The 144,179-nt window shown below is 37.9% G+C and overlaps 2 pseudogenes; both read left to right on the top strand.

Annotated features, from left to right (window-relative positions):
• Positions 1–76,851: 76,851 nt before the first annotated feature.
• LOC149243579 (DNA mismatch repair protein MSH5 pseudogene) lies at positions 76,852–78,281 on the top strand (annotated as a pseudogene).
• Positions 78,282–78,426: 145 nt separating this feature from the next.
• Positions 78,427–135,149, top strand: LOC149243578 (DNA mismatch repair protein MSH5-like; annotated as a pseudogene).
• Positions 135,150–144,179: the final 9,030 nt, after the last annotated feature.

Here is a 144,179-nt window from a genome sequence, read left to right as displayed (position 1 = left end):
TTTGGTATCACAATGCATCTATTTTTAGTATTTACAAAATACATGTCTATAGCAGTAATGTTTTTCCTCGAAGCCCACTTATATGGTTCTAGTTGTGTTGGTGATACAACAAAACCAAATAGGGGATTTACCAAATTTTGGATTTCCTAGATATGGCCCTCAACCACTCAAGGTCAGAATAAGGTGTGTCATTGTTCTAGGGATGGCTTGATCCATGTCGTGCTCCCATTTTGTCACCATTTTCAACGAGTCATTTGAACTTTTACCACTAATACCTTTCCCTTGTAATTTCATATTGCCCCTATCATTAGACATTCTTAACCTTTTGAACCCAAAACACTTTGAGACAAATATTGAGGTAAAACATACCGATTTTATTAATTCCTAAGTCTCGAGTGGATTAAATGAGTTTTAAGTTGATTTTTCTAATGACAAATTATTTAGCCTAGTTCCTTTACCAACAATCTAGTTCTCGCACCTATTCGTGGTTAGCACATTTTTTCCTTCTAGAAGAAATTCCACCATATGGGGTTTGAGTGCAAAGATATTAAAATAATTCTAAGCTGATCATATTGCACTCAGTCACATGTGTGAAGCTCCAACTCCAAAACAACGTTATAGGTCAAAGTTCCATGATAGTCAAATTTAGGCACAATTTTCAAGGAAATGAGGGTGAATCTAAAAATTTCGTAACATATTTTTTTTTCTCAATATGTTATATTGGTTAGGAGGTGTGTTTTCTTCCAAAATACTGAACGATTTGACATATATCTCTAGTTTTTCAACACCAATCTACTGAAAATGCACAACTTTTCTCAAATTTCCAAACGGTTCCCAATTTTGAGGAGAACTCCAGATTTGTTGTCTGAATGTTACCTATTTCCAAAGTATGGAAATAGTTTGTTCGGATGAATTTTTATTTTAGATGTCAAAAGATCCAATTTTGTCTTGTGTGTTATCTTAAACTTATCTCTTAGTTAGGAAAATTTAAGATTGGGGGATTGGTTTTGATCCACCCCAATGCTCTTCTTGTAAGAATATCTACATAGAAAACATAGGTGAGGATGTTAATCATTCATTTTTGCAATATACTTATGATAAATAACAGATAGGAGATTCATTTGTGGCAACAATATTGTGTGATACCTTTTGGAAATAGAGGTGATTTGTTGATCTAATGAAGGTTGTTTATTCTTAATCTTCTATGAATTACTCAAGTTAGATTTGACCGATTATGGAAACATTATTTAGGTTGGGAAAGGGCCCCTCAATCCTAGGTAATGTTCTCCCCCTTTTTATTTTGTTAACATAGACTTATTGTGTTTGATTTGTAATGTCTTTAATATTTATTTTCAAGCTTATCGTGCATTTCATTTCTAGATTACTTCATTTCATTTAATTATTAGCATTTTCTTTATGTTAATTTGATGGTTTAGTTCAAGTTATTTTGGTTTACATAGATTTCCTTTACATTTATTTATGTCCTTGATGTTTTCAAGTTGGCTTTTAGAGAGTAGAAACTAGTACTACAATCCTTTTGTCTTCTAAACCCAACTTGCTATTGAATGTGTTGAAAAATCTAGGCCAAATAAAGTTAATAAGATTCTTCTCATCATGATAACTATTTGTGAGGTACTTTTAACTTTTTTCTCATTACTACAATCTTCTCATGCTATTATTGGAGTGTGTCTTCTTAGTTCATCAAATAGTTACCAAAACAAAAGAAACAAGAACACAAGATGTTGGCTTTCTTCCACGGCCGAAACCACTCACTCTTTGAGAGGAAAAATCACACAAAATTATTCTTATAGAGATTCCAATTGACAAATACCAAGACCATGACCCTTGAACTATTAGGCCACTCCAAGACCAAGACACAATTCCTCTTCTTTGTCACTACTCAAATCATCATCATCATTGTTGCCACACCGAGGTCATCACTATTACACCACTTAGGTCATTACAGCCACTGAGATCATTGGTGCACCTTCACATAACAACGAGATATTTATACTGAGATATGTATATATATATATACATATGAGAATTGCACCAAGATCTTCATCATGACCTTGTCTTCATCAAGACTGTGATCGAGACCATGATTACCACATTGCTGAGATCATGACTATGTCTAGTGTGTCGAGAGTGTATTACTGTGGGATCGGTGAGATCTTTCTCATATCAAGTATGTTGATACTATCACTATGCCCTCTTCTTGCACCAAGGTTTTCATCATCACAACTACGCCGAGACTATGATCATCATGATTGTGAGGATGCCAAGACTTCATCCCTCTGGTACCCATCTGAGAAACACAGAAATGTTGTCCATCTGAAAATATAAACCTCACTGTAATGTGAAGAATCTAAGAAATTTACCATTCAAAAATTACAGAGAATCCGAGTTTTGTACCTGCCTTTTTATGAAGACCCTAGCTGGGTATTTATAGTAGTTTGAACCACATATTAAGCTAACCTAAGAGAGGGAACCATTGTGTCTCTTTTTCTGAGTTGACATGACTTCTTTTTCTCTTGTTTGGAGGCCGACTTCTTCAAGAGGGATTGTGCTTGTCTTTGGAGGGCTTTTAGTCATTTCTATAGACTTGTATACATTAAACATAGGCTCAAGAAGAGCTCATCATACAAGACATTAATTTTAGACTCTAAATGACAAATCCTATTATTCTAAAATCACTTGCTCATGAATCCCGTGAAGCAAGTTTACAATAATAATTTTGTTCTCCTTATTACATCATTTACATTAGTCATAATTACATGTCATTATGAAGACCGAACCTAGTTACACTTTCTTCAACACTCCCTCTTAACTAGGGAGGTATGCATAATGGTACTTGGTCATTCTTAGTCTGAATAATTTCTCATAAGAAGAATCAGATTGATAACCCATCTCTATAGCATCATAGTAACCAACATTGTTTCCACAGCAAGGCCTTGACCGACAACTCTATCTCTCATCAGATCAGAGCACCAATGTTAGTGATACCAATGATTATAGACACCTTCATCATTGTCTCTCAAGGTACATACCCACCCAGGTGTTCACTAAGTATGACCTTCTGGGAGAATTCTTATCTTGGTTTCCTAGCCCTCAAAGAATATCGGTCCTCTTGCCTACTCTTATCTTAGATTCCCTACACATCCTCAAAGAGCATCAGATGCCAAATGATTACCCAATCCTCCATTCTTTCTTCCCAAGTGAAGACAAGAATGTTGTGTCTATCTCTCCCTCTCAGCTAGGGAAGATATGCCCATTCTTGTAAAGGAATGTACCCAAGTTCCCTCTCAATTAGGGGCTTCTAGGAGCTCCCTCTTAGTTAGTGACTCTCCTTTTCATCAATTTTTTTTTTCTTCATGTGTCCTTCAATTTCTTAATCAATTTCTTTCCTTGATGTCATCAAATTCAATCAAGATTCTTCCTTGTATGATATTAGCCATCGATCACTTTCCTTCTTGGTTCATCATGTCATTCCTTTCTTCATAGAAAGTGGCCTTCTTGATACATATCTGGAACATTTCATCATATGACTACTTCTTCCTTATCATGTTTCCTTTATGGATTTCCATCCACCACATGAATGCTAGTTTTACTTGTACTTACAAGTCTTGTTTCTGTAGCCCTGCATGAACTCATCCAGATATTATTCAAGAAATCAAAACATAACATTAAATCAAATTGTACCTTACGAGATGGCTCTTCATCATGACACACTCCTGTAGGTATCAACATCCTGCATACATGTTGACACATCTCTCAAAGATATCCATTTTCAAGGGTCTCCATATTTTTGAGGATTCCATCACATTCTTCATATCTTTTCGGGACATTTCCTAGTCAAATCTTCTTGGTATTTTGGATGTTGATTGACTTTATCATGGTTGCATATCTCACGATCTCTTCCTTCCTCACACATTCCATTTCCAAGAGATTTCAATCAGAGTTTCTTAATTGTAGTCAACCACCTCATACTTCATATGATGACATATTATGTTCATTTCATCTAGTGTGACTTATGCCTTCCTACATCCTTTTAGAAGAGGAAATCCTTTTTCTCCTGATCATGATTCTCAAGATAGAAGTAATGATCCATGTTACCTTCAACCATATGACATGACTTCATAATATTAAATACAAGAATACATACCTCATTTTCTCTTTAGGTCATCTAGGCCTCTTTCAGTAGCTTCCTTGATTGAAAATATCTTTAACCCCTTCATCTGCTTCGTCTCTCATGTCATCATACCATCATCCCATGAACTCCACACGTTAGAGTTTTTGATGAAAGACTTCCTTCCTCTCTATATTAGTGAACACTTCGATGAGGATTCCATTAGAGAATCTTGATGATCTTTTATATCCCCATCTCATAGATGTTTCCTTGATATATGACGAGCCTTGTCCTAGATTACTTAATCCTTTCCTTCAATGTTCAATGAGGTTCCCAACAACTATATCCTTCATGTTTGACTACCATGGATTTTGTCCTTCATGATTCCCATGGTGATGTCATGAGATATTGTTTCTAATGCTTCTATGATGCCATGATACATCTTATCATCATGGTCATATCAAAATATTTGAGGAGCTTATGATATGACCCTTTTGTGAGGGATACCATCTCAATAATAGTATAGATAAGTTACTCCCTCTTTCCTTGTCCCCTTTCTTCAGCTTCCTCCATTTTCTGGTGATATGAGTTTTATTTTCATAATCTTTCCATAGCATTGTTTTGTCTTGTTTGAGGACCAAAATTCCTTTCCTTTTTTGCAAATGTTTGAGTCCTTTAGCCTTTACCACTTTTTCCCACAACTTGTCCTTTTTCCATCTTGTATAGATACCATAATTTGCTAAGTGAGGTAACTTTCTTGTCCCAAGGACACTTGTCACCTTGCTCATCAGTTAGTGCATTTAAGAATAAAGATGATTATCTTCTCATCATCTTTCTCAGATCTCTCAATTGAGATATTATGAAGATATCCCTTCATTCATTGATACCTTCAATTTTGTGTAGATGAGGTCTAAGAGATATGACCTTATTTAATGCATTTTTCATAGAATATATCTTCTAGAATTTCATATATCTCTTGATGTCTCCTCTCTTGCTACATAGGGATGAGAGGACCTTTGATTGATTTCATATCCCTTGATCCTTTTGCATGCATTGAACAATGCTTGACCTTCATAGACTTTTCAATCACTTCTCTTTTAGGGACTATATCTATCCTCTTCTCTCATGCAAGATATTTCAATGACCCAACTAGTTTATAAATTTTCTTGCAAACATGAAGTCATTTAACCAAGCTTGATTATAGAATGAAAGATGCTTACTTGGCAAGAGAAGATCAAATCTTCAACTTGATCACGTTGAAGATGCATTGATGCTTCCTCTTAGTGATCTTCAAGTTCATGTGATTTTATTGAACATCCTTGTGGTCTTGTTATAATTCTTCTTGCTGGCGTAGAATCCTAGATACTTTGACTTGTAGATCTATTCTTGAGTTTCCTAGCATGAACAACTGAAATCCCTTTTCAAAGATCTCCTTTGAGACTTTCTTATATTGTTCAGCACCAAACATTGAAACTGCTCCAGACAATAAGTTATTGAGATAAATGTGGTATGAGAGAGATTGTAATGACACTAAATTTGTGGCTAGCACCGTGGTTATTTAAAGATTGAATAGAGAGACTGAATTAGCACCGAGACTGTGAGAGGTACTAAAAATTTCCTTCTCTTCTCTTGACTATAATCTGAGTTCTTTAGATAAGGATCCAAATCATCCTTATTGTAGGACTAAATTGTGTTGTTGTTGTAGATTGTCTCCTTGATTATATAGACAAAAGCCTTTTCTATTGTAGACTGTTGTTGTAGATTGATCCTTCAATTATTTATGTAGGTTTTGAAACACAAAGCCCTTCAACTTTCTTTAATGCCCTTCTTAAAAATTGATCCTTGAATGTCTCTTTGCTGCCCTTCCTTTAACTTTAGCACCTTAGCTCTCATTCCATGTTGAAAAATCTAGGGAAAATTACGTTAATAAGATTCCTCTCATCATGATAACTATTTGTGAGGTAATTTTAACTTTTTCTCTTTAGTATTATCTTCTCTTGTTATTATTAGAGTGTGTCTTCTTAGTTCATCAAATAGTTACCAAAACAAAAGAGACAAGAACACAAGATGTTGGCTTTCTGCTAAGGCCAACACCTCTCACTCTTTTTGAGAGGAAAAACTGCACAAAATTCTTCTTATAGAGATTCCAATTGATGAATACAAAGACCATGACCTTGAACTATTAGGCCACTCCAAGAACAAGACGCAATCCTCTTGTTTTTCACTGCTGAGATCATCATCATCACTGTTGCCACACCGAGGTGATCACTATTGCATCACTGAGGTCATTACAACTGCATCATTGCTACACCTTCACCAAGATCATTGTTGCACCTTCAGTGAGATCATTGTTGCACCCACACATAACAACAAGATCTTTATACTGAAATATGTATATATATATATACATATGAGAGTTGCACCGAGATCTTCATCATGACCTTGTCTTCCTGAAGACTATGACTTAGACCATTATTACCACAATGTCGAGATCCTGATTATGTCTAGTATGTCGAGAGTATATTACTGTGGGATCATTGAGATCCTTCTCATCTCAACTATGCCAAGACTATGACTGTGTCCTCTTCCTCCACCGAGATCTTCATAATCTCAACTATGTTGAGACTATGATCATCATGATTGTGAGGATGCCGAGACTTCATGCATGTGGTACCCATCCGAAAAACACAGAGATGTTATCCATCCAAAAATTTGGGCTTCGTTGTAATGCGAAGAATCTCAGACCTATACCATCTGAAAAGTACAGAGAATCTGAGTTATGTACCTCCCTTTTTGCAAAGAGCTTAGTTGGGTATTTATAGTAGTTCGACCCACATATTAAGCCGAATTGACATAGGGAATTGTTGTGTCTCTTTTTCTGAGCTAACATGACTTCATTTTACCTTGTTTGGAGGTCAACTTCTTCAAGAGGGATTGTGCTTGTATTTGGAGGGATTTTAGACATTTCTATAGACTTGTATACATTGAACATAGGCTCAAGAAGATCTCTTCATACATGACATTAATTCTAGACTCTAAATGACCTCTCCCATTTTTCTAAAATCATTTTCTTATGAAACCCATGAAGCAAGTTTACAATAACAATTTTGTTCTCTTTATTACATCATTTACATCAATCATAATTACATGTCACTATGAAGACTGAACCTAGTTACATTTTCTTCAATAGAATGCATGAATATTGTCTTCGAGAAGTGAAATATTGTATTATGGGGTTATGCCAGAGGGTTTGAGACAAGGATTGACGTCATGGATTTTAGTCCCAATATGTTTATCAAAATTGTTATTTAGTTGTTGAAATTGATTTCCTATTACTTTATGACATTAGATAGATTAGGGATTTGATCCCACATATATTTTTCTTGCACCCCTAAGAATTATGATCCCGGTTTGACAACTAAATATTGGAAATATAACACATATATTTTGATTGACATTTTTTTGCATTGTTTCCAAGGAGGTGGTAAAAAAGATTAAATCATCTGGTATTTTAATTTCATCAACACCTGTGACTTGGGGAGAGAGAAATAATAAGATGCAAAGACACCCCCATTTCAAAATATTTAAAAAGGGTACTTTCCTATTACATCCCCTTCAGTGGGATTCTCCAAAGCCTCGCCATATAGTTTAGTGTGTTTCTATGCAAAAGTGTTTCCATTTTAGTTTGATTCATGGAAAGGGTCAAGCTAACTCATGATGAATAAATAACTTGTGATAATATGTCTTAGTAAAGTGAGGTATACAAGGATTTGCACAATTTTTCTTTGAAATTGTTTTCTTTCAGTATATGTCATTTACTTATTTAAGAAGTTTTATTTGGGTGATGTAGGATGCCCCCCTCCCCTTCCCCCCATGCACTAAACCATGTGGTAGATGGGGATTATCAAACAACAAGCAAATTTTAGGATTGATCAAGAGTTATAAGAATTGTTGATTTGAGGCTTCCGCGATCTACATTCTATGTAGTGTTGTCTTCCAGAGTCATTGCATTTAGGTTTTGCTGGTTCGAAACGTCGATTACAACAAAACCTAAATGCAATGAATCCGGAAGACAACACTACATAGTTCGAAGAATGTTACTCCAAAGATTTTCTCACCTTTCAGCAGTAGCTGAAAAACTCGCTGTATCTTAGGAATAACGAATCTTGGTAGTAGTTGAAAATATATCTACACTCCAAGAAGTGATAGGAAAACAAAAGATCCATGAGCCACCTCTGCAATAAGATCTAGAAGCTTTTTCTCATCACCCTTGTGAGTTTGTTAAAGAGACCAAATAATCATGGACCAAATTTGATGGAGAGCAACTATTGGAACCTCACATCGAGAAGTTTTTGACATGCCTATCACTAGATCCATCATGTACCTAAGAGATCAACCATTCAACAATAGAATATTTGCATGGCATGGTAGAGGAGCACAGCCATAGTGGACTAGATAAGTAAGAGAGCCAAGAACATCATGATTATATTGAGTATTGGTTCCACACGACCATCAAATCCAAGCACTACTCTCCTTCAACAAATCTTTTCATCATATCATCTAAAGTAGTTGGTTTCTCATGCTCTCATATATATTGAACTCTATTTTACAAACCTAAGTATGAGTATATTTTTTACCTTGTTAGGCACATGACTTTTCACGAAGTACTCTTATACTTGAGAGTAAATGTTCTTTGCCAAAGTAGGGTAGGATAGTACAGTAAATAAATGAATAAAATAGTAAAGATTAAGATAACTCTAGTTGTGAAAACTAGGCTACTCATGCATTGTAGACATGAATCTTGCGTGAAAACTAGGTCTCCTAGATGGAAAGACTAACAATAAACTATGTAAGTTCATATTGGCTCCAATGTTCTTCAAAATCTTCTTTGTTTCATGCTCACGTTGGAATATGTGGGATTCCTTAAGGCCCACCTTCCAATAGAGCTTGTCTCGTCGAATTCAACAACTTATCTAGAACCAAGTTCAAATATCCTTTTGAGTGCCTTAGATTTTGGATACATCAATGGAAGACTTTCTCATGGAAAACAAGGGAATACCTCACTCTATCTTGATTGCCAAATTTTGTAGGTGAACTAACTTCAACACATCCATTTGTACCTATTGAAATTCCCTCTTACACCTTGACACTCATTAACATCAATGGTGAGTTGTCTCGCTCTCATTAACGAAATCCATTAATGGTGAGTAAACTTGTGAATTCTTTCTATGCTCGACTCTGACAAAATTTATTCACATAGATAGAATTGTGCTAGATATGGGTTTATGGTTGGTGATTCTAACATAAGCTGCAACAACATGCTCACAAAAAATGGGGGTCCAATCTCAAACATCGGATTACAATCCTCTAGTTTCAATTTGGTTTCAACAATCTTTCCTCCAAGTATGCATATAGCTTCAATTTCAATTGAGGACAATGACAACAAATTTCTATCAGCATTAGCATTTATTCCATGAGCTCCAACCTTCTTCAATCAAAGTGTCGGTTCCAAATATTTTTTCCTTGTATAGTTCAAATTTGATCCTCCACATGCTTAGATTCAATAGTCATCTTAGTAATTGCTCACAACTAAACATTCTTGATGTAAAATTGCTTTTAGTTATTTTAATTTATGAAAGATAAAGAAAATTTATATGTAACTTCTCTTATGTTTTTCAGTTTATTATTCTTCCTACCTAATTTCATTCACCATTTCTATACCATGCCTATCATTTTAACCATTTTCTATAATCAATTATCTAATTCCCTCTACATGTTTTGATAAAAATGCCATAATGTGTAACAATTCATTAGGTTTTGAGCACTCTTTCTCACCTATATTTGCCACTCGCTATTTCTTCTCATGCACATTCATAGTAAAAAGGTTAATGTTGCATTTTCCTTAGAAAGGCTTGAGGAATCTGTAAAACATTTCTTTGAAGTTATAACTCTCTTTCCTACCAATGATGTTTTGTATATAAATAAGTCTGCAACATATATTTCATGAAGCTTATAAGATGTTGAGAATACAAGAAAAATTAAGCTAAATTGGTGCAAGGGTTATATCAGGCTTAGGGCAACAGATATTGGGCTTGGAAAATATGATGATGCGATTTCTTATAAAAGAAAAAGGGGGACTTGGCCTTGTTGATGCAGGAAAAAAGTACATTTTGTGATTTCCCCTCTTTTGGTGGTCTAAGGCTAGCATATTTTTAGGTTGGAGGGTACATGGAGGAAATGATGAGATCTATTTTCTCTTGTAATACCTACACTTGCAACAATCACCAACATTGTTTAATTTTACCTACAAGACATTCTCAATGTAGAGAGATAAAGAAAATAAACATCATAACAAGCTTTTGAAAACTGCATGCAAGGAGCTACTCACTAAACCAAGCAATTACATTTGGCAAATAACCTAATAAACTATCACTGCTTTACTTAAGTATTGTGGTTTTATCTATGCATCCAAGGTTATTTATGAAATTCCTAGCACTATTCTAGTAGGCATCTTCAGGGGTGCATAATTTGGTTGGATTTTGGGTCAGAGCAGATTTTGATGATGGTTATATTGAAGTTCTCGTTGTGCAAAACAACTATTAGTAATGTATATGTATTTGATGAGGCCATAAAGATGAATATTCAATTAATGTATTTAGATATAAGTTTTTTGCTTCTATCATGTATCACTGCTGTCCAATCATGCTGGGAAAAAATCTTCAGGGATCTTATGTAGTGATTCTTGAGCCATAAATAACGACTCAAAAATAGAAATTATATTGGAAGCCATAGTTAGTTTCCATTCAGATTCAAAGGGTATAATTTTGCAGAAAATAGTTGACTATTCTGGTAGGAGTGATTCTTCCAATTCACAAAGAGGATAGATATGGCTTCCGTGGTATCCCTACCTTGGATTCAACATTGGTGCCCCCCATGTCAGACTAAATCCTTTATGTTTGAGATAGTGTGGTTTAGCAATAATTGTCAGTTCATGACATGCTTTTTAACTAACAAAGCCTGGTTCTACAATTGGTTCGGCAAGGAGTGCTTGTAGCCTTGAAATAAAAGCATGATTGTTTCCTTTGGTAGCGTAGTTTTGCAACGTTTTTTTCCAAATTGGTAAATTTGCTTATCAAAGATTCATACTCGTATTATAGAAAAGCCATATGGTTTAGAAGCCCAGCACATTATAGTCCAGTGCCGATTTGCTAAATTTCAGACATCTTAGAATTCGTGGGCTTGCTAAATTTCAGATATCTTGGAATTCGTGGGCTTGCTAAATTTCAGACATCTTGGAATTCGTGGGCCCTATCCGAGGAAGGATCAACATGGCTTCCTCTTCAGCATTGTACAATCATCTCAAGGAAGCATAACCCTTCTTTCTGCTTGCAGGGACCATGGAATAGAATCAAAGGAGCACGTCCTCAAAATTGCGAGAGAGGTTAAATCTGTCGCAGAAAATCTTGGATTGCAATTAGTTTTCAAGTGGAACTTTGACAAAGCCAATCAAACTTCAGAAAATTCGTTCCGTGGCCCTGGTCTAGAAGACGGTTTGAATATTTTGGAAAGGGTTAAAACCACTTTGACTTAATGATTATAACAGATGTCCATGAGACTTATCAGTGTGATCCTGTTGGAAAAATTGTAGATATCATTCAAATACCAGCATTTCTGTGTCGTCTTACTGAATCTGTAGCAAAGACGGAAAATTGTCAATATCAAGAACGGTCAATTTTGTGCTTTATGGGTGATGATATACTTGGTTGAGAAAATCAGATTATCAATGGTTTGTGAGGATGGCATACATAGTCCTACTAGGACTAGCTATTGAACCACCTGTGAATAGCTATGGAATCACTGTGAAGACTAAACGTTCCCACTAAACTGTTGAACCACATCTAATAAAATTACTTATTTTTTACCGAGGCAATATAGAGTGGTTAAGGGATGCACATTGTCGGGTGGTAGCCAATGTTACACATATATTGCAAGTGGGACCCTGCCCGAAATGATACCTTGCATTGCCAAGAATTGTGTAGTAGTGGGGGTTGATGGCATTTTTATGGAGGTACATGAATTGGTTTAGCACATAGATTGTTGTAATCTTGGGAAATTGGTTACGGAAAAATTTTAATTTTATGTATTTTTTTGGTGTTTTCGGATTTCTTTCCTATAAATTTCTGTCTTTCGAACGCTAGATTTTTCCCTGAGTTGAATTTGATCAACTGAAACTTAGGAAAGATTATTGCTGGAGCGTTTCCTTATATGCATCCGATTTATGTTATCCATCTTTGCTTAATTGCGCAGTAGACATCATGGAAATTTAGGAATTAGTTAATTGAGGTTATAAATTTGAAACGATTTTGGTGATTGCTGTGGTTACAGAATAACCAATTTCGAATTTCATATTTCTTGGCTGGAAATGGAAAACGACTCGGGAATCATATCTTAGAACAATGGATCAAGTTGAGTCACCCGAAGTTGATATCAGGGTGGTCTCGACGATTTTATCTGCTATTTTACATGATAAAGGTTGCACCAAGCAGTGGGTTTGGGAACATGGAGTTAAGATCTTTGTAAAATTGTTGAATTCTGGTAGGGAATTAACGCAAATTACAACCACAATTACGCTTGGGAGAATGACAAATTTTGCTGTGAAGGACATTTTAGAAAAAATAGTACCACATTTGGTTGCCCTTCCATGTCTTGTTCCCAGTGGTGGATCTCCATTCATTTAAGAAACAACTACGTTTTGCTTAGGAAGGCTTGCACGCAGAGGGGATAATTTGAGCTCTACTATTGGAGATTCTGGAACTATTCCCATTCTTCTAAGACTCTTGCTAGAGATTGAAGGGAGAATGAGTGTGGTGGTCAAGAGTTTGAGGAAGCTTGTTGTATGTACACAGCAATCAAGTGATTCTGGCTAAAACTTAAGCATAGATTTAATGAGAAACAGGGCACAGGGGCAGTTTGAACATTACAAGACTCCATTTTCGCATTTCTGTAGGCAGTCATGGTGGTGTGATTGAAGGCTTAATAGCCATTGGAGTAATGATGTTAATTGTCTATACAACCTCTAACTTGATCCAAGAAAATTTGTTAACACAAATAACCAACCACTATCATTGGCACGTTCTTTTGCAAGGGGGTTTCAAAATTCACAATTCACCAGAAAGAACTCATTTTAGGGTTAGCCAGTGATTTTACATGGTTCTCAAAATGTAGGGTTGAATATAAGCTTTAGGACATGCGTTTCAATGCTGGGCTACCCTGGAAACATGATTATGATTTATATAAAACTTATAGATGGTCTTTGCACTGTAGCCAAGTAGAATCTTATTCTTAAAATAGCCTCCAGAAATGAGCTTCCATGACTCGATGACTAATTTAACATTGTTGATGGAGAGTATAGTATGTGTAAAAGGAATTATGGACTTTCTCTGAGTTGAAAAGATGCTTCACCACGGCAATTTGAACCTGAAGCAGGACTGTATTGGAGATGGATTTCTTTTCCATGAGGACGTGCAAATTTTTTTTTGTGGGGAAGATGTTGAGATTCTATTTTGTCACCATTTTCAACTGCTCATGTGATCTCTTATCACTAATACCTTATTGCCATTTCAATATATATTTTTAACCTTTCGGAATCCAAAATCCTTTAACACATATTGATGTAAAAGTTGCTTATTTGATTAATTCTTAAGTCTCTAGTAGATTAAATGAATTTTAAGTTTATTTTCTTAATTATGAATTGTTTAGCCTAGTTCTTGTACCAATAATTTAGTTATCATGGTTAGCACATTTTCATTTTTAAGAAATTTACCACATGGGTTTTGAAGGTAGATGTATCTATGTTGATGAGATTGCACCTAGGTCACAAGTGTGAAACTCCGACTCCAATATAATATTATAGGTCAATGTTTCAAGACAACCAACTTTGGGCATGATTTCTAAGGATATGCTCACAAATATCAAAGAACATAGGCAAATTGGTTTCAATGTAAGATGTTTTTGAAAATCCAAAATGCATAATTTTGTCTGAATTTCCAAATAGTGTGGAGATTTGGGGCAAAGCTCTAGATCATGCACTAGAACAACAAGACTAATGGATGTTACCTATTTCCAAAGTATGGAAATAGTTTGTTAAAATATATTTGTATTTTGAAAAGAAAATGATCCAATTTTGTTTTATGCTTTATCTTAAATGTACCTCATAGTATTCGGGGATTGATTTTGATCCACTCCAATTGGTGCATTATTCCAGTTTGATCTTATTGATATCTTATTGATTATGGAAGCATCAACGAGTTTGGGAAAGGACTCGTCAATCCTCGGTAATATTTTGTCCCTTTTTATTTTGTTAACATAGATTGTAGTGTGTTTGATTTGTAATGTTTTCAATCTTTTTTTTCAAGCTTATCATGCATTTCATTTCTAGATTATTCCACTTTCCTTTAATTACTAGCATTTGATTTATGTTACTTAGATGATTTATTTCATGAAAGTTTTGTTTATATTTATTTCATTTAGAATGCTTTATGTCTTTAATGTTTTGCATTTGGTTTTGAGAGACTAGAAACTAGAACTAGAATCCTTTTATCTTCCGAACCCAACTTGCTACTGAATGCATTAACACTATCTTAGAGAAGTGAAGGAATTTCTATTTCTTCTACTATTTCTTCTAATATACTATTTCTCCTTCCTTTCTTCTAATGAAATGTGAGATATCAGATCTCAAATATTTTTCCATTCCTTGTGGTCTCTAGTATAAGATAGTTGATCTTGTTTCCCTCAATTCACTCAAAAATATCTTTGAGCAAGCTCAATTATACACTTATTATTTTTTATTGTAATCTTATTTTTCTATCCAATGGTTTTGTCCTCAACCAAAACATTGAAGATATGATTGGCATCAAAGCACATTTTGATTTCATTTACATGTAAATTTTAATGGCATAAAAGTATAGTGGACTCAAGAAGTGTTGTCCAAATAAAATGTGAACATCTGAAATTGAAAAGATTTTTCACAACCAACATTTCAATTTACACTCGATGATGACCATTTGTACTTATTGGTATCTCAATCTCTATATGCATAAGATGACAAGCCATCGAAGGTACTATAAATAAAAAATATGGCATAGGCATGCTCAACAACTTGTAGCAAACTATGGAAGAGCGAGTGGTTTAATTATAAGAGAGGGATGACAATTCACATCTACTCTTCTTGGTCACCCCTCACATACACCAACACTATATGATGGGTGAAAAATGTCTTCCTCCATATCTTTTGGTCTAAGATCTTGACCACTACCCCTACATGTATCCTTCGTTAGTCAACTGCATTTGAGAAGTAGCTCAATGGACTCCTCATTTTGTCTTGTATATTTTTCAAATATGAGTTGGGTATTCTGATCCTGTCTTGTTCTCTACAATCTTGGCATTGTTCATTGCGTTCTTATTAGAATATAGCACACTTTTACAGAAAAGCCAAAATTTCATACTCGAGAGGATTAGATATTTCCTACAATCAACACAAAGGTGATGGAGAAATAACGAGATATAGAAAACCCATATACTCATTTGCTTATAGTAAATTAACATTCACATTTCTCTTCTCATAATCCTAGTCTCTCTAGTGAATAAGTAGAACCCATATTCAAATACTCACAAGTAGCCTTGTATTAATCAAATATTATCGAAATATAAATACATGAATGTTTTCTCAACATATAGAACTATCTTAATAGAAAAATTAATTTGGTTGAGAAAATATCTCAACCAAATACTAATATAGGAAGCCAAATAGTGGATACTATTTCCTAACATAACTAGATCTAAGAATCTCCTAAAAATTAAGAGCTCCTTTACTTAGAAAGCATCACACCTAATAAAATTAGAGTTTATAACTCTAACACTTCCCCTTAACAACTACTTGTCTTATTCTTGATTTTCTAAGTCTATTTTTGGTCGAACCTAACATTTGCAATCATTAATGAAATGTTGACATCTAAAATGCATGGTCACTAGCTAATGTAACCACTCGTCTACTAGGATGTCCTTCATGTACATGGTCATTAAGTCATCATATCTTCTGTTACGTTCATATAATACTAGTATATTCCCGTTATTGTTATTGTTAGTGTAGCCCCGTATTTTTATTTTTTTGCCCATGTATCACCCATATTGTTAATATTCTTCCCCATAAAAGCCCATTATTGTTATTTTTGTGCCCTTACATTATTATTGTTATCTAGGCTCTCATTATATTGTGATCCCTTAGACCCCTATATATACCAAGGAGGTCTTATCACTATTATCATTCAAGAATTGTTCATTTTTGTAATGTAAATGAGGTCTCCCGCTCGAAGAGGATAATTTTTAAGTAGTTGATCTATCTATTTGTGAGCTAGTTGCATAACATTTGGTATTAGAGGTTTGGATTCTAGGGTTTCGCTTCTTTAAACGGGCCATATTAACATTTTCACTATAACATGTTTCCTACAAGGCTTCAAAAGTTGAAGTTTAAATCACATAGAGATAAAATATTGGTGAACTTCCTATATGAATTTTAGATCTTGGTTCATTATAGTTTAAGATATATGATCTACAAAAGTTAGGGGTTTTGTAACCTCCATAATTTAATCTCAAATAGTTGACCAAGGGAAAATCGTCATAAATTTCTTTCTGAGCACCGGATTTGAATTTCATAAAACATGAACGAATTTTCATAGGCTGTAGTTTTTTGTGTATCATTTTTAGAGAGGAATGTCAAAACAATGACATGCGGCCCTCCGTACAAGTTTGTTATACTCAATGAGGCGATAATCAGGTCATCATGGGAGATTGAGCATAACTCTTTATTGAAGAATCAAATATTGGTCTGAATTATTAGGTTAGAAACAAGTCTTGGAGGGATAGAACAGAACAAAATTGTAGACTTTGAAGATCCGAAATTACACTGATACAACAATTTCAATATTGAGCTCCTAAAAAGAAAAAAAACAGAGTGTATTTTTTAATTTTGCATAAATTTTGTTTGAAAAGTAGTTTGAAGTGATTCAAAGGACACATTAAAGGATATATATCAGTATTTAGTTCTAAAATTCCTCCCAAACAAAAGAATTCTACATCCATTGAGCCCTCGAAAAGGTCTACTATGACGCATGAAGAGGAAGAATTGCAACATGATATATCAAAGTTATGGACCAAGTGCAACAAATTTCACTCTCACAAAGAGCAACCAAAGATGACATGGATGACTTAAAATGGGACATGGATGGCTTCAAAGGGGACATGGAGGGTATAAAAGGAAACATGGAATTTTTTAAGGTAAACATGGATTCCATGTATATCAAGTTGGAAAGATTCACAAAGTTGTTAAAAGAAAGGCTTCCTAGTGGTGATGAGGTAATCCATGAAAATCATGATGAGTACAAAAGGAATATGAATTATGATTTTAGAGACTCCAATGTGGGGTTTAAGAACCAACACATTCTAAAGATAAATATGATTAAGTTTTATGTCAAGGATCCCATAACATGGATACTATAGATGGAGCAATGCTTTGATCTACACGATGTGCAACCCTCACAAAAGGTGTGTATTGCATATTTATATCTAATACCCAATCAGTTTGTATGGTGTAGATGGATTTTTTCTTGTAAACCCCTTGTCACATGGTCAATTTTTTTGGAGGAAATGATAGAACATTATGAAGATACAAAGAGCAACGCCTTCTTTAGTCAATTGATAAATCTCAAACAAAAGGGTTCAATGGCGAGCACATTGAAGAATTCCAAAAATTCAATATTAGCGTAACCGATATTCTAGAGGAGAATATGATTGATGTCTTCATAGGGACTTTAAAAGATAACATCCAACATGAGGTTCGCCTTGGGCAACCTGATTCATTGGAGAACACATTTAGGGTGGCAATAAAAATTGAAAACAAAATTACGGAAACGAGGAAGTCTACCACTCATAACTATAAATACGGAAGTGTTACTATTCCTAGTATTCTACAACTTACAAGGTCGACACCACAACAATTGGAGGAAAAAGGAGCAAAAGGTCTTTGTTAGAGTTGCGATAGAAGATACACTAAAGTTCATAAATGTGACCAGAAGAAATTATTCTACATAGAATGTGAAGAGGAGGAAGAAAAGGAACAAGAAACATCAAAAGAGGAGTATATACACCATGAACCAACTCGAGGGAAAGAAGAAATGAATCCTATGATATCTTATAATGCATTGGCAAGAATTACCATTCCTCAAAATCTCAAGATAGAAGGATATATGATCAAGAACAAAAAGGTAATAGTTCTGATTGATTTGGGTAGTACCCATAGTTTTATTCATTGTAAGATAGCCATGAATTGAATTTCTTCCTATATCCAGCACCAGAGTGTCAAGTGATGGTTGAAAATGGAGGAACTATAAATTTCTCTAGAAAGTGCCATAATATCAAGATAACCATGGGGGAATATGTATTGAATAGTCCAATGCTTTCCATTCCAATGGGTGGTGTTGATGTTGTACTAGGAGTCTAATGGTTGCGATCATTGGGAATGACAACTTTTAATTTTAGGAACTTTGCTTGAAATTTTTTTGGGAAGGAAAGGAATTTGAATTAAGGGGTATCGAAGGGAAACCAAGAAGTATAATTAGCTCTAATGGCATGACAAATATTCCAAAGAAATAAAAATTGGGCGTCATTGTACAATTATGCTTAGTAGAGGTTCAAACATTGAAATCATCTATTTCTCCATATCTCCAAAAAGTTTTAGAAAATCATTCCAAGGTAATTGAGACTCCCAAAGGCCTGCCACCTATTTGTGATCATGATCATGCTATTCATTTGATTCTAGGAAGCGTTCATCCAAACATTAGAGCTTATAGATATCCATATGCCCAAAATAATGAAATTGAACATATGGTTGGATAAATGTTAGAGACTGGTATAATTTAGCCTAGTCAAAGCTCTTTCTCTTCTCCAATAGTATTGGTGCACAAGAAGGATGGATAATGGTGCATGTGTCAAGATTATAGAGAGCTCAACAAGCTCACTATTAAAGATAAATTTCCCATTCCTGTCATTGATGAATTGTTGGATGAATTACATGCAGCAATTTACTTCACCAAGCTTGATATTTGTTTAGGATATCATTAAATTATATTGAAGACTGAAGCCATTATGAAAACAACATTCAGAGCTTAGGAGGTTCATTATGAATTATTTTTCATGCCTTTTGGCCTGACTAATTCACCTTCCACATTTCAAGGTTTGATGAATTCTATTTTCAAACCCTTCCTTGGAAAAATTGTGTTAGTATTTTTTATGATGTATTAATCTATAGCAAGTCTTGGAAGGATAATGTTCAACATGTTGATAGGGTGCTCAAACTATTGGAGGATAAAAAATTATATGAAAAAAACCTCCAAATGTTTCTTTCGAGTACAAGAGGAGGAATATTTGGGTCATATTATATCTCATGAGGGTGTTAAGGTAGACCCTAACAAAATTAAAGCCATTAAGGAATGGATAATACCCACAACCATAAAGCATCTTTGAGGATTTCTCGGGTTGATAGGGTATTATCGCAAGTTTGTTAAGAATTATGGGAGAATAACAACATCTCTAACAACATTACTAAAGAAAGATGCAATTTCTCAGACTCCAGAAGCAAGTAAGGCATTTGAAATTCTTAAAGGCGAAATTTTCCAAGCTTTGGTCTTAGCTATGCCAAACTTCACAAAAACCTTTATTGTGGAATGTGATGCCTCATGAAATGGAATTGGTGTTGTTTTAATTCAAGAAGAAAGACCTATTTCTTTTGAAATTCATTTAATCAAAGGAAATGATTTACAGAAACCTATTTATGAGAATGAAATGTTTGCAATACTACATGCACTAAAGCAATGGAGACCTTACCTAATGGGAAAACACTTCAAGGTAAAAAAATATCATGATAGCCTTAATAATTTTTGGAACAAGGATTATATTTAGAAGAGAAAAAAACATGGGTCACAAATATGTTGGGTTATGACTTTGAAATAATCTACAAAAAAGGGAAGCAAAATGTTGTTGTAGATGCACTCTCAATAAAGGATGATGATGTTACTTTTTTCCATTTCTATTAGCCAACCTGTTTGGATAACCGAAGAAAGGGATGAATGGAAGAATGGTGAGGAAGTGTGGACACTCATTCAAAAGTTGCAGCAAGATCCTGGTACATCTAATACATTTAGTTGGTAAAATGATTAATTATGGTACAAATATCACTTATATATTTGCAATAATTCCCAACTCAAGCAAAATATTCTTTTGGAGTTATACATCTCCACCTTAGGAGGGCACTTAGGATCTTTAAAAACTTACCACACAATTAAGAGGGAATCTTTTACGATGGCCTTAAATCTGATATTCAGAAGTTTGTAGCAAAATGTTTGGTTTTCCAACAAAATAAAGTTGAGACAATTAAGACCTCGGGTCTGTTACAACCTTTATCCATTCCAAGTCAGTGTTGGGAGGAGGTCTCAATGGATTTTATCACAGGTTTACCCAAGTCTGAAGGAAAGGGTGTCATCATGGTGGTAGTTGATAGACTTACCAAGTATGCACACTTTTGTGCTTTATGCCATCATTTTAAAACTAGCACAGTGACTACTGCATTAACGAAAACAATTCAAAAGCTACATGGAAACCCAAAGATTATTGTAAGTGACAGAGATCCCATTTTCACTGGAAATTTTTGGACGAAATTATTTACTTGTCTTGGTACTTAATTAGCTCATAGCTCATCTTATCATCCTCAATCTGACGGGTAAACGGATATAGTGAACAATTGTTTGGAATGATATCTTGGTTGCTTTGTATCTTATAAACAAACACAATGGGTCAAGTGGTTACCTCTACTTGAATGATGGTATAACACTTCCTTCCATACTGTAGCAAAAATGACCCCATTTATGGCACTTTATGAATATCATCCACCATCCATCACATCATCTTTAAGAGAAAATTATAAGTTTCAAGCCATGGAATATCACATTGAGCATCAACAACAAGTTCTACAACTCTTAAATGACAACCTCATTATGGTGCATAATCGAATGAAACAATAGGCATATCAACATTGCAGTGAAAGAAGTTTTAATGTAGGTGACTTGGTATTTTTATGGATACAACCACACAAATGAATGTCCCTCAAGAAAGCTAAGAAGGATAACAAATTATAACCCAAGTACTATGGTCCTTACAAGGTGTTGAAAAAGATTGGTACTATGGCATACAAATTGGAGCTTCCTGCATCTTCCCAAGTACACCCAATTTTCCATGTTTCATGCTTAAAGAAGGTTATTAGTGACAAGCTCCCAGTTCAAAAAATGTTTCTAGAACTTCAGGAGGATGGAAAAATCATATTTGAGCCTAAAGTAATCATGGAGACAAGAACCCGAAAACTAAGAAATCAATTAATTTCAGGCTATCCCATTAAGTGGAAGAACTTGCGCATTGAAGAATCCACATGGGAGGATGCAAATTTTATACAGAAGAATCCAAAACTACTCAATCGTTTTCGACAACACTTTTTTTGTAATATCCCTAGCCTAAGCTACCGTAAAAACTCTTGTAAAATGAGGGTGGTTGAATAATTAAATATTATTAATTCTTATTTTGATATTACATGAAGAGTATTCTTGTAAATCTTAATTATAAGAATATTATAAGAATTAATTCTTAATTCTTTTATTTAGAAGAATTTATTCTTCTATCTAAATAAATTATAATTCCAAGTTGGTATATTTTATAAGTTCTAGAAATAATGAGTAATAGTTTTAGAAAAGCTATGCATAAGTGATATTTTGTTCATAAGGCAAAAGAAAATCTACCTTTAAAATAAAATCACAAGAGATTTATGGATGATTTATTGAGTGATTGTAGAATTTAAGAAAAATATGATTTATGGAGTGATTTATGGGTGATTTATGGAATGCTTTTAGGATTTAGAAAAGCTATTGCATTTTCTCAATTCTACTTATTATAAGCCTATTGGAAAATGTGGGAGCTAATGATAGAATACATATAGAATGAAGCCAAGAGAGGAGGGATTCCAAGAATGCATTAAAATATAAGTAAGTATGTTCCTTGAAAATTAATGTGGTTGCATATGGTGCATGAAGAAATAAGAATCAAATTTACTTTCTTGAAAAAATTCATATGATAAAGTGTCGTGATTATTTTCTTAGGAAAACCTCCATGGACATCCATGCATAGATGAGTAAGTGCTTTATTCATTGAATTCTTAAAATATTTCCATGGGAATTGCATGCTTTATTGGAAAATAGAGTATATGTCTTCATATATCCCAAACTATTATAGATGTGCAAAACATGAAAGAGGGTTTTGTAAATGAGGTCGTTCTCGCAAGAAGCATCTTTTATATTTGAAAATATCATTATCATCTTCTCGAAAACTATGTCCAAAGATGATGACAAAAACAAAAAATTATTTAATATTTAAATCTGGAAAAGTAGGCTTCAAAAATTCATTCAAATATTTCAAACCATGACACCAATGTAAAAATTAATAGATTTTTTTTAATCAGCCCGTTGCTAACAAAAACTTCTTTTGGTTTTCAAAATATTATTTCCATATGTTCGGAAACTGCACCCAAAGTTGATGACTAAAACAAGAAAATCAGAGTGTTTCCATTTGATTTGTCAGTGCAATAAGAGTGGTTTTTATGTACATATTGAGAAAAATATTGTGTTAATGTTCTTGAAAAGAAATAAATTAATTGCATGTACAAACAAATAACTATTAAGTTTGATATTTCTTAAAAAGAAACAAGCTATTCACATGCATAAACATAGAACAATTATGTTGATATTTCTTGTAAAAAAATAAGTTATTCACATGCACAAAAATAGAACAATTATGTTAGTAATTTTTGTAAAGGAATTAATTTATTTGATTTAAACATTACTAAGGATGTTCTCTTGATACATATGCATTAAAGTTTTAAAGAGAAATATGGGATCCTTAAACATAATATGTGCTTGTGTTCATAAGAATAATATTACTATATTTCATGTACTTGAAATGAATATGTGGGTAACTTTTTTTAGAAAGGGTTGACATAAAACCTTTGCATAAAAGACCATTGGTTGTGTTATTTGAGAAGGATTTGTTATTCATGCTATTTTTTGAGGAAATATGACAAATTTTTTTGATGTGTGAAATGATAAGAAAATCTTTTGTATTCCATGCATAATAGCAAGTGAGTTAGCTAACTTTTGCGAAAGGAATAATTAGTCTGTTAGATTCTTTGAAATATATATATATATATATATATATATATATATATATATATATATATATATATATATATATATATATATATAGATATATTTGTATGCAAAGAAAGAAGTATTTGTTGTGTTAAAACTCTTTAAAAATAAGAGGCGAAAAACATGTATTTGTATCCATTATTGAATTACATTCTTGGAGAGGAAAATTGGTAATCACATGTTTTATTATGTTAAGATTCCTTTGGAAGATTCTTTAGAGAAACATATACACTTGTTTGCATGGAAAAATATAGTTTTGGTATTACATTTCTGGAGAAAAGGAAGGTGCATTTGCATAATACTGATATTGTTAGCCTTCTTTTGGGAAACATAATATGCATTTGCACACCTAAAGGGATTAGCTATGGTATTAGTTTTCTTTTGGGAGAAGATTATGTATACATATTGTGCTAGAGATTTTGCTAAGAGGAAAAGGCTTCTTTGAATGAAAGAATAAATGTTATGTGTTTGATCCCATGAAAAAGATGTGTTTACTTTTCCATGCAATATTTAGTTAGCTTCCTTTGGAAAGAAATATGTGTTTCACATTCAAGAAGAACAAGCTATCATTTTACTTTCTATTGGAGAACACAAGTAGTTGCATGCACAAAATTATAACTATTATGTTAACTTTGTTTGAAATATAGCTTTCATTTTTTTACATAATAGCCATTGTGAATAGCTCTCCTGTGGAGAAGATGTTTTTGGAAAAGAACATGCATTCACATGCATAAGTATAGACTCTATTGAATTAATCCTTTTGGAAAAGGAAACATAATAATAGGCGCAACGAGAATTGTTTGTTGGGATAGTTCTCCTGAAATATTGTTATGCATTTGCATGCACAAGGACAATATCTAGTATGTTAGCTCTCCTTTGGAAAGAATATGAAAGTGTATTCAAGATTATGTTAGTGTTTTCTTGGAAATATGGCGTTTGATAGTGATTTGTTTGTTACTAACGCATGTGCAATGATGTTAAGGAAGATATTTCATTACATTTTGTTTATGTTTTATGCATTTACACAAATAGATGTTGAAGTGTCACTAACGAATATTGATTATTGGTTTATTAATATTTAATCTAATCATGACATCAAGTGTGCTGACGACAACAATGACATGAAAGAATGGCGACTTGTGTGAAGGATAGTTCATGTATAACATTATGGGAGATAAATATATGTGTAGATTGAGGAATTATAACAGCACAATGATCCATTGATGGGAACCGTCAGACCATAAAGACATAGAGATTGAGGATCCATGGGTAAATGATATCATGACGATTATAATATCTTAGCTAGTTATGGTGCATTTAATATGATTTTTCTATCTAATATTCTATGACAATGGTCAAGGGATGGACTCCCTTATAACGATTGAGTGAGGGGTGAAAACCATTACGAGCGTTTAATAATAAAATTAAACATTTGTTGGTTTTCACCCTATGGGGTTTCTAGGGTATATCAGTGTCTAATTATGCCATTGTTCATTGTGCCATTTTTATGATGTTAACTTTTTTAATGATGTGATGTTTATATTATCAAGTATGTGATTTATAAATTGAATTAAAAGAATCACATAATCGATGCATAGTTATTGCACGAAATTTAAGTTGATATGCTACAACAATAGGAGTTAATTGTTGTTTAACTCACTATTCCTTTACTAAAAATTTCTCTAGGTAATGATGATGGTTATTCTAATGGTCATGGAGGGAATATAGAAAATAATTCAAAAAGTTATATGTTGGTAAATGCTGAAAAGAATTCCTAACTCCATGCATTTTCCTGCGAGGTTACTCGGGGATGTTACAAGTGGTATAAGAGAAAAAGGTTGCAACACTATCACCTTTTGGGAATCATTAAGAAACAAATAAGTTGATGTATGATGCTAATGGGAATCATCTCAGTTATGATTCTAACTAAACTTGTAGTAGACTACAATTGACATGAGATGCATGATGCATGATTAATGAACGCCTTAAAGAATAAAAAGTGATAATGTTTCCTTAAAAGTTGTGTTCATGACATTTCAATATTGGTGTGGTTAAAAGACAATAAAACCTATGTTTCATCTATGAACAATCGTGAGCACTCACTGGTTATATTATGGATTAACTACCAACCTTTCCATGTGTACTATCACAAAAATGATTATGGCGCATAAGAAAAAAAAAAAAAAACTAAAAATATATAACTAAAGTTAGAAATAAGTACTGATAAAGAATGAATGCATGCATGGTTTGTCTGATAAATAAAGAATTTAGAAGTTGGGGTTGACTCCAAAAAGGACAATGGAATGTTATAAAAAAAAAAAAAAAACATTAAAAGAACCTCTTTAGATGTTAAAAATGAGCAATGAGTAAAGTGGAATTCATATAGTGAAATTAAATTCAATAAACAACTCGTAGTATCATAATTTTGGGTTGTCTTTCTTCATGTAGAGGTATAGATGAAAGTTTATATTCCATGTGTTTGACAAAAGTGGTAAATGAGATCCAAAGTTTTGTTGTTTTAAAAAATTGCATCCCTAGGAGTTTTGGATGTCGTTCAAATCAATGCCAGTGGGTATTTGTACCATATGGCCATGTAACCCCACTTTTATTCCGAAAACAATATTTTTATACTCAGATTCCATAATTTGGTCCATTTTGTCAATTTGTCAATGCCCTGTAGGGATTGATAATTGTATTGTTTTATAGAAATTTTACCATTGATGACATTAATATGGTTCATTATATTTTGTAAATTCTAGTTTTAATGTTTCTCTCATAGTTTAAACCTCTTTATGCCAATATATTTCATGTATGCTAACTATTTGCTAAAATTCCTCAATGGTGGTCAATCACATCAATATTCAATGGATGTCTATTACATGCTTGAAAATTGTTTGTTAAAATGACTCAATGGTTGTAGATTTCATGCTTGAAAACTATTTGATAAAATTCCACAGTGGTTATAGATTGCATGATTGCAATTGTTTTGCCCAAAATTCCCCAATGGTTGTCACTTACATGGTTGCAAGCTAATTGGAAAGAAAAAAAACCACATTTTGTGTCCTAGTGTTCAATGAGACTGTTATTTCTCTATAATATTGATGGTTGGTAAGGTGGGACCTTACATAAAGTATAATGCTATGGTATGCAAGATATGTTAATGGTTTTTTTATAAATTGCATGATTCTTTTTATGTGGAAATTTGGAATGTATACCACCGGTATGACATGTGATGGTTTTCTGTCAATGTACTTTTACAAATTGTGGGACTAATGTTAGGGTTCAAGTACAGATTCATGATGTACATAAATGTTCCTTTTCTTTAATGATAATATGAAAATTGACAGTTATATAAATTACGATGGATTTTTAGACATTGACTATTTTTAGAGATTGAATGATTATTATATTGAATGGCTATGGAAGCCATGATGAGACTCATGTGATGATGTAATATTTTATTTTATTATTGAGTTAATGAATACATTGTTTGGGATATTCAAGAAATAACTCTAGATTTTAGAAGACTTCTTGCCAGCTTATGAAAAGTTGTTGGTGGTTAAATCCAAAGTGGACCTTCCCTAAAAGTCTCCTAAAAATCCATAGGAGAAAATAATTAAGAGGAAAATATTAACATGATAGGAGAGAAAGATTATGTTAATCACTTGTTTGGAGAGAAATAATAAGGGGGGTGAAGTAAAGCACAACGAGAGAGAATGACGTGCTTTATGGAAAAGGAAAAGAATGTTTTTTGAAAAAATTTAAAAGAAAAAGGGCTAGGAAAAAGGTTGGCATACCTTAAAGGAGGACATTGCTAAAAAAATCTGCTTGGAAGAAACCACCAAGGAATCAATGATATTGTTGATTTCAGTGACAAGTAGATATTAGCTTGGTGGGGAAATATTGGAGATAGTTCATGGTTAGATGGAATATGCTTGGTTCCTAAATAATTCCCATAACTTAACTACAATTCGATGAATTTTTGTCTATATTTTGGTATTGATTTTGAAATCTCCTAATGGCGTTGCATGTTAGAATGAATCGTAAGTTGCATGTCTCTAAGTTGTTATATGTGTTATAGTTCTACATGCATGATCTATTAATTTATCTAAGAGAAAATTTCAATGAAATAGGTTGTGTGTGTAGGTCCATATAAGGAAATAAACATTTTCGATTTTATTTTATTTATTTTATTTATTTATTTTTATTTATTTATTTATTTATCTATATGCATGCATAGTGGAAATAAATTGAAATATATATATATATATATATATATATATATATATATATATATATATATATATATATATATATATATATATATATATATATATATATATATATATATATATATATATATATATATATATATATGACTAAAATTATTCGTATTAGATAAAAAAAAATAAAAAAAAATGAGCTATTGAACTCTAAATTCCTCACAAACCATAGAAAAATGGCTGGAGGTAAATGCCATGAGTTTTAATTTGATTGAAATGATAGTAATTTTCAAACAACTCTATTGGGAAAAAATACTGGTGTAACCCCTAAATGAAAGACAACATGCACTTGATACAATATTTTATCATTTTGATGATGAGAGAGTTGGTGATCTCTGAGTACTTGCGAAAGTATTATGATTAAAGTATTATTTGAAATTAGATAGATAATTGATAATGAAAAGTATTTCATTTGATTATCATTATAGATTTTCCTTAGTAAGCATAAAAATCCTTCATATTGAAGGGAAATGATTCCATTCATTTTGTTATTTAGATTGCTATATTATGACTAAAAGTTAAAATTTCAACAAGGGAAGAACACCAATGACAGTGTTCTCTTTAAGGGGGGGGAGTATGTAATATCCCTTCCCTAAGCTACTGTAAAAAATCTCATAAATTGAGGATTGTTGAATAATTATATATTATTAATTCTTATATTGATCTTACATGAAGAATATTCTTGTAATTCTTAATTATAAGAATATTATAATAATTAATTATTAATTATTTTATTTAGAAGAATTTATTTTTCTATCTAAATAAATAATATTTCCAAGTTGGTATATTTTATGAGTTTTAGAAATAATGAGTAATAGTTTTAGAAAAGCTATGGATAAGTGATATTTTGTTCATAAGGCAAAAAAAAATCTACCTTGAAAAGAAAAGCATGAGAGATTTATGGATGATTTATTGAGTGATTGTAGAATTTAGAAAAATATGATTTATGGAGTGATTTATGGATAATTTATGGAGTGATTTTAGGATTTAGGAAAAATATGATTTATGGAATGCTTTTAGGATTTAGAAAAGCTATTTCATTTTCTCAATTCTACTTATTGTAAGCCTATGGGAAAATATGAGAACTAATGACATAATACATGTAGAATGGAGCCAAGAGAGAAGGAGGAGGGATTCCAACCATCCATTAAAGGATAAGTAACTATGATATTTGAGAATTATTGTGGTTGCATATGGTGCATGAAATAAGAATCAAATTTATTTGCTTGAAAAAATTCATATGATAAAGTGCTGAGATTATTTTTTTGCAAATGCCTTTATGGACTTATATGCATAGAGGAGTAAGTGTTTTTCTTCTTGAATTTTTAAAAGATTTCATGAGCATTGAATTCTTAAAATATTTTCATGGCTAAATAGTGTGAATTGCATGCTTTATTGGAAAATATGGTCCAAATATGTCCTTATATATCCCAAACTGTGATAGATGTACAAAACCTGAAAGAGGTTTTCGTAAATGAGGCCATTCTCACTAGAAGCCACTTTTATATTTGAAAAAATTGTTTTCATATTCTTCAAAACCGTGTCCAAATATGATGACAAAAACAAGAAATTATTTAATATTTAAATATGGAAAAACGGGCTTCAAAGATTCATTCGAATCTTTCAAGCCATGGAACATGTGTAAAAACTAAGAGAGATTTTTTTTAATGGATCCATTTCCAACAAGAACTGCTTTTGGTTTTTAAAAAATCATTTCCATCTGTTCGGAAACCGCGCCCAATGTCGATTGCTAAAGTAGGAAAAAAAGAGTGTTTCCATTTGATTTGTCAACACAATAAAAATAGTTGTTATGTACATATAGAGATAAATATTGTGTTAATATTCTTGAAAATAAATAAATTAATTGCATGCACAGACAAATAACTATTAAGTTTGATATTTCTTAAAATGAAACAAGTTATTTGCATGCACAAACATAGAACAATTACGTTGATATTTCTTGAAAAACAAAAGTTATTCGCATGCACAAAAATAAAACAATTATGTTAGTAATTCATGTAAAGGAATTAAGTTATTTTTTTTCAATATTACTAAACATGTTCTCATGATATATATTCGTTAAATTTTCAAAGAAAACTATTGGACTCTCAAAGAGAATATGTGCTTATTTGAATAGGAATAATATCTAGTATATTGGATCTAGTGGAAATGAATATTTGAGTAACTTTTTTGAGAAAGAGTTCACATAAAACTTTTGTATAAAAGACCATTGGTTGTGTTATTTGAGAAGGACTTTTTATTCATGCTATTTCTTGAGGAAATATGGCAAATTTTCCTAATGTGTGAAATAATAAGAAAATATTTTGTATTTCATGCATAATGACTAGTGAGTTAGCTAACTTTTGCAAAAAGAATAATTAGTGTGTTAGATTCTTTGGAGTGTATATATATATATACTTGTATTAAAAGAAGTATTTGTTGTGTTATAACTCTTCAAAAAGAAGAGAAGAGAAAAACATGTTTGAATTAGATTCTTCGTGAGGAAAATTGGTAATCGCATGCCTTATTGTGTTAAGATTCTGTTGGAAGATTATTTAAAGAAACATATACACTTGTAAGCATTGAAAAATATAGTTTTGGTATTAAAATTATGGAGAAAAGGAAGGTGCAATCGCATAATAATAATTGTGTTACCCTTCTTTTGAGAAAAATAATATGCATTTGTACACCTAAAGGGATTAGCTATGGTATTAGTTTTCTTTTAGGAGAAGATTGTGTATAGATATTGTGCTACAGATTTTGATAAGAGGAAAATATTTCTTTGCATGAAAGAATAAATGGTATGTGTTTGATTCCTTGGAAAAAAATGTGTTTATTTTTCCATGCAAGATTTAGTTAGTTTCCTTTGGAAATAAATATATGTTTCACATCCAAGAAGAACAAGCTATTATTTTATTTTTTGTTGGATAAGACAAGTAGTTCCATGCATAAAATTATAGCTATTATATTAACACTATTCGAAATATAGCTTCCATTTTTATACATAATAGCCATTGTGAATAACTCTCCCACGGAAAAGATGTTTTTGGAAAAGAACATGCATTCACGTCCATAAGTATAGAAACTATTGCATTAATCCTTTTGGAAAATAAAACATAACAGTAGGCACAAAGAAAATTGCTTGTTGGGATAGTTCTCCTAAAATTTGTTATGCATTTGCATGCAGAGGAACAATATCTAGTATGTTAGCTTTCCTTTGGAAATAATATGAAACTGCATGCAATATTATGTTAGTGTTTTGTTGGAAAGATGATGCTTGATAGTGATTTGTTTGTTACTAATACATGTGCAATGATGTTAAATAAGATAATTCATTACATTTTTTTCTTATGTTTTATGCATGCACATAAATAGATGTTGAATTGTCAGTAATAATGATTGATTATTAGTTTATTAATATTTTATCTAATCATGATATCGAGTGTGCTGATGACAACAATGAAAAGTAAGAATGGTGACTTGTGAAAACGATAGTTCATGTTTAACATTATGGCAGATAAATATTTGTGTAGATTGAGGAATTCTAACTGTAGAATGATCCACTGATGGAAACCGTCAGACCATAAAGACATAGAGATTGAGGATTCATGGGTAAATGATATCATGACAATTATAATATCTTATATCTAGTTATGTTACATTTAAGATTATTTTTCTATGTAATATTCTATGACAATGGTCAAGGGTTGGACTCCCTTATAACCATTGAGTGAGGGGGAACACCCTCAAGAGTGTTTAATAATAAAATTAAACATTTGTTGGTTTCCACCCTACAAGATTTCTACGATATATCAGTGTCTAATTATGTGATTGTTCATCGTGTCATTTTTATGATGTCAATTTCTTTCATGATGTGATGTTTATATTATCAAGTATGTGATTTACTAATTGAATTGAAAGAATCATGGAATCCATGCATAGTTATAGCAGGAAATTTAAGATAATATGCTACAACAATGGGAGTTAATTGTTGTTTAACTCACTACACTTTTACTAAATATTTCTCTTGGTAATGATGATGTTTGTTGTAATGGTCATGGAGAGAATATAGAAAGTAATTTGAAAAGTTATACATTGGTACACTGAAAAGAATTCCTAACTCCATGCATTTTCTTGTCAGGTTACTGGAGGATGTTACATTTTTTTAAGGAGAGGGGCATGTTAGGTACCTATAATACTAGTATATTCCCCTTATTTTTACTGTTAGTGTATCCCCTTATTGTTATTTTTGTGCCTATGTATCCCCCATGTTGTTATTATTGTGCCCCATAGAAGCCCACTATTGTTATTGGTGTGCCCTTACATTACTATTGATATGTAGGCTCTAATTATATTGTGACCTGTTAGACCCCTATATATACCAAGGAGGTCATATCATTTGTATCATCCAAGAACTTTTCATTTATGTAATGTAAATGAGGTCTCCCCCTTGAAGAGGATCATTGGTAAGTCATTGATCTATCTATTTGTGATCTAGTTGGATAACATATTCATACCTATACATGTGCCTTTAAATCCCTCCTACATCACCATCATCATCATCCCATGTTTTATCATCTTACCCATAACCATGATTTGGGTTTTGTTGGCTTATGCTCAACCATGCTCTCAATGTTGTTACATCAAATTCCAAAGGAAGAAGAAACTCTATAGGAATACCTATCCATATGTTCCCCCTCTTTGACCAACTTCATCACATCCTCACATGGTTTTTTCCTACCACAAAAAAAAAATCAAAATCACCATAAACCATCACACTAAGTTATTTCGACTTACCATAAGCCTACAGTTACAAATTATTTTTCATATTACCATGAACTACATCGAAATACATATTGCTCATTAGGCTTACATCATGACTCACTTAATTACATCCAATGGGGAAATCCATTCATGGAGACACCAGATACATATGTTCTCTAGCTACACTACATGAAGTCAAACATCACACAATAGAATTTCTTACAAACTGAATGTGTGACTTATATTTCAAAATGATCTTGACTTTATTCCAAAACACTCACATAGTTTCCACTCAAACAACTTTTACCTTCATTGTCCATTACCCAATCTCTACATATGTTGTTCCATCCAATATTTATTATTGCCATAGTGCTTCAACATGAATAGTGATGGGCATTTTAATTATCCTTATAATTTCTTAGGAACAAAACCAAAAGTATACTCATTTAATTGTCACTATGGTCTTCATTTGGAGATTGTGAATTTTTGTGCATCGTATCTGATAATGCAATATATTACGTGTCCTTAGGTTTTAGTATTGTAAACATTGTTATAGTGGCAAGACAAGGATGCTTTATCAAGTCACGAATAATTAAAACATACCATGCTTGATAGGAAAGTGAAGCACTTTTGTAGGAAAGTAAATCACATTTGCATGAAAGTAGACAATCTAACATGAAAGTAAACACGTTGAAAACTATGAGGTGACTTTCTTCAGTTTAATAATATTCTTGTTTGTTGTAACAGTTTGTGTAGTATCATGTGCTTATAATGAAATGAATGACACATACATAACTCATAAATAAAGACGCATGCATTAATATATATCATATTCACACAAATCTCAATCATTAAACTACTATTATGCTAAAAGAAAAGAAAAAATAACATACATGAAAGTCGTAGCAACAAGAGTTGCATAATGAGAAGAAATTCCCACAAACATAGAATTATTTATGAAATTAATTAGGCAATAGATTAACCAAAAATATAATACCTAAATTGTATAACCTCAAGTTGTAACAACAATCAGTTAGTGGAATTTTAGTATAACAACTATTAGAATTATAGGGAAAGGAAAATAATAGAGGTGCAACAAAAGGAAAATAACATAATTGTAGTAAGTATGAATTAATATATATATATATATATATATATATATATATATATATATATATATATATATATATATATATATATATATATATATATAGATATATATTCCTATATGTTAATGCTACAAGAAGTACCAATCTAAGGAGGGGACCCTACCTCCTTAGACGGGGTATTTTTAAATCCTTAGTTCACTTGATTGTGAAAATACCATCAAAGAATTAGAGAAAGGACACTATTATTGCAAGAAATACACAAATTGCACAATGCACTTTTACAATAATTTTTCTTCTCTTCAAAGCTTCTGAAGAAGTTGGGTATTTATGCAAAATGACACTGTAAACTGAGTGAAAGACTGAATAGCTAGCATGAGAGAATAAGGTGGCTCATCCTTTTACAATGTTGTTTTTAAAATTTTGTAATTATTAAACAAACACTGACTGAAATAAGTTGGGTGTCGTTGGGAGGAGTATTTTCTTACTTAATTGGTCACCCATTTTCCTCTGTCATATTCCATTGTGACAAATATGTGCTAACTATATAATTGGAGCATTCAACAAAGAGTTGACGAGATATTCCTGAGTTGAAACAAATGGAGTTGCTCCAACAAGAGTTGTAGCAAGGAGAAATCCGGGTCATTCAAGAATTGCAATAACTTCATCAAGTAATACAAGAGTTGTAGGATGGTTATACTTATGAGTAGTAGTGTTGAATTTGTAGCATTGTATGGTACAACTAATGTTGCAACAACTATATGATATAGTTGGAGTTGCAACAATACGGGGGAGTCATAACAGTTGAACTCGTTTGCTGAACAAAATTGTAACATCTATGTGTTGGGTAGTAGAACCTTTTGTAGCCTCAATAGGGAATTGAAACACTTGTTATGGGGTTGTAGCTTCTATTACGGGGTCGCAGTTGAAGTTGAAAAATTACAGAGGAGTTGCTGGCACTAACTGATGCAGGAGCAATCAGCTCAACAATATCATTCTATTTTAGAAGGCATAGAGGGTCTTGTGTTTCCAAGGAAGTTGGTTTCCTAAGTGTGAATTAATGTAATTTTTTAGGATTTTGAGTGATTTTAATGAGAATAGGGTTTAATTGAATATTGTGAGACATATTTGTAAATATTCCTGAATGTAAGAGAATATGAGAGATTTAGGATAGTTGAGAGATTGAGGGATTTGAGAATTAATTGTAAAACTTAGATTAGGAGTTAGTTCATGATTTTGGGGATTGAAGAGGATCCTTAGGGGTGAGGAAGAGATTCTAGTATTTGATGAGGAGTTTATGGATCTAAAACAGGAATTGTTTTAGAATCCCTTTGTATAAATGTAAGCCTAAAATGCAAAGGCATAGGAGATAGGTTGGATAGGTTAGTTGGTTAGAGTGTGACTGGGAGCCTATAGGCATATTGTAAAATAGAGGCATTGACATTAGAAGATCGAGCCTGAGAGAGAAATTGTGTAAATGTGTATTTATATATACATAGATTAATTCAAAACTGTACAAGTGTGCGATTCGAGTATGGCATGATGAATTATAAATGAATGAAAATTCTGTATAACATATGTATGCAGGCAGAGTTTAGCGAACACAGAGAGGAGAACAAGACAGTAGATTGTAATGGACCTTTGAAACCGTTCGAAGAACCAAAGTAATGTTCTGGAGGGGCTGTGTTAAATAACATGTAAAGTTAAGCTTAGGAGGGAGTCACGCAACGAAACAGTGGAAGGATGAATAACCATGAAATAACTGGAGCCACAGAGAACCATTGAAGAAATATCATAAAACCCAAGTAAAAAGGAAGAGCGAAGAAGCGAAGCATTAATGCTCAAGGGCCGTTGGAGCCAACGGATCAATGGATGGGATTAAGTCACAGAGAATGGGATGATCAATATCGCATCGCAACATAATTAAGAGGTAAAAGAGCTAGCCTTATATGATTGCGATTTGTGATAAGAGATAACATCGTTGACCGTTGGATCGAGTGATTGGATCAATGGTGGAGGATCATTGTGGAATCCCTCATCACAATAATCTGTTGTTGAGTGATTTAACCTCGGCCACAAGTGATTGTGATGTACGATGTGATCATAGGTTTGATTGCATCACAAATATTCCATGGTAATGTATGGGTCCTTAACCAATGCGACATGTGATATGTGAATGTGCGATGTGAGCCGACCTAATAATGTATGGATGCAATTAATTTTATTTGAAGTCCGAATGTGTTATCGCATCTCGGATGTGAAGGAGGAATGTGTTAGTGTGACCCGCAGAGAAATTTGATTGCAATAGAGATAAGGCATGCATTGATAAATGTGTAAAGACTATGGAAAAGTGGAAAAAGTAAGTTTATATGAACTCCTGCTATAAAGAGTTTATAATAGAAATAGCGTTGATAGATGGTTTGCAGGTTAAGTCCATGAATAAGCAAAGCATAAAGAGTTTATGGGGTTTGGTTAATCTGTGCAGCATAAAGGTTAAGGATTAATCAAGACTTAATGAGGTAGAGTGCAGAGTTCCGATGAAGGATTTGAACAAAGAGTTAGACTATGTTAATTTATGCAATCATTCCACATAAGACTTAAGTAAGGGGCCTTAAACCATTATGAATTAAGGATTGAAGATTTGACTCGGCAGAGAGTTAAAATTCCTGGGGCAAGACAGATATATGCATATTACATGCATACTGTGGGTATATGTGTGTTTTCCTACATCAAAGTGGTATCAGAGTAGAATTATAATTGAAACATTTGGTATTAAGGCAATACAAAGACATTCTATGTGACAATTTCTTTGAAAGAGTTTAGAACATAGTTATATTCTGAAGGTGCGTATACAAGCGAATGGTGATGAAAGCAGGCAAGGGAGATCAGATTCTAATCTGACACACAGTGATCACACAGACGTAAGGTATGGCAGAATATTGGAAGAACTTGTAGATGCAAGAGATAGAGACAATCCATTCAAAGTGCAAGTGAGCTGTGGAACAAAATCACGTAGAGATCTTGAAGGTGAGATGACATGTTTTATTTTGATTTGATTTGAAGAGTGGAGAATGTGTGGTTTGTATATTGACACACAGGTGACAGCATAAGGAGGTGAGAAGGTTGCAACAATCTAGAGCGAGGAGTGCTTGAATTGGTTCCAGAGTGTTATCACTCAGAAGTTTTACCTAGAAGTTATCAAAAGAAGGAAAAGATCAAGGTAACCACAAACCAATCTTTTAAGTATAGGCTGTAGCCAACCTATGACTCAGAGAGGGCTCTCTCTATATGTTTTAGCTTTGTTTGCTAGGATTTTAGGCTAGTTCTTAAAGTTCAAGGGGGTTTTGGGTTTGTATTGGAGGTTGGATGGTGGAATCCTTAAATAGATGGATAGAATGGTGTCTCTAGCTATCGGGCGTTGGAGTCAAAGAAGGCCAGTAGAATTGAGATTAAATCATTAAAGGGAATTTTCAATGGGCAAGCTAGCAGAGTGAAACACAGGTTTTTAGGTAGAATGGATGATATGTTCTTAACCAGGGTGAGAGGACACTTAAGAATCCTCAAACTAGGACTAAGAGGAGGAACAGAGGATGATCATGAGCAAAGGGTAGGTAAGATCCTTTACTATAGACCAGAGGGAAACTACATGAACTAAGGAGCACTCAAGAATTCCTTAACTTAGATAATTTTAGCAGAAAAACATACAAAATGCCTAACAGTCAAAACAGAGTGAAGTGAATCAAGTTCTAAGATATCATTCCATATTAAGCATTTAGATTTTAGATACATTTAATATTATTAAAAAACTTTTGAAGAAAAGTTACAACACAAAAGAAAATACTTGTCTGTATTTCACACTACACATGAATCCAGTGAAATGTCTTTACTTTATTGAATAATCCAGCTTGCTGGTCCAATAGTGGTACAATAGCTTACAATCTTTGATCATGAAAACTATAGAAATGTCTAAGAATACACCCTACATACTTCAAATTGTGAAGTATTTATACAAAAACTTATTACAAAATATCTCAAAACAACTTGAGATTTATTTTAGGGAATACACATATCTTCTTGCAAGAAGATAGGGACAACTAATGAACTATTTCTTGTTATCCCTTTCATTATGGTTGTGCTGGCCTTTATGGTTGAGGTGTAGCCCTTTATGTTGGCTTACATTTGTGGAGTTTCACGCTGGAATCTTCTTTGCTTTCATCTTTGAATTGATACTCTTTAACCCTGTTGTGTTGTTTTTACCTGTTTCACCCTGTTGCCTTAATTTTTACTATGCAGTAACTTTCAGCTATTTATTTATCATAGTAAATATGTCATTTTCTCCCACCATTATGCATCTGGTAATTTCACATTTACCATTCTCCTGTAGATTTCATCGGCCTTAGTATACTTTGTAAAATTGGGCTTGGTGAGGAACAAATGTTTTACCTCATGCTCAAGGAAAAACAAGTTCTCAAATGTGTCATATAATACTTTGCCTATTGGCAGGGCTTTAATGGATGAAGAACTAGCTTGTTCCTTCGCCAATTTTCTAAGTCTATCACTATAGTCCAACTGTGTCATTATTTTATCATGGATGACCATACCTTTCTCCCTCAAAATATGGAATTTAGCCATGAACCTATCAATGGCTACCTGAATATTGTGGCACTTTTCTTCCAAATTAAGCATAAGGTTCCTTTTGGAAAGGACCTTCCTTATTTATAAAATGGTAGCAATCCTATCTTCTATATTTAGCTCTTGGATCTCATATTTGTTCTTACCATTGAGGAAGTGGATGAGTCTATTTGCATCCTCTGGCTTATTTCCCAACTCCTCCTTTACTTTCTAGATAGCTTCAGTAGCTATCTTTACTAGCTCTGTTTTCTAAAAAATAACTTGGATTGATGGCCAAATATCATTGACAGAGTCAATGATATTGGCCCATAGAATTTCCTTGGTTTGTCCAAGTGGTTTTTCCAATTTTAAATCCTTCTATAGGGTTCTAATTCTCTCACCCATTCTCTGTGCCTTTTATGTTTCTTCTTTTTGCTTTAGTTGGGCTAGTTTGCAATTAGTTTCCAACTTTGCTACCTTTTCCTTTATCTTTTTCATATATGTAGCTTGAATGGTCATTTCTTCGATGGCTTTCACAAGTTCTGCTGCTTTCTCTCCTGATGCACCTGCTGCTGATTTAGATTCTGTTGTTGTTGGCAAGGCTATTGCAAGTGGAACTGTAGGTGCCAAAGATGTTGCTAGTGTGGATGGCACTATTGTAGAGACTGTGGGGATAACATTTGTTGAAGACGTGGCCACGTTTGCCTGTTTTAATTGGATCAAAGCATCTAATTCCTTTTCAGTCTCTTTCAGTTGGTCATTCAATTTCAAGACTAAGTCCATGAGATCTTCATGCCCCTGCTGGGCTTCTAGGACTTCTAGTGTTTGTGGATGCTATAGCTGAGTTATTTTTAGTTGTTTCTTCAATGCATCTCTGTGATCATTCTTCTTTTTGATAAGCTTTTCTATGGATTTTATATCCTTGGGATCATGTCCCAATTCAATTACTAAGTCCTCTAAGGACTTGATCCTTGTGTCCTTGGCCTGTGAGGAGGCCTTCTCCAACTAAAATTGTGTTGACATGTTGTTCAGGGAGTTCTGTAGCTAATGGGCAGCTATGGCTTTACCTGCCAGGGTGGAGTATATCATCTCTCCAGCCTTCTTATGCAATTCAATCTGGTATATGGGATGAATGTCCCTTGCCAGCACTTCAAAATCTACCCTTTTGAAATATGATGTTGTCTTTGGTTGCTGGGTTGTAGCCTTCATAAAGGTCATCTACGACTTCCCCTCTTTAATCTCAAAGGTTGACATTAGCCTTGTTTGATTGGTAGGGGTGAGCTTAAGGTATTGAGCATAAGTTTGGGCATTAAGCCTCTCATTTCTAGCCTTTATTTCTTTATACCTTTCCTTGATATCTTCGTCTTTGTCAGCTGGCATTCTGAAAGAAGACACTTCCACACTGAGCTCCCTTTCCAACATCTGAGTTTTTGATGTGGAAGGCTCTTGCATGCCTCGAGATGGAGTGGCAAGTGTGCTTCTTTCTGCTCCTATATTAGTGACCTCAACTAAGTCTTCAGTATACTCTTGCTCTGACGCTGGATTTAGCTTTTGCCTCTTATTTGATTCCTGTTACAAATTAGAGGTGGATCTTCCTGAAATGGAAGCCCCTTCTCTATTTCTTTTTGGGATCTTCTCTTCATTCTAAGGAGTCTGCATAATTGGAAGAGTACTCATAGCAATCTCTGGTTCTTTAGGTACATGCAGAAAAGAGCTATCATCAAGCCGCTTTTCTAAATCAATGAGAGCATTCTCTACATCTATTCTGTTGTTGTCCTGGTCTACTAGAGTACCTTCCACCCATTCTGTTTGGTTAGCATATGCTTTTATTTCAGGTATGGCGTGGTGGATGGAAGGTCCTAGCTTGACCTTTTGTCTCTTCTTTGTCATAAATTCTAAAGGATCATATCTCTTGACAAAACTTCTCTGGAACTTCATATTCTGTAGTATCAAATCTACCTCTTTTCCAGCCTCTCTAGAGTTGCATATGAAGGGGCCTAGTTGGTCTTTTATTTTGAGATTGGCCTTCTTCTTCGCATTGACGAAGTTTACCTCATCTGCATTGATAACTTGCCTATAGTATTCTAATTCAAACAACCTCATAGGGAGGTATCTTGGCAACTTATATGGTGCAAGCATGCAACCATATATCCTCATTTCTATGTGGTTCTGGTAAAGGTACCAGCCACCCACTTTGGTCCGCTTTGACTATTGAAGGACTCTCTTTATTTTTGGACTGATTCTTGGAGGAGGGTTTCCAGTCAACATTGTCATAACTGGATGTACAAATAATTCAATGAAGTCTGAATAAGAGTATGGAGACTGATACTCGTGGACTAATGGGGTCCAAAAAATGACTGACCTGGGTTGACCCTTGGTGTCCAGTTTTTGGAGGGTGAATGGGAATTTCTCTAATTGATAATATAAGAACATATGGTATAAAACTGACGAGTATTTGAAAACCCTTTCATTCCCCATTCTTGTGAACTGCTCATGCATTTTGTCAACTGTGAATGTGGCAAAGTCATAAATGGTTGTAGGAGGTTGTCCTAAGGTATATATGGACATGAAAGCTAGGATAATTTCATCAATATACTCACTTGTGGAGTAACCCAAAACACAAGATACCATGGCTACAATATTTCGGCCCCAAGGGGAAAATTTAGTTGCTACATATGGAGGGACATCTTTAGGGATGTGCTTCTCTTCTCTGATGAAGGTTTGAAGCAATTAGACCAATTTTTGCAAAGCTGAGTTTGGGATACAAGTCCAACAGATCTCCAATTGAGAGGGGAGTTAGGTTTCGCCCTGGTTGGAGTTGCAACATTTCATTTATTGTCTCAGCAGTGAGGGTGAAAAGGACCTTTTGGTCATGAGACATGATGGTTCTGTGACTTTGGATATAACAAGCATAGCACATGTGCACAATTTTAGGAAAAATGTGGACTTGGGGAAACTGGTACTTGGGCAAATTTGACTCCCAAAGACCAATTTCATCAGCATGGTTTAGGAACTTGTCCCCACTTTGGCAATGTATTTTGAGCAGGAGCTTTATGACAGTAGTATCCTTTATCTAGAAATCTTTATCAGCTAGGAGAAGGTGGTCTAGGTCTAAATTGGGTGTATAGATGCGTCTCACATCCATAGCAATTGGGACAACCATACTCAGTCCTTGTGGATTTGAGTATGGGGTGTAATCTTAATTTTTTTGGGCAACAATGTTCTTGTAGATGGTTTTGGTCTAAATTGTAAAAACCAAAATAAATATGATTATTTTCCACTTAATTTAAATTTTTATGTCGGCAATTTACTGGAATTGGACTACTATGTTTTCCATGGTTAAATACATGGAATTGGGCAAATTTGACTATAACTGGTAGTTGATGGGGGTTCGCAGGGGTCTGTGCGGCTCTGGTATAGACGGATGTCTGTGTTGGACTATCTGCAGCTTCTGTGGAGCAATTGTGGAGGTTTGTGAGCTGTTTCGGTAGTTTACAGGAGTTGTAATGACGCTCTGAGTTCTAAAAGGCAAACAAGCGAAAAGGGAAAAAAGAGGGGTAATTAGGCTTTTATATGAAAACGGTTAATTTTTGTAGGTTTTCACTAATGGATGAACAATGGTGATTTTTTATTGGAAAGGGGAAGCAGTTTGGGAGGTCCATCGTGCAATTTTGTCGTACGGGCAGGATTCGGGAGGGGCCGCCTGATTCCATTCAGTGCTTGACACGTAGTGTCAGGGGCCAAGGGGAAAACCGCCTTATCGAGTGGGTAAAGGGCGGACATCAGGTCAGCCTGATATGGATGAGAGGCGTTGGATGTAAAGGAGGGATGGCCAATGGTGGTTGGGAGATGGGAGTTGCGCATTTAACCATAAAGTTTTCAGGGGGGCTCATGGGCCTAATCACGACGGTATGAGATTATCTTAACCTTTAACCTCATTGTGGCGCTCTAATGCGAGATTAAGGGTTGAGGCGGGGTTATTAATATATTTTTGTGGGATATGGGTAGTAATATAGTTTATAATTAAACTAAGGGGTGGGGTTAATTTATACACATGAATTAAATATATACGGGAAATTGGGTTTTTTGGGGATTTTGTATATATTAATAAAAGTTAATATGAAGTGAAATGAGCAGGGGGGTGCTTGACTTAGGATAAATGTTACATGGTGGGTTTTTTAACATAGAACATGTTTGTTATGGGTTTTCCCTAGGCAAAAGACTTAGCCTTTAGGAAAAGGGTTTTTGTGGGGGAGGGGATGAATGAATTGCAAGGGTTTTTTAACACCTTTGTTTCTTAAGTCATCAAGCTGAGGGTCCAGTCCCTCCAGAAGTTAGAGAAATGCTCTGAGCCTCTTTGACTTAAGGAGCTAAAGATATTAATCTTTTATTATGAAGGGGAAGTTAATGAGTGATGTAGGGGTTAAAATGAAAGATAGGGATGTTAAATGAATCATGTTGTGAGCCATTGTCTTTGCTTTATGTACCACTTATGCATATTTAAAAGATGCATTTGGAAAAATATCATAAGTGCTTTTCATGTAATCACAAGACATTTTTGCAACCTTTCTACTACTTACCCACTTACTCATCCTACCATTTTCTCTTCACTTTATTTGGGTGCATTTAGGCTAGCAAACCCTTATCAATCTTTTCTTTTCTTTACAAAATAAACTATCTAAGTCTAACCTTATATCATCCAAGGGCTCAGATTAGACTGATGAGCTCCTTTTATTTACTCTACCTATCTATTGATCTACCAAGGTTACACAGTTTGGTAAGATTTTATTCTCTAGCTATAAACATAAAATTAAAAACATGAAATAGCCAAGTTTAAGCATTTTGACTATTCATGGATTGTGGCATAAGTAACAAGTTGCACACAATCATTTATTAAATCATAAAAAGTAAATAGTAGTGGCATTTTGACTTGCACACTTTCCATGGTCTCTTTTGTCTTTTGGGGTTCATATATTTCATGTTTTGACCTATTTTCATTATTTTTTTCCTTTCATTATTATTTTAGGAAATACCCTCTTTACATTTTTTCAATTTTTTAATATGGAAAACATTTGCAAAAAGCAAAGGTATGTACAATATTACAAGGCTTAACCTTAGTCAATCAAAATTATGATTCCTATTGGTATAGGAACCTAACAATGGCTCCACTTGGGGATGGCATTTCTTGGTGAAATGTCAAGAACTTTGTAGATGAGTAGCCTTTGAATTTCTGTTGATGTCACCTTTCCAAATGTTCCTCTATGCCTCTGGATTATTGATACTTATGATAGTGAATATTTAAAGCTCAGGGCCTTCTCTTCGGGCTTCAACTTCAATGACCACCATCCAATCCAAACTAAACTTTCTAAAGAAAAATGGAATATGTACAATGGAAATTAAAAATCAGTAGTTAGGTTCAAAATAGTGTTTGAGCATTCGACCATTCACTGGTCCACCTTCTGCTTCTGTGCCATCCATTTCTCTTAGGAAGAAAGCATTATTACTTCTGAAATCATAAATGATATATGGGCATTTCCATAGGAAATCAAATTTCCCATGCTTACCTTTGTCTTCCCTCCTTGAATCCCACTTGAGTACTTTGTCACCAAGGTAGAAATCTTCAGCCTTGGTTCTCTTATCAAAAATCTTTTTAATTCTTTCCTGCACAACTTGAGATCTGACATTTACTTCTTCCCTGGTTTGTTGAAGATGTATTGTTTGGTTGATTATTCTTTGGATACTATTTGGTTCAACCTGTAACTCTTGAAGCATCTTCATCACTGATTCTCCCAAGCAGGATGGAAAGACAACTTCCATCCCATAAACTAGCTGGTAGGAAGAAGTACCAATTGATTTATTAGTGGTTAGTATGTCTGCCCATAAGGCATTGACTAACTTTCTGTTCCATGTTTTCTTATTATCCTCTAACAACTTTTTGATGATGTTCACAAAACTTTTGTTTGAGGATTCTGCCAGTCCATTTCCTTGAGGATAATAGGCTGTGGAATGGCTTAGGGTTATATGGTACTTCTTGCATAAATCTATCATTCTTTTGGATTTAAAGGCTGCTACATTATCAGTAATGAACTTAGCTGGACATCCAAACCTTGATAGAATGTTGGTTTCAAGGAAGGTTGTGATAATAGTGTCAGTGGCTTGCCTTGAAGGTATGGCCTCTATCAATTTGGTGAAATAGTCTGTGGCAGTGAGGATCCATTTGTGTTGGGAAGAGGAATGTGGGTGAATTTCACCAATGAAGTCTAGATCCCATTGTTCGAAAGGTGTTTCGGCAGAGATTGGCTTGAGGAGTAACAGTAGAAGCTTTTTCTTTCCCTCAAAAATTTGACATTTGTGACAGGAGGTCGCATATTTCTTTACATCAGAAAACAAAGTTGGCCAGTAGAAACCAGCTCTAGGAATTTTGTCTGCAGTGGTTTTCTAGTAAAGGTGTCCTCCACAGTCACCTACATGAAACTCTTGCAATACTTTGTCAGATTCATATTTTAATAAACAGTTGATAAGAATACCTTCATGATTCCTACAAAACAAAGCATTGTCTAATATACAAAATTTTAAGGACTTCATCTTCAAAAATCTACTTTTGGTCTTAAATAATGCAGGAGGAGCTTGTAAATTTTGTAAAACATAAACAATATCAGCATACCATGGTGATTCATTAAAGGCCTAGCTGATTAGTGGAGTTGCCATCTCCTCTTCATTATCTATTTTTGCAATAAAGTTTATATCCAAGGCCTAACAGTTTGATTCAGCCATGAGTTTGGCTAAACCTTGGCGCTTGATTAACTTAGTTGGTTTTGTTTTTATGTCATATTCTGAAATAGTAGCAATCCATTTTCCCCTCTTTCCATTTGGACCACCATGGGTTAGTATGTCTTAGACTACTGAATTGGGAACATAGGCTATTATATGAGAATATAAAATGTATAATCTAAAGTCCTTGATAGCTTTGAATAAAGCAAAGCTTGTTTTTCCATTATGTTATATTTTAAGGGGGCATCTCTCAGGGCCTTGCTAAAGAAAGCAATAGGTTGTTTATATCCATGGTCATTTTTTTGCAATAAAATTGCAGCAATTGTGTGCTTAGAAGCAAAGGAAAATAAGATGAAATTTCTATCAAATTTTGGATTGATCAAAACTATTGTTCTCGTTAAGTATAGTTTAATGTCTTCAAAGGATTTCTTAGCCTCAACAGTCCATTTTATGGTCGAACCTTTTTTCAACATAGTATTTAGTGATCTAATTAATTCTACTAGATTAGAAATAAATCTTCTAAGAAAGTTAATTTTCCCTAAGAAAGCTTGTAATTATCTAATGTTCCTTGGATGTTGTATCTGTAAGATGGCTTCTATTCTTGCAGGGTCTATCCGGATACCATCTTTTGAAATTATATGACCTAGTAACTTTCCTTCGTCTAACCCAAACAAAGACTTCTTAGGGTTCAAATAAATTCCATATTTCCTGCATTTAATAAAAACCTACCTTAGATGGTCCAAATGCTGGTTTCCAGATTTTGAAAATACAGTAATGTCATCTAGTTATATCACTAGGAAATCATGAATTTCATTGGCAAAGGCTATATCCATAGCCCTCTAGAAAGTGGCTCTTGCATTCATTAGTCCAAAAGGAATTTTCACATACATGAATGTGCCCCAAGGAGTAGTGAAGGCAGTGTTGACTTGGTCATTAGGATGAATTAAGATCTGATTGTAACCAGAAAACCCATCCAATAATGAGATCATGGTTGATCCAACTACCCTTTGCAAAATATGGTCCATTTTGGGGAGAGGGTAATTGTCTTTAAGAGATACTTTTTTGAGGTTTCTATGGTCCACACAGAGTCTGATCTTGCCATTTTTCTTCCTAGTTGGCACCAGGTTTGAAACCCAATCACAAAATATGATTGGTGAAATTATCTTAGCATCATACATTCTCTAGATTTCCTTTTCAATTGAAGGTAGTAGGATAGGATTTATCCTTCCAAGTTTTTGTCTAAAAGGTTTTTTATTTTCTTTTATAGGGATTGTGTGTTGTATGATGTTGGTGTCATAGGATTTGAGGTCCTCATAACTCCAAGCAAAGACATCCTGAAATTCTTTTAATAACTCAATGTATTTTACTCTTTCAGTGGGAGGTAATGATTTAGAAAGTTTGATCAATTTTGGATTTTCATCAGTGCCAATATTACACTCCTCCATATCAGATTTCAAAGTTTCCATTTTAGGCTTTCTAGGAACATCATTTGAATCAAATAGGTCTTCTAAAGGGGTTAATCCCTTTGGTAAGAAATTGTCTTTGAGATTGATTACTTCCGTGTCTTCGTTAATTATCTCATCAATCTCAACTTGTTCTAGGTTTTGTACATCTGATTTTGTAAATTTAGTGGGATGAAATCTATCTATCTCTTCACATTCTATCTCATTTATTTCTATTTTATCTTTAATGTTAGGATCTATTGATGTGTCAGTATCTATATTACTATTTATAAATTCTTGTTTTGAGATCAAAAGGTTGTGTATTTGTTTGTCATTAGCAAATATTTACCAGTTCTTCAAATTATCCAAAATTGTAGGCATGTGCCTTACTTTAGCAGTGTACTAATAGTTAGGCTGAAAAGGTAACTTGCAGGTGCTGGCAAACATTGCTAAACTATGAGCTTGCATATTATGTTTTCTAGGGATTACAACAACTTTGGCTTCTAAGAAAGTGTTTAGTATTTCTACAATGGTTCCTTTATAACAACTTAATCGAGGGTCTTTGGTCATATATACAACATTAATTTGTTTTATCACTAATTTGAAGTCTCCCATGACAAAAACTCTTATAGCTCTTAGCCTCCTATCTAATTTAAGACCTAAAATTATTGTTTCATACGCAGCCATATTGTTAGTACATTTAATATTTAGTTTGTATGCATGGCCTTCTGAGTAATCATTCTCTAGATTGTATATCCAAACTCCTGCTCCTGCTCCAAACTTATTGATTGGCCCATCAAACTCAAGATGCCACAATATGTCATGTTCATAATTAGTATCATTCATTTCCACCAACGTTTCCTCATCTTCACTACCTTGTTTAGTGGAAAGTTCTAAAGTTTAGACAGTTTCCTCTTGTTTTGAAACTACAATTTATTTTGGTTCTATATAAACATTGTTTAAAAGTGTTTCTTGTGTTTCATTAGTGTTATACAAAATAAAAGAATCAATGTCCGAATGTACAAAGTAGATAGGAAATTTTTTAGGTTGATCCTGGCTACTCACCATGTATTTCATTAAATTTTCTCGGTACAACTTCTTGGGTTGTCCAAAAATAGAAATTGTTGCATATGACATATCAAGTTGTAGAGATCCTTGAAGTTCGGCTCCCTGTGACTTGGATAACAACATGCCATACTTCGGTGGGATGTCAGCAACCACAATATCCATAAGGATGCTCTTGGAAGGATATTGAACTAAGGTAATACATAGGTCTTTAATAAACCCCAGACACTTTACATGACTTGAGTCAAATGAAAATAAGTCCTTGTAAGGTCTTGTAATATCTAGGTCCAATTTTTCGATTACTGATTTGGGCATTAAGTTGTGGGAGGCACCAGAATCCAACATTTCATTATGAAGGATTTTGTCATGGATGCCAAGGCTAATGTATAAAGGTGGCATTCCTCCTTCTATTGGTTTTCCATTGACATCTAGACCAAATATAAATTTAGGTTGGTCATCAAATAGGTTAACAGAAGCCTCATTTTCAGCAAGGTTTAGGGTCTGTTTTATCTGTGTTTTGTAGGTTTCATTCTTGATTAACTCTGTCAAAGGGACTAAAATCTTTAGCTTAGCTACCTCTGCTCCAAAATTAAAAGGCAAAGGGGCTTTCTCTGTTTGAGGGTTTGGAATTTTGGTAGCAGGGATTTGAGTGGGATGGTCTTCTTTTCCTTTATGGGGGACTTCTTTTTGTGAATTTTCCAATCTAGTATTTTGAGGTGTGTCCACTGGTTTTTTGGGGGGAATTGAGGTAGAGGGTTGATCATCAGAAGGTTGATTAGGGGTTATATCTTCAATGGTAGGGCCAAAAGAGTTTCGGTTTTGTTTGGGGAGAATATGGAGGATTTTAGAAACCAGGGCTTCTTTGATTTTCTTTGTTTGATTCGGCATTGTTTTCTTGGTTTGGTCAGGGATATCAGAATTCTTTTTACTCCTTAGGTTATACTACTTATGTACTTCAAAGATGGCATAATCATAACCTTGTTTATAATCAAATGATTGTCCAGACTGGATTTGCAATTGTTGCAGCATATGCAATTCCTGATCATATTGGGTCAGAAAAGCAACACCTTCATCATCTAATCCCATCAGGTTAATCTGTGTGTCTTGCTTTGGGTCTTCAGGATGGGATGTTTCTACATAGTTTTCTTGGAAAGGAGGTCTAATATTCTAATTAGGTCCATTTTTTCCAGTGTTTTGGTTTTGGTTTTTCCTAATGTTTGGGTTTCTAACTGGAGGTGCCTTATGATTATCCCACTGGGGTTTCCTCTCTATATTCTCTATTGTATCGATTAAATTTTCCATGCCTTTTGTTAAGCTATATATTTTAATGTCAGAGGGTGAAGGCTCATCTTTAGCGGATTCTCTTCATTCACTCCTAACTCTAGCTCTTTTAGCTAATAAATTAGCCTCTACACTTACTGCTACACTTTGCATATCTTCTAGGGTTGGGGGTTTCTTTCCCTGAGCTGGAATGCCATGTGTGTGTCAAAACCATCAGGGAACTTTATTAATGCTAAGTCAGGTGGGGGTCTAAGATTAACTAGAATTTCATTGTATATATTGTTAAAACTGGTCCAGTAATCTTGAATAGTTTCATTAGGTCCTCTCCTAATATTTTCATATTCAGAAAGGATCTGTAGAGGATTCGTTTTCTTTTCCCATCTATTCAAAAATCGTTGCTGAAATACTTCTAAACTCTCAATACTATTATCAGGAAGTGACCTAAACCATTTCCTAACATCACCAACTAAAGTCTAAGAAAATAATCTCATTTGGACATCCACAATATCAATTTCATGAAGTTCAAAGTAGTCTGTCGTTTTATCAACATGATGTTGTGCAATCTAGTGTCCTATGCCATCACATTGGATGATTTTACTCTGGTAGTCTACTGCCATGGCATCAAGTGGAGCAGGTAAGACAAGGGGAGCATATCTATTTGCCATGGCTATAAGATAGGAGGGGCTAAAATCTGGGGTTGAGGCACTGGAAGGTGATGCAGTAGTGGAGGATGAACTAGGACCAGCAGGTGGTACCTGGGATATGATAGGTTGGTAAGGGAGTGAGGGTATGAATGGAGGTGGGGAATGGGCTTCAGATGTTGAAGGGAATAATGGTGAACTGAGAGTAGTGGACAATTGTTCAGAAAGCTCAGGGATCTTGGCAGTACTAAGGGATGATTGTGGTGAATTTAGAAGGTACTCATCAATTGATTTGTTGGCTTTTTGGACTTTGAGGTCTGCAATAAACTCTGGATCTATGACAGTGTCACAAATTTCACTTTCAGACTTTGATCTAAATAATGACAAATCAAATTTCTCATCAAAGGGAAGATCTTCTAAAAACAACCATTCATGAGGGCATGAATTAGCTTTAACTAAGGGTGTGTGACTGGCTAAACTTTCTTTTGTTTTTTATTTTCTTGAAATTAGGTTTTGATTATCAAATACTGGGGGAGGGTTTGGATCTGGATTAGCCCTAGTATAATGAGTTTTCCTTGAAGCCAGAATTTCAGAATTTTTTAAATTGTTTTCTTTTGTGAGAAATAACTTCTAATAAAATTCTTTAAGAGGCTCTAAATACAGAATTAAAAATTTCTTAAAGATTTATTAGGACTGAGGGTTGTCCCCAGTATGGTTGCCACTATGTTATCTCTCAGAACTTTTCCCTAGAAGTTATCAAAAAAGATCGAGGTAACCATAAACCAATCTTTTAAGTACAGGCTCTAGCCAACCTATGACTCAGAGAGGGCTCTCTCTATATGTTTTAGCTTTGTTTGTTGGGATTTTAGGCTAGTTCTTAAATATTCAAGGGGGTTTTGGGTTTGTATTGGAAGTTGGATGGTGGAATCCTTAAACAGATGGATAGAAGAGTGTCTCTAGCTATTGGGCTATGGAGTCAAAGAAAGGCAGTAGAACTGGGATTAAATCATTAAAGGGAGTATTCAATCGGCAAGCTAGTAGAGTGAAACACAGGTTTTTAGGTTGAATGAATGAAATGATCTTAACCAGGGTAAGAGGGTACTTAAGAATCCTCAAACCGGGAATAAGAGGAGGAACAGAGGATGATCATGAGCAAAGGGCAGTTAAGAATCCTTTACTATAGACCAGAGGGAAACTACCTGAACTAAGGAGCACTCAAGAATTCCTTAACTTGGATAATTTTCGCAGAAAACATACAAAATTCCTAATAGTCAAAACAGAGTGCAGTGAAGCAAGTTCTGAGATATCATTCCATTTTAAGCATTTAGATTTCAGGTACATTTAAGATTATGAAAAAACTTTTAAGGAAAAGTGACAACACAAAATAAATACTTGTCTATATTTCACACTACACATGAATCCAGTGAAATGTCTTTACTTTATTCAATAATCCAGCTTGCTGGTCCAACAATGGTACAATAGCTTACAGTATTTGATCAAGAAAACTATAGAAATGTCTAAGAATCCACCCTACATACTTCGAATTGTGAAGCATTTATAGAAAAACGTATTACAAAATATCTCAAAACAACTTGAGATTTATTATACGGGATACACATATCTTCTTGCAAGAAGATAGAGACAGCTAATGAACTATTTCTTGTTGTACCTTTAATTATGGTTGTGCTAGCCTTTATGGTTGAGGTGTAGCCCTTTATGTTGGCTTAGAGTTGTGGAGTTTCACACTTGAATCTTCTTTGCCTTCATCTTTGAACTGATACTCTTTAACCCTGATACTCTACAACCCTGTTGTGTTATTTTTACTCGTTTCACCAGCCTGCCTTCATTTTTACTGTGCAGTAACTTTTAGCTGTTTATTTATCATAGTAAATCTGTCATTTTCTCCTACCATTCTGCATCTAGTAATTTCACATTTACCATTCTCCTGTAGATTTCATCAGCCTCAGTATACTTTGTAAAATTGGGCTTGGTGAGGAGCAAATGTTTTACCTCATGCTCAAGGAAAAACAAGTTCTCAAATGTGTCATAAAATACTTTTCCTGTTGGTAGGGCTTTAATGGATGAAGAAATGGCTTGTTCCTTAGCCAATTTTCTAAGTCTATCACTATAGTCCAACTGTGTCATTAGTTTATCATGGATGACCATAGGACTGGGTAGACCTTTCTCCCTCAAAATGTGGAATTTAACCATGAACCTATCAATGGCTACCTACATATTGTGGCACTTTTCTTCCAAATTAAGCATAATGCTCCTTTTGGAAAGGACCTTCCTTATTTCTAAAATGGAAATAGTCCTATCTTCTATATTTAGCTCTTAGAGCTCATGTATGTTCTAGCTTTTGAGGAAGTGGTTGAGTCTATTTGCATCCTCTAGCTTATTTCCCAACTCCTCCTTTAATTTCTAGATAGCTTAAGTAGCTACCTTTACTAGCTCTGTTTGCTCAAAAATAACTTCAATTGATGGCCAAATATCATTGACAGAGTCAATGATATTGGCCAACAACATTTCCTTGGTTTGTCCAAGTGGTTTTTCCAATGTTAAATCCTTCTCTAGGATTCTGATTCTGTCACCCATTCTCTGTGCCTTTTGTGTTTTTTCTTTTTTATTGAGTTGTACTATTTTCCAATTAGTTTCCAAATTTGCTACCTTTTCCTTTAGCTTTTTCATCTCTGTAGCCTGAATGGTCATTTCTTCCATGGCTTTCACAAGTTCTGTTGCTTTCTCTCCTGATGCACCTGCTGCTGATGTAGATTTTGTTGTTGCTCACAAGGCTTCTACAAGTGGAACTGTAGGTGCCAAAGATGTTGCTAGTGTGGATGGCACTGCTGTAGAGACTGTGGGGATAACAGTTGTTGAAGAGGTGGCCACATCTACCTATTTTAATTGGATCAAAGCATCCAATTCCTTTTCAGTCTCTTTCAATTTGTCATTCATTTTCAAGACTAAGTCCATGAGTTCTTCATGCCCTTGCTGGGCTTCTAGGACTTCCAGTGTTTATGGATGCTGTAGCTGAGGTACTTTTAGTTGTTTCTTCAATACAGCTATGTCATCATTCTTCTTCTTGATAAGCTATTATGTGGCTTTTATATCCTTGGGACCATGTCCCAATTCAATTACTAAGTCCTCTAAGGACTTGATCCTTGTGTCCTTAGCCTGTGAGGAGGCCTTCTCCAACTGAAATTGTGCTGACATGTAGTTCAAGGAGTTATTTAGCTAATGGGTAGCTATGGCTTTACCTGTGAGGGTGGATTATATATCATATCTCCAGCCTGGTTATGCAATTCGATCTAGTTTGTGGGATGAATGTCTCTTGCCAGCACTTCAAAATTTACCCTTTTGAAATCTAATGTTGTCTTTGGCTACTGGGCTATAGGCTTCATAAAGGTCATATATATCTTCCCCTCTTTAATGTCAAAGGCTGACATTAGCCTTGTTTGATTGGTAGGGGTGAGCTTCAGGTATTGAGCATAAGTTTGGGCTTTAAGCCTCTCATTTCTAGCATTGATTTCTTTATACCTTTCCTTGATATCTTGGTCTTTGTCAACTGGCAATTCTGAAAGAAGAGACTTCCACACTGAGCTACCTTTCCAACATCTGAGTTTGTGATGTGGAAGGCTCTTGCATGCCTCTAGATGGAGTGGCAGGCCTACTTCTTTCTGCTCCTGTATTAGTGACCTCAGCTGAGTCTTCAATATACTCTTGCTTGGAGGCTGGATTTAGCTTTTGCCTCTTGTTTGATTCCTGCTACAAATCAGAGGTGGCTCTTCCTGAAGTGGAAGCCCCTTCTCTATTTATTTTTGGGATCTTCTCCTCATTCTAAGGAGTCTGCATAATTGGAGGAGTACTCATAGTAGTCTCTAGTTCTTCTGGTACCTGCAGAAAAGAGTTGTCATCAAGATTCTTTTCTAAATCAATGAGAGCATTCACTACATCTATTCTCATGTTTTCCTGGTCTAATAGGGTACCTTCCACCCATTCTGCTTGGTTTACATATGCTTCTATTTCAGGTATGGGGTGCTGGATGAAAGGTCCTAGCTTGACCTTTTGTCTCTTCTTTGTCATAAATTCTAAAGGATCATATCTCCAGAGAAAACTTCTCTGGAACTTCATATTCTGTAGTATCAAATCTGCCTCTTTTCTAGCCTCTCTAGAGTTTCATATGAAGGGGCCTAGTTGGTCTTTTATTTTGAAATTGGCCTTCTTCTTAGCATTGACGAAGTTTACCTCATCTGCATTGATAACTTTCCTATAGTATTCTAATGTAAACAACCTCATAGGGAGGTATCTTGGCAACTTATATGGTGGAAGCACACAACCATATATCCTGATTTCTGTGTGGTTCTGGTAAAGGTACGAGTCACCCACTTTGGTTTGCTTTGACAGTTGAAGGACTCTCTTTATTTCTAGACTGATTCTTGGAGGAGGGTTTCCAGTCAACATATAAATCGATGTACAAATAAGTCAATGAAGTCTGAATAAGAGTATGGAGATTGATACTCATGGACTAATGGGGTCCAACAAATGAATGACGTGTGTTGACCCTTGGTGTCCAATTTTTGGAGGGTGAATGGGAATTTCTCTGATTGATAATATAAGAACATATGGTATAAAAATGAGGAGTATTTGAAAACCCTTTCATTCCCCATTCTTGTGAACTGCTCATGCATTTTGTCAGCTATGAATGTGGCAAAGTCATAAATGGTTGTAGGAGGTTGTCCTGGGGTATAGATGGACATGAAAGCTAGGATAATTTCATCAATATACTCACTTGTGGAGTAACCCAAAACACAAGATATCATGGCTACAATATTTCAGCCCCAAGGGGAAAATATAGTTGCTACATATGGAGGGGGGTCTTTAGGGATGTGCTTCTCTTCTCTGATGAAGGTTTGGAGCAATTGGGCCAATTTTGTAGAGCTGAGTTTGGGATATAAGTCCAACAGATCTCCAATTGAGAGGGGAGTTAGGTTTGGCCCTGGTTGGAGTTGCAACATTTCATTTATAGACTCAGTAGTGATGGTGAAAAGGACCTTCTAGTCATGAGACATGATGGTTCTGTGACTTGGGACATAACAAGCATAGCACATGTGCATAATTTCAGGAAAAAATTAGACTTGGGGGAACCGGTACTTGGGAAAAATTGACTCCCAAAGGCCAATTTCATCAGCATGGTTCAGGAACTTGTCCCTACTTTGGCAATGTACTTTAAGTAGGAGCTCTATGACAGTGGTATCTTTTATCTGGAAATCTTTATCAGCTAGGGGAAGGTGGTCCAAGTCTAAATGGGGTGTAGAGATGGGTCTCACATCCATAGCAATTGGGGCAACCATACTCAGTTCTTGTGGATTTGAGTATGGGGGGTAATTTTAAGTTTTTAGGGCAATGGTGTTCTTGCAGATGGTTTTGGTCTAAAGTGTAAAAACCAAAATAAATTTGATTATTTTCCACTTAATTTAAAGTGTTATGAGGGCAATTTACTGGAATTGGACGACTGAGTGGGTTTTCCATGGTTAAATACCTAGAATTGGGCGAATTTGACTGTAACTGGTAGTTGATGGGGGTTCGCAAGGGTCTGTGTAGCTCTAGTACAAATGGATGACTGTGTCGGACTATCTGCAACTTCTATGGAGCAATTGCGAAGGTTCATGAGTTGTTTCGACAGTTTGCAGGAGTTGCAACAATGCTCTGAGTTCTCAAAGGAAAACGGGCGAAAAGAGCAAAAAGAGGGGTAATCAGGCTTTTATAGGAAAACGACTAATTTTCGCGGGTTTTCAGTAATGGATGAACAATGGTAGTTTTCATTTGGAAAGGGGAAGTGGTTTGGGAGGTCCATCGCACAACTTTCATGGTGGGAACAATATTCGGGAGGGGCCGCCCGATTCCATTCAGCACTTGACACATAGCGTCGAGGCCTGAGGGGAAAACCGCCTCATCAAGTGGGTAAAGGGCAGACATCGGGTTGGCCCAATATGGATGAGAGGCATTGGATATAAAGGAGGGATGATCAACGGTATTCGGGAGATGGGAGTTAAGCGATGATTTAACTAAAAAGTTTTCGGGGGGGTCCATGGGCCTAATCATGATGGTATGAGATTATTATAACCTTTAATCTCATCGGGGCGCTCTAATGCAGGATTAAGGGCTAAGGCAGGGTTATTAATATATTTTTGCGGGATATGGGTAGTAATATAATTTATAATTAAACTAAGGGGTGGGGTTAATTTATACATAGAAATTAAATATACACGGGAAATTAGGTTTTTTGGGGATTTTGTATATATTAATAAAAGTTAATATGAAGTGAAATGAGCAGGGGGGTTCTTGACTTAGGATAAATGTTACATGGTGGGTTTTCCCTAGGAAGACGACTTAGCCTTTAGGAAAAGGGTTTTTGTGGGGGGGGATGAATGAATTGCAAGGGGTTGTTTAACATATTTTTTTCTTAAGTCATCAAGCAGAGGGTCTGGCCCCTCCAGAAGTCAGAGAAATGCTCTAAGCCTCTTTGACTTAAGGAGCTAAAGATATTAATCTTTTATTATGAAGGGGAAGTTAATGAGTGATGTAGGGGTTAAAATGAAAGATAGGGATGTTAAATGAATCATGTTGTGAGCCATTGCCTTTGCTTATGTACCACTTATGCCTATTTAAAAGATGCATTTCGAAAAATATCGTAAGTGCCTTTCATGTAATCACAAGAAATTTCTGCAACCTTTCTACTACTTACCCACTTACTCATCCTATCATTTTCTCTTCACTTTGTTTGGGTGAATTTAGGCTAGCAAACCCTTATCAATCTTTTCTTTTCTTTACAAAATAAACTATCTAAGTATAACCTTATATCATCCAAGGGCTCAGATTAGACTGATAAGCTCCTTTTATTTACTCTACCTATCTAATGATCAGCTAAGGTTACACTGTTTTGTCAGATTTTATTCTCTAGCTATAAACATAAAACTGAAAACATGAAATAGCCAAGTTTAAACATTTTGACTATTCATGGATTGTGGCATAAGTAACAAGTTGCACACAATCATTTATTAAAGCATAAAAAGTAAATAGTAGTGGCATTTTGACTTGCACACTTTCCATGGTCTCTTTTGTCTTTTGGGGTTCATATATTTCATTTTTTGACCTATTTTCATTCTTTTTGTCCTTTGATTATTCTTTTAGGACATACCCTATTTACATTTTTTAATTTTTTAATATGGAAGACATTTGGAGAAAGCAAAGGTATGTACAATATTACAAGGCTTAACCTTAGTCAATCAAAATTATGATTCCTATTGGTATAGGAACCTACCATAGAGGAAAGAACCAGGGAAATGCTAACACACTGAACTCAAAGGATAAAATCTTAGTGAGGCATAGATAGAAAGAAGGAGACTTGTTACTGCAGAGATATTGTTGCAGATCACAAAGGCAATTCCACAAAGGATGTGGGTAGAACTGCTGAGTAATGAAGGAAGCTGGTAAGACTTTCTCATTGAAAGAAGAGGTGGTCATAACCAAGTATTTCATGGTGATTGAAATATAAGAGGATAGTTGTTTTCTTGAGAGATGCAAATGAGTTGAAGCCTAGAAAGAGCAGAGAGAAGCATTCAAAGGAGGTTCCAAAGATAGAGAATAATAGAGCTTGCAAAATACCAGGTACAGAGGAAAGCTTGGTGAGGTAAGTGGTAGCAAGGAGGACTTGTTGTTGTAGAGGCTTTAGTGCAACTCATAGTGAATGAGTGAGGAGCTAATGAAGATACAGATGGAAAGGGTGATGACTAGTGACAGTCATAGCAAAGGTTCTGAAGAAGACCACAACTGAAGAAAAGTGAGGAAGGAGGATGCCAAGGCAAATGGCAAAAGAATGAGTCAAGAGGAATTTGATAAAGAGATTTCTGAGATGAAAGAACACCTTGATGTATTGATGATGATACTAGAGGAAAGTCAGAGACAAGGTTGGGTCTTAAAGAAGAATCCAATAAAGTGGCATAAGTTACAGAGGAAGCTACAACAAAGGCAAGTCAAGTGGTTGATGGAAAAACTCAGAGAAGCTGAGTTGGAAATGGAAGTGTTTGTTTGTGAACTAGATCAGGGTGACGTTATGGGTGAAGAAGAAGGAACTATTTATGATATTCTGAATTGTTGGACAAATGCATACCAACAGGAGAATGTAAAAAATCTTATATTGTTAAATCTAATAATTTTGATGTGATTACAGGTTTTGCAGAGGGTGAATAGTCTTTTGAAGCTGTCAAAAGTATGGGAGAGTATCTTTTAGAAGGTAAAAACTCTGAAGTCAAGAATGATGAAGAATGTCTTTTGAATGTGGAAAGTAGTGAATTATTGCAGCAGAAAGAACTTAGTAATACATTGATGTTTGAAGCTGTGACAACACAGGAAGAATTTCTCAGGGAAGGAGATGAAATTCAATCTGAAGAACTGATATGTGAAGCAACAGTTGAAATTGTTGAACCTTGTAATTTTCAAATTGATAATTTTTGTATAAATACAAGAAACATAAGTAATTATGAAGTACTTATGAAGTGTCACAGATAAATTGAGTTGTTGGAGTATTTGCTGGGAAATTCAGAGTATGACAGTGTGATTGCAGAGGAAGGAGTTCACTACAGTGGACAGGGACAGAAAGGCATCATTGAAGCAGATGATGTGGAGGAGAGACAAGTTGATGTTCTCGATAATTCTGCTGAGAATTTAGAACAGCATACTGATTTGCTAACAGAGGAGAAAGAATTAGAGCAGCAAGCTACATTGTTGCCAAAGGAAGAAAAGGCGCAAAAGCCTTATGATTTTTGTTTTAACAATTGTTTTATGATTACATGAAAATGAAGGAAGAGGATTCTGTGGAAGAATTTAATCCATGGAATAGAGATGTTCAATTGCTGGAGAGAATAATGGAAAGTCAGGATTCAATACAGAAGGGAATAACTGCGAAAGAAGGTAAGGATGAAAGGGAGGAAATTAGAATAAGCGAAGAACAAACAGGAATAAGTGGAAAAAGAGTAAGTGATAGCATTCGAAAACTTCAAAGAGTAGAATAGTAGATTGAAGAGCTATTGGACAGCAGTAACAACCTGAAACAAAGAGAAAGAAGTAGAAGTAAGTGGTGGAGTATGGAACAGTCCAAGCATATGCTGGAAACGGAGATTGAAGAATTATGGCAGGTAATGATGAAACAATTCATATGGAGGAGATTGATAGTAGCAGGAAGCATGATCAATCAGAATTTGAACCTGATTGACAAGGAGAGGAGGATGAAACAAAAGACAATAGATGTACAGCAGCAGCAGAGGTGCAAAGAATTTGGGTGGCTACATACTAAAGTTTGGGACCCTGGATGTTTTCTATTAACTTATGAACACACATGATCTGGAGATCATGAATATTTTCTACTTTGGGAGTTTGATGCAGAAGCAATCAACTCAACAATATCATTGTATTTTAGTAGACATAGGGGGTCTTGTGTTTCCAAGGAAGTTGGTTTCCTAAGTGTGAATTAATGTAATTATTTAGGCTTTTGAGTGATTTTAATGAGAATAGGATTTAATTGAATATTGTGAAACATATTTGAAAATATTCCCGCAGGAGAATATGAGAGATTTATGATAGTTGAGAGATTGAGGGATTTGAGAATTAATTGTAAAACTCAAATTAGGAGTTAGTTCATGATTTTGGGGATTGAAGAGGATCCTTAGGGATGAGGAAGATATTCTACGATTTTGTTGAGGCGTTTATGGATCTAAAACAGGAATTGGTTTTAGAATCCCTTTGTATAAATGTAAGCCTAAAAGGCAAAGGTAGAGGAGATAGGTTGGATAGGTTAGCTGGTTAGAGTGTGACTGTGAGACTATGGACATATTGTAAAACATAGGCCATTGACATTAGAAGATCAGGCCTGAGAGAGAAATTGTGTAAATGTGTATTTATATATACAGAGATTAATCCAAAACTATATGTGTGTGATTCAAGTATGGCATGATGAATTATGAATGAATCAAAATTCTGTATAACATATGTATGCAGGTGGAGTTCGGCGAACACAGAGAGGAGAACGAGACAGTGGATTGTAATGGACCTTTGAAACCGCTCAAAGAACCAAAGTAATGTTCTGGAGGAGTTGTGTTAAATAACATGCAAAATTAAGCTCAGGGGGGAGCTGTGCAGTGGAACAGTGGAAGGATGAAGAACCATGAAATAACCGGAGCTGTAGAGAACCAGTGAAGAAATATCATAAAACCCAAGTAAAAATGAAGAGCAAAGAAGCAAAGCATTAATGCTTAGGGGCCGTTGGAGCTAACAGATCAACGAATGGGATTAAGTCGCAAAGAATGGGATGATCAATATCACATTGTAACATAATTCAGGGGTAAAAGAACCATCCTTATACGATTGCGATTTGCGATGAGCGATAGCATCGTTGACTGTTGGATCGAGTCATTGGATCAACGGTGGAGGATCGTTATGGAATCCGATTTCGCAATAATCCGTTGGTGAGTGATTTAAGCTCAGCCACAAGTGATTGCGATACGTGATTGCGATGTCTGATGCAATCGGAGGTTTGATCACATTGCAAACATTCCATGGTAATGTATCGGGCCTTTGTTTGGTTGTATTATATTCTTTCCACGACTAGCCCACATAGTTAACTAAGGGGTTAGAGGGGGGGCAGAGCCACCCCTTCGTTGTGCCGATTACATAGCAGGGGTGTCACAAGGGGTTTGAGGGGTGCAAGTAACCCCCCTCTATGGGGTTCGGGGCAGCGCTGTGGAAAATTTTGTTTTTGCACCCTATATTAGGTTGGGCGGACCTACCTATGGTTTTGTGCATGATTTTCACACATGGTTTTGCGCGCGATGGTTTTCGGTCCATGGTATTGGATGATTCGGCATGTATAAATATGTATTATAACATTGAAAGGAATATAATGAAAAAAATCAAGCTGATAGACCCGGTTTTGGGATCCAGGGGAAAATGTCTCTGTATATGTGTTTTATGTGTTATGCTCTCACATTGTTTATTTTCTGTGTTTTAGAATTCGTATGTAGGTAATTTCTATATGGGGTTAAAACCTACATTTGGTATCGGAGATGTTTTGACTTCAAGGGGACGCCTTTGTTCCTGAGGGGTTTCGCTCGGGCCTATAATAAACCCTGTTCAGTGGGAGATCTGCGAGATCGATTTAGGTTGTGAAAGAAGATGGCGAGAAGTGGAAAGATAGAGATCGAGAAATTTAATGGTCATAGTTTTGAGTTGTGGAAACTCAAGATGGAGGATCTGTTGGTGGATAAAGATCAGTGGATCATGGTAGATTCGGGTACTAAACCAATGGGAGTGTCCGATGAAGAATGGAAGAAGTTGGATCGGAAGGCAAAGAGCACAATATGATTGTGTGTCTTAGATTCAGTATTGCTTAATGTATCAGGGCAAGTTATGACAAAGGCTTTGTGGGACAAGTTAGGGACTTTGTACCAATCTAATCTCTGGTGAATAAACTATTCTTGTGGAAAAAGTTGTATAACCTGAGGATGAAAGATGGAGACTCGGTGACAGAGCATATAAACTCATTTAATACTGTGGTAAGTCAATTATTATCTATTGATATTAAAATTTCAGATGAAGATAAGTGCAACAGTTTGTTGTGTTCTCTACCATATTCGTGGGATAGTCTGGTTATTAAAATAGGTAGCTATATACAACTGCCTTGAAGATTGATGAAAGAGTCTCATCCTTGCTAATGGAGGAGATGAGATGGAGAGATATGGAGAGCCAGAATGGTGATGCCTTGGCTGTACAAGGATGGTCCCAGAACAGAAGCAAAAATAAGTCATCGAGTAGGAGATCTAAATCTAGAGGGAGATCTAAATCTTCACGAAAACCTGTAAAGGTGGTGTGCTAGAATTGCGGAAAGGAAGGACACTACAAAAGTGACTATAAATGTAAAGCTCATTATAAAGGAAAGGGATCTTATGATGCTCCTTCTACAGAGGTGAAAACCACCTCAGATGAAGGTGGGGATGTGTACTTGGCTTCTTCAAGTACACATGTAGATCATGAAGCATGGTTGATTGACTCAGGTGCATCATTTCACTTCTCTCCCCATAGAGAGTGGTTGTATGAGTATTAGAAATACGATGGTGGTAATGTCTTCTTAGGGTATGATACAAAGGCTAGAATCATTGGTCGTGGAGAAGTAAAGTTGAAGTTGCAAGGTCAAAGGGTTAGAACACTTCCGAGTGTTCTGCATATTCCTGCATTGGCCAGAAATCTGATTTCTATAAGCAAGTTGGATGATGCAGGTGTAAAAACAGTGTTCGAGAAGGATACTTGCAAGATGGTTTGAGGAGCACTAGTATTGATGCGGGGAGTTCAGATTGGAACTCTATACAAGCTACAAGGTAGCACTGTTATTTATGGGCGCAACAGCTCTGTGGTTCCTAAAAGTGGAGCAGAATATCTAGTGGTCTCTGGAGAGAATACCATGTTGTGGCATCAAAGGCTTCGACATATTGGAGAGAAGGGCCTTCAAATACTTCATGGTAGGGGTATGGTAGAAGGTATGAGTAATAAATCTCTGGATTTTGATTTCTATGAAAATTGTGTATATGGGAAGCAGAATCGGGTGAGTTTCCCCTCTGGTGGTAAGAGGGTGAAGCATATATTAGAACTTGTGCATAATGATGTGTTTGGACCTGTGAAGGTTCAATCACTAGGTAAATCTGTGTAATATCTATCATTTATAGATGACTTCTCAAGGAATACATGGATATATATCCTTAAGAAGAAATCTGAAGTCTTTGACAGGTTTAAAGAATTTAAGGTTCTAGTGGAAACCCAGACAGAAAAGAAGATAAAGGTGTTGAGGATAGATAATGGTGGAGAGTTTTGCAACAAGGAATTTGAAGAATTCTGTAAGAAGTGTGGTATAGCATGGCAGAATACTACTCCATAAACACCCAAGCAAATTGGAGTTGCAGAAAGATTGAACAAGACGTTGATGGAAAGGGAAAGAAGCATTCTCAGTGGTGCCTGGTTAGGATAGGAATTCTGGCCAGAGGCAGTGGAGACAACATGTTACCTAGTCAACAGATCACCTTCATCAGCATTGGAGGATAAGACTCCACAAGAGGTATGGACTGGTAAGAAACCCTCTCTTTCACATCTGAGGGTATTTGGATGTGATTCATATGTACATGTTCCAAAGGAGAAACGAACCAAGTTGGATAGTAAATATGAAAAGTGTATCTTTATTGGGTATAAGGATGGTTTAAAGGGTTATAAGCTTTGGAACCCAGTAACAAGGAAGGTTGTGTACAGCCAAGATGTGGTGTTCAGAGAGGTAAAAGATGTTATTAAACATGAAGTCCAACCAAAGGAACCTAATAAGATAGAGTTTGAGCTTGAGGAGGAAGAATCAAACTCTACAACATAGGAGGAATCAGAAGATGAAGAGCCACAAACTCTGGGTGTGAGAAGATCGGTTTGAGAAAGAAGGTAGCCAAAAAGGTATAGTCCATCTGCTTTCTATTCAAATTTTTCTTTATCTATTACTGACGATGATCCCAGAACTGTGAAGCAGTAGATTTAGAGGATGGAAAAATCTGGAAAGAGGCCATGGTTGATGAAATGGCATTCTTGCACAAAAATAAGGCTTGAGATTTGGTGGAGTTGCTGGATGGAAGGAAACCCATTGGCAGGAAATGGGTGTTCAAGAAGAAGACAAATGCATAAGGAAAGGTGGAGAAATACAAAGCTCAGTTGGTAGCAAAAGGTAATTCCAAGGTGTCGAGAATTGATTTTGGTGATATTTTTTCTCCTATTGCCAAGGTAAATTCTATTAGATTACTTGTATCTGTTGCTACTGCTTTTGGCTTTGAGGTAGAACAGATGGATGTGAAGATATCATTTCTTCACGGGGATCTCGAAAAGGAAATCTACATGAAGCAACCTAAAGGCTTTGCAGGTGAAGGGTAAGAAATAACTGGTATGCAAGTTAAAGAAGTCTCTGTATGGGTTAAAATAGTCACCAAGGATGTGGTATCAGAAATTTGATACATTTATACGGGGAATTGGCTTCAATAGAAGCAAAGCAGATCATTGTGTGTATTTTAAATTAATTGGTTACCGTGTTATTTATTTGGTCTTGTATGTGGATGATATGTTGCTGGTTGGAAATGACAAAGAAATTATCCAGGATTTAAAGACCCAATTGTCCTCCAAATTCTGCATGAAATATCTTGGTGCTACAAACTATATTTTGGGCATGGAAATTAAAAGAGATTGGGCAAAGAGGAAGCTCTGGTTAAACCAGAGGAAGCATGTCGAGGCAATATTGCAGAGGTTTAATATGAAGGATAGTAAACCGGTGAAGGTTCCTATTCATGTAGGTGTAAAGTTATGTACTGAACAGTGTCCCAAGACACAAGAAGAGGAAGAGGACATGTCTCGTGTTCCATATGCAAGTGCAGTCGATAGCCTGGTGTATGCAATGGTCTATACTAGACTAGACATTGCATATGTAGTGGGAGTATTGAGCAGGTTTATGTTAAAACTAGGGAAGGAGCACTGGACAACAGTGAAGCGAGTTTTCAGGTATTTTCATGGCACTAGTGATTATGGTTTGTGCTACCAAGGAAGACCAAGATTGGACAGAGTATTGGATTTTCATGGCTTTGTTGATGCAGACTGGGCTGGAGATCTAGATCAGGGAAGATCTACAAGTGGGTATGTGTTTAACCTATTTGGAGGCGCAGTCAGTTGGATGAGTAAGAAACAATATGTGGTGGCATTATCAACTACAGAGGCAGAATACATGGCAGCCACTCATGCAAGCAAGGAAGTAGTTTGGCTGTAGAGATTTTGTTCAAGTATGGGGTTAGTACAAGGAGCTATTAGGATAGACTGTGATAGCCAAAGTGCAATTTTCTTGGCAAAGAACCCTGCATATCATTCAAAGACAAAGCACATTGATGTTCAGTATCACTTTGTGAGTGATATGATAGAAGACAAAAAGGTGTTGCTGGTAAAGGTGGACACTTTGAAGAATACTGCAGATAGATTGAAAAAATCTGTGAGCTCTGAGAAGTTCTCTCGGTGTAGATAAAAAATGGGCATTGTAGGGTTGGATAAATGACTAAGCTCTCTTATGGCCCCCTGTGGAAAGAAAACAACAAGTGGGAGAATGTTGGGTTGTGTTATATTCTTTCCATGACTAGCCCACGTAGTTAACCGGGGGGTTAGAGGGGCGGCGAAGCCCCCCTTTTGTTGCGCTGATTGCATAGCAGGGGGTCACAGGGGGTTTGAGGGGTGCAGGTAACTCCCCTATATGGGGTCTAGGGCAGTGCGCCAGAAAATTTTGTTTTTGGACCCTATATTAGGTTGGGCGAACCTACCTATGGTTTTGTGCATGATTTTCACACATGGTTTTGGGCGCGATGGTTTTCGGTCCATGGTGGATGCTTCAGCATGTATAAATATGTATTGTAAAATTGAAAGGAATATAATGAAAAAAATCAAGCTGGTAGTCCCGGTTTTTGGATCAAGGGGAAAATCTCTATGTATATGTGTTTTATGTGTTATGCTCTCGCATTGTTTATTTTTTGTGTTTTAGAATTCGTATGCAGGTAATTTTTGTGTGGGGTTAAAACCTACAACCTTAACCAGTGTGACATGTGATATGTGAAGGTGTGATGTGAGTGGACCCAATAAAGTATGGATGCAGTTGATTTGATTTGAAGTCTGACTGTGTTATCACATCTCGGATGTGAAAGAGGAATGTGTTAGTGTATCCAGCAGAGAAATGCAATTGAGATAGTGATAAGGCATGCATTGATAAATGTGTAATGACTGTGGAAAAGTGGAAAAGGTATGTTTTATATGAACTTCTGTTATAAAGGGTTTATAATAGAAATAGCGCCGATAGATGGTTTGCGAGTTAAGTCCATGAATAAGCAAAGCATAAAGAGTTTATGGGGTTTGGTTAATGTGTGCAGGATAAAGGTTAAGGATTAGTCAAGACTTAATGAGGTAGAGTGTAGAGTTCCAATGAAGGATTTGAAGAAAGAGTTACACTGTGTTAATTTATGAAATCATTCCGCATAAGACTTAAGTAAGGGCCTTAAACCATTATGCATTAAGGATTGAAGATTTGACTCGGTAGAGAGTTAAAATTCTTGGGGCAAGACAGATATATGCATATTACATGCATACTGTGGGTATACATAGGTTTTCCTACGTCACTAACCTACGCACATGTATGATAGTGTTAATATAATGAGTGACTTTTTCGCAACATAATGTATAATAATGAGTATAAAAGTGACATAAAAAAGATTATTTATACCTTTGCTAGAAATAGGGAAATGATGGATAGAAATTGCATAAGGAAGGAATGAAAGGTGGAAAAAAGTCATGAAAAAAGTTTTGGACGGGTGCTGAAAATGTGCCAATTTGGGCATCTATCACAAAGCCACTTTCTTCTTCTCTCTCTTAGTTGTAACTTAATTACAAGAGTACCAATCTCTCTATTCTTCTTCCACCACATATTTATTCTTTTTACTACAATCTCACCATTGCACTCCAAAAAATTCAACCTGCAACCAATATCAGCTTCTCAAGTCAGAACAATGCTACTTTCGTCTACCTTATGAAGTGTTAATTATCCTCCCTTCAACCGAAGAATTTTCATAACATACCAGCTAGAATGCAATTTACCACTTGTTGGAAAATGTAACTAGTTTTGTTCTTCATAATTGTTATTGGACTCATGTCGTAATTTATATTTTATGTAAAAAGAAAAAGGAAGAAAGAAATATATTTTTTTCAACCATGGGTTTCTTTCTCAAGTTGATTTTTCTTCTAGGTCAAGCATGTTCTTCATATCTTTAGGGCTTTTTAGGTCAAAATTAAAATTGTTGAGTCAAAGTCCCATTTGGACTTCCTAAAACAAAGAAGAAAAATGATTTTATTTGTATTAAAATAAATAAATGTATCCTTAAGACCAGTTCGGCTTTCCCAAAGGACATGATCTTTTAGACACACAAATCACTATAAATAACCTAATGTGTTCCTCCATTTGAAGAACAAGTTTTTTGTGGATCATCTCTAGTAGATATGCGAAGTTGCAGAGCATAGGATGCAAAGTATTCAAGGGAAGATATGTGAAACTTACTAAAGCTAATATTCTATAGCATGATGACAATTTTTGGAAAACAAGAGATTTTGGTCCTGTCATAAGAATTGTGACATCTAGTGGATAGATTTGAGGGTAGACTTGGTGCTTGTGGGCAATAATGGTTTTTTTCTTGGGGTCTTGGATTTCTCATTTAAACTGATTCTACAAGAAGAAGAGATTCTTTTTGGGTTTTCCCCTTTTGATGGGTTTTTCCTTGGCTTGGAGACTACATTTTGGTGTCCATTGTCTTCATTGATCTTCATATTTTATGCTTTTGATAATTGTTTGATGAAAAGAAACAACTAAAGAACAACAAGAAATAATATAAGTTAAGAAGCAATTATTAAGGATAAGGAGATTCATTTAATAGTTACCTTACTAGATTCGCCAACACCACTAATACTTTAGATTGATTGGAAGGATGTTGTACTCTAGAGCCCAAAATAAATATGAATATGAAGACTAATTCATTAACCATCCTATGGAGCTACTTCCATCTACCTAACTATATGGATTCCATCCACTATACTCATCATTTATCTAGCTAAGTAGTCTAGATATGGTATTTATTCATGTTAATATTCCATTTTTAATGCACATACCAAATTAGACTTTGAGTGCACCACTCAATAAATAGTTTAAGGAGAAAATCACATGTAGGTAGAACTCATTTCTACTTACAATACTTCTCTATGAGAACACTCAAGAATGAATTTTTTTTTTTTAAAGGAACCTAGTAGCCCACCTACCACATAGCTACCAGTAAACTTCTGGGGCTCTATGACTTGTCCTCCTATCCATAAACCAAATAAAAAATAGGGAGATTTGAAGCCTGGATCTCTCAATTTTCACAAATTTCACTTTACATCATTCAATAATTGAGCTTCCCCCCAAGGACAAGAATGATTTAACATTAAACAAATAATATTGAAGCGCTAAATATACAAACAAGGAATACCATTTTTTCTACAATGGTTCTCATACACTAGGCATGCCAATGTTTATTCTTTCGTTTCCATCTTCATCACGTATTCATAAAATATGGTAGTCAACAATTGCTGCAAATATAATTTATCCATTGTTAGAATGTCTAGTTCTAACATAAACTACTGAAAATGGTTGGCTAAAATAAATGTCACTACAATGACAATTATAATTACCACTATGTATTTTAATAACATGATACACCCTATATCATTCTGTATATTGATGCTAGATTTTGAACTGTGCTAGTAACTTCTTCGGTGTCACAATGTGTCTATCTATGGTATTTACAAAATACATGTCTAAAGAACCAACCTTGTTCTTGGTAGCCCACTTATATGGGTGTTACTATGTCGGTGACACAACAAATCAAAACTGAAGATTTAACAAAAAGTTGGATTTCCTAGATATATCCCTCAATCACTTGAGGCTACAATAAAGTGTTCCATCAATATAAGTATCGCTTGATCTACATTCCTTTCTAGTGATTATGCTGCCCAAAATTCTGCTTAGCTCTATCATTTGATATAAATATTTGATCATCTTGTTAGATTCCTTGTGATGTAAGTCTCCTCACATATACCCATAATGTTTTGCTCTCTTTTATTGTGATGACACACGGGGTATCATATCTCATATGTTTTTCCATTCCTCATGATTTCTGGTATAAGATGGTTGATGTCATTGCTCTCAATTCACTCAATAATATCTATGATTAGCTCAATTAAGCCCTTAACATTGGTGATTTTAGTCTTACTTTTCTAATCAATGGTCTTGTCTTGAGCCAAAACATTCAAAACATGATTGGAATCAATGTTGAAGCACACTATGATTTCATTTAGAGGAAACTTATAATGGCATAAAAGTATATTGCATTCCAGAAGCGTTGTCCAAATATATTGTGAACATCTAAAATTGAAAATATTTTGTACAACTATCATTTCAATCTAAATTAGATGATGACCATATATACTTATTGGTATCTCAATCCCTGTTCACCTATTGATGAGCCATTAGAGGTACTTGAAATAAGAAATAAGAAAAGTTATTGTGAAGAGTCATTTCTAGAGGAAGGCATATGCCTCCTTAGAATTTTGGAGAAAACTATGGAAGAGCATGTAATTGAAGTATAAGACAGGTATCACAAAATTAATTTTATCTTCTTGGTTATCCCCCATGTACACCACCGCTTATTGATGGGAAAAAAAATTTCTTCCTATAATATTTGTCCAAAATCTTGAACACTACCTCTTCCAATATCGCCCATTGGTTTGTTGCATTTGAGAAGTAGCTTAATAGATTCCTCATATCGTCTTTCATCCTCTTTCAAATATAATTCAATTATTGATATCATATCCCATTCTCTACAAGATCAACATTTTCTTATTGTGTTCTTGTTAGAATGAGGCACATGCTTTTAGGTCAAATCCAAAATATGCATTCTAGAGGATTGAAGATTTCCTGTAATCAACACAAAGGTGATGAACAAATAACTGGATATAGAAAATCAATATACTCACACCCTTATAGTAAATTAGGATTCACATTTATATTTTCATAGTCCTCGGCTCTCTTATGACAGAGTAGAGCCTAGACTAGCTCTAATACCGAATCAAATATTCATAGGCAGTATTTTATTAATCAAATAATGTTACAATATAAATACATGAATTTTTTTTCAACATAGAGAAACTATCTTAATACCACAATCAATTTGGTTGATAAAATCTCTCAACCACACATCAATATAGGAAGCTAGTTAGTGGAGAACATCTCATAATCCTACTAGATCTAACAACCCCTTAAAAGCTAGGAACAAACTCGTTTACTTAGAAAGCATCACACCCATCTTAACATTATAGTAGGAGATATAACTATAACATTTTGCTAGGAAGTGTAAAATATTGTTTCATTATTTTATATCCCATCTTGTAATAATTTTCAACCTCTAAAGATGTGAACTAACATCCATTATTTAATCTTGAACAATTGATTGACCAACAAGTTCTCTTTTGAACCAAGACTCTATATTTTTTAAATACACATTAAACACCTGAACTTTTAATTTGAGAATAAAGAACCACACCTTTATATAGTAATCATCCACAAACATTATAAACTATGAGGCTCCTCCAAGAGAAACTATATGGGATGGCTCCCAAACATTTGAATCGATATAATCTAGAATACCTTTAGTTGTGTGATTTCCTATTATAACTTTTATCTATATTGCTTCCCAAAAACAAAAGTCTTATAGAAATTCAAATTCAAAGATTTTAAATCTAGTAGTATTATATGGTTTACTAGTTTCTTTAGCTCTTTCTCACATTTATGACCCAATCATTGATGCCATAAATGAGTAATTTAATTGTTTCCACATATAACATTCTTTATTTATTTATTTGAGTACTCACTTCCAACTTTTAATGGTTCCCAATGATCAGCCTTTGTATCCTTCTAATCACCACCAAATTGTCTTTGGATACATTCTTTGCTTCATCTTAACCTATCAATTTATAACCTCCAAAATCCAATATCCCAAGCATATTAAATTCATTTTAATTTTTGGTATGTGTATTACCTCTACTAGTATGCTTGCAATACCATTGAAAATTGTATATTATGTGTTTTGAATCCCAAAAATGTTACAAGAAACATTGCTTACCATAAGAACAATATTGCAACCAATAACTTGATAATAAGAAAACCAACTTCTATGTGTATACATACAATGTGATGAACCATAATCTAATAACTATTCCTCGTGATATTGTGAGATATTAAAAATAGATAATACTTTATCAGCCATACATGAACTTCTCTCAAATATATTTACCTCCATTATGGTGTCATCTTTGGATTCTTGCCTCGTCCAACAATATTTCTTGAGATACTCTCACATATTATAGTACCAACATTAAGGTTTTTTTTTTTTTTTTTTCAACCTAGATCTTGATGTACCTCATGAATTCTCTCTCTTTTTTATGTATTGACCCCTAGCCACCATTACTTATATTGTGGAAGTTTCTATATTAGATTACCTCTACACCTATTTAGACATCGAGGCTCCTACTATAGAATGATATAAAGAGTTTTTTTGTATTAAAGTAATAGAAGCGACTATGTCATCCCAAGATTCATACAATGAACAAAATAACATGGTTGCCTTATTTTCATTCTCGATTATTACAACCACACTAGTTTATTGGATTACAAGGGTACTAAAAATATTTAATACATAAACTATTTTGGTACGTTTCTTTCATTGTAGACTACAATTGCCTCCTCAAATAGATTCTATTTGTAAAGTATTTAGTCATGTAGAGATTCTACATTCTACTTCATAAGCATATTGTTGTTTCCTCTCGAACACTACTAAAAAGAACATCATCTTTCAAACATAATTGAATCTTACTGATAGATTTTGGATCTAGATCTTGTTAGTCCTCATCAATCATAAATGCAAGTTTATTTCTCTTGCTTTCTAATGCCTCATATATTTCTTGTCACACTAACACATACTTCATCTTGAGCTTCCATTGCTCAAAGTTGTTCTTTCCTTTAAAATTATGCACATTGAAATTTGCATACACTAGTACAAAATGGCTAATTAGTTACTAAAAAAATGACTAAATTTTCCATATAAAGGACTATTTTTCAGTCGGTGACCAGTAGTAGCTAATTTACAGTATCTTATAACGCAACCAACTTTTAGTCGTTTTTACAATAGTCATTAATTTGTTGTCTCAATTTTATCATCTAGTAGTATATTTAGTCATTAATTTGGTCATTTATTTATTCATTGATTTAGTCATTAATTGACACAATTAATGACCAAATATACAACAAAATATATTACTATATGATCACCCAAAAAAACCAATTAATGACCAAACAAATATGACAAAACGGTTGGTCGTGTTATAAGATACTGTAAATTAGCTACTAATAGTGATATATATGCAAATTTTAGTCATCATTTGAAACCAATTAATCACAAATGAAATATGACTAAATTTTGGGCGCGTTGTAAAATACTATAAATTAGCTACTAATAGTCATATATATGCAAAATTTAATCATCATTTGTAATCACAAATTTATCATTTGTAGTAGTCATTTATCTTTTTTTGGTAATTTCATATTCATTATATAAACAACTAATTTAATAGTTTATATTCATTTCATTTACTTTCATTAATAATCATTATAAACGACTAATTTAGTCGTATATTCATTTTATTTGTGTTCATCATTAATCAATATAAACTACTAATTTAGTAGTTTTAGATTAATTTTATGTGTTCATTATTAATTAGTATGATTTTGCAACTTAATTAAAAAAATGTCATACAATGTGCATGTTCATTTAATATGAAAATGCAAAATTACATATGTTAATTACAATACTAAATAATATCACGTGCAACTATAAATAACTTCAAACACATAAATTATATTATATGAAATGTCAAGTATTGCAATACGAGTTTCCAACTTAGTATTGGTTGGACTACAATTTACACATGAAATATTGTTTCATCACTTCAAAACATCATCATTGTGTTGTCAATCCATTGTAGGTGAATTCACCAACTCTTAAGACTTGATCATCAGTGTCTATGTGTGTGTCTCATGCAAGATATTGTCTTTAAGGGTATCACTAGATCGATTCTCTTCTCTCTCTTTCTCTCTCTCTTTGCATTTATCGCTCTAGTGTTATTGTTCTCCTCTTTCTTCAATTCCTGTTTTTGACCATCAATACTGAGTTCATCTTCTGAAATCAAAAAAGGTTATTCTGAAATACAAGACAGTTAAACTAAATATATAAGAATAGACTTTATCAGAAGAAAGAAAAATAATACCTCAACCCAAAATAAAACCTATACTACAATAGAAACAAGAAAATAAACCTTATTGATATGTGCATGAATTGGAAGAGCAATGAGAACAATCGTACAAGAAAGAAAGTGCAAGAGAAAATCAAACTATACACTCTATATTATATTAGGTATATACAAGAGTAGAGTTAAGAGAGTGATAATTTTTCACCCACCTCATTTTAATAAGCTTACATATGTATAAATATTGAACCAAATCAACTAGGCCTAAGTCTCATCATTCAATAAAGTTACTAATTACATCATGGAAGAATAGCCTAACCTCAAAAGCAAGTTTTGATGGAAAGAAAAAAATGGGTTATTATGAGTATTGGCTCGATTTTTTGTCTGCCTCCTACACCTTATTTGGATGGTCTTTATAAATTTCTCATTCAATCTAATTTAGCACCTTATAAGTTATATCTTGTTTTATGTCTTCTAGATTTCTCTTGGTTCAGAATCTAGCTTTTATAACAAACATGGAAAATCTTTCCTAAACAATAAACCTCGAAACCTGGTATAATTTGTCACAATATTGCATGGTAACTCGGTTAAAAGATAAATTGTTAATTTTTCTGAGTTAATGAAGAAATTATTAATCCTTTTTCCATTTTCTATGTATCACCAAAAGAAAAATAGAAGTAGGGCATGTTACATCTATCTAACAAGAGATCCTATTAACCCCATCTCTATAATTAATTGTAGTTGAATCCTTGGGCTACTTGATATATATCACATAGAGTGAACAAGGTTTAATCAAAGGAACTCCCCTCCCTAAATAAGGAATGAGGTAGCCAATTAATGGGCATTTTGTAGATGATTCCTCACATCCTAGAGGAACATGAATGAGAGGAAAATATGATGGACTGTCTTCAAACCTACCCATCTTCAGGATCATGAATTCAATGTGTCAAAACACAACCAAGTGTTCCAAACAATGTTTGTGAGACCACACTGGTTTGTTAGTTGATCAACTCTCATCTTGAATTCAACAGGGTCAAAGATGTAAATTCAGTGGTATCCCCTTCAACTTCGAGGCTTCAGACATGGTCATTCATGGAGTGGAAAAGTAATTCAAAAATTGTTAACCAAGTTAATGGCTAACATTACTAGATTTCAAATATGAACTAAGGTTCTAGCTGCTACCCCATCTACATTCATCATGTTGGGGTTCATCATCTAATGCATAACAATGTCATGAGAAATCTCTCCAAAAATATCTAGGCTAATAAGGGAGGAGGCAAAGGCTTCCATCGCATCAACAGGAACACCTATTGCATCTGAGACATGAGGTATAGGAATCATCAAAGCCTATACCTAAGGCTCAAGCCTTATCTTTTTTATTTCTTGTGGATTCCTTGAAGTTCAGAAACTGGTTTTTAGAACAAATATATCCAATCTTTTTGCACAAGTACCACACCATGTTGACCACAATCTTAGAACATTCATTCATAAAGGTGTTTTACAATTCTAAAAAATAGAGTGCAGTTATATGGGGGAATTTATATGAATTGGGGATTCTAAAAAATGTATTTAATAAAGATAGTGTTTTTTATTGGAAATATGTATTGGTAATGGGGTTCAACAGAACACTTTTGGAAGAAGACTAACATGCTAATAATATATTCCCAAGGGAGGGCTGAGATTTCAGGGGTGATTGTTCTCAGATTTGGCACCATATATCAGTGTTTTCAGGAGGACAGATTGGAGATCAATCATCATATTTTGAAGCTGAGAAACATCATTAAAGGGTTTAGAATTTCTGAAGGAGGCTAACATTTTGTACCTTCTTTCTGAGTTTATACCAGTTTATACCAGTGGGCCGAGATTGGTCAAAAGTTGTCACCAAGTGAAGTTCTAGTTTCCTTGATCTTCCTATATTGTAATAGCTTTCTAAATTAAGCAATAAAATTAATGATTGCCTCTTATTTCCTCTTGTTGTAGTATTTCCCTTACTGTGCAAGCCAAGTGTTTGATGAAATTATTGCACTGTAACTGTTCGTAAAAATTTGTCAAAGAAAGTTTGTTAATAAAGGAAAAAAATGCATAATTTAGAATTGGTACATCCCAATGGTATCAGAGCATGCTCCTGGCCAACTATGGAACTAGAAAATATTGAAAAGGAATTTTGGAACTAGAATAAAAAGGTCTAAGGTAACTAGGAAGAAAAAAAATGTTTCCAAATAAAAAATTTGAAGACTATAGCCAAGCCTTCATAAAGGTAACAGAACTCTTGGAAGCTTGGGTATCATCAAGGGTTGCCAAGAAGGGAAGAAGTAATGACAAACCTGAAGTTGATACAAGCAGGATTGAAGGCTTAGTACATTTAGTTGAGAAGACAAATAAGGATGAAGACATGGAAGCAGTTGATTCTGTAGAGGATCTAGATGCAGTTGAAGCTTTGAAAAATCCATTTAGAGGGAGCCAAAAGGTAAATAAAGGTATGGGAAAGATGTTAAATCCTACAAAAGAGACAACACCTATATTTGAAGGTGAATTCTAAGATCAAGATATCAAGGAAAAATTTGGAGGAATTTTCCCTGTTGAAGAAAAGTATAGGACACATGAATTAGTTTCAACTTTTTTAGACCAAAATCCTTCTACTCAATTATCTAACAGAACAATTATAGTTTATGATCGAGGGAAGGGAAGATATATACTTAAAATGTGAGGTTGCAGTCTCTCTGAGAATTGCTCACTATGAAGGTGGCCCATTCGATAGATGTTTTGGAGGCAAAGAAGCTAAAGTCCCATAATCCACAAGAAGTGGATCATTATACACAGATACTACAAATTTTCCCATTCCTGCAAGTTAAGTGGCTCATGGTTTTTTAACAAATGCAAGAAGTAAAATGATATGGTAGTATATGATATCAAAATAATGGAATAAACTCTGAAACCAACATACTGGAACCCATTCCTAAGCAATCAAAAAGGCCTGACAGTCTAACAAATTGCAATGGTTTATTGGAAATGAGCATTGTGAAAATGAGTGATGGCTATGTGAAACTTTGGAATATTAATCAGGAAGAAAGTGTTCTTCAATTTCCACCAGGCTCTGCATTGGTTACTTGCATCTAGATCTATAGATTATAAAATATATTGTGACAATCTTTGAAAGATAAAAACACCATGGTACATTTTGGCACATCACAGGAAAACTGTGGATAATATCAAGTCTCTTGATTCAACCAACCTTGCCTCAACTTGAATTGATGGTACACTCAAGCCTTGGAACCTGGAAATAAGTACAAAAAGCATACATTGAAACCTATTCTGACATATTCTGGGCATAAAATGAAAAGAACCTCATGGGGCTTTCTGTTGCTGATAGGTATATTTCTACTGGTTCAAAGTCAAATAAGGTGTTTTTCTATTATGAATATTTTCTAATACCAGTGGCATCTTACAGGTTTAATTATGTATACCTAATGAATGGTCAAGAGGTATATGATGCCAATGGGTAGTTGGTTTCCTTTGTGTGCTAAAGAGGGCATACCCAAACTTTGGTTGCATCACCACTATTAACATTTGGAGGCCTCTATTACACTTCATTTGTAAACCAGATTAGATGTAAGGTGAAAATAAGACTTCTTGCAGCTCACGCAGTTGTCAAGGCATATGCATAATGTTGCATGAAGAGCATGTCTGACATTACAGAATATCAGGGGTTCTACATATGTGTGTGTTCTCAAAGGAATACAAGCTATTTCTAGATGGAACTCAATCAATAGCCATTGGATCAGTTGTGCTACCATATCTACATGAGGTCAGACTAATTATTCTTCAATCTAGTGTTTTGGATGCAACTCCAATGAAGTTTGGGAATGGAAACCCTTACACCCAAAATACCAAAGAAATGAATTCATTGGATGCTAACACGTCTGGTTGGATCATGGTTCAATTAGGAATACCAGAATTTAGTTTTCTTTGGGGCCTTGCAATACTGATTTTTTGTGAGCAATACCATGCAAAATCATTACCATCATCTAGCTCCTACATCTACATTATAAATGGAAAACTAGCTCAAGACATCCATACAAATGTAGACTCCACGTTTGTCTCAAAACAAGACTTTTATGGAAAGGAGATGCTTTGCTGCAAATTTTGTCTAGAGCTCTTGCAGATGCTTATATGGGTAGTCACTTTATCCTTATCAATCTTGGAACAAGTTCTCAAGTTTTATCTGAATGATCGCATAAACAATGAAATCCTTTTATTTATTGCACTTGAACTTTGTATGTACTGCAACATTTTTGGAAATGATAACTCTAATATTCCTAATCATGGTGATCTAATAACTACCTTTTAAAGAATTGTTGTAAGACTTAAGTATTGGATGGCTCACAAGTTTTTACTTTCAAAGGTCCCAAACAATAGGTTGAATCATGCTAACCTTTTGAACAAGTGTTTGGAATTTTTAAATGAACAAGAGCATTTGGTGGTTTGTGCATGTGCTCATGAACAACTCAATTCCACGATGAACACTGAAAGTGATGTGCAAGTTAGTGTTGATGGGGACCTTCTTGCTATGCTACAACAAAAGATGTTTGTCAACACTATTGAAATGAAGGAATATGACACCGCACCAATAAAATTTGACAGGGTTTTAGAGATCTCATTAAATAAATTTCTGATAATTGATGTTATAGGTTATGATGCCTTAAAAAATTTTCAAGTTGATAAGCATCCAAGAAGCATGGGCATTGGCAAAGCCAAGGAAGGATTTTTGTTATTTGGCATGTTTAACAAGTGTTTCATTATCATGGGTTGATGTCTTTTAAGGACTTGATTCTTAAGGCCTATATTAGATCTCAACATTTTGAATGGTTGTTTCAACACTATACCACTGCTCCATCATTGTGACGAAATGATGTCATCCCCACACAACACTTTGAAATCTGTGAAAGATATTCCACATCTACTCAAGATTTCGGTGTCTAAGTTATCTATCAACATTGGATGATTGGACAACAATGTCAAAGAGTATGAGTTCCATTTTACATACAAGGAAAAAATTTTAAATTGGGATTTCAGAAAGACAACATGAGCATGCAGGGATGTTCAATTTGAATATTGTAAGATAGGCTTTTACATGCATTACAATTGAGCTTGTCCATATCTATGAAGTTTGAATTGATAAATGGAGTCTTTGACTTTAATCAAAGCAATAGAAACAAATATAGAATGATGATTGCATCCCACATTTGTCTAGAGTTGGATGAATTGAAGGAAATATACGAGGGCTTGCTTGAGGAGATTTCAGCACTTGAGCTAAAATGCCTCCCATGCCAAGCTAATAATACCAAACACGGGTCCATTGTGTATATACCTCAAATTGGTTATCAATTGTGCCTTTCTAGACTAAAACTCGACGATAGTGAATTAGAAAATCTTAAAGACACAGAGTTTGCTTATGCAGGTGAAAAGGAACATCAGGAAGCGTACTTTTATCGTACTTCAAAGACAAAAGAGTTAGATCTTCTTCTAGGAGACATCTATCATAAAATGTTAGATATGGAAAGACCCATAGTAAGAGATTTGGAATTGTAGCTTTAGCCTTTCTCAATGCATTTTCATATGACATCAAAGTTCGTTGGGGAGCTGGACTGCATGCTCTCGTTGGCATTAGTTGCACATCAGTACATGTATGTAAGGCCAATGCTCACTGCAGAGGATGTACTTGAGATATTAAAAAAAAACACTCATTTTCTGTTGGGAATAATGCCTTCTCCCTCTCGGAAACCCCTGCAAGCATTGATAGCCTGACTATACAGAATGTTGATGGCACTATTGTCCCTGTGATCAAAAGGTCAATACATAAAAAAATTGGAGACTAAGGAATCTAATCTATCCTGGACTGGTTTCCTCTATGCACTAAAGAGGGTAGACCCAAACTTTGGTTGCATCACCAATGTTAACATCTGGAGGCCTCTATTACCCTTCATTTGTAAAACGGATTGGATGTAAGGTGAAAATCACACTTCTTGCAGCTCACACAGTTTTCAAGGCATATGCATATTGTTGCATGAAGAGCAGGCCTGACATTATAGAATATCAGGTATTTGTACCCTTTTTTTCAAATGACCCAACCCTCCTTGAACAATGTTGTATTGGGCTTCACCAAAATCATACACTTCTACATATGTGTGTTCTCTCAAAGGAGTACAAGTTATTTCTAGATGGCACTCAATCAATAGCCATTGGATTAGTGGTTCTACCATATCTACATGAAGTCAAACCAATTATTCTTCAATCTAGCACTTTGGATGCAGCCCCAACTTAGTTTGGGCATGGAAACCCTTACACCCAAAATACCAAAGAAATGAATTCACTAGATACCAACACGTCTAGTTGCATCATGGTTCAATTGGGAATACAAGATTTTAGTTTTCTTTGGGGCCTTGCAATACTGATTTTGTGTGACCAATACCATGAAAAATCATTACCATCCTCCAGCTCCTACATCTACATTATAAATGGAAAACTAGCTCAAGACATCCATACAAATGTAGACTCCAAGTTGCTCTCAAAACAAGACTTTTATGACAAAGAGATGCTTTCCTGAAAATTTTGTCTGGAGCTCTTGTAGATGCTTATATGGGCAGTCACTTTAGTCTTATCAATCTTGGAACAGGTTCTCAAGTTTTATCTAGATGATTGCATAAACAATGAAATCTTTTTATTTATTGCACCTGAATTTTTTCTGTACTACAACATTTTTGGAAATGATAACTCTGATATTCCTAATCATGGTGATCTAATAGCTACCTTTTCAATAATTTCCTGAAGCCTTGAGTATTGGTTGGCTCACAGGTTGTTACGTTCAAAGGTCCCAAACAATAGGTTGAAGCATGTTAAGCTTTTGAACAAGTGTTTGGAATTTTTGAATGAACAAGAGCATTTGGTGGTTTGTGAATGTGCTCATGAAAAACTCAATTCCATGATGAACAATGAAAGTGATGTGCAAGTTCGTGTTGTTGTGGACCTTCTTCCTATGCTACAACAAGAGATGCTTGTCAAGACTATTGAAATGAAGAAATATGACACCACACCAATAAAATTTGACAGGGTTTCATAGATATCATTAAACAAATTTATGAAAATTGATGTTATAGGTTATGGTGATGGTGGGCTCCAGTATTGCAGCAATAATGCTGCAACTCCTGGGACTCCCTTCTTTACTTTTATCAACCCGGTAGTTTGTAACAAACCTGGAAGCAACGGTGCTATATGCACAAGTACTAGCTCTTGCCGCAGGCTGTCACTTGATCAGCTGGCACAAGTCCGCTATGAGCTTAAGCCAACTTCTATGAGCTCTTAGAAGAAGATTTTAACTATGATGGACGAAAGCTAACTCTAAGGAGGCTAATCTATTTGCAGAAAGAAACTAAAAGCTGAAAGGAAATGCAAACCCTAGCAAACCCTAGTTTTACCGACTAACATTACTGGTGCAAGAAAAGAGATGAAAGCTACTGAAATGGATGCCATTGACTCTTGGAAAGGTAAAATGCATGTGTCTAAGCTACTTCTGAAATAAAATCTAAAAAAAACATCTTTTTGTATTTTTGAGTAATTTTGCATAATTATTATGCATGTGCTTTAACTGTTTTTTACTGTGCAGAGATTGATTGGCGAAAGGAAATGGAGTGGGCACTTGCAAGAGGTTGGGAAGGTGAGAAGAGGGCCTAAGGGGTTCCTAGCACCCTTCCAAAGAGTTTCACAGCGATCAGATCTTGAGAAACTGCCCACGTGATCTTCTATAGGAAGTTTGCAAGGGTTCTACGGGATGTTCTACAGGAAGAGCCGAGAGAGGATTTTTGAGGGTTGATGGAGGAAAACCGGTGGGAAAGTGGAAATGGAGGTTGGATGAGGCTGTGAAGAGGTCTAGGACCTGATAATTGAGGCTACAGAGTGATGAAGACGGTTGGATTTGTTCAAGGATGGAGGGACCAATGTTGCACAAAAATGAAGAAATGAGGTCAAACTGGCAGAGTGTGGTGAATGAAGGGAAGGAATCCGGAATCTGGGGTTGGAGCAGGTGGTGTGAGGAAAGAAGGAGTGGCAAGGATGGATTACAGGTGATCTGCACACTATTTCTCCAAACTAATCAAAGAAAGACTAAAACCATCAAAGATCTATCTACTTTAACCTATTCTGACCTAACAACCAAAAATCATGGTGGACAGAAGTTTATTGGCAGAAATTCATGTAAGACAACTATGAAAACTGAGCAAGAATAGATCTAAGCATGTCATCACAACTGGTATCAACTTCCCTAACTAAAAATCTAACACTTGCGATTGCATGGAAAGGCAAAACAGTGTTTTTGTGGCAGCAAGTATGCCTTGGTCTCAGCTCATGGTCCCAAGGAGGGAGAGATGAAATCAAGGATTGCTTGGTGGCCTTTTTGGAGGTCTTTTAGTTTACCAAACTATCAAAACAACCTGAAGCATGAAAAGTTTTTTCAATCATCAAAAGCAACCTAAATAACAAAGCAATATGTTAATCTAAGTAGCAGAAATTATTCTAGGAATGCAACAAAAACATATAAAAGTACACAAAAGGAGGTACTGGCACTTGGGTTGGGCCCAACCCCAAGAGCTACAGCCTCCTAAAAGAAGCTCAGAGCTGATGCAAAGTGAAATTGATCTCCATTACTCAAAAAATAACCATGTCACAAAAATGTTTATAACAAAATCTCGAAAATGAGCTGAAAGGCAGAGTAGCACTAAAGTGCGAAAATACAACTGTTCAAGAGCTAAACTATGAAGGTTGGAAGCCTTCCTACTTATCACCATGAGGACCTCCAACAACCCTCCTTAACTCAAGGGGTTTGGCTGCTCAAAACTGCAAGTAATCAGCCACTTCACAAAAGCTGCTCGGCTGCCCTTGGGGATCATCTTCGGTGGGCTGCTAAACTCCGAGCTGATGGTGGAGAACTCAAGGAAGGGGCCATTTAGTGTAGGAGACACCATTCCTACAAACTCTCAACCTTGTTCCCTCATATCTGGCTGTAAACTGGCTCATAAATGCTTGACCTTGGTCCAAAAGATGTCCAAAAATCTGCAATAAGCATGGATTAGACTTCATGGTCAAGTGACTATTCACATTCATTCAATTAACATAAATATACTCAAAATCATGCATAAACTATGAAGAATGGTGGATTAATGGAAAACAATAGGAAAAAATGAGCCCAATAAGTTACCCATTTTGGGGCTCATCATCACCCCCATGCTAAATGGGTTGCTCATCCTCTGAGCAACTAATCCAGCTCATCATCTTTGATTGCTTTGACTGCCACTCTCACATACTAGGCTTCCGAGGTGATGTCTTCTTCTTGGTCATGGAACCCTAATTTCTCTCTACTTCCTCCCACTGCTTATGCTCCTCTTCTTCTTTGACTCCTTCCAGTAGTCCTAAAAGTAAGGGAGGACTGAGCTTTAGGCCGATATAGTTGGCCTGCAGATTTTGCATTGACTGTTTATAGAGTGGTACTCTTGCCAAGGCCTCCCTCTTCCTTGTTGAGGTGTGGTATTCTCTTATTTTCAGACTGTCGGACAGTGTGTTCCATCTCCTTGTGCAAGCATGAATGCAGTTATACCCCAACAGTCTTTCCATGTCCTCAAAGTGAGCAATGGCATGAGCTTGTTTCTCAATGTAATTTAGGAGAACCTGAGGGTTTTTGGCCATGTGCTACTAGGCATATATTAAGGCTAAGGGATCCTCTGGTTTTGCTCTGATCATGAGTGGCTCATGTAGCTCCCTGTTCATAATATTTCAAATCTCTGCTGCCCCCTTTTCCTCGTGGTTTAACCAAGAGGCCACGGCCATAAGTTGCACATCTCCCAATGCAGCATTGGGGTCCCACAGATTCATGTTTGGAAGGGCCAAGTTGTGTAAATAGAATTCTGATAACTTGGCCTTATCTTCTGCTAAGCTGCTATCACACAATGCCATGAATTGATGGTAATTCTGAAATGGAATGGTGCCCCTTTGGGCCAAGGTGTTAATTTGGAATTGCAGCCATTGATCTTTAAGATATAAGGCATATGACTTAGCAAGTTGCCTACATTGTAAGGCTTCTACTGCCCTCCATTGTAAGGCTTCTTCTCCTCCATGTGGCCTATGTCCTCAATTCCCTTAGATTTGGCAATTTTCATCCATGTGTGTGTTCTGATCCTCTCTTGCTCTAATGCAAGGAAGAGTGGCACAGCAAATTTCTGTGGGATGATTTTCCCACCCTCTAACAGGTTGTAGTATGAGCCCACGCTAGGCTAAGGGCTTGGTTCCAGTATCTCCTCAGTCTTTCCCTCTCCCTATGATGATTTGGCTGTCTTTTCCTCCAATTTCTCTGTCTCTTTTACCTTAGCCAGAGTTTCCTGTAGAGACGTCTCAACTTCCTATAGAGTTGTCTTTGAGTCCATCATCCTAATTCTCTCTCTCTAGGTGGAGGTTTTTTGGCTTCCTCATTCATAGGTGATAGACATCTTTGAAGGAGACTCTTCTTTGGTTTAGTTGTTGTGTCCTGAATGACAATTGGCGCTTTTGATTGTGGCTGGGGTCTGCCCACTTTTATCCGTGTGCTCCTCCTTGCTTTAAAGTACATGGAGGTTTGCCTCTTTCTTTCCCTTTTTGTTTTGGAGGTGTGCTTAAGGTAGCAAGCATAGCTGCTGCCTCCCTTGCCAATATATCAGGTGATTTCTCCTCTTGCTGTTCTTTTTCCCTACTTCCTATAGAAATCCCTGTGTCAACTATTTCTGTTTCTATTGCTGAGATTTCAGGGTGTGTCTTTTCCTTTTGTTTATGTGTGCCTGCTTAATTGGTTGTGGCAACATTCATTTGGGATTTTTTAGCCTTCTCTGTTCTACTCTGCATCCTCTTTTCTCATGGTGTTTTTGCTGTTGTTTCTTCCCCTGTTTTAGGCTTAGAAATCTAGCCCATTTCCCCTTTTCCTTTTTGTTCTTTTTGTGCTTGAATGTCCTATGTTCCTTCACCATTGGTTTTTTCACCTTCTTCAGTGTGTACTCCCCCCTCACTGCTGGATGAGGTGATGTCTTCGGCCAAAATTCTGATATTGTCATCCTTGGACATGTTTCGGAAGGTCTCCTAAGGTATGGGGACAGTGTAGGTGTGAAAAGAATCTTCCACCAATAGTTTGATGAGCCCATGATGGGCCATTTGATCTGGGATCCCTTCATTTAATTTTGTACCACATTCAATTAGTGATTAAAGAATAAAATAGGGAATGCTCAGTTTGTTGGCTGGAGGCAAATCAATCCCATGCCTTAGTTCACACAGCAACCTGAAATGATATCCATAGACGATGTTGAACCTTCCTTCACATGTGATGTACTTCATAATTTGGAACTGACTTCACTCTAGAGAGGAGGCAAGCTGGTTCTTCTAACCCCGTTTTTGTCTTCTACAGGATGATCTGTGGGCAGAAAGAATGACTTCTTGGCAACTTGGCCCAATGATCTCTCTTCTTTGCTCCAAGGGAGCCCCAATGGTAGACCAGTAACTGCACTAATGAGCTCAGGGGTGATTTCTAGGGTCAAACCCCTAAAACTAACTGTGGCATGTGTTTTTTACTGTGGTTTCAGGGATATTAAAAACTCCTCAGTTATCTCCTCATCATGATCCTGAATTTTGTCAAAGGAGGATATCCAACTTGTTCGAGTGAAAAGGTCCACCACCTCAGGATCCTCGTGCAGTTTGCTAGAGTCTGATGGTTCTTTCCTTATGAATCCTCCTGGCATGGTGAGAGTGCTTTTTTTATGCTTTAACTAGAAAAGGAAATGCCTTTTATGGTTTACCCTAAACCCAAGGAGGAATTTCTCGAGTGTCTAATATCAACTAGCAAAAATTCTTTGGTTTTAAGATTGCTGTCACCCAAAACTCGACTGTCTACTTATGAAAAGACGAATTTGGTTTTTACAAACAGAGCACAAGGATCAAGTTTTCTTCTCAGCACACAGATAGATATGCAAATTCAAATTTTTTTACACACACAGGCTGGCCCCCACGGCTGCATATATCTTCCCTACAGGAGAATTTTGATGCAGAAAACTGGGAAACTCAGTGCAATATGCAGGCAAGCATTTTACTTCCAATACACAGGCAGATTTTTTTCTGATTTTCCAATCTAATGCTTTCAATTCACCACCTTGCAAAAACACATCATGCATAGAGGAGTTTTTCGAGCCTACCTCATTTGGAGCTCCAAACTCAAATAAAAATCCTAGGTTCTCCTTCTCCGGAAAGCTGTGTAGGTTTTCCTGTAGAACCCTTCCTGTAGAAGGCCCCTGGTTCCTGTAGAATGTCACTGTGCTGCTGAGCGAGTCCGATACGCGGGAGATTTTCGAAAACAAGTAGGAAAATCGGTGGAGGACAACTGGTTAATAGTTTTTGGAAGCGGATGACGCGTACTCCAGTCAAGGACGTTGCAAGTGCAAGATGAAAAGAAGGTGGTGTAAGTTTCAGCTGGGCATCTTTTAACTGCAGCATGATTCGTGGTGAGGGGATGAGATGGCCGGACCAGACCGTTGATCCGACATCACAACCATAATTTCTCTGTGTGTTTATGACTGCCATCACCTCCTTTCGGCTGTTATCCGCCTCCACCACTACCAATCCCGACGATTTCTCCCAGAATGGACACTCCACACGTGCTGGCTGCACATTTCGTTGGCAATTTTGAATGTAACGGGGCTCGTTTGGATCCCACGAGGATATGTAACTGGCTGAGGGTGGCTAGTGAACTGGCCACCTATTCCACTCAATCTGAACCATTCCCATAGGCATGCAGCTTTTAAAATATAATTTATGCAATTGACGAATGAGTTTAGGCACTTACCTGTGTGGTCACGGTCGCGTTATGCAGACTTTGGGTTTTGGAACCACTCCTTCGTTTGCTTCTGCTTCATGCATGGGTTTTGGAACCCATTCTTTCATTCACTGATGCTGCATGCATGGGTTTTTCTTAGCTTTGGCTACTGTTGATATTTCCACGTTCAAGGAGAGCCCTTTGCATGTCTCCTTTGTCGTTTTTGGCTGTCCTTGTCTCCAAAGTATGTCTTCCAGAGGGATTAGCTGCTACAGGATTCCTGTAGGATGTCCTGTAGCTGCTTCTCCTCCTGGAATGAAATGCTAGAATGAGCAGGGCTATACTGCTAATGAGGGGTTCGGCTGATGAGGCATCCAGATGGAGATTGACAAGTATGGTGAGCGAGACACTACTGCTTGATTTGTCACTAGAAGTTCTTGTTGGCAGTATGAAGAAACAGGGATTTTCTTGTGTGATTGTGCAGGATCAAATAACAGGATGAGTGCAATGGAGGTGTAAAGAGATAAAAAAGGGTGACATATGGTGATGGACGAAAACAGCAGTGTTGGAAAATTCCCAACCTTCGGATTCTCTTCTGAGATCAATTTTTATTTTCTGTGGGTTCTACAAGATCTTCCTGTAGAAGACACAGAACTTCCTGTAGAAGGTGAAATCTTGGCCCGAGTGAGATCAAATCTTAGGAAAGGGGAGTGGTCATGGAGGAATTGTTTGTGAGGGATGCTTGTAGCCTGGTGCTGACCTCTGTCCTTGTTTTGTTCAATCCTCCCAACCTACAATGTCCTTCCTGTAACCTGCAAATTGTTCAACAGAAGTAAGGTTTATTTTTCTGCTCTTTTTTTTTTTGTAAGAGACAGTTGGGGTGCCTCCAGGAGGTTGTCATTCTCACTGTCTGCCCCGGGTGCCTCTAAGAGGTTTTCACCCAAGGATCTTTTTATTCTTTTTTCTATTTTTTCCTCTCTTTTTTTTTTTCTTAGTGATTAGAATGTTGATGGGATGGAGACAGGGACCTGCTCCACTACCAACACCGATTTATCTAGAGTTTCAATGAACTCCTGCTTAGAAAGGCGCTTCTTGTAGATCTTCAAACGATGCCCATTGACGAGCATGGGGATGGCTTCTTCATCAATGGTCCTAATAAGGACTGAACCATTGTCATTACATTTATCCACTGTATATGGTCCCAGCCATCTTGTCCTCAGCTTCCCTTTGAAATCCTTGTATCTTGAATCATATAACAGTGCCCAATCTCTTGGTTGAAATTGCTTCTCTTTAAGGTCGCGGTCATGCCATATTTTTCTTTGAAGTTGGACTACCTCTAAGTGGAGGAGGGCCCGCATTCTTTGTTCATCCAGTCCATTCAGCTGAAGTAGTCTTTCCTATTGCGCATGGCTGAGATCTAGGTCTAGCTGAGTCGCCAATCTCAATGTGTTGTATTCAAATTCTATGGATAGCAAAGCCTTCTTCCCGTAGACCAGCTCATAAGGTGTGAAACCTATTGTAGTTTTCCAAGTAGTGTTGTAGGCCCAGATGGCCTCAACCAAGCGATCTGCCCAATCCTTTTTGCTGTTGCTCACCACTTTAGTCAAGATCTCTTCCAAAGCCCTGTTAGTGACTTCCACCTGCCCATTTGCTTGCAGATGATAAGGGGTGGAAGTTCTGTGCTTAATCTTGTGATTAGAAAGCAGGTCTTCAATCAGGTTAGAGGTAAACTGGCTTCCTTGATATGTGACTAATTCTCTTGGGTAGCAAATTTTATAGAAGATATTTTCCCTAAAATACTCAACCACTTTTTCTTCTATTGCTACCTTGATTGCCTTTGCTTCTACCCACTTTGTCAGGTATTCTGTGCAGACAATGATGTAAGACTTTTGTCTTGAAGGAGGGTTGATAGGACCTACAAAGTCCATGCCCCACCTCTCAAATGGCTCGAAAGTCACCTAAGGTTGGAGGGGCATTTCATCCCTTGGAGTTGGTTTCCCCATCCTCTAACATCGGTCACATTGGCTGATGTATCTGCTGACATCTTGATGAAGAGTGGGCAAATAGTAGCATGCCTGTAGAGTTTTGAAAGCAGTTATTTTTGCTACAAAGTGGCCTCCACAAAGTCCATCATGACATGTCAGGAGGATGTCAAAAGCTTCCTCCTCCCTGACACAACGCCTCAAAATCTGATCTAGGCCAAGTTTGAACAGGTTGCCCCCAATCCAAGTGAATGGGGCACTTTTCCTCACGATCTTGCTTTTCTCTTTTGAGGATAGGTGTGGCAGGAATTGTGCTGAAACCAAGTAATTTTCTATATCAGCAAACCATGGCGAGAGTACTGAAATACCAAAGAGGTGTTCATCTGGTAGTTGATCATCCACCACCCCTTCTTCTCCTGCAGGCAAATCTAGTCTAGACTGGAAATCAGTAATAACATTTTCCTTACCTGGCTTGTCAACAATGGTCAAATCAAATTGTTACAATAAAAGTAACCATCTAATGATACAAGCATTTACATTAGGTCTATTCATCAAATACCTAATTGCAACATGATAAATGTGTACAAATGTCTGATAACCAGTGATGTAGTGTCTGAACTTGTTTAGGGAATGGACTATAGCTAGGAGCTCCTTCTCGGTTACAGTATAGTTTAATTCTATCTTGGACAAGTTTTTACTGAAGAAATATATGGCATATGGTAGCGTCTCTTCAACTTTTCCTAAGGCTGCTCCTATGGCTTTGTTCGAGGCATCTTTGTGAATGTGGAAAGGTAGGGTCCAGTTTGGACCTCTCAAGATTGGGGCAGTTACCAGCTTATCCTTCAACACATCGAGAGCCTCTTGACAATTATCAGTCCACATAAACTCAACATCTTTCCCCAAAATACTAAACAATGGAGAGGCTACCTTACTGAAATCTTTAATGAACCTTCTATAATATCCCGCTAAGCCTAGAAAACTCTGAACATCCCTTACCTTTTGAGGAGGTGGAACCCTTTGGATGATAGCAATATTATTGGGATCCACATGTAAGCCTTGCTGAGAAATTGTATGACCTAGCACGGTCCCTTCAGTCATCAGGAATTCACATTTCTCAAGAATAAGGGACAGGTTCATCTCAATACACTTGGTTAAAACTTTTCCCAGGTTATTCAATGCTTCTTGGAAGTTGGAACTATAACGAGTAAAGTCATCCATGTAGATTTCCACTGAACCATGAACCAACTCAGTGAATATGCTCAGTACTGCTCTCTAGAAAGTGGCAGGAGCGTTGCATAACCAAAAGGGAAGGACCCGGTAGGCAAACTACCCCATGGACAAGTGAAAGTGGTCTTATCTTGGTCTTCCGGGCTGATTTGGATCTGATTATACCCGCTGAGCCCATCTAGGAAGGAAAAGAACTTCTTCCCTACTAGCCCATCTAGCACTTTATCTATGAAAGGCAAAGGGAAATGGTCCTTCTTAGTGGCTTTCTTAAGTTCTTAGTAATCTACACAGATTCTCCACTTCCCATTTTTCTTGGTGTTATCGGGAAATCTAGTGTCCACTCGGATCTTCTAGTCCCACTAACACTGGTAGCTATCTTAGAAACAAACAAACTAAAACCACTTTTGTTTTCCTTTATGAGAAGTAGATAAGAGTGGAATGAAGGACACCAACCTCAGTCTTGCGCTTGGTTCCTTGCTTGATCCCTCTGCTTTTTGACAGATCCTTACTGCTTCTCCTTCATCTACCCAGCTTCAAAGAGCACCTGTGGGATCAAAGCAGCGTAATACTATTGAAGAACAAAGATCTACAATCATAAACAATATAGGACCAGATGTGTATTGACCACACAAATGCATATATCATCAAACATACAAGAATGTGGAGGAAAACTTGAATAGCTTTATTAATAATCAAGAATAAGCAAAGAGGATTACAACCAATTGTTCTAACCCAGTGTCATCCTCCAACATGAAAGCCCTTCTTTCACCTCATGAAAAGCTTAGATCACCCAACACTATGATATTCCAACAAGAAACCAATAGCACTTCCTTACAAGATACAAAATTCCAGCCTCTGGATCTCTAGGATGAGGGATCCATATATAGATGATTGCAGGGGGGTGAGTTAGCTTCTGGGATTCTGATTAGTGTCCTCTCTCTGATAGTTCTTGATTCCACTCGGAGATTGATGATCTCTTACTCATCCCTGGGCGAATTCAGAGAGGCAAGTGTCACAGGAGAAGTTTCTGGAAGATTCCATGATCATCCACCTCGCAAACTATCTCTGCCATTTGTCCAATCTCGCCCGTCGTACCCCATAGAAGGGCTTTTCAGTATGCATCGCACCTCCCATGTGCATTAGGTGGGATGCATCACACTTTGACCATGGAGTAGGTGATATGGTCCAGTTTTGACCATTTTTGAGCAGTTTTTCAAGGAGAACTTTTGGGAGATGATGTAATCAGTTGACCTTGTTCTTTTAGGGTATGGAACAACACTTTTAGGGACTTAGGAGCCCTTGGTTTATGGACATGTTTGATTGGGGTTGTAGTGCCCAAAAATGTCTATAACAGTTGCCCCCTAAAGCATGAGGTCGTTAATCTTTGATGTCGGGTGAAATGCTTTATCATGAGGTTACGAAGTTTTTTCGAGCTGAAAGGCGACCTATAATAAGATACAATACAATACATTATCTTCATAATATTATTCATGATCTAGCTGAGGCAGGCATTCCCATGCTCAGCTTTATAAATTCATTTTCATGTACATAAGACAAACAACAGTCTGTGCGGGAGACTGATGATTCTGATAGAGCCATCATCCTTTGATTCAGATGATCATGTGTGCAGCAATGATGTACATTTGATGTCTTTATTTTCCTGAATATATCACAGCTCGGATGGATGAAACTAGATCCAGGGTCTTCAAACTCGTTCAATCTTCACTCAGAGTACAAGTTGATCCATGTGAAAGATGTTCTGGAGTCGAACATGGAAAGACATCTCCTGATTACCAGCCAATGATGTAAGTTGTTAACTAGCACGAGAGGAATCATCGATAATGATGATGACCCTCAAGGTACTACAGTACAATTCGCATGGTGTGATGTAGGGACTTGGCATCGAACACCGTGTAAAATCTTTCAATCGAAGGCCATTGATGTAAACCTCTCACTGGAAGTGAGAAACTTGCCATTGAGGCATGCAAGCTTCAAAGTACTGAAAGGGTTGTTCCTAAGTCGATTTCTTGGATAATAAGCTGATGTCGACAAGAAGCGATCTGCCGTAGGAGGGCCTTAATGAATCCCACATCTACGACAAGGAATGGAGTAAATGATTTTGCAGATGAAAACGATCTGATGATACAGGGTTCATGGTGGCGGTCATGAAAAAATGGAGCATGAATGTATTGCAATGGATGAGACACAGGTGAATTCTCTAAGCAACTTCTCTTGAACATACCGGCGACATTGACATGGATTGGTAGCATTAACCCCAAATATGGATGGTGCGGTGGACCAATGGTGATATGACCGATGAACGGAACAACCCAACCTGACTCGGATGCAGAGTGAAATTGTCATGTTCAAGAGTGACTTGCCACCAATAAAGTTTCTTCAAGTTTTCTTCCCAATTTTTCCCCAGTCATTGCTGACCAATACCTCTTTATTTTTGTCAAGCTTGAGGAGGATAACATATGCTTGTTCTATAATTTTCCCTTCGGGCAAACCCGTCGCTATATTTTAATGAGCCTAGCGACAGTGAAAGTCGTTCTTTCCTGTATGGACAAGTTTGTCGCTATTCATTTTTAACGAGTTTAACGACAAAGATAACTCAGTCCTTTTCAATTTTAGAGAGTCTGAAAGGGACGTAAAGGAAACTCCAATAATCCTTTTTCGTCATATAATCCCTTAAGTTCGAAAAAGTATAAAATAATACGAAAGGGACGAATTTTCGGTAATTTTAACGAATCGAACAAGACAAGCGCTCGATCTTTTTGTCTAATAATCCCCTAGGTCCAAAAAGATTAAAATCTAGAGGAGGGATAGCACTTCCGGTCGCTTTAATGAGCTAGAGAGGCCAATCGCTCGGCAATCTTTTCATATTTTACGAGTCAGGTGAAAAGAGCTTAAAGGAGACTCGTTTTTTAGGAACGAGCGATAATTTCAGGTAGCAGCTAGTTCCAGGTAAGGTTTGGAATTTTCCAGGCACGGTAGTGTCACAAGGATGGCTAATAGGATCACTCTTCCCAGATGTTCCTCAAAAAGGGGCAAACAATCAAATGGAGGTGAATGATCGGCTAAAACAGAGTGGAGGTGATGATGAGAACATGACCAGGGCTCAAAAGCTGATGATAATGCATTCACAATGGTTATTTACCGGGAATTGGTTCATTTTTTAATGAGCTTAAACTCTGGGGGAATGTTTGCTCATTGCTTATGTTTAATTTTTAACGAGATTGAACTCCACATAAAAATTGCTCATGGCAGGTTTATTTTTTAACAAGCTTGAACCCTGCGGTAACACTGCTCGCGGTGGGTTTATTTTTTAACGAGCTTGAACCCTATGGTAACACTGCTCGCGGCAAGTTTATTTTTTAAGGAGATTGAACCTTGCGGTAACACTGCTCATGATAAGTTTGCATGCCCCCAGCATAATAACGCAAATCGAGGTGCATGCCCCCCAAGCTTCATCGCATTCATTGTGGTGGTTGGAATGAAGGTTTACCTTCGAGATCTTTGAAAGACTCGACTTGGATTTTACGATATCGTAATCCAAGACTCGATTTGGAAAGGGAGTTGTTTCATTTTTTAATGAGGTTGACACAAGATAGGAACTGTCCTCAGAATCCACTGTATTTACAGTATTTGATAGAAAATCAAAAACTGAGGGATGATGAAGGTCACTAGGAGTATCTTCTTTGTAATCCAAAAGATGGGAACGATGGTGGTAATCTTCCCATGGTGCCCCATCAATCAGCATTGACTGAACAATTCCTTCGTCTGTATAATGTACTTGTGATGAAGCATCTGAAGGGGAACCATATTGCTTAGACCTATCTATCCAAATGCTTGATGAGTGTTGATTTGGGTTTACCTCCCATGCCGAAAACATTGATTGCTACAAGATTTCTATTGGGCTTGGAGGAAATACCTGCAGATGATCCGTTTTAATATCATTTTCATAGATCTTTTGAATAGAAGATATCATATTGCAGGTTCCCACTGTTGCCACTTCCACCATATTTATTGGAGGTGGTAGGGCAAAAGTCCCCATTAATATAGGGTCTTTTAGTAGGCCTACTCCGATATTTTGAAGCGAGTGAGGGCTTCCGTGGATCATCGGAATGCTTCCCGTAACTTGTGAACTGTCGGGGAGAAATGTCTGTTTGTCGACGATTGTAATTCCTCCTTGAAAGGGAAATTCAATCTTCCTAAAATAGGTCGACACAACGCATATATCCAGGGCCTTCCCCGTAGGATGTTGTAATCGCGGTTTCCGTCAATTACTTCAACATCTATTTCTACTGTTTTTCCCCCCAGTTCGACTTGCAAGTTACTTAAAATCCCGTATGGCATGTATGTTCATCCATCAAATGCTTTTAATGTTGTCGAAGATCACGACAAGGGTGGAGATCCTAAAGTGTTCCAGCAACTCATCGACATAATACATGTAGATGCCCCCTCATCAATAATTGTTCGATGAACAGTTTTGTTAAGGGCTTTCACATGAATAAGGAAAGCTAGTTGAGCTGGTAACTGAGGGTCATATCCTTTGTGATTAAATGACACAAGATTGGAATCCGTTGGGTTAATCCCACCTATCGCTGATAATAAAGCCTGCTTTTGAGAGGGGCAATTTTGCAGTACCTCAAGTGTCGACATAGCGGATGGCGATTGGGCCAGATCCTCCACTATATTATAATGATGTGCTGCTCTGGCACGAGGATTAAATGTCGATTTGTGTACTACTTCCTTTGGCGGCTTTATCGTTAGTTCAGGAATGATGGGTGGCACAACTTCGGTTGAAGTTGTTGTTGAACTACTGGGTTGAGCATTGGCCTTGTTGTCCGACAGCTATGGATTCCCGTAATCTTTATTCCTTGTTGATATCAAAGCATTGTTTTGTTGCTTTGAAACCGACAACATTAGCACTTGGGACGGGGAAGTATTGTCACTAGCAACCAGATTTGTTCCTAGATTTGGAAACGGATCAGTCAGTACTGCTAAGGTTTTTGAATTCTTGAAGAATTTTCTAAGCTCAGCATTATACGGGCATTCCCTTGTCCAATGATCCTCATCACATATTAGGCGTGGACGATTTGGTTTCCTTTCTCCAGAAGGGTTTGGAGAAGATTTTTCAGGGGACGACTCCTCCTATTTTTTCTTCTTCCCTTTATTTTTCTTCTTGTCTCTTGGTTGCTTGGTTTCTTTTCCTTTGTCAGTTGACACGACATTTACTTCCAAGGCGAGAAGTTCTTCATTTGCATTTTGACCTGAAATTGTACGGGCCTTTTTCAACTTTGCCTCTACGTTTTTCATGCTGGTTGTTCCTATCACGCCGTCCCCGGCATGAGAGTCTTTGTTTGACTTAGGAGATGGAGGAATGGAAAATTCCGATCTAGGAGCATCAGGGATTTTATTGTAGAGCATGCCAGACTGAGTATAGATCAAGTCTAGATATTGCGCACGAGCAATTACTTGCTCTTCAGTGATAACTCCTCCCTTTGCCACATCTTCTATAATAGAGGTAATAACAACTTAATAAACCATTCAGCCAATAGTTGATCAGGAACATATGTTTTTACCATTCTACGATGATGTCGCCACTCATGAATATGTTCGGATATGTGAGTGGCCGTCGTTTTCTTGAAATTGGTAAGAAGCTCTGTTCCCGTTTCGTACCTTATGGGTAACTGAAAATGGGTTAAAAAGGTTGTGGCTAGGGTGCTGAAGTTATCAAACAAAGCTCTAGGAAATTCGATATACCATTTTTCTCCTGAACCAGTTAACGTTTGTTGAAAAAGGCGAAGCCTGATCGAATCATCATTTAGAGTGTTAGATGAACACCACAAGTGAAAGGTCATCACATGATTCGACGGGTCTTCACCCAGATTTCCATTAAATTTATGAATATCTGACGGAATTTTGCGAGGAATCGCTGGCCACCAAGGGGCGTAAGAGATTGGATTGTTCGTTAGCTGGTTTAGATTTGGTAACTCTAAAATTGCCACGAAGGGAAACTATTGATTTAGGTTTGGCGAAGCGTACCCAGGATAAGATGGGATTGCCTAAGCAGTGGGTCTTTGCATACCAGCATAGTGCATTTGATGCTGATAACTTTGATAAGGTTGATGGGCATAACCATTATGAAATGGTTGATGTTGTCCGTTTTGAATATACGGCTGCCCATTACTTGCAAAGACTTGGTGCTTAGATCCTTGGTAAACTTGTTGGAATTGTGGTTGTTGATATTGCACCAGCCATGGTTGTGAGACCATGTGTTGTTGCCCAATACTAGCTGTTTGACCGAGATGAGGGGTAATGGTACCCGTTTGAGCCTGGGTCACTCCAGTTAAGGAGCCACTAACCGATGATTGTGGTGACGTCGCAGGGACAAGGGGCTATTGGATTGCGACCTGAGAGACTTGAGGTTGGCATACAATAGGTAACTCTTGTACTTGCGACACCGTCATAATAGCCAGTGTAGTGGGGATATTTGACATAGGCATACTTTGTTGCATTGAATATACAACTCTCGGTTGTTGAGGCAGTATTGGTATCCAACCACTGGATGTAATTCCAGCATAACCTAAATTCTGTTGGGAACTCTCGTATGTTTGACCTCCTGGAGGAGATAATGAAAGGGAATATTGCCCCCCATACGGCTGTAATCCAGTGCTTAAGGGAATTATTTTCCCTTGAGGACCAGACTGCCCAAATTGACATTACGAAGGATCAATTTGCTGAAACTCAACATAAGAGATTCCAAATATTATTCCGGATGAACAAACGGGAACAGACCATACCGTCGAAACAGTGCCTGGATGGATCCCATCCAGTGATTGAGAGCTAGTTACGATAGACGGTATGCCAGCAAACATTGTTGGAGTAGCAGCAGGAAGTTCTGTCACTTATGTGTCAGATGACACAGTCCTAGATGTCGACGGTTATTCAGACATATCTAGTCTATCCAGAAGGTTTCCTAGCGATTCTACAGGAACTTCCGATAACGGTGGACTAATTTCTGACGAAGAAGGATATAGAGTGATCCCGACTCCAAATTGCGATGGAGTACTAGATGGTGGATCCTCCAAAATCTCTTCTATAGCAATCAAACCGGGTGGAAGAGGCAGACCGTCAGGTCTATAAAATATTTCCGAGGCCGAAGAAGGTATAGATTCTGTAGCGACTGATGTTTGGGGAACAACACCTTCCGAATCAGCTATGGATGGAGCCGGTTCAGATATAGAAGTGTTTATCCTCACACTAGGATAAGTTTTACTGTCCTCTTGTGGCTGCGGTACTTCTTCTGTAAAGGCAGGGGTACCAGAAATGTTTGGAGTAACCAGAGTCTTCGAGGGTGTCAGAACACTTGTTCCAACCCGACCAGGGGACTTTGAGCCGGTTAAACGAGTTCGCCTTGTCTGGAATAGTTTTGATTCTGGGGACAAAGATGATTCACTCGTAAGTCTCCGCGAACGATGGGGTTTCAATTGACTTTCTTCCACGATTGCGGATTATCGATCAACTAAAAATAAAGGGGAAAATGTTTCCGAATTAAATGAATTTTAGACGCTTTGACACAACTTGTTTTTCAATTTTTAAGAGTCGAGAAAAAACAAAAGATGACTCTAGTCACCTTCGATTTTTAATGAACATGATGTGACAAGTGCTCAGATGGACCTTTTCCTTTAAGGAGTCTGAAAAAGGAACGAAAGAGACTACTCTGGAAATCTAGACAGAGGGATTACCAAACCAATCGCAAAACTACAGAATACTTTTTATGGTACGGTAGTCAATCTTCCCGAATGTTGTGTTCAGTGAATTTCGATCGATAGGGCGGAAGACACGGCTTCCTATGGATAAAGGATATAGCCTATTGTGGTCTCCCAATATATACTTGATGGTACATGAGAGCACAAGTCCGTACTAGCACTTGTCGTCTCAAAGAGGAGGAATCACCCAACCAGCAGTGAAAGCGACAGTTACCAGGCTTTATGACGCCGGAATACGTCTCTAGCCTAGACTCTAGATGTTGTGCGTTAGGTTCCAAAGCGTTTTTAGGTTCATTAAATTTATTTTACAGTTGATCTTTCTTAAGAAATTTTCCTTTCAGGTTCACCGCGTGATGTAGATGTATAATTCCTAAAATGCAATCTAAGATGATAAACAATCGTTTAATCTTCTTTTTGCAATGAAAATCCTAGCTACTAAAGAAAGAGAGACGTTATTATTTCAACATAGAGCAGAGAGCACACACTAGATGCACTGTCGTAAATCAAACCAACAAGCAGTCTAAATGCAAATGCATATGCATGTATTTGTTTTCAGCTCCCTTAATGTGTGAACGAAAAGAAGAATGCTAAGTAAAATCTGAGTTATCTTTTCAAAGTGATAGTGCTAACAGATTTCTCTTCAAAAAACGAAAGGAAGATAATGACGACACTTTACTATTTTGAATTGAAAACTGCTTTCGACACTTGAAAAACTACTAATTCAAATCAAATACAAAAGTAACTGTATAATCGACCATCAAGAACAATAGAATTCCTTTCTTTGACTGAAAACGACACTTGCGACACTTTCAAATCAAAAGACGACAGTTTGACTATGCTACTACTTTGTAAAAGAGAACTGAAAATGGCGGAAAATACATAAAAACATTCACAGTTCTTTGCACAATGGAGGCGGAATGATGGAAAGGAAGGGGGTTTCCACAGTGGTATACTGATCACAGACAGCAAAACTCTAGAATAGAGCTGAAAGAGTGAAGAAAATACGAAAACCTGGAGGCAAAATTGGCCCTTTCTGATCATCGCACCTGTAACACAGGGAAACAGGGATGCATCCCACCTACTGCACACGGGAAGTGCGATGCATTCAGATTTCCTTGAAGAGAGGGTGCGATGGTACCAGGACGAGACCTTACTTGGCTCTTGGTCACAGTTGGCAGCTCAGTTCAGGGATTTAGGCCGAGAAAATGATGTATAGTAAATAGCAATCATAGAGGCTGATCTAATGAGGTTACTAGAGCCACCACTAGGGCAATTAAAAAAGTTTTCAAATCAATTGTTCAGTTTATAAACAAAACCCGAAGATAGACTAAAGCAGCATTGATCTACTTTGCACTTGCATAGCAAATGCAGTTCAAAGGCTAGCTGGCTTGACTTCAGGCTCCGTCTGTAAGTTTATAAACCAAACAAATATAGACAAACAAACAATCTATTCGCTCCCCAGTGGAGTCGCCATTTTTTTATCAGGAAATCTAGTGTCCACTCAGATCTGCTAGTCCCACTAAGACTGGTAGCTATCTTAGAAACAAACTAACTAAAACCACTTTCGTTTTCCTTTATGAGAAGTAGATAAAAGTGGAACGAAGGACACCAACCTCAGTCTTGTGCTTGGTTCCTTGCTTGATTCCTCTCCTTTTTGACAGATCCTTGCCACTTCTCCTTCATCTACCTAGCTTCAAAGAGCACTTGTGGGATCAAAGTAGCATAAAACTATCGAAGAACAAAGATCTACAATCATAAACAATATAGAACCAGATGTATATTGACCACAGAAAAGCATATATCATCAAAGATACAAGAATGTGGAGGAAAACTTGAATAGCTTTATTAATAATCAAGAATAAGCAAAGAGAATTACAACCAATTGTTCTAACCCAGCGTCATCCTCCAGCATGAAAGACCTTCTTTCACCTCATGAAAAGCTTAGATCACCCAACACTATGATATTCCAACAAGAAACCAACAACACTTCCTTACAAGATACAAAATTCCAGCCTCTGGATCTCTGGGATGAGGGATCCATATATAGATGATTGCAGGGGGGTGAGTCAGCTTCTGGGATTCTGATTAGTGTCCTCTCTCTGATAGTTCTTGATTCCACTTGGAGATTGATGATCTCTTACTCATCCCTGGGCGAATTCAGAGAGGCAAGTGTCACAGGAGATGTTTCTGGAAGATTCCATGATCATCCACCTCGCAAAATGTCTTTGGCATTTGTCCAATCTCGCCCGTCGTACCCCATAGAAGGGCGTTTCAGTATGCATCACACCTCCCGTGTGCATTAGGTGGGATGCATCGCACTTTGACCATGGAGTAGGTGATATGGTCCAGTTTTGACCAGTTCTGAGCAGTTTTTCATGGAGAACTTCTGGGAGATGATGTAATCGGTTGACCTTGTTCTTTTAGGGTATGGAACAACACTTTTAGGGAATTATGAGCCCTTGGTTTATGGGCATGTTTGATTGGGGTTGTAGTGCCCAAAAATGTCTATAACACTTGGGCACAAGCACCAGAGTAGAAACCCACTCGCTATCGGAGATGGGGTAGATGAATCCTGCATCCAACAACTTTTTCAATTCTTCTTTAACAATGTCCATAAGGGCTGGATTCATTCTCCTCTGAGGCTGCCTGACTGGTTTACAATCCTCTTTGATGTAAATGTGATGGGTACAGACTGAAGGGTGGGCTCCTTTCATCTCCTTATAGCTCCAAGCAAAAGCATCCAAATGGAGGTTCAATAAGCTACACAGCTCCTTCTCTTGAGAGGGAGATAGGGATGAGTTGATCTTCAAGGCTCTTTCAGGGCCAAATTCCACATTCTTAACTTGAGAAGAGGTTAGATCAGCCACATATAGATCCTCTAAAGCACTGGCTTGGGTGTCTCCTACCAACTCTTCTAATGGCAAAACACTGGGAGGTGGATTTTGGATTAAATTCTCAATAAGGTCATCCTCAGTTTGAGGACCCCCCCTGGTGGCTTCCATGGTGCACACAGGTGCAGAGTAGACTTCATCCTCATCTTCCTCCTCCAACCAGAGAGGTAAGTCATGTTCTAGCAAAGGTTGGGCAGGAGGATATAGGACTAGCTTTTTGGACATTGGCCCATTCTTAATGGTCATGCTCCTAGCTCGACAACTAATGTAAGCATCTGCAGTAGCTGACCAAGGCCTCACCAAAATGAGGGGGTATCTAGTGAGTTTTGCCTTTGGCTGAAGGACCAAAAAGTCCGCAGGGTACTCCCAAGAATCAACAGAGACCAGGACATCTTCTACAATCCCTTCGGGAGTCACGGTGGAGCGGTCTGCTAACTGCAGTACTGTCGAGGTCTTTCTCAGGGAACCCTAAAGGTTAAGTTTGAGCATAGTGTCCTTGTTCATCACATTAATGGAAACCCCTAGATCAATCAGGGTGTGGGGGATTATGGTGCCATTGCTGTGGACATCCACTACAGGACTCCCAGGGTCCAAATATTTTAGACAGATTACTTATCCCAACATTAGATCGGACAATTGTCCTATGACATTGATAGTTGGGGCATCTCTCTTGCGCCTACCTGGGTGCCTAAAACACTTCTCTTTGATCAATTTGTTGAGATTGGTACATCTTTGATGGCCTGGAGAAGTGGTATTTGTACACACAGCTGTTTAAGTTCTCTCAGAAGTTCAATCTCTTCCGGGTTTGGTTGCGTGTATCCAGTTAGTTTCTGAGGAAAGGGTGGAATGGCTTTGGGTTCACTTTCCTATTTTTCGGCTTCATCCTCCTTAGGAGGAGGTTGGCTATCTGGGAGGACCTTCCCAGACCGTAGGTTGATCTACTTAATCTCCATTGCGTAGGTAGGGCATGTTGTCTCTCCAATATATACCTGTTGGGCCTGTCTGTTATTGGGGTTCGGGTTCGGTTGAGCAGGCATCTGGGGTTGTCTTGGAAGAGCAAGAGGTAATGGTTGTGGTTGAGTAGGTGGTGGAGGAAAAATGGTAGGAGGAGAGTTGTACTGGGGCCTCCACCCCTGTTGTGGTGCATTCCACTCAGGTTGTTGCTGAACATGAGAATGAAACGAATGAGCAGCAGGTTGAGTATGGTATTAAGGTGGATATGACCAAGGAGGGGGTGCGGACCAGGAAGGATGAGCGAGGGGACCCCAAGAAGGTATGGGAGTGGATTGATTGGGGTTGTAATATGTTTGGTATGTACCTTTCATCCCCTGCTGGTAAGGTCTGGATCCATGTGGCCTCCTTTGGTTGAGGAAGTAGAGTGGTTCAGTGGCTCCCTCAGCCCCTTGGTACACAGCTTTAAGTTCGGGTAAGGTTGGGCACTGGTTTGTAGGGTGGTCTTCCTCACAAACAAAACATACCTCTACTGAGTGCAATGGACACTCGTTCTTAGGATGCTTCCTTGTGAATCTAGGGAAAAACATGGCCAAAGCCCTCTCAGCTTCTTCTTTCTTCTGTTGGATTCGAAAAGTATCCAGTTGCATGGCAATGGTCTATCTCACCTCACTTTTAAGGTCTTCCATCTGACTTGTAAACTCAGGTTTGGAGAAGGTGGCACTAGCTGAAAGTGGATTCTCCCTACCTCTTTTCCGGGCTGCCCTAGAATGGTTTCTAAACACAGTCTTTATGTCCTCATAAGGTAGTTGGTAGATGTCTCCTCCAACTAGCAAATGGAGGGTACCTAGAAGGTCTTCAGGGACTCCTCGGAGCAGAACCAGCTTCAAAGATTCGGGGTCAAGTGTGCACCTGGCCCTTTTATAACTGAGTTGGAACCTTTCTTCATAGTCTTCCAGAGACTCGTCACTTCCCATGGTCATTCAAAAGATTTCTCCCTTCATTTCCTTTGACCTACAGTAGTCCCGGTATTTGTTATTAAAGGCTTGCTGCATTTGAGCCCAAGTTGTGATACTGTTTCCAGGTAACCCCATGAACTAACGTAGTGCTCTATCGTTGAGGGTAGAGGGAAAGAGTTTCAAATTTTGCTCGTCTTTTTCCTAGTCATAAGTTCGAAAAAGGACAACAAACTCAAACGAGAAGGTATCAGGGTCTTCAGTGGTCAATCCATGGAAGTGAGGTAAGGCTAAGGGACTTATGTCTTTCATTTATGTGTCCCCATTTGTCTCTCGGATGGGAAAGGCACCTTCTATTCTCTCCTCATTCCCTATACCATTCCTGTGTTTAGCCATGGTCTCAAGAGGAATGTTTTCTTGCACTTCTTCTATTATAGGGTCTTCGTATATTTCTGGAGGTTCGCCTATAGGTTCTTCTGGATCAATGCCACCGAAGAAGAGAGAAGGGTGACTCAGTGATGTGGTGGGGGTGATGGGTAAGAATTTTCCTGTATGGTCTCTGTTCCTACGAGGCATGAAAATGAAATATTTTTGGTTCATTTTTGCTTTTTTGCTTGTACCTGCAAAACTGAAATGGATTGAACTGCAACTAACTAAAATCTATCTTGCTAAAATGAAAATGCAAAATTTAAATGAAAGCGGGAAAGGACTAATCTATGCTGCTAAAATGAAATTGCAGAAAAGAAATGCTAAGCTACGCTTGCAGAATTGAAATTGATGAATTGAAATGCTAATTTACGCTTGCGGAATTAAAATTGCAGAAAGGAAATGCTAATCTATGCTTGCCAAATTGAAATGCTAGTTTAGGAAAGCAGGAAATGTCTAATCTACTTTTGCATAAATGAAATTGTAGAATGGAAATGAAACAACTACTCTACTCTTGCTAAAATAAACTACTTAGCAGAATGTTGCAGTAGAAAATAGAAGAAAAGCAGCAATCACAAATACTCTAACGTTTCCTTGGCAACAGCGCCAAAAGGATAGTGGGCTCCAATATTGCAACAATAATGTTGTAAGTCCCGGGACTCCCTTCTTTACTTTTATCAAGCTGGTAGTTCGTAATAAACCTGGAAGCGACAGTGCTATATGCACAAGTATTAGCTCTTGCCCAGGTTGTCACTTGATCAACCGGCACAAGTTCGCTAGGAACTTAAGCCAACTTCTATGAGCTCTTAGAAGAAGATTTTAACTATAATGGATGAAAGATAACTCTAAGGAGGCTAATCTATTTGCAGAAAGAAACTAAAAGTTGGAAGGAAATGCAAACCCTAGCAAACCCTAGTTTTACCGACTAACCCTACTGGTGCAAGAAAAGAGATGAAAGCTACTGAAATGGATGCCATTGACTCTTGGAAAGGTAAAATGCATGTGTCTAAGCTACTTCTAAAATAAAATCTAAAAAAACCATCTTTTTGTAATTTTGAGTAATTTTGCATAATTATTATGCATGTGCTTTAACTGTTTTTTATTGTGCAGAGGTTGATTGGCGAAAGGAAATGGAGTGGGCACTTGCAGGAGGTTGGGAAGGTGAGAATAGGGCCTAAGGGGTCCCTAGCACGCTTCCAGAGAGTTTCACAGTGATCAGATCTCGAGAAACTGCCCACGTGATCTTCTATAGGAAGTCTGCAGGGGTTCTACGGGATGTTCTACAGGAAGAGCCAAGAGAGGATTTTTGAGGGTTGATGGAGGAAAACCAGTGGGAAAGTGGAAATGAGGTTGGATGAGGCTGTGAATAGGTCTAGGACCTGGTAAATGAGGCTAGGGATCAATGAATACGATTGGATTTGTTCAAGGATGGAGGGACCAATGTTACACAAAAATTAAGAAATTAGGTCAAACTAGAAGAGTGTGGTGAATGAAGGGAAGGAATTCAGAATCTGGGGCTGGAGCAGGTGGTGTGGGGAAGGAAAGATAGGTAGGGATGGATTACAAGTGATCTGCACACTATTTCTCCAACCTACTCAAAGAAAGACTAAAAACATAAGAGATCTATCTACTTTAACCTATTCTGACCTAAAAACCAGAAATCATGGTGGACAGAAGTTTATTGGCAGAAAATCATGTAAGACAACTATGAAAACTGAGCAAGAATAGATCTAAGCATGTCATCGCAACTGGTATCAACTTCCCTAACTAAAAATATAACACTTGTGATTTCATGGAAAGGCAAAACAGTGTTTTTGTGGCAGCAAGTATGCCTTGGTCTCAGCTCATGGTCCCAAGGAGGGAGAGATGAGATCAAGGATTGCTTGGTGGTAGTTTTGCAAGTCTTTTCCTTTACCAAACTATCAAAACAACCTGAAGCATATTTCAATCATTTAAAGCAACCTAAATAACAGGGCAATACGTTAATATAAGTAGCATAAATTATTCTAGGAATGCAGAAAAAACATATAAAAGTACACAAAAGGAGGTACTGGCACTTGGGATGGGCCCAACCCCAAGAGCTACAGCCTCCTTAAAGAAGCTCAGAGCTGATGCAAAGTGAAACTGATCTCCATTACTCAAAAAATAACCATGTCACAAAAATGTTTACAGCATGTTAGCTACCTATATCAATAGGTTTCATATTTCATGATTGGCAATGAAAAGGTCCAAATATGCTCTGCTTTGATGATGCAAAGATCACATATTTCCAAGAGAATACAATCTGTGCTTATAGCTTGATGTGGACTCAATTTTGATGGATGGTCCAACGACCTAATCTGGATCATGCCATGTTTTAAATTTCCAGTTGTAGAATAGAGAAGGAAGTCTGTCCAAACTGTTTAATCTTGGCAGACAAGTAGCTTAGGTAGAGAAAGTAAGGCTCCCAACTGCTTAATCTGGGACCTTGGAAGCAATAAGGGTAGAATTAGATAGAGAATCAAAAGGAAAAAGCCAAAGAAAATAAAAGGCAAATAAGGGTCTGCAAGCCTAAGTGCACCCTCCAAGAAGAAATAAAAAATGCTAGGAAAGTAGATGGGTAGGCAGATGGGGTTGTAGAAATGTTACTTCTTACAAATTGAATGTGTGTTAACCTATTTTATAAGGTCAAATCAATGGATTCAGAGGTGTTCTTCTTCATCAAGTTGCAGCAAAGCAAAGAAGCATGTCTAACTTCCCTTTTTCCCCTCTTCCCATTCATTACTAACACTCCCCATCAGTTGAGGTTCATGGAAGAATTTATGGTTTCATGGTGGTTCTTGTTCCTTCAAAAGCCACATTTCTTGTCTAAAATTCTTTTCATTTTGATCTACTCCCTGAACTAAGTGGTTTTCAAACAAACTTAGTGGTATCTCCCCTCATTCACCCTTTTCATCCATATTAACCCCTAACTTTATTATATAAACCCCCTATGTTACCCTTTCCCTAGTATTATAACACCATGGTGTATAAACCCCAAACATTGTATAAATATCCCTCCCCTTGGCATTATAGCCATATGTTCTCTCTCAGGGATCAAAATGACATCTGGTCACTTTGATAAACCTAAGCCTTACTCCTCTCCCCTCTTCTGAAATCATTTGACCCATTAAGCCTTCATTTGCTAAGAAAACCTTATAAAAGACCCTTTGTTACCCATACCCGCTTTAAATTGCAAAATAACATCAAAACCCACTTTTATTCGCTTATCCAAAGTACCCGCCCGCATTATTTTTATTCCAAAAATACATTGGAAAACATTGCAAACCACCATATCTCAAAGGTTTTCCGCCGGGCGCAGACCCCGAAATATATATTATTTTAATCCTTCTCCGCTGTCGTATCAAACTGACAACTCATCAACCCGTCAACCGTCCGATCGAGCGCTTTTGATCGGACGGCCATTATACATATCGGGTTGGGCCCGACGTCCGACATTTAGCACCCGAGAAACTGTCAGAGGGTGACGTCAGGCCTCTGCCACGCGTCGCCCTCACAATTTCTCGGGTTGTCCTCTGACAAAACCATCGTCGTATCGTAGGCGGTCCGAGAAAACCATTACCGCCTTTTTGTTTACCACCAGTTTTGCCGGGCCTGCGTCATTCCCACGTCAGAGCCACGCCACTGCCACCCCGCCGCCGCATCAACTCCTTCGTCCACCCCCGCGCTGATATGTCTGCCACTTCATCATATCCGCGGACCAATCACAGCCTGCCATCTCACCCGGTGACGTCATGCTGACGTCATCCGACTTCGACCCCACCTGATGACGTCATGCTGACATCATCCCAAAAACGCGCCAATATGCCAAAAATCCATATATTGGCCAAAATTTCATGTTTTTTCCACTTTTGCCAAAATAAACTGTTGTTATTTCTGCATGCTGTTTACATTCAAACCAGCGCCAACCTGCCAAATTTGATTCCGAAACCGTCGGCGCCTCCATTGTACCTGCAGTTGCAACCTGTTATCGGCCATTCGCAAGGTATTTCTCAAGATAATTCCCTGTACCTGGTTTTATCATATTTCTGCAAACAAACTGTTTAAGAAGGCCTAAAAACACTGATTTCACCATCAATTACCCAGTGACCTGCACCTATTTCAAACTGCTGGAACAATAAACCTTCTACAGAGCCCGCATTTGACAAATTGACCTAAACTCACAGCTAGCTCGCGCAGTCGTGAACTAGAAACCTCAACTGACTAAATTCACCATAGAAACACTCCTGTCAGTCCTGCTACTGTTTTAATCACTTCTTTAAACAGTATTTCAATTGCTGTTTGCTCAATTTACCCTCTATTCCTTGAAATTCGCACTTCCATTGCATAGAAACTCCTCTGTGTTATTCTGCTCACTCGAACCAGTTCATATACAATTCAGAAGCCTCATTAGCCATGGAGATACCAATAGCCTTGAATGTTCAGCCTCTGAATGCCCCTCAAAGGGAAATAGAATGGAAAGTCCTGGGAGACATGGATTATCAGATGTTAGACTGGTTCCCAATGGGTTCTAAGTTTAATATCCACATGCTAAATGAATTGAAAGCCCAACAACTTAATGGAGCTGATATTTTAGGGATTTGGGACTCAAATTTGCCCATTTACAACCTCCCTCAAGTCAATCCCCTTCCAGACTTGATCCATAAATGCCAGGAATGCTATGATCCTTGCCAGAGAGCTGTTCTCAGTCCTACAGGCTCAGTTTTGTTCTCTATCACCCCAGAAACCATAAATGAGATGCTGCATTTCCATACAAGGCCATTGACCCCTCTTTCCATGTTGGATTTAATAAAGAAGGGGAGTAATTTGTCAAGTGCCCAGATTATCAAAATTAAGCAGTTATTTGTACAGCCAAGCTCTGAAACTATGAGAACTCCTCCTATTGGATATCACTACCTAAATGACTTGGGCAAAATGCTAGTGGATTTGATTAGCTATGTCCTGGGGTTCAGAGGAATTGAGGATGTTGATGACACTATAATGGCAATGCTGTCCATATTTTCTCCTGGAAAGCCTCCAGCTGTACACTATGACTATGCCACATATATTGCAGAAAAGATCCATGAACAGCTAATGAATCTACCAAGGGAAAGGGTGTTCAGATTCACCTCATACATCTACCATCTGTTCTTATTTTATCAACCAGACAGTTTCTCCATTCCCCTCAAGAAACTTAATGCCCAGGGGAATCCAAGGTCAGTTGTGTTTTGGACTTCAGTTTTCCATAATTTTTCTCAATCCCCATACACATACTGTGAATTTATAGACTTGTTCATTCACCCAGCTATGACATTGCTGTATGGTGTCCCTCCTCCAAGGTTGACCATTGACATGCAGAGAGTTCTCCATCTCTCCAAATCCTACAGCATTGGTGATTGCTATTTTTACCAACACCACACAGTAATCAGAATATATGGCTGTGAATTGGACCCTTACAGGCTGCCAAGGTATGTCCCTATGAGACTTTTTGCCCTAGAATACTTCAGGCAGTTTGGAAATGCAGACTACTTCCATTTCCAAAGTAGGAATAAGAAGGTGCAGCTGAAGGTAAGGAACCAGCTAGGCCCTTTTTTATACAATAAAAGAGAGGAGGGATGGAAGGAGGCAGATATGATCTTAGGGGGCCTCAAATTGCAAACCAGTTTCAAATGGACACCTTATGACCCTAATCATTTTATCTCCCTCAGAAGGATAAAATACAAATTGGGTAACTATGCACATGTTAGGCTGCCTCATATTGAGCAGTATGCTAATGCTTTGAGCTGGAAGGAGGGCACTCTAGAAGAGCCTATTACTAGAGAGAAAATGCTAGAAAGAGAGGCTAGGAATCTTCAAAAAGAAGCTGACTTGGAAACTTGTGGACAGGTTTCCCCCTCATATCAAAGGCAACTTGGAGCAGCTGCCTCATCTTCAACAACACATCAGCAAACTGCCATGGACACTCAACAGACATCCAGCAAAGGAAAAGAAAATCAGGTGGAGAAGGAACAGCCACCTCCCATGACTGAAGGGCAAGCAGAAAAAGAGATGGAACAACAAGAAGAAATGCAGCAGCAGGAGGTGCAGCAACAACAACAACAGGAAACTCGGCAAGAAGAAGGGAAACATGACAGAGAGCAGCCCCAACAGCAAGAAGGGGCAGTTGAGACCCCAATTTTCACTGACCAGCAGGCTCAAAACATAGTGCCTCCTAGGCAAGAAGCTGCTAACGAAGCCTCAGTCCTCCAAACTCCACAAAAGGAGGACATAAGCAGGAAAAGGGATAGAGAGACTCCCTTAACTACATCAATAAGTCATGGTGAGAAGAGGCACAGGATGAATCCCCTTTCAGAGGAAGAGATGCCTATAGGGCAATCTTTGGGTATGGGCCCGCCCAGTATGGAGGCATCTGCAAGTTCCTTCCAACAGGAACAAGAGAGGACAGTGGGAGGAGAAGTCAGCTCCTCTAGCCAGCAGAGAGAGGGTGAACTGAGCATTAAACAGCAGTTCATTGAAATAAAGAAAAGGAATGAGCCCATAAAAATACAGTTGTATAACCATTTGTTGAAAATGGCTCCCACCAACCAGCAGCGACTAATGTCTGCATATGATGTCGAGGAGGGCAAGATGATCATGAGCCACTTCATGCCAACTACTTTGCAGCCACAGTCCCCTTCAGATTACTTGAGGACCAATCTTGAGGTCCTGGCCAAGGACATCCACCCAATGGACAAAATTGAATTGCATAAACAAACAGGTGAGATGGTCTATGCTTCCTTGGCAGACAAGACATTGGATAACTACAGGCTAGAAAATAGCCTTAATAATACAGCCTCTCAACTGGAGTTGGAGAGAGCATCCTCTCAAGCAAAGGACAACAGAATAAGGTCCTTAGAAGATATAATTATTGAGATTGGGCATGATCCCAAAGATATCAAGGGCATACAAGAAATATTGAAATTGAGGGATGCAGATATGGCAGCTTTAAGGAGAAAGATCAAACTCCCAGCCACAATTCACCCTCAAACAGATGAAGTAGCTCAACAAAGGCATGATCAAGATGCCACAGCTTTGCTGGTGTCTCTCTATAAGCAGCTTATCCAGACACAAGAAAAGCTGGAAGAATCAGAGGCTGCACAGGCAGCATTGCAAGCAACTCTGAAACAAAGAGAAGAAGGTCGGACCTCCCAGCCTCCTCCTCAAATCATTAACCTTGAGGAAGCTGCTCCAACTACTATTCCTCCTCCTCAACAGACTGAACAAGTAGCACCGTCTACTTTAGCACCACCAACAACAGAGCAGGCCCCTAGCTTGGATATGCAAAAGCTAAAAAATGAGATTCAGGCCCTGGAAGCTCAAATGACAGAACTGAATGAGACCAGGGAGAAATTGGCCAAAGTAAATGATAGATATGACAAATCCAAGCAGGCTGTGGCAGAAAAGGGCAAGGAGATAAAAGCCCTCAAAGACAGGATCAAAGAGCTAGAGAATGAGCTCAAATTAGATAAGGTTGTGGCTGAGCTTAAGACAGTGCTGTGGGCTAATATTGGCCAGTCTATTACTGATCAATGGCAGTATATTGAGACAATCCATGAGCAGTTAGAGCTCATTCCAAAAGCACAGACTGAAATTCAGAGATCAAGGGCTGCTCTAAGTAATATGCCTGAAGTTGCCACCAGGATGATTAATGTGCTTAACAATAGAACAAGTACTCAGTTGGCTACCATGGGAATTTCAAACAGAACTGAGACCATTCAGTTAATCAAGAGGGTTCTTACACTAAGAAACTTGGTGCAGACATTAGAGAGAAGAACCCAAGACATGCAGACTGAGGTAAACAGGTTTATGGACAAATTTCAGGTATTACAAAACAGAGGGCTCCCTAGCTTACTGAACAGCGCAGGGAGACTGTTCACACATGAGCAGTATGCCAAGAGGGTCAATGCATTTGCCACAAGTCAGATCAATGATAAGCCCAGCACCTCAGAGGAAACAGGGCCAGCCACAGGACAGACTCTCTACAACAGAGTAGAAAGTTTATTTTTTATAATGAATGAAATTAAACACCTGTTTGAAGTGCCTCCCAATTTTTATAAATATACAGAGGCAGAGGAGACTATGGATGCAATTCTCAGGCATCAACTACCTACACAAGAATGGTGGACTAAGGCAATACAGATGATTTTATAAACAGGAAACCATTTAATAAATTTTGTTCATAGAAAATACAAATTGTCATGCACAGGACAGTTTAAAAGAATCGGCATGCATTAAAGATGAAAGCTGAGCCAACTCAGCAGAACTTACGGCCAACAAAGCAAGGTGAGAAGCTACAGGTGTCCAGGCCGAGAAGCTACAGCAGAGCAGCTCCAAAAGCGCATTTTCCAGCATTAATGCAGATCACTCCAACCGACTCGTTGGCTTCCAAGAGCCAAAATATCTTCTGACAGATAGAAAGATGCATTTATGTTGTATTAAAGGCAGCAATAACTTCTTATCTGTTGTTCTGTACAAAGTTGGTGAAATATTTATTTCTCAGATGACTCAACGCCTTAGATATTTTGTAATACTGTTTGTATATATTTGCCCCTCGCACAAGCTTGCAGGGGTTGTTGTTGATTTCTCTTGAAGAAGTTCCTATGCTGTAATCTTTGCAGATTTTAATAACAGAAGTAATGGAATTTCTGAAGTTCGGAGTTGTTTGAAAGCGTTCACGGTGTTTGTTGAAGCTTGGCAGGATCCCTGTGCATCTCATATACAATAAGTTTTCTTTAACTCTCTTCGTTTTGTGCTCCAGTCTTTTGCAATCCATAAATGTTTCTAAGTTCTAAATATTTAGCAGTGAAGAAAAAGAATAGCTTTCAGGATTTATTCATGGAATACCCTGAGCTCAATCTACGTTGTTAATGAATGTTTTCCTTAGTTATAATCTTGATAAGTGTAATTCTTAATTGCTGCACTTTCAGAATATATCTTACACAGTGACCCTTGTTTCAGGAATTCAAGTTTGCTCCTGAGCAATACATTTCACTTTCACAGCACCAGCTTAATGGAAAATTCTTAATTGCTTTCCATTGGCTAAACATGCATCATCATACATCATCACTTAAGCTTTAAATTTTGTTTGTTGAGATACCCAATAGGCCCTGCATTCTGAACATTCCCACTGAAGCATTTCAAACATTTCACAGCTCTAGACTCCATTGCCCAATGAAATACAACTATTTAAACATTACATCTTAGGCATTGAAAGACATCCTTCAACCAAAACATAAACAAAAACCTGAGCATAATAGCTAGCCTAAAATACTATCATAACAGAGACAAATCATAAAGAGAGAGCCCTCTCTGATTACAGTTTGGCTAGAAACTGTAATCTAAATATTGGTTAGTGGTTACCCCGGCCGTATTCCCTTGGGAGTCATAGGGAACAACCTGGGTGTTAACATAAATGGCGACTCCACTGGGGACCTAAGAATACTTTTCAAACCGTTGTTTATCCATAGACAGTGGTTCCAAAAAGGCTTAATCAGTCCCTTAAACAATCCTAAAATATCTCAGAAAATACCAAAAACAAATACAAAAGCTGGCTCCTAAAAGGGAAAACAGGCACACTAGGTCAAACCCTGACCCTAATCCACCAGCCGTGTTTGAGAATCCTAACATAATCCCTAGAATTATTAGGAAGCAGCAAAGGCAGGAAAACCCTAGTGATTTCAGTCCTGAGACAGCTCACTCTGAACCAATTCCAACCCCAATCAAAGTGCTATTTAGGTCTACCCATGTCTCCCCCAGTTCACCATCTACATCTCAAAGCCCTCCTTTCACATCTTCACCCACTGCACATATCCCCTTGAACAACACTCTAGGTGCTGCTACACCTGTTACCCCTGTGGCACACATCGTTCCTTTTATCCTAGCTGCTCCTGTAAATCCCCCAAACCTTGTGAATATGGCTAACAGATATGCACCCTTGCAAATACCAGCTAATGCTGTAGCTCTACCCCAAGACTACCAAACCAAAATCTCATATTTTGACTCCACTGGCCCTTTGACAGCTGTTCAGCATGCCAAAAGGATGCAAGACCATTTTGAGACCTATGAAATAGATGATGACAGTGTGAGAATGAGGATGTTTGTTCAAAGCCTAACTGGGGATGTAAGAACTTGGTTTAGATCCCTGAATGCAAATTCCATCACAACTCCTGATGAGCTGTATCAAGCCTTTACTAACAGGTGGGAGAAAAAGAAAGATCCTCTGCACATACTTGGGGAATATGACACTATCAAAAGAGGTCCCCAAGAGACTGTTTTGGAGTATTGTGCAAGATTCAACAATGTATATAACGCAATCCCGCAAAATTTAAGACCCCCTCCTGATTTAGCTTTGTACAAATTCCCTGATGGTTTTGACCCTGACATGGCCTATCAGTTAAAGGAAAGAGACCCTCAAACCCTTGCAGAGGCCCAAAAGGTTGCTGTCACAGTGGAAGCTAACCTGATTGCCAAAAGAAACAGAGCAAGGTTGGAAAAGAGAACCGCTTTCAAAGAGGAACCCTCAGCCTTTGATCAAAAACTGGATGCAATACTCACTGGTATGAAGAGATTGGGGGATAGAGTGGAATCGGTTGAGAGAAAATCATCATGGGAAGCACCACAAAACAACCCTCCTAGGAATCCAAATTTTAGGAGAACTCAAAACCCAAACGTTGGCAAGGCCAGTGCTGACCAAGACATAAGACCCCCTTTCCAAGAAAACTATGCTGAAACTTCCACATCAAGTGAACCCAATGAAGATTCTCAGATTAATTTAATGGGTCTAGATGGTGAAAGTCAAGTCTTTTTGACACAAGAAGACCATGAGGATGAGGTAATCAAGCTGTTCCCAATCAAATCAGGTGAATCCTTTAACTTTAAACAAGGCTATGACACTGCTGTTTATGAAGTCCATAAACAATACAAGCTAAGGAGCAGAACTGTGAATGTAAATCAGCCTGAAAAGATAAAGGATAATCAGCAGCCTAAAAGAGCCATAGTCACAGAGCCTAATGACAAAACAAATTCACCTGCAGAAGAAGTAATTATTGAAGAGATCACTGAACCATTGTCCTTAAAACAGCAGCCTACGGCTACTTCATCCTCTCATCCTAATTTAAATGTTACTCCTCAAGAGATGAGTAAAAAGGACAAGTCCCAAAATCAAGATAAGAATCAAGAAGAATAGTTAGTGAACAAGGAAAGGACTGTTATCCATAACCCTAAGACCCAATCTGAAAAACCCTTTGACCTAGAAACTGAAATTGGCAAACTAAAGATAGCAATTCCTCTCTCAGAACTAGCCAAGCATGACATTTATAAACAACAGATCAAGAAGTCCCTTCAACTCACCAGCAGCAAAGATGATGTCAATGTGTTGGATGACACCCCAGAATCACTGTTTGGCCCAGAAGTGGATGGAAAAATAGTAGTCACAGGGATATTACCTTTTTATGTCAGCCTACATATTCATGACAAGATATTACACAATGCAATGTTTGACTCAGGTGCCTCTCACAACCTGATGCCCAAAGCAGTCATGGAGAGATTGAATCTAGATATAACAAGACCATACAAGGACCTGTTTTCCTTTGACTCCAGCCAAGTCAAGTGTTTAGGTCTCATAAAAGATTTATGTGTGTCTCTGGTTCAATACCCAAACAAAACAATTCTAATGGATGTTGTAGTTGCTGATATCCCACCTAAGTATGGGATGTTGTTATCAAGATCATGGGGAGCTAAACTCCAAGGTTCCCTACAATTAGACATGTCATATGCCACCATCTCTGTTTTTGGGCAACCAAAAAGACTATACAGAGAAACACTCATGAAATACATGGTCAGCAGTGAAGAAAAGCCTCAAAACTTTCCCATATATGCTGTCCATTCAGACATAGACTCATACATTCTCTTCAATGACAGCACAACTCTCTCAAAAAATGATGTTGAAACCAAGATACTCATACAAGAGGAAGACACTAATGAAAGAACTACCACCCATGAAACAATAGTCAATCAATCACTAGACACTGCTGCTACTCTAGTTGTCAAGCATATTCAATCAAATGATGAGACTGTCCTAGAAGACAAGCCAGATGAAAAACCAGAACTTCAACTTACATTGCCAGCCCATGAACAGATCATTAAATCTCCTTCACAACAAGATATTCTATGGTTCCTTGAATTTGATGGCTCAGTCAACAAATTAGGGGCATGAGCTGGAGTTTGGGTACACAATAAAGAAAACAGTCATGCAGAAGGCAGAGCCTATAGATTAAACTTCATATGTACTAATAACATGGCAGAATATGAAGCTCTTTTACTAGGCCTCAAGTTAGTAAAGTTCTTGCAAGCTGCCAGGGTTTCAATCATGGGAGATTCAGATTTAGTTATCCAACAAGTGAAGGGAAATTTTGTCACCAATGACAAAAGACTAAGGTCTTATAGGTCTGCTGTTGCTGAAGTACTAAACTCTTTCTATGAATTCGAAATCACTAAAATTCCTAGAACCCACAATCTGCATGCTCATAGTTTGGCCACATTTGCTAGTACTTGCAAATTACCATTGGAACCTAACAATTGTTTCACAGCTGAGATAAAACACAGACCCTCCATTCCAAACAATGTCAAGGACTGGCAAGTATTTGAAGATGATGCACAAATAAACAACTTCTTGACCTTGCAACAAGAATTTGCAGGACTAAATATTGACATTGAAAGAGCAAGTCAATCACAAATACTTGAAAGAGCAAGTCAATCACAAACACAGTTTGAACAGACCAACCACCCAATATCACCCAAAACAGCAAAACAAATGCTAAATCCAACTATTTTCAACAAGGAGAACATACAACAAATTCAACAAACCAATCATGAGGAAGCACCTATGGAAGAGGATGAAATCATAGAGCTGAGAGACAATTTTCTCCCAACAGGCCTAACTCCATTAGAAGACATCTTTGACTCAAATGACATCCCAAGAAAACGAAAAATGCAACCCCTAAATGCAGCCATTGAAGAGTGCAACATTGGTACCATTGACAAGCCCAAAATATTAAAATTGTCTGCATCTTTACCTCCTGATCAAAAGCCTAAATACATTGACCTCTTTAAAGAGTTCCAGGATGTCTTTGCATGGAGTTATGAGGATCTAAAGTCCTATGATACCTCTGTTATCCAGCATACTATCCCTCTCAAGCCTGATCAAAAACCCTTTAAACAAAAATTGAGGAGAATCAATCCTATGCTTCTCCCAGCAATGGAACAAGAGGTACAGAAAATGTTCAAGGCAGGCATCATAGCACCAATCAGATTCTCTAAGTGGATCTCAAACTTAGTCCCTACAAGAAAGAAAACTGGTGAAATAAGGCTGTGTGTGGATCTAAGAAATCTGAACCAAGTATCCCTCAAAGACAACTATCCCTTACCCAAGATGGATCACATTCTCCAAAGAGTGGTAGGGGCCTCAAGGATCTCATTACTTGATGGATTCTCGGGTTTTAACCAAATCTTAGTACACCCTGATGATCAAGACAAAACTGCATTCACAACCCTGTGGGGAACTTTCAAATATGTAAAAATGCCTTTTGGATTGAAAAATGCAGGGGCAACATTTCAGAGAGCAATGGATATTGCTTTTGCCAAAGAGATTCATGACTTCCTTGTCATTTACTTAGATGACCTCACACCTTTTTCAAAATTTGACCAAGAACATTTAAAACACTTAAGGCAGATTTTCTTAACATGTAGGAAATATGGAATTTCCTTGAATACCAAGAAGTCTCTATTTGGTTTGGAAGAGGGTAAGCTGTTAGGACATATCATTTCAAAGGATGGCATAAGAATTGATCCAGATAGGATACAAGCTATCTTACAAATGCCCCACCCAAGAAATATCAAAGAATTACAAGCATTCTTGGGAAAGATCAACTTTTTGAGAAGGTTTATCCCAAACTTAGCAGAACTAATCAGATTACTAAATAACATGCTAAAGAAAGATTCAAAAGTGAAATGGACAGTTGAAGCAAATCAAGCCTTTGAAGGTATAAAACTGGCCCTTACCCAAACCCCAGTCTTGACCAATCCTCAATTTGACAGAGAATTTATCATTTTCTCTTTTGCCTCCCAGCATACTATTGTTGCTGTTTTGTTACAGAAAGATGACCAAGGAAATGAGAAGCCAATTGCTTTCTTTAGCAGAGCTCTTAGAGATGCACCTTTAAAATATCAAATCATGGAAAAGCAAGCTTATGCTTTGGTCAAAGCCATTAAAGACTTTAGGATTTACATCCTTTATTCCCATGTTGTAGCATATGTGCCAAGTCCTATTGTAAAAGACATACTCACTCAAGAAAACCTAGAGGGCAGAAGAGGAAAATGGATTGCCAACATCTTGGAATTCGATATTGAAATGAAACCTACAAAACTGATAAAAGGGCAAGGTTTGGCCAAATTAATGACAGAAGCAAACTTTCAAGCCTTAGATATCAACCAGCTGGACAGTGAACCGGAGCTGGCGACTCCAAAGATCAATGTAGCCTTTGAACAATCCCCCTGGTACTCTGATATATGTTATGTGTTACAAAACCTGTATGCTCCCCCAGGATTGTCCAGAACTAAGTGTAGGTTCTTAAAAATGAAAGCCTCAAGATTTTGTGTGATGGATGGAAATTTGCTTTGGAAAAACCATGAAGGGATACTACTGAACTGCTTAATTGAACATGAAATTGACCATATCATGAAAGAATTTCATGCAGGGCACTATGGTGGGCACTTGTATTGGAAGTCCACTGTGGATAAAATACTGAGGGTTGGTTACTACTGGCCCACCATGTTCTCTGATGTCAAGAAATTTACCACCTCATGTCATAAATGTCAACTGTTTGAGGGAAAGAGATAGTTACTGCCACTTCCCTTAAGGCCTATTGCAACAGAGAGACCTTTTCAACAATGGGGCCTGGATTTCATTGGGGAAATTCATCCCTCATCCTCAGGCCAGCACAAATGGATTCTAACAGCTACAGACTACTTCACTAAGTGGATTGAAGCTGCTCCATGCAGACAGGCAAATGATTCAATAATCATTCAGTTCTTGGAGAACAACATATTGGCTAGATTTGGTTGCCCTGACAAAATAATAACAGACAATGCTGCTGCTTTCAGATCTAAAAAGATGGTGAATTTCTGTCACAAATTTCATATTACTTTGGGCCATTCCACTGCATACTATCCCCAAGGTAATGGCTTGGCTGAGTCATCAAATAAAAGCCTGGTAAACATTATAAAGAAAGTGCTAGAAGAAAACAAGAAGAATTGGCATAAGAAGCTTGTCAATGCCTTATGGGCAGATAGACTAACAACCAAGAGATCAATTGGGACCAGCCCATATGAGTTGGTTTATGGATTAGAAGCCAAATTTCCTTCATCACTAGGAATTCCTGTTATGAAACTTCTTCAAGAAAGCCAAGCTGAACCAAATGATATGCAAAGAAGGATCAATCAAATAATATGTTTACAGCAAACTAGAGACCAAGTTTTCAGCAGAGTTCAAGTTTTACAAGAAAAATTAAAGAAGGCCTTTCACAGAAGGACTAAGGCAGAAGATTTCAACATTGGTGACAAAGTCCTCAAGTGGGATTCAAGAAGGGAAGATAAAGGAAAACATGGAAAATTTGATTCCCTTTGGAGAGGACCATTCGATGTCCAAGCAGTACAAGGAAACAATACTTATTTCCTTAAAAGTCTTAATGAAACTGATTCAGATGAAGGTCCTGTGAATGGCAGGATGCTGAAGCACTATTTTGACTACTACCCATAAGTGCAGCCTGAGTTTCCATTGTACATATTCAAGTGTATATATTACTCTCTGTAGGATGTAAAGTTGCAGTTTCTCAAGTTTCATTAACTATCAGCAAAAGGAAAATAGGATCAGAGATCTACCAAGATGGGAAGAGCACAATTTTGGCATTTTAAAGCAGCATACTGCAAGTGTTGGTGAAAGCAGTCAAATGCCAAGGCATTCTGACCTGCTGTTCTTGGTCTTTCAAATGAAAAACCATCCCCACTGTTAGCTACCTATATTAATAGGTTTCATATTTCATGATTGGCAATGAAAAGGTCCAAATATGCTCTGCTTTGATGATGCAAAGATCACATATTTCCAAGAGAATACAATCTGTGCTTATAGCTTGATGTGGACTCAATTTTGATGGATGGTCCAACAGCCTAATCTGGATCATGCCATGTTTTAAATTTCCAGTTGTAGAATAGAGAAGGAAGTCGGTCCAAACTGTTTAATCTTGGCAGACAAGTAGCTTAGGTAGAGAAAGTAAGGCTCCCAACTGCTTAATCTGGGACATTGGAAGCAATAAGGGTAGAATTAGATAGAGAATCAAAAGGAAAAAGCCAAAGAAAATAAAAGGAAAATAAGGGTCTACAAGCCTAAGTGCACCCTCCAAGAAGAAATAAAAAATGCTAGGCAAGTAGATGGGTAGGCAGATGGGGTTGTAGAAATGTTACTTCTTACAAATTGAATGTGTGTTAACCTATTTTATAAGGTCAAATCAATGGATTCAGAGGTGTTCTTCTTCATCAAGTTGCAGCAAAGCAAAGAAGCATGTCTAACTTCCCTTTTTCCCCTCTTCCCATTCATTACTAACACTCCCCATCAGTTGAGGTTCATGGAAGAATTTATGGTTTCATGGTGGTTCTTGTTCCTTCAAAAGCCACATTTCTTGTCTAAAATTCTTTTCATTTTGACCTACTCCCTGAACTAAGTGGTTTTCAAACAAACTTAGTGGTATCTCCCCTCATTCACCCTTTTCATCCATATTAACCCCTAACTTTATTATATAAACCCCCTATGTTACCCTTTCCCTAGTATTATAACACCATGGTGTATAAACCCCAAACATTGTATAAATATCCCTCCCCTTGGCATTATAGCCATATGTTCTCTCTCAGGGATCAAAATGACATCTGGTCACTTTGATAAACCTAAGCCTTACTCCTCTCCCCTCTTCTGAATTCATTTGACCCATTAAGCCTTCATTTGCTAAGAAAACCTTATAAAAGACCCTTTGTTACCCATACCCGCTTTAAATTGCAAAATAACATCAAAATCCACTTTTATTCGCTTATCCAAAGTACCCGCCCTCATTATTTTTATTCCAAAAATACATTGGAAAACATTGCAAACCACCATATCTCAAAGGTTTTCCGCCGGGCGCAGACCCCGAAATATATATTATTTTAATCCTTCTCCGCTGTCGTATCAAACGCACAACTCATCAACCCGTCAACCATCCGATCGAGCGCTTTTGATCGGACGGCCATTATACATATCGGGTTGGGCCGGACGTCCAACATTTAGCACCCGAGAAACTGTCAGAGGGTGACGTCAGGCCTCTGCCACGCGTCACCCTCACAATTTCTCGGGTTGTCCTCTGACAAAACCATCGCCGTATCGTAGGCGGTCCGAGAAAACCATTACCGCCTTTTTGTTTACCACCAGTTTTGCCGGGCCCGCGTCATTCCCACGTCAGAGCCACGCCACTGCCACCCCGCCGCCGCATCAGCTCCTTCGTCCGCCCCCGCGCTGATATGTCTGCCACTTCATCATATCTGCGGACCAATCATAGCCTGCCATCTCACCCGGTGACGTCATGCTGACGTCATCCGACTTCGACCCCACCTGATGACGTCATGCTAATGTCATCCCAAAAACGCGCCAATATGCCAAAAATCCATATATTGGCCAAAATATCATGTTTTTTCCACTTTTGCCAAAAGAAACTGTTGCTATTTCTGCATGTTGTTTACATTCAAACCAGCGCCAACCTGCCAAATTTGATTCTGAAACCGTCGGCGCCTCCATTGTACCTGCAGTTGCAACCTGTTATCGGCCATTCGCAAGGTATTTCTCAAGATAATTCCCTGTACCTGGTTTTATCATATTTCTGCAAACAAACTGTTTAAGAAGGCCTAAAAACACTGATTTCACCATCAATTACCCAGTGACCTGCACCTATTTCAAACTGGTGGAACAATAAACCTTCTGCAGAGCCCACATTTGACAAATTGACCTGAACTCACAGTTGTTGGAAATAATACTGAGAGGGGGGGTGAATCAGTATTATCTAGCAATTTAATAAATCTTCCTTATTTGATCTTTTGAATTATTTTTTCATGTCAGTACCATAAAATAATGAGCATGAACAAGGAAAACAGATAGTCACACCAAAGAACACAAGATGTAAGGTGGAAACCCAATGTGGGTGAAAACCACCTGCTACAATATGTCTCTATCTTCTTTCAAATTAGAAACTCCTTTTACAATGATTTTGTACTGGTGCAGTCCTTTACCAGTACGCAGGCTGCAACCTGCAGAGAGCTACAACTCTCTCTCGTTTTCCAGTCTTCTCCTGGAAGGGAGCTACAACCCCCTACTTCTTTTCATCAAATGATCATCAAGTACATAATAGTTACAGTCCACTACAGTTATCAGATCAGTGATAACAGAACTAACCCAGAACACCTTATCAACAGAGAAATTCAATCAACAGAACATCTTAAGACAGAGACGCAGTTTTCCCTTTTGTGGCCTGCGATCAGACGCAGCTAACCTTCTGCTCCCCTGCGTCCACGCGCAGAGATCCTTCTGCTGCACCGCGTTCCCACGCACTGTTCCTTCAACTTAACTGCGTCCTGTTGCTGCAGGGACGCACCCAGAAACACTGTCGCTCCGCGTTCTTTTGCTGTAGGGACGCACCCAGAAATACTATCGCGCCGCGTCTTTTTGCTCCGAGACGCACCCCCACGCAGTGCGCCAGTTATTGTACTGCGTCCCGGATGCACCTGAATCTTGCTTTGCCCTGCGTCCCCACGCAGGTCTCTTCTTACTGCACTGCGTCCCGGCGCACTTGTCTTTCACTGGACCTGCATCCTTTCGGGTATGAATGATTTCAAGACTTTAAGTGTAACCCAAATAGTCAGATCTACAGATCTGATCTTGTGCCAAAAAGATCTCAGTCCTTCAGCAGATTCGCCTTTTAGATCTAGACCAGATCTCACCTCATAAGATATTCAACCAAAGACATACATAATCCAAATGATCTCCTTTGCTTTATATAGGCAAGCTCCTCCTCAAAACATGGAACAATACCACGAGCCGACACCATAATAACACAATACCGTCGGCTAGATACCAAGAGTAAAACACAAGAAACCCCCACGTGAGCTTTTCTCTGCCTTGAAATGTGTGTACTGGGTGGACGCACCTCCTGAATGGCTGGCCTGCGTCTCTGGACGTGGTCCCTACAAGGTGTACCTGCGGGTACGCACCTTCTGAACTGATTTCCTGCGTCCTTCTTATTTTTTCAATAAAAAGAGAGCCTTGCCAGGGGAGTTGCCATCAAGTACAACATCTGTAACATATATAGCCATTCCTGAAACATAATGCCAACAATCTCCCCCTTTGGACTTGATGGCAACCTCACAAACTTTGCTTCATTCTCCCCCTTTGACATCAAGGGCAAAGGGTATGCTCCCCCTAAAATCATGCTCCCCCTAAACCAGATCTGCAACAAAGAACCATAATCCTCCATGAAAGAGATAGAGACATATTGCAGCTATTTCCAAGATCTCCTTCTGACCATCCTCCATAATGCCAACAATGCATTATATGCTCCCCCTGAACCTGTACCATTAATCAGAAAAGATTCAACAATAAGATGATGCATCAACAACCCCCAGCTTTTGCCTGAGGTATTCAAAAGTGTCCCTAGGCAATGGTTTGGTGAGAATATCAGCAACTTGTTCCTTAGAAGGAACATACTCCAACTTGACCTTCTGTTCAAGCACTTGTTCCCAGAGAAAATGATACTTGATTGGTATGTGCTTGGTTTTTGAATGCATAACCAGATTCTTTGAGATGTTGATTGCACTTGTGTTATCACATAAGATGGGGATAGGTGGTGTACAAGTGATTTGAAAATCCTGCAAAGTCTGCATCATCCAAAGAAGTTGGGTGCAACAAGATGCAACAGCAACATATTCCACTTCAGCTGTAGACAAGGCAATCGAACTTTGTTTCTTGCTGAACCAAGATACCAGTCTGGAACCCATAAAGAATGCACCACCACTTGTGCTTTTCCTGTCATGCACGCTTCCGGCCCAATCTACATCTGTATAAGCATGAAGAGTAAGATCTGTATCTCTAGGATACCATAAGCCATAATTTTGAGTCCCTTGAAGATATTTGAAAATTCTCTTCACTGCCTGAAGATGAGTCTCCTTCGGATTTGCCTGAAATCTTCCAACTATTCCAACTGCATGCATGATGTCTGGTCGGGTACCTGTCAAATATAGTAAACTTCCAATCATAGATCTGTAGGTTGGTTGATGTACTGCTGCAGATTCATCATTTGCATTGAGACTACATCCTGTGACCATGGGTGTACATACTGGTTTTACATCTTCCATGCCATATTTCTTCAAAATCTGTTTGAGATACTTGGTTTGAGATAAAAAGATTCCTCCTTCTTTTTGTTGGATTTGCAAACCAAGGAAATATGTCAGTTCTCCTAGCAAAGACATTTCAAATTCTTTTTGCATGACCGAGGCAAAGCTTTAACTCATAGCTTCTTCATTGCTGCCAAAAATAATGTCATCTACATACACAACAAGTATTAGCAATTTGTCATTTTCAACTTTTATATAAAGATTGCTATCTGTTGAACCTTTTGAAAAACCTTGTTGATGAAGATATTTGTCCAAACGGTAGTACCAAGCCCTTGGAGCTTGTTTGAGACCATAGAGAGCCTTTTTCAATCTGCATACAAGATTTGGATCATTTCCAAGAATGAACCCATCTGGCTGTTCAATGTACACTTCTTCTTCCAAGTCTCCATTCAGAAAGGCTGATTTCACGTCCATTTGAAATACTTTGAAGTTTTGAAAACTTGAGAGAGCAAGGAACATTCGGATGGCCTCAAGTCTTGCAACAGGAGCAAAGGTTTCTTCAAAGTCTATTCCTTCTTGCTGCGCATACCCTTTACAAACAAGTCTGGCTTTGTTTCTAATTACTTCTCCATTTTCATTCAATTTATTTTTGAAGACCCATTTTGTTCCGATAACATTCTTATCCTTTGGTCTAGGAACCAGCTCCCAAGTGTTGTTCTTTTCGATTTGCTCAAGTTCTTCATCCATTGTTTTCATCCAACATTCATCTTTGCATGCTTCTTTCACATTTTGTGGTTCAGTAGAGGAGAGTAACGCCAAATAGCTTGAGGCTTCTGCAACTGTTCTTCTTGTTTGTACACCTGCTTCTTTCTGCCCCACAATTTGAGATTCTGGATGATTCTTCTGAACATATCTAGATGGAGTCTTTTCTTCTATTCTTGTTTGCTCCTCTGGCTCTTCTTGAGGTTCTTCTTCTTCATCATTCTGTCTTTGAGGGTAGCCTTCATCTTCTTCGATGTCTTCATGATGGACTTGCCTAGGAATGTATCCCTTCTCATCAACTACTACATCAATGCTGTCAACAATTCTGCCAAGTCTTTTATTGTAGCACTTGTATGCTTTGCTATATGGAGAGTAACCAAGAAGAATGCCTTCATCTGCCCTCGGTTCAAGTTTGCCAAGCTGCTCATCAGTATTCTTGATATAGCATTTGCTCCCAAAGATTTTGAAGTGCTTTACCGAAGGAGTCCTGCCACTCCAAAGCTCATGAGGAGTTTGAGTGCTGTTCACCCGGACATTTGTCTTGTTGAGAATAACAACCGCAGCATGTGCAGCTTCACCCCAGAAAGTAGCGGGAGTTCCTGATTCATCAAGCATAGCATGAGCCATTTGTTGGATTGTTCTGTTCATTCTTTCCACAACTCCATTTTGCTGGGGAGTTCTTGCTGTAGAGAATTCCCTTCTTATCCCATGTTCTTCACAGAAATCGAAAAATTCATTTGAAGTAAATTCCCCACCTCTGTCGGATCTGAGGCACTTAATTTTGTGACCTGATTCATTTTCCACCAAGGCTTTGAAGGATTTGAATTTTTCGAATGCTTCATCTTTGTGCTTCATAAGTCCTAACCAGACAAACCTGGAGAAATCGTCAATGAATAATATCAAGTATTCTTCTCCTCGAGGTGTTCTTTTTCTGAAGGGACCACATGTATCTGTATGTACTAGCTCAAGAGGCATGCTAGCTGATCCTTCTTTCTCTGGAAAGTTAGTTCTGGTTTGTTTTCCAAACTGACATGATTTGCATATGGTGTTGTCAGGAATTTTGATATCTGGAAGATCGCGAACTGCCTGATATTTGCATGCTTTCCTTATTTGTGAGAAGCTTAGATGTCCCAACCTTCGATGCCATAACCAATGCTCTTCATCCTTGCTTAGATAGCATTGTTGTTGTCCTTCTTCAAATATGTACAGATTATTTGGAGTTCTTTTGCCTTTGAGCAATGTTTTACCTGTATCAAGATCACGAACAAGACATCCATTCGATCTGAATATAACCTCGGTTCTTTGATCACACATCTGACTGACACTTAGAAGATTATGCTTCAATCCATCAACATACAAAACATTTCCAGCCTTGACCTTTTCTTTTAACTGAGCAATGCCTTTTCCTTTTATAGTTGCAGGAGTATCATTTCCAAAAGAGACTTTCTTTCCCTTTTCTAGAGCAGAATAAGATTCAAGTTTTTCTTTATCACCTGTCATATGCTTCGAGCATCCACTGTCAATGTACCATAGATTTTCCTGTCCCTCTGCATAAAAAGCTATCCCACATCTTTCTGTTTGAGGTTCCTTTATTCTCCATGTTTTGGTGCTTGAGGCTTGTTCCTTTTTCTGCTGAAACCTGCTCCTGCAATCAGAGTCTTCATGACCAAAGTTATTGCAAATAGAACATTCAACTTCATTTTCAAGAACCGAAAAGTTGTTATAGGTCCTTTTTGTAATCCCTGTCATACTTCTTTGTTTTTGAGCTTCCCTAGTCATGATTGTTTTATATGCAACACATTGAGCTGCTTTGTGACCAAAGTTATGGCAAGAAAAGCATTGTCCATTGAAGAAACTTCTGCGGTTACCAAATCTACCGGCCAAATGATTGTGATTTCTATTGTCATCCATTCTTGAACCAAATTGAGAAGATTTTACCTGTGGCTGGTTGTAGCTTTTGTTCACCCTTAAGATGGATTGCCCCTGATAGTTTCTGTTTGTAATTCGTCCCTGCTTTACCTGATGATCTTCATTTTGCTTTTGCTCATTTCTTCTTGCTGCATCAAGATAACTTTTTGAGGTGGATGCTTGAGAAGTTTCTCCATTATAGCCCAGACCTGTCTTGTTTAGAGGAGATCGTTGCACATTGATAATCTCATCCAAAGTTTCAGATCCTTTGACAAACTTGAGATTAATAGCTTTTGTTTTCTCAATCTCTTTTCTAAGACCAACAATTTCACCTTCTAATTTTTCAAGATGTTTTTCCTTTTCATCAATTTGAAATTGTAGAGTATCAATGATCATGTTCTTTTCTTCTATACATCTCTTGAGTCTAGTAATTTCATCATAAAGGTTATCCACATCTACAGCATCCATATAATCATCATCTTCAAATGCCATTAGCAACTTATATTCATTACCTTGTTCATCTTCATCACTGTTTGATAGACCATCACTATCTTCATGAGTGTAGTAGCTTTTCTTATTTGCGTTCTGTTTCTTGTTCCATCTAGCAGGTTCCTTTCCTTTATCCTTATAAGGGCATTTTGCAGCATAATGACCTACTCTTCCACAAGCAAAGCATTTAAAAGGTAACTTACCTCTGAACCTTCCAGAACCCCTTTGAAGATTTCTGACAAAATTTGATTCTTCTTCCTCTTCTTCTGGGACGTGGCTTGCTTCATAATAATCTCCTTTGCCTGATGCCTTGAAAGCAGCTTCTCTTCTGTCTGAAGGACCTCCCTTTCTCATTTCATAAGCAGTTAGAATTCCATGTAGCTGAGACATAGTAAGAATTCGTAGATTTTCCTTTTCTTCTATAGCAGATACTTTAGATTCAAACTTGGGAGACAAAGATCTTAGAACCTTTTCAACCACTATAGCCTCTCTTATTTCTTCACCCAAATTTTTCATACAATTAACAATCTCATCTACCCGAAGAAAATAGTTAGCCACACTTTCATCATTATACATCTTGAGAGTCTCATACTGAATCCTGAGAGTTTGAAGTTTAGCACGCTTTACCTGTTCATCTCCTTCATAGCTTGTGACAATTTTGTCCCATATTTCTTTTGCGGATTTGTAGTGCATTACCTTCATGAATTCCGTTTGGGATATACATCCTAACAGAGTACTGACTGCTTTTACATTTGTTTCATACTTCTTTTTCTTAGCTGGATCTGTAGGAGTAGCTGAAGGAAAAGCATAGCCTGTTTCTACAATGTCCCAAACTTCTGTACCAAGAGATTGAAGATATGCAGTAACTCTTACCTTCCAATAATTGAAGTTTGTCCCATCAAAAACTGGTGGCCTGATTGATGCTTCTCTCTCGTAGTTGCTCATGATGAACGATCTACCTTCAAGCGATCAAGCTTCTCTGAAGGACCTGCTCTGATACCAATTGTTGGAAATAATACTGAGGGGGGGGTGAATCAGTATTATCTAGCAATTTAATAAATCTTCCTTATTTGATCTTTTGAATTATTTTTTCATGTCAGTACCATAAAATAATGAGCATGAACAAGGAAAACAGATAGTCACACCAAAGAACACAAGATGTAAGGTGGAAACCCAATGTGGGTGAAAACCACCTGCTGCAATATGTGTCTATCTTCTTTCAAATTAGAAACTCCTTTTACAATGATTTTGTACTGGTGCAGTCCTTTACCAGTACGCAGGCTGCAACTTGCAGAGAGCTACAACTCTCTCTCGTTTTCCAGTCTTCTCCTGGAAGGGAGCTACAACCCCCTACTTCTTTTCATCAAATGATCATCAAGTACATAATAGTTACAGTCCACTACAGTTATCAGATCAGTAATAACAGAACTAACCCAGAACACCTTATCAACAGAGAAATTCAATCAACAAAACATCTTAAGACAGAGACGCAGTTCTCCCTTCTGTGGCCTGCGATCAGACGCAGCTAACCTTCTGCTCCCCTGCGTCCACGCGAAGAGATCCTTCTGCTGCGCCGCGTTCCCACGCACTGTTCCTTCAACTGAACTGCGTCCTGTTGCTGCAGGGACGCACCCAGAAACATTGTCGCTCTGCGTTCTTTTGCTGTAGGGACGCACCCAGAAATACTATCGCGCCGCGTCTTTTTGCTCCGAGACGCACCTGATCCTTATTATGCTCCGCGTCCCCACGCAGTGCGCCAGTTACTGTACTGCGTCCCGGACGCACCTGAATCTTGCTTTGCCCTACGTCCCCACGCAGGTCTCTTCTTACTGCACTGCGTCCCGGCGCACTTGCCTTTCACTGGACCTGCGTCCTTTCGGGTATGAATGATTTCAAGACTTTAAGTGTAACCCAAACAGTCAGATCTACAGATCTGATCTTGCGCCAAAAAGATCTCAGTCCTTCAGTAGATTCGCCTTTTAGATCTAGACCAGATCTCACCTCATAAGATATTCAACCAAAGACATACATAATCCAAATGATCTCCTTTGCTTTATATAGGCAAGCTCCTCCTCAAAACATGGAACAATACCACGAGCCGACACCATAATAACACAATACCGTCGGCTAGATACCAAGAGTAAAACACAAGAAACCCCCACGTGAGCTTTTCTCTGCCTTGAAATGTGTGTACTAGGTGGACGCACCTCCTGAATAGCTGGCCTGCGTCTCTGGACGCGGTCCCTGCAAGGTGTACCTGCGGGTATGCACCTTCTGAACTGATTTCCTGCGTCCTTCTTATTTTTTCAATAAAAAGAGAGCCTTGCCAGGGGAGTTGCCATCAAGTACAACATCTGTAACATATATAGCCATTCCTGAAACATAATGCCAACATTCATCATATCTGCGGACCAATCACAGCCTGCCATCTCACCCGGTGACGTCATGCTGACGTCATCCGACTTCGACCCCACCTGATGACGTCATGCTGACGTCATCCGACTTCGACCCCACCTGATGACGTCATGCTGACGTCATGCCAAAAACGCGCCAATATGCCAAAAATCCATATATTTGCCAAAATTTCATGTTTTTTCCACTTTTGCCAAAAGAAACTGTTGTTATTTCTGCATGCTGTTTACGTTCAAACCAGCGCCAACCTGCCAAATTTGATTCCGAAACCGTCGGCGCCTTCATTGTACCTGCAGTTGCAACCTGTTATCGTCCATTCGCAAGGTATTTCTCAAGATAATTCCCTGTAGCTGGTTTTATCATATTTCTGCAAACACACTGTTTAAGAAGGCCTAAAAACACTGATTTCACCATCAATTACCCAGTGACCTGCACCTATTTCAAACTGGTGGAACAATAAACCTTCTGCAGAACCCGCATTTGACAAATTGACCTGAACTCACAGCTAGCTCGCGCAGTCGTGAACTAGAAACCTCAACTGACTAAATTCACCATAGAAACACTCCTGTCAGTCCTGCTACTATTTTAATCACTTCTTTAAACAGTATTTCAATTGCTGTTTGCTCAATTTACCCTCTATTCCTTGAAATTCGCACTTCCATTGCATAGAAACTCCTCTGTGTTATTCTGCTCACTCGAACCAGTTCATATACAATTCAAAAGCCTCATTAGCCATGGAGACACCAATAGCCTTGAATGTTCAGCCTCTGAATGCCCCTCAAAGGGAAATAGAATGGAAAGCCCTGGGAGACATGGATTATCAGATGTTAGACTGGTTCCCAATGGGTTCTAAGTTTAATATCCACATGCTAAATGAATTGAAAGCCCAACACCTTAATGGAGCTGATATTTTAGGGATTTGGGACTCAAATTTGCCCATTTACAACCTCCCTCAAGTCAATCCCCTTCCAGACTTGATCCATAAATGCCAGGAATGCTATGATCCTTGCCAGAGAGCTGTTCTCAGTCCTACAGGCTCAGATTTGTTCTTTATCACCCCAGAAACCATAAATGAGATGCTGCATTTCCATACTGCAAGGCCATTGACCCCTCTTTCCATGTTGGATTTAATAAAGAAGGGGAGTAATTTGTCAAGTGCCGAGATTATCAAAATTAACCAGTTATTTGTACAGCCAAGCTCTGAAACTATGAGAACTCCTCCTATTGGATATCACTACCTAAATGACTTGGGCAGAATGCTAGTGGATTTGATTAGCTATGTCCTGGGGTTCAGAGGAATTGAGGATGTTGATGACACTATAATGGCAATGCTGTCCATATTTTCTCCTGGAAAGCCTCCAGTTGTACACTATGACTATGCCACATATATTGCAGAAAAGATCCATGAACAGCTAATGAATCTACCAAGGGAAAGGGTGTTCAGATTCACCTCATACATCTACCATCTGTTCTTATTTTATCAACCAGACAGTTTCTCCATTCCCCTCAAGAAACTTAATGCCCAGGGGAATCCAAGGTCAGTTGTGTTTTGGACTTCAGTTTTCCATAATTTTTCTCAATCGCCATACACATACTGTGAATTTATAGACCTGTTCATTCACCCAGCTATGACATTGCTGTATGGTGTCCCTCCTCCAAGGTTGACCGATGACATGCAGAGAGTTCTCCATCTCTCCAAATCCTACAGCATTGGTGATTGGTATTTTTACCAACACCACACAGTAATCAGAATATATGGCTGTGAATTGGACCCTTACAGGCTGCCAAGGTATGTCCCTATGAGACTTTTTGCCCTAGAATACTTCAGGCAGTTTGGAAATGCAGACTACTTCCATTTCCAAAGTAGGAATAAGAAGGTGCAGCTGAAGGTAAGGAACCAGCTAGGCCCTTTTTTATACAATAAAAGAGAGGAGGGATGGAAGGAGGCAGATATGATCTTAGGGGGCCTCAAATTGCAAACCAGTTTCAAATGGACACCTTATGACCCTAATCATTTTATCTCCCTCAGAAGGATAAAATACAAATTGGGTAACTATGCACATGTTAGGCTACCTCATATTGAGCAGTATGCTAATGCTTTGAGCTAGAAGGAGGGCACTCTAGAAGAGCCTATTACTAGAGAGCAAATGCTAGAAAGAGAGGCTAGGAATCTTCAAAAAGAAGCTGACTTGGAAACTTGTGGATAAGTTTCCCCCTCATATCAAAGGCAACTTGGAGCAGCTGCCTCATCTTCAACAACACATCAGCAAACTGTCATGGACACTCAACAGACATCCAGCAAAGGCAAAGAAAAGCAGGTGGAGAAGGAACAGCCACCTCCCATGACTGAAGGGCAAGCAGAAAAAGAGATGGAACAGCAAGAAGAAATGCAGCAGCAGGAGGTGCAGCAACAACAACAACAGGAAACTCGGCAAGAAGAAGGGCAACATGACAGAGAGCAGCCCCCACAGCAAGAAGGGGCAGTTGAGACCCCAATTTTCACTGACCAGCAGGCTCAAAACATAGTGCCTCCTAGGCAAGAAGCTGCTAACGAAGCCTCAGTCCTCCAAACTCCACAAAAGGAGGACATAAGCAGGAAAAGGGATAGAGAGACTCCCTTAACTACATCAATAAGTCATGGTGAGAAGAGGCACAGGATGAATCCCCTTTTAGAGGAAGAGATGCCTATAGGGCAATCTTTGGGTATGGGCCCGCCCAGTATGGAGGCATCTGCAAGTTCCTTCCAACAGGAACAAGAGAGGATAGTGGGAGGAGAAGTCAGCTCCTCTAGCCAGCAGAGAGAGGGTGAACTGAGCATTAAACAGCAGTTCATTGAAATAAAGAAAAGGAATGAGCCCATAAAAATACAGCTGTATAACCATTTGCTGAAAATGGCTCCCACCAACCAGCAGCGACTAATGTCTGCATATGATGTCCAGGAGGGCAAGATGATCATGAGCCACTTCATGCCAACTACTTTGTAGCCACAATCCCCTTCAGATTACTTGAGGACCAATCTTGAGGTCCTGGCCAAGGACATCCACCCACTGGACAAAATTGAATTGCATAAACAAACAGGTGAGATGGTCTATGCTTCCTTGGCAGACAAGACATTGGATAACTACAGGCTAGAAAATATCCTTAATAATACAGCCTCTCAACTGGAGTTGGAGAGAGCATCCTCTCAAGCAAAGGACAACAGAATAAGGTCCTTAGAAGATATAATTATTGAGATTGGGCATGATCCCAAAGATATCAAGGGCATGAAAGAAATATTGAAATTGAGGGATGCAGATATGGCAGCTTTAAGGAGAAAGATCAAACTCCCAGCCACAATTCACCCTCAAACAGATGAAGTAGCTCAACAAAGGCATGATCAAGATGCCACAACTTTGCTGGTGTCTCTCTATAAGCAGCTTATCCAGACACAAGAAAAGCTGGAAGAATCAGAGGCTGCACAGGCAGCATTGCAAGCAACTCTGAAACAAAGAGAAGAAGGTCGGACCTCCCAGCCTCCTCCTCAAATCATTAACCTTGAGGAAGCTGCTCCAACTACTATTCCTCCTCCTCAATAGACTGAACAAGCAGCACCGTCTACTTCAGCACCACCAACAACAGAGCAGGCCCCTAGCTTGGATATGCAAAAGCTAAAAAATGAGATTCAGGCCCCGGAAGCTCAAATGACAGAACTGAATGAGACCAGGGAGAAATTGGCCAAAGTAAATGATAGATATGACAAATCCAAGCAGGCTGTGGCAGAAAAGGGCAGGAGATAAAAGCCCTCAAAGACAGGATCAAAGAGCTAGAGAATGAGCTCAAATTAGATAAGGTTGTGGCTGAGCTTAAGACAGTGCTGTGGGCTAATATTGGCCAGTCTATTACTGACCAATGGCAATATATTGAGACAATCCATGAGCAGTTAGAGCTCATTCCAAAAGCACAGACTGAAATTCAGAGATCAAGGGTTGCTCTAAGCAATATGCCTGAAGTTGCCACCAAGATGATTAATGTGCTTAACAATAGAACAAGTACTCAGTTGGCTACCATGGGAATTTCAAACAGAACTGAGACCATTCAGTTAATCAAGAGGGTTCTTACACTGAGAAACTTGGTGTAGACATTAGAGAGAAGAACCCAAGACATGCAGACTGAGGTAAACAGGTTTATGGACAAATTTCAGGTATTACAAAATAGAGGGCTCCCTAGCTTACTGAACAGCGCAGGGAGACTGTTCACACATGAGCAGTATGCCAAGAGGGTCAATGCATTTGCCACAAGTCAGATCAATGAGAAGCCCAGCACCTCAGAGGAAACAGGGCCAGCCACAGGACAGACTCTCTACAACAGAGTAGAAAGTTTATTTTTTATAATGAATGAAATTAAACACCTGTTTGAAGTGCCTCCCAATTTTTATAAATATACAGAGGCAGAGGAGACTATGGATGCAATTCTCAGGCATCAACTACCTACACAAGAATGGTGGACTAAGGAAATACAGATGATTTTATAAACAGGAAACCATTTAATAAATTTTGTTCATAGAAAATACAAATTGTCATGCACAGGACAGTTTAAAAGAATCAGCATGCATTAAAAATGAAAGCTAAGCCAACTCAGCAGAACTTACGGCCAACAAAGCAAGGTGAGAAGCTACATGTGTCCAGGCCGAGAATCTACAGTAGAGCAGCTCCAAAAGCGCATTTTCCAGCATTAATGCAGATCACTCCAACCGACTCGTTGGCTTCCAAGAGCCAAAATATCTTCTGACAGATAGAAAGATGCATTTATGTTGTATTAAAGGCAGCAATAACTTCTTATCTGCTGTTCTGTACAAAGTTGGTGAAATATTTATTTCTCAGATGACTCAACGCCTTAGATATTTTGTAATACTGTTTGTATATATTTTCCCCTCGCACAAGCTTGCAGGGGTTGTTGTTGATTTCTCTTGAAGAAGTTCCTATGTTGTAATCTTTGCAGAGTTTAATAACAGAAGTAATGGAATTTCTGAAGTTCTGAGTTGTTTGAAAGCGTTCACGGTGTTTGTTGAAGCTTGGCAGGATCCCTGTGCATCTCATATACAATAAGTTTTCTGTAACTCTCTTCGTTTTGTGCTCCAGTCTTTTGCAATCCATAAATGTTTCTAAGTTCTAAATATTTAGCAGTGAAGAAAAAAAATAGCTTTCAGGATTTATTCATGGAATACCCTGAGCTCAATCTACGTTGTTAATGAATGTTTTCCTCAGTTATAATCTTGATAAGTGTAATTCTTAATTGCTGCACTTTCAGAATATATCTTACACAGTGACCCTTGTTTCAAGAATTCAAGTTTGCTCCTGAGCAATACATTTCACTTTCACAGCACCAGCTTAATGGAAAATTCTTAACTGCTTTCCATTGGCTAACATGCATCATCATACATCATCACTTAAGCTTTAAATTTTGTTTGTTGAGATACCCAGTAGGCCCTGCATTCTGAACATTCCCACTGAAGCATTTCAAACATTTCACAGCTCTAGACTCCATTGCCCAATGAAATACAACAGTTTAAACATTACATCTTAGGCATTGAAAGACATCCTTCAACCAAAACATAAACAAAATCCTGAGCATAATAGCTAGCCTAAAATACTATCATAACAGAGACAAATCATAAAGAGAGAGCCCTCTCTGATTACAGTTTGGCTAGAAACTGTAATCTAAAGATTGGTTAGTGGTTACCCCGGCCGTATTCCCTTGGGAGTCATAGGGAACAACCTGGGTGTTAACACAGCAAAAGCTCGAAAATGAGCTGAAAGGCAGAGCAACACTAAAGTGCGAAAATACAATTGTTCAAGAGCTAAAATATGAAGGCTGGAAGCCTTCCTACTTATCATCGTGAGGACCTCCAACAGCCCTCCTTAACTCAAGGGGCTACGCTTCTCAAAACTGCAAGTAATCAGCCACTTCACAAACGCTTCTCGGCTGCCCTTGGGGATCATCTTCGGTGGGCTACTGAACTCCAAGTTGATGGTGGAGAACTCGAGGAAGGGGCCATTTAGTGCAGGAGACACCCTTCCTAAAAATCCTCAGCCTTGTTCCCTCATATTTGGCTGTCAACTGGCTCATAAATGGTTGACCTTGGTCCAAAAGATGTCCAAAAATCTGTAGTAAGCATGTATTAGACTTCATGGTCAAGTGATTATTCTCATTCATTCAATTAACATAAATATACTCAAAAGAATGCATAAACTATGAAGAATGGTGGATTAATGGAGAACAATAGGAAAAATGAGCCCAATAAGTTACCCATTTTTGGGGCTCATTAGGTGCCTTGCAATTTTTTCAAGTTGATAAGCATCCAAGCAGCATGGGCATTGGCAAAGAAAAGGAATGATTTTTGTTATTTGGCATGTTTAACAACTGTGTCATTGTCATGGGCTGATGTCTTTTAAGGACTTGATTCTTAAGGCCTATATTAGATCTCAACATTTTGAATGGTCGTCTCAACACTATACCACTACTCCATCATTGTGATGAAATGATGTCATCCCTGCACAACACTTTGAAATCTGTGAAAGATATTCCACATCTACTCGAGATTTCGGTGTTCAGGTTATCTGTCAACATTGGATGATTGGACAACAATGTCAAAGAGTATGAGTTCCATTTCACATACAAGGAAAATTTTTGAAATTGGGATTTCAGAAAGACAACATGAGCATGCAGGAATGTTCAATTTGAATATTGTAAGACAAGATTTTACATGCATTACAATTGAGCTTGTCCATATCTATGAAGTTTGAACTGATAAATGGAGTCTTTGACTTTAATCAAAGTAATAGAAACAAATATAGAATGATGATTGCATCCGACATTTTCCTAGAGTTGGATGAGTTGAAGGAAATATACGAGGGCTTGGTTGAGGATATTTCAGCACTTGAGCTAAAATGCCTCCCATGCCAAGATAATAATCCTAAACATGGGTCCATTGTGTATATACCCCAAATTGGTTATCAATTGTGGCTTTCTAGACTAAAACTCGACGATAGTGAGTTGGAAAATCTTAAAGACACAGAGTTTCCTTGTGTAGGTGAAAAGGATCACCAGGAAGCGTACTTTTATTGTACTTTAAAGACAAAAGAGTTAGATCTTCTTCTAGGAGACATCTATCATAAAATGTTAGATATGGAAAGAGCCATAATAAGAGATTTAGAATTGCAGCTTTAGCCTTTCTCAATGTGTTTGCATATGACATCAACGTTCATTGGGGAGCTAGACTGCATGCTCTCATTGGCATTAGTTGCACACCAGTACATGTATGTCAGGCCAGTTCTCACTACAGAGGATGCACTTGAGATAAAAAAAAAGGGAAAGCACTCATTTTCTGTAGGGAATAATGCTTTCTCCCTCTCAGAAACCCCTGCAAGCGCTGCCATCCAGCCTGCACAGAATGTTGCTGGAACTATTGTCCCTATGATCAGAAGGTCAATACATCAAAATTTGGAGACTAAGGAATCTAATTTATCCTAGACTAGTTTCCTCTGTGTGCTAAAGAGGGTAGACTCAAACTTTGGTTGCATCACCATTGTTAACATCTGGAGGCCTCTATTACCCTTCATTTGTAAAACAGATTAGATGTAAGGTGAAAATAAGACTGCTTTCACCTCACCCAGTTGTCAAGGCATATGCATATTGTTGCATGAAGGGCAGGCCTAACATTACAGAATATGATGCATTTGTACCATTTTTGTCAAATGACCCAACTTGCCTTGAACAATGTTGAATTGGGCTTCTCTGAAATCATACACTTCTACATACATGTGTGCTCTCAAAGGAGTACAAGGTATTTTTGGATGGCACTCAATCAATAGCCATTGGATCAATTGTTCTACCATGTCTACATGAAGTCATACCAATTATTCTTCAATCTAGTGCTTTGGATACAACCCCAATGAAGTTTGGGCATCGAAACACTTACACCCAAAATAGCAAAGAAATGAATTCACTGGATACCAACACATTTGGTTGCATTTTAGTTTTCTTTGGGGCCTTGCAATATTGATTTTCTGTGAGAAATATCATTACCATCCTCTAGCTCCTGCATCTACATTGTAAATGGGAAATTAGCTCAAGACGTCCATGCAAATGTATACTCAAGATTCTCTCAAAACAAGACTTTAATGACAAAGATATGTTTTCCTGCAAATTTTGTCTAGAGCTCTTGGAGATACTTATATGTGCAGGTCACTTTAGTCTTATCAATCTTGGAACAGGTTCTCAAGTTTTCTCTAGATGATCACATAAACAATGAAATGTTTTTACTTATTGCAACTGAACTTTGTATGTACTGCAATTTTTTGGAAATGATAACTCTGATATTATGGTGATCTAATAACTACCTTCTTAGGAATTGCTACAAGCCTTGAGTATTGGCTGGCTCATAGGTTGTTACTTTCAAAGGTTCCAAACAGTAGGTGGAAGCATGTTAAGCATTTGACCAAGAGTTTGGAATTTTTTAATGAACAAGAGAATTTGGGAGTTTGTGCATGTGCTCATGAACAACTCAATTCCATGACGAACACTAAAAGTGATGTTCAAATTCATGTTGTTGGGGACCTTCTTGATAGGATACAACAATAGATGCTTCCCAACACTATTGAAATAAAGGAATATGACACCACACCAATAAAATTTGATAGGGTTTCAGAGATCTCAATAAAAAAAATTCTTAAAGTTGATGCTACAGGTTATGATTCCTTGCAAATTTTTTAACTTGATAAGCATCCAAGCAGCATGGGAATTGGCAAAGAAAAGGAAGGACTTTTGTTATTTGGCATGTTTAACAACTGTGTCATTGTCATCGGATGATGTATTTTAAGTACTTGGCTCTTAAGGCCTATATTAGATCTCAAAATTTTGAATGGTCATCTCAACACTATACCATTGTGCCATCATTGTGATGAAATGATGCTAGCCCTACACAACACTTTGAAAAATGTGAAAGATATTCCACATTTACTCAAGATTTCAGTGTTCAGGTTATCTATCAACATTGGATGATTGGACAAAATGTCAAAGAGTATGAGTTCTGATGAGCCCCAATTTTGGTACAATTTGGGCTCATTTTGGCCTATTCTACTTGCTCAAACCATTCATTTTTTATTGCTTATGCATGCATTTCTTAGTTTATTCATGTTGTTTGTAGGAAGAAGGGTAGGCACTCTATCTACGTGACTAATGCATTGTGATTCCAGGTTTTGGCATTAAAAGGGAGCAAGAGACAACGAAAAAGGAGATAAGGAGACAATGAGGTGGCACTGCTGGTTTTTAGGAGAGGATGTCCACGGTCTTGGGACATTCCTCGTGATTCCCACCAAGAACTCCGAGCTCCAATCCATCTCCCCTCCGAGCTTAAGAAGCAGCCAGCTGTCCTACAGGAACAACAGTTATAACTGTTCTACAGGAACAGTAGTTATGACTGTCCTACAGGATCAGCAGTTAAACTCGAAGTTGGACAGCCGAGCTCCTAAAATCAAGGATACTTGTTGGATCATCGTTTTTGTATAAGTATAGAGGCCTTAGCCTTGGATAGGTTGTTGAAACTCTCGTATTGCTATTGTAATTTTGGAGCACAGTTCAGTTTTCGTTCCTTTTTGTAAGCCAATTTGGCATGACATCAGATTATGAATAAAGAAGGCAGTTTGTGATCTAGTTCTGAGTTTCTTAAGGAGACTATAGCTCTCAGGTTAGGGCCCAACCTGAGAGCCATAGATCCCCTCTGCTGTAGTGTTGTTTCCATTTCGTTTTCAGCACTTTGAGTTTTCGTTTGCACATGCAATTCGAATTACAGTTTGTTAATTTGTTTTTTTCATGAGTAGGATAGGATTTGCTTATGGTGAATTTGTTTCCACTTGCTTAGTGTAGCAGAGGATAGATATAATCGATTGGAGCTCCAACAAAAAGGTTGTTAAGCCTCACTGCCGTCTCATCTGGGATTGGAGTGCAGTCCATGACTAGCCACCAAAAATACACATTTCTTTATTCCATGATTGCTGCAAACACAGTCACGTTATGTTAGATGCTTCCACATGATTCACAACTGCACCACACTCCCTTACCACAGCTTCATGCACGTTCTCCTTCGCGTTTAGATTGCTGCTCTTTGAATTTACAAGCGCAGGTAGTTTAGGTTAACGCATTTTTGGTTTAGTGATAGTCACAAGCATTTGTTCCATTTACACTGCTTTCTCTCATTCCATTACTTCGTCCTCCATCTTGATCACACATGCAAACACATCTTTGACCTCTGCTCTACTCTGTCATCTCCCAAAGTCTTTCACTCCTCACGTACTTCCATTCTCTAGCCCTTTCATTGACCTAGCCCTCTATCTTCCAACCTACTCCCTACATTCACTCCCTATCCTATTCCTCCACTTCTACAGCCATCACCAGCCTCATTCCTACCTTACACATCTCCCCCTACCATTCCATTACTCCTCGATCACTCCAAACACACGGTAGGTCATCCTGTAGCCATTTGTAGACATCCTGTAGAAACCAGAGTATCCTGTAGGATCCCCTGCAGCCATCCTGTAGGAGGCCACTCTCTCGGTTGCTGAGCATCTGAATGCGAGGAACCTCTGTGGATGGATGCTAAGGATCCCTAGGGACCTCTCCTAGCCTTCCCAACCTGTCCCACGCTTTCCTTCCTTCTCCATCCCATCTGCACAACCAAACCCTAGTTAGCACAAGATCACAATCATTCCACACACTTAAAGGAAAAATACAAAAACATATCTTTCATGATGCAAGTAGTTTAGATCCATGCATTTGCACTTATTAGAGGTAACAACAGCATTGGTAGAAGTTTCATTCACATTTCTTGCATTGTAGAGGTTAGACTAGTTAAATTAGGGTTTCCTAGGTTTACATGCTTTGATTTGCTTTCAGTCCATTTTGTCAAGTAGAGTAGTTTTCCTTTGAGAATAGCTTTCGTCCATCAATTAGCAAGCTTCTTCTGAGAGCCTATAGAAGTTGGCTTGAGCCCTAGCGGACTTGTGGCAGCTGACCAAGTGACAGCTGCGACAAGAGCTAGTACTTGTGCATATAGCACCATCGCTTCCAAGTTTGTACGAACTACCGGGTTGATAAAATGAGAGACAGGAAGCCCCAGGAGTTGTAGCATTATTGCTACAATACTGGAGCTCACCATCTTTTTGGCGCCGTTGCCGGGGAAGCGTCAGAGTATTAGTAATTGTTGCTTTTCTTCTACTTTCGTACTCTTACTTCTACTCAGTAGTTTATTTCATTTCCATTCTGCAAAAGTAGCTTAGCATTTCCTGCTTTCCTAGAATAGCATTTCCTGCTTTCCTAGATTAGCATTTCCTGCTTTCCTAGATTAATATTTCTTTCTTTCCTAGACTAATTTTTCTTGCTTTCCTAGATTAATATTTCTTTCTTTCCTAGACTAATTTTTCTTGCTTTCCTAGATTAGCTTTCCAATTCTGCAATTTCATTTGAGCAATATAGTTAGTTGTAGATCACTTTGTTTCAGTTTTGTAGGTACCAAAGAAAAGGCAAAAGCAATCAAAAAAATAAAAGTCCTTTTCATTTCATGCCTCGTAGGAACCGAGATAGATCAGGCAAATTCCTACCAAACACCCCCACCACATCACTGAGTCACCCTTCTCTCTTCTTTGGTGACAGTGACCCAGAGGAACCTATAGGTGAACATCCTGAGATATACCAAGACCCTATAGAAGAAGAAGAGTTAGAGACCACTCCATCCGAAGCTATGGCTGACAATAGAGAAGATGAGAGAATAGAAGGAGCTTTCCCCATCCGAGAGACCAATGGAGAGATGAAAATGAAAAACATTAGCCCCTCTGCTTTGCCTCACTTCCATGGACTGACCACTGAGGATCCTGATACCTTCCTATTTGAGTTTGTTGTCCTCTGTAGAACCTATGACTATACTGAAGATGAGCAAAAGCTGAAGCTTTTCCCTTCCACTCTTAAGGATGCAGCACTACGCTGGTTCATGGGATTACCTGGGAATAGCATCGCTACTTGGGCTCAGATGCAGCAAGCCTTCAATACCAAGTATAGGGATTATTGTAGGTCCAAGGAAACCAAGGGAGAGATCTTTCGAATGACCATGGGGAATGATGAGTCTTTAGAGGATTATGAGGAGAGGTTCCAACTTAGCTATAAACGGGCCAGGTGCACACTTGACCCTGAATCCCTCAAGTTGGTTCTACTCCGAGGAGTCCCTGAAGATCTCTTAGACACCCTTCACATGTTAGCTGGGGGGGACATTTACCAACTGCCTTATGAGGACATCAAGACTGTGTTTCGAAATCATTCCAGGGCAGCTAGAAAACGAGGTAGAGGAAATCTCCTCTCCACTGGTGTCCCTTTCTCCAAACATGAGTTTACAAACCAATTAGAAGATCTTAAGAGTGAGGTGAGACAGACCATCGCCATGCAGCTGGACACATTCAGGATCCAGCAGAAGAAAGAAGAAGCTGAGAGAGCCCTGGCTGTCTTCTGCCCTAGGTGCACAAGAAGACATCCTAAGAACGAATGCCCATTGCATTCGGTTGAAGTGTGTTTTGTTTGTGAGGAGGACCATCCTCCCAATCAGTGTCCCACCTTACCTGGGTTTAAAGCCATGTACCAAGGGACTGAAGCCCCCACTGAACCTCTCTACTTCATCAACCAAAGGAGGCCACAAGGATCTAGACCCTATCAGCAGGGAATGGAAGGGGCACCACAAGCCTATTACAACCCCAACCAATCGACTCCTATGCCTTCCTGGGGTCCCCATGCTCATCCTTCTTGGTCCATGCCTCCTCCATGGTCTTATCCACCTCAGTATCCTACTCAACCCACTACTCACTCATATCACTCACATGCCCAGTCACAGCCTCAGTGGAGTGCACCTCAATCGGGGTGGAGGCCCCAATACAACACTCCTCCCGCCATTTTGCCTCCACCTCCAGTTCAGCCACAACCATTACCTCCTGCTCCTCCAAGGCAACCTCAAATGCTTGCTCAACCGAACCCGAACCCCAACAATAGACAGGCTCAGCAGGTATATATTGGGGAGACCTCATGCCCTACCTATGCTGTGGAGATCCAGGAGATCAATCTTAGATCTGGAAAGACTCTTCCAGATCGCCAACCTCCTCCCCCAGAGGAAGAGGAAGACCATCAGGAAAGTGAACCAAAGCCTATTCCACCCTTTCCTGAGAGACTTACAGCCACCACACAACCCAACCCAGAAGAAGATGAGCTTCTGGGAGAGCTCAAACAGTTGTGTGTGAAGATACCCCTTCTCCAGGCCATCAAGGATGTGCCAATCTATAACAAGCTGGTTAAGGAGAAGTGTTTCAAACATCCAAGCAGACGGAAGAAAGATGCTTCAACTATCAATGTCATAGGACAACTGTCTGACCTTATGATAGGACAAGTCGTCTGCCTAAAGTACTTAGATCCTGGAAGTCCTGTAGTAGATGTCCACATCAATGGCACCATCATACCCCACACCCTGATTGATCTGGGGGCTGCCATTAATGTAATGACCAGGGATACCATGCTCAAGCTCAATCTTCAAGGTTCCTTGAGGAAGACCTCGACAGTACTGCAATTAGCAGATCGCTCCACTGTGACTCCCGAAGGGATTGTGGAGGATGTCTTGGTCTCTATTGACTCTTGGGAGTATCCTGCAGACTTCCTGGTTCTGCAACCAAAGGCAAAGCTTACTGGATATCCCCTCATTTTGGGAAGGCCTTGGTTAGCCACTGCAGATGCCTATATCAGTTGTCGTGCCGGAAATATGACCATCAAAAATGGTCCTATGTCCAAGCAACTTGTCCTATACCCTCCTGCCCAACCCTCTTTGGAGCATGACTTACCACTCTGGTTGGAAGAAGGAGAAGAAGACGAGGTGTATTCAGCACCTCTGTGTACCATAGAAACCAATAGAAGAAATCCCCCAACCGAGGATGATTTGATCGAGAACTTGATCCAAAACCCACCTACCAGTGCCCTACCTTTAGAAAAATTGGTGGAGGATGCCCAAGCTAGCACCTTAGTGGATCTTTGTACAACCAACCCTGTCACTCCCAGAGTTAAGAATGTGGAGTTCGGCCCTGAGAGAGCATTGAAAATCAGCTCCTCCCTATCTCCTTCTCAGGAAAAGGAGCTGTGCAACCTGTTGGCCAGCCACCTAGATGCTTTTGCTTGGAGCTATAAGGAGATGAAAGGAGTCCATCCCTCGGTCTGTACTCATCATATATACATCAAAGAGGACTGTAAACCGGTTAGGCAACCTCAGAGGAGAATGAATCCAGCCCTTAAAGACATTGTCAAGGAAGAATTGCAAAAATTGTTGGATGCCGGATTCATCTACCCCATCTCAGATAGTGAATGGGTGTCCCCTCTAGTGTTGGTTCCCAAGAAGAATGGGAAGTGGAGGATCTGTGTAGATTACCGTGAGCTGAACAAAGCTACCAAAAAAGACCATTTCCCTCTACCTTTCATAGATCAAGTGTTGGATGGACTGGCAGGAAAGAAGTTCTTCTCTTTCCTGGATGGGTTTAGCGGGTACAATCAAATCCAAATCAGCCCAGAAGACCAAGATAAGACAACCTTCACTTGTCCTTGGGGTACCTTTGCCTACCGAGTCCTTCGCTTTGGGCTATGCAATGCTCCTGCTACTTTTCAGAGAGCTGTCTTGAGCATCTTCTCGGAGTTGGTCCATGATGCAGTGGAAATATACATGGATGACTTTACTCCTTATGGGGCCAACTTCCAGGAAGCATTGTCCAACCTGGGGAAAGTCCTAACCAAATGCACCGAGATGAACTTGTCCCTCAGCCCTGAAAAATGTGAATTCCTAATGACTGAAGGGACCGTGCTAGGCCATACCATTTCTTCCCAAGGATTGCAGGTGGATCCTAACAAAATTGCTCTCATCAAGAGGGTTCCACCTCCTCAAAAAGTAAGGGATGTCCGGAGTTTCTTGGGATTAGCAGGATACTACCGGAGATTCATTAAGGACTTCAGCAAGTTAGCCTCACCATTGTTTGGTCTGTTGGCAAAAGATGTGGAGTTTAAGTGGACTGACGATTGTCAGAGGAGTTTGAATGAGTTAAAGGACAAGTTGGTGTCAGCACCAATCTTGAGAGGTCCAAACTGGGCCCTACCTTTCCACATCCACACTGATGCCTCGAACAAAGCCATAGGTGCAGCTTTAGGACAAGTTGAGGAAAAACTTCCATATGCCATTTACTTTGTCAGCAAAAACTTGTCCAAAGCAGAGCTGAATTACACTGTAACCGAGAAGGAATTCTTAGCTGTGGTCCATGCACTGAACAAGTTCCGACACTATATTACTGGTTACCAGACTTTTGTACATACTGACCATGCTGCTATTAGATATTTGATGAATAAACCAGATGTGAATGCTCGTATTATTAGATGGTTACTTTTATTGCAGCAGTTTGATCTAACCATTGTTGATAAACCAGGAAGAGAAAATGTTGTTGCTGACTTCTTGTCTAGATTGGATTTGTCTGCAGATGAAGATGGGACGATGGATGACCAGATGCCTGATGAGCATCTGTTTTCTATCTCAGTACTCTCTCCATGGTTTGCTGATATAGCAAACTACCTTGTTTCAGCTTAGTTCCCTCCGCACCTCTCTTCAAAAGAGAAGAGCAAAATCATCAGAAAGAGTGCCTCATTTACTTGGATCGGGGGCAACCTGTTCAAGCTTGGCCCCGATCAGATCTTAAGGCGTTGTGTAAGGGAGGAGGAAGTCTTTGACATCCTCCTCACCTGTCATGATGGGCCTTGTGGAGGACATTTTGCAGCAAAGAGAATTGCCTTCAAGATCCTGCAGGCAGGCTACTATTGGCCCACACTTCATCAAGATGTCAGAAGATATGTCAGCCAGTGTGACCAATTCCAAAGAATGGGGAAACCGACCCAAAGGGATGAGATGCCTCTCCAACCTCAAGTGACTCTTGAGCCATTTGAGAAGTGGGGCATGGACTTTGTGGGCCCAATCAATCCCTCTTCGAGGCAGAGATCCTACATCATTGTGTGTACTGACTACTTGACAAAGTGGGCAGAGACTAAAGCAATCAAAGCAGCAACAGAAGAGAAGGTGGTCGAGTTCTTAAGAGAGAACATCTTCTACAAGTTTGGCTACCCAAGAGAGCTGGTGACCGATCAGGGGAGCCAGTTCACATCCAACTTGATTGAAGATCTTCTAGCTCATCACAAGATCAAGCACAGGACTTCCACCCCCTATCACCCTCAAGCAAATGGGCAGGTGGAAGTCACCAATAGAGCATTAGAAGGGATCTTGACCAAAGTGGTGAGCAGCAGCAGAAAGGATTGGGCAGATCGCCTGGTTGAGGCCACATGGGCTTACAACACCACTTGGAAGACCACCACCGGCTTCACACCTTATGAGCTGGTCTATGGGAAGAAAGCTTTGCTGTCCATTGAGTTTGAGTATAACACTTTGAGGATGGCAGCTCAGCT

Source organism: Pinus tabuliformis, chromosome 8 (assembly GCF_031772625.1).
Source record: "Pinus tabuliformis cultivar Carrire ecotype Pingquan chromosome 8, CPIR1, whole genome shotgun sequence".
Classification (NCBI taxonomy): Eukaryota; Viridiplantae; Streptophyta; class Pinopsida; order Pinales; family Pinaceae; genus Pinus; species Pinus tabuliformis.
The sequence above is the reverse complement of the archived record's forward strand: the minus strand, read 5'-3'. Positions and strand labels throughout refer to the sequence as shown.